The sequence below is a fragment of the Balaenoptera musculus genome, chromosome 14, assembly GCF_009873245.2.
Source record: "Balaenoptera musculus isolate JJ_BM4_2016_0621 chromosome 14, mBalMus1.pri.v3, whole genome shotgun sequence".
Taxonomy (NCBI): Eukaryota; Metazoa; Chordata; class Mammalia; order Artiodactyla; family Balaenopteridae; genus Balaenoptera; species Balaenoptera musculus.
Window position 1 is genome coordinate 76,469,181 of NC_045798.1, and position 144,179 is coordinate 76,613,359.

The window sequence follows — 144,179 nt, forward strand, 5'->3', positions numbered from 1 at the left end:
ACAAGAGTGATGAGCACAGAGGAGAAGTACGTAAGATACTGGTACCACAGAGGAGGAATTGATGAACCCTCTCTCATACGGTCAGGAAACCTTCCTTGTGTCCATAACATCTACACTGGAAAACTGAGTGGGAGTTTCCTAGCCAGACGAGAATGGCTGGGAGGGAGAGACAGTGTGTGGACAATTGCATTCAGGGAACATTGAAAATCCTTTAACACTGCTGGACCTTAAAAATAGACTAGAGAAGTAGGGAGGGAGAGGAATGAGGAGCCCTGTGTGTGATGCTCGGGTACCGAGACCCTGGTCTTAATGATGAGACGGAGCCGGTGAAGGGCTTATTCAGGAGAGGGGCGTGCTCAGAGAACACACTAGCTTTAGTGAAGAGGATACAAAGCTAGTGACAGAGATAGAGCAGAAGACAGGGACTTTAGCCTTGGCTAATGTCGATTGGAATCTCCTGAAAAGCATCTAAACTGGGGCATTGGTGGCAAGGATGTAGAAGAAAAATAAACAAATGTGGTGCTTCTTTTATCATTCTTTCTGGTCTTTATAGTCATTCACTTAACAGGTGTTTATTGAGCATTCACTAGTAACCGAAGTATTTCATTAATACATGACCTATTTTTAAGCTTATTTAATCATTTCCACAAACTTCATTATCTTGTTTGATCCTCAGGGTAAGTATGTGAGGTAGTAAATAAGTTTTATCATCCCCATTTGACAGATGAAGAAACTGAGGTTCAAAGAAGTGAACTCATTTTTCCCAAGGCTACACAGATAGCAAGCTGCAAAGCCCCAGCTTAGAACCAAATCTTCTTACTCTGGCCCAGGTGTACCCTCCAACCCCATCCCATGACATCATAGTCCAAAACAATTTTATTATTTGTGGATCCCCAGGAAATGAAAGTCCACTTGGCAATGGGCTATCCTTCAGGGGAATGGAAAACTTCAAAGAAGATGAAAGTTTTAGCAGTCTGTAGAATTCTCTAAGTCATTGATCTAGACACAAATGGCCCAGCAAATGGGAAGGAATGCAGAGCTCTTTCTGGCTTGTTTTTTAAATAAGCAGTGAATCCACTTACCCACACACACCTCTGGCACAGTTAATAACGACAATTTATGGTGTGCTTGACAGGATGCCGTCACCTCCTCCTTGTGGTAGGGGTAAATATCTGTAAAATCTCCGCGTTAGATGAAAAGACTGATCAGGCCATGAAGATCTGTCTTGATCACTAAGGAAGACCAAAAAGCATTTGGTGACCCATTTAGGCTTAATTTGCTTTCAGTCTCCTCTACCATCTGCAGAGCTGGGAGGTGAGCTGTGGTTCAGCCCATTTATACACACTAATTGCGGCTGGTGTCTCCATTCACCTGCATCCCAAACATGAGTCCCTTCAAAAAGGCAAAGTCGCATCTCCCACCTCTTGCTCAGTTCGTCATTTATTTGTGGCTCCCAGACCTACCTGTCAAAAAATACCTTCCATTCGGAGTCAAATCTAGCTGATTGCGCCCGTGTATTTATATGAGTGGGTCTGTGTTTTATTGCTGTGAAAAGGCATTAGTCCTGCTGTGATAATATTTTCCATTTAGAGAGCACTTTGGGCTGAGAGCCCCATTCGAAGGCATGCTGTTCTGATGCTGCTTTTCTAAAACCAGCCGCTTTATCGTCAAACTTTGTGAAAATGACAAATAGCCTCCAGGCGCACCCCCCCCCCCCCCCCCGCCCCCAGTCAGCTGGCAGAGGAAACAGCCTTAAACAAGGTTATTTTGGCGATTTATGTCCTGAAACCCCATGGGAAAGACTGCCAAAACCTTGAGTTCAGACCCAAATCAGAGTCAATTGAATTAGTGGGAAAAGCCTGGCTGGAGAAAAAGTAGCCAAAGACTGGAAAGCACCTTAGAAATCACCCAGAAGAGTGATTTCCAGGTTTATTTCTCCAGCAGAACTCCTTTTACCTGACAAAACAGACGCCTGCTGGTGAGTGTGGCCATCCTCACCTTGGTCCTCCCCTGCTGGCTCCCAAGGGTCCCAGGGAACATTTTTGAAAACCCGTACTGCAGGTCAACTTCTTCATTTTACAGATAAGAAAATGGAGGTCCAGAGAGATGACATGACCTGCTCAAAGGCTGACAGCAAGTGACAGGGACAGCGTGCTGTCCTAACGGTCTCCTCAGCCAGGGAGGGACTGAAAAGGAGGAACAGCAACAGCATCTTGGTTCCTCTTTGATGGTTTTGATGTCAGTGGTTTTCTCCTGAATGGGAACCTTCAGTAGAGCTTGCATTTGGGTTCTCTCTGGTTTGTTCCTTCCTGACCCCCTGTAGTGGGGACCAGCATCTTTCTTTTTTCCCTCCTTGAATGCAGATTGAAACTACTAGAGACCCTTCAAAGGCACACAGGTTCATCCACCCCAGAGCCTTTCCATTTGTGAATCATAAAATAAATAGACCTCTAGGGACAGAGCCCAGGCCTTTGTAGAAGGGTTGGGGACACCCTTCACTTCCGGGTCCCCAACTTTGCTCTGCACGGGGCCCCTCTCTGACTGCTCCACCTTCACCCAGGAACTTCTCTTGTTGTGTATGTCAAATAAAAAGGCAAGCAGTGTGAACCTAAAATGTCAGGATCCAAGAAAACTGCAAGACTAACCTGCTTAACCAAGCATTTCTGGAAGGGAAGAGTCCTTTTGACGAATGCTTTTAGACTGTTTGCTCACTATCCATCCATCACCAGGTCTTGTTTGCCAATCCCAAGCAGATCATCTATACGTGCTGAGAATCCCTGGGTAACGGGCATGCTGTAAAAATAAATGGAACAAATAAATTAGTGCTTGAGCTTCTCAAATAAATCCAGTTGAATTAGACGCACCTAAAGTCACTCAGTCTTGAAGAGCAAAGTGGAGACGGTAATGAAATGAGAGACAGGCTTTTTGTTTCAGAAAAAGTAAGGAGAGCAGAAAAACCTCACTCAAAAGGCATGAAAAATTTCAAGAAATAAAGGGAGTCATATTTGCACAGAGAGTTAGTCATTATTATTTTTGAGGTTTTGTCTCCCAACTGCCTTTTTCCATAGCTTCAACTCACCTTATATTTCTAGAGCCCTCCACTGAGGTTTGAATGCGGGTCTTTTTAAAAGTGACAGTGACAGTTACTTGACAATTACTGTATGTGCCCAAAGAGAAAATATGGTTGTTACACCTCAAAATTTACCCCTCAGAAAGGAGGAAGTAGCCCAAATTTTCACATCCTTATTGTCTTTCCTAATATATTTTGAGTAACAAGTTTCTACTTGGGTTAGACACATGAGCTAGAAACACTCACACGTATATAACCATCCTTTGTTTTGTGTTTTTTTTTCAATCTAGCTTGAATATTTGCACTTGGAATGAGAAGACCCTTCTTTTTTTTTAATTAATTAGTTTATTTGTTATTTATTTATTTACTTTTGGCTGCGTTGGGTCTTCGTTGCTGCACGCAGGCTTTCTCTGGTTGCAGCAAGCAGGGGCTACTCTTCGTTGCGGTGCGTGGGCTTCTCATTGCAGTGGCTTCTCTTGTTGCCGAGCATGGGCTCTAGGCGCGCCAGCTTCAGTAGTTGTGGCACGTGGGCTCAGCAGTTGTGGCTCGCGGGCTCTAGAGCGCAGGCTCAGTAGTTGTGGTGCACGGGCTAAGTTGTTCCACGGCATGTGGGATCTTCCCGGACCAGGGCTCGAACCTGTGTCCCCTGCATTGGCAGGTGGATTCTTAACCACTGCACCACCAGGGAAGCCCCTAACCATCCTTTGTTGAGACCCCACAATATACCGGGCACTGTTCTAAGTCCAATATTTGCATTAACTGTTTTAATCCTCACAACAATCCTATAAATCATGGACTATTATTATCAGAGGAGACTGCTAGTTTTAGATTCTTACCGAGGTCACCCGATAGAACTGTTCTTTTAAGAGGCAAAAGAGAAAAATCACCTAGGATTTCGAATGTATTGTACAATTAAGGTAAATTACATTTAAAGTAAACATTTGACATCTGTGCTTATAAAAGTTTATATATTCAAGTTGGCCTAAATTGCATTTTTCTTTTTTAGATCTTTCAACTGGGAAGATAAAGTATGACCTTGTAATTTGCATTATTTTCTACGTCGTCATATGCAGTATTAACTGAGCACGTACTTCGCTTGGAAGACTACCTTGGCAGCTGTGGGGGAAACAAGTGAGGTGTATTTGGATCTTACACTCAATCCAGTCACAGTCAAGACTAACACACACACATACACACACACACACACACACACACACACACACACACACCCTTCCTCCTCCCAGAGCTGGGACTAGGGTGAGGAGAGGGAGGCCTCTCAGAGAGTGTCTCCTTAAACAGTCTGCCCTAGAGGTCTCACTTGCATCACCCTAATCCAGGTCTTGTCCCCTCCTTCTTAAGCACACACCGTGTACTGCAATTCAATACAACAAAATAGAGCGAGTTCATGCATTCAAGCAAACAGACTATGAGGAATGTACAACATCTATAAGTGATCAGAGTGAGAGGGTCGGTGCAGACTTCCCATCAGTGAATTCTGATTAACAAGCGAAGTTGCCAAGCCAGTCAGCCTTGAGCAGGAACATTTTGAGGAGGAGGAAATGACTTCATTGCAGGAAGACAGCTGAACAGGAACAACTCGTTAGAGTGGGTTTGATGGACAGGATGGAGGAAGCAAACTATTCCCCACAGCAACAGCAAGAATCTAAGTCCAGGAAGTGATGAGATATGCAAAGAAGAGAGCTCCAACCACCCCGCATATCCCAGAATTGTCAGTGCGCCAGAGCCTAGCGTTACTGAGTTATCTCAGCAGACAGGACGACACATACGCTCATTCATTCAGCGAATCCTTACAGACCATCCATCACTCCACTAGGCACTGGATGCAATGGCGAGTGCAAAGCACGGAGAGATCCCAGCCTACCAGGGATAGATCCCAGGCAGGATCTACAGGATCTCCTCTGTCAGTGGTACCAGGACCTGAATCATCATCCCTTTGTCCATCGTATCTCTCCCGTTGGTCCCTTAGGAGCCATCTCCGTTATGGGATCAACTGTCATGGTATCATATTGCTTGTGTTCAGGTAACCCTTATGCTAGTTAATAATGGCTCCAAAGGCCAAGAGTAGTGATGCTGGCAATTCAGATATGTCAAAATCAAGCCATAAAGTGCTTCCTTTAAATTCGCAACTTCATAAGGAAAGAAAAAAGCATATGCTGAGGTTGCTAAGATCTACAGTAAGAATAAATCTTCTGTCCGTGAAATTGTGAAGAAGGAAAAAGAAATTCATGCTAGTTTTGTTGTCGTACCTCAAACTGCAAAAGTTACGGCCACAGTGCTTGATAAATTCTTAGTTAAGATGGAAAAGGCATTAACTTTGTACAATAAGATATTTTGAGAGAGAGAGGGAAAGACCACATTCACATAACTTTTATTACAGTATATTGCAATTGTTCTATTTTATTATCAGTTGCTGTTGTTAACCTCTTACTGTGCCTAATTTATAAACTCAACTTTATCATATGTATGTACAGGAAAATACATGGTATATATAAGGTTCAGTACTATTCATGGTTTCAGGCATCCACTGGGGGTCTTGGAATGTATTCCCTGCAGATAGTCAGGGACTGCTCTATTATAACTATTGATTTCATTCCATGAAATTTATATTTCTATTAAAATGATGTTCTATGAAATGGAAAAAGGATTTCTTTTTAATTTATGTGTTTTGTATATGCTTGTAAATTCCTTTGTTTGCCTAATTCTCTATGCAGTAGTTCTCAAGGTATGGCCCTCTGCCCACTGGGGGCATACTCTCCAATCCCAAGACTTTTTCTTACCTGCCTGAATGAGATCAACTCATTAATAACTGACTACATATGTTTTGCTAAGTTCAGTATTTTTAAACTAAAATTAGTGCTTTTGAGAGCTGAGAGAGTTTATATCTGCCTCCACTTTAGTATTTTACTAATTCAGTGTTTTATTAACATTGCAAGGCTCCTACTGCACATGTGCATATGCAAATAGCTGAATTCCTACAATTTGGGGGAAGGATCCGTATTCATTATCAGCACTGCCTTGAATGATCATGTTCTTTAATTGCTGCTCTTCTTGCTTCTTAATAGCAAATTATTGTTGGTTTTGCTCATCATTATCAATTTAGTTTGTTGTGGGTTGTTTTTAACCCCACAGTATGTAGTAATGAATATTTATGAATTTTTAGGCTATAATTTTCCAAAACCTCTCTGGTCTCTATGCAACGTGTTCAAGTATGAACCATCCATACCCTTATGACTACAGCAGATGTATACATACTCCCCCCCACCCCCCATGATTTGCCAATGTGAGAATATTTCATTGGTAATGTGGGCAGTACATGGAATTTTAGCATGCAAACTGCTCACAATATACCATCAAGGTAACTCTAATACAGATACTGGGTTATTTTTACATTTGCATGATGTTGATTTAAAATAAAAAAGCAAACATGAGCTAATAGTTTAATTTTATTACATAATGATAAGCACTTAATGCATTTTGGAGGCCAGATTTTGATGATGTGGGGTAAATCATAATTGTGAATCATTTTCAAGGTCAATATTCCCCAAACTGTGTTCTACCAGATGTTAATAGGTATTCTGCAAACAATGAGTTTTTTACTCAGATAAATTGGGGGAAAGTGATGTGCATTATGCTCCCCTTTGACAGATTTGCAAGGGTCTTGAGCATATTATGATAGTTAATTTTATGTGCCAACTAGGGTAGGTCACAATAACCAAGTATTTGATCAAACATTGGTCTGGATGTTGCTGCAAAAGTATTTTTTATATGACATTAACATTTAAATCAGTAAACTTTGAGTAAAGCAGACTGTTCTCTGTAATGTGGGTGGGCCCATTCAATCAGTTGATGATCTTAAGAGAAAAAAGACTGACCACCCCTGAGGAAGAGGGAATTCTGCCAGAAGGCAGCCTTTGGACTCAAGCTGCGCCATCAACTCTTCCCTGGGTCTGCAGCCTGCTCTGAAGATTAGGGACTTGCCATAGCCTCTACAATTCCTTAAAATAAACCTCTCTCTAGATGGTACATACATACTTGCAGATATGTGTATATACTATGTATGATATATCTGCATATATAATCTATATGCATAGATATATGTATATATACACTCTCTCTATGTGTGTGTATATATATACAGAGAGAGAGAGATCTCATGTAGATACATACACACTTATATGTTTGAACTGCAAGTGTTTCGACTTATACACGGATTTTTTTCAATAAATGTGTACTACGGTACTATGTGATCCGGTGATCCAGGGTTGGTTAAACCCACAGATGGGAAAACTGCAGATATGGAGGGCCAACTGTAAAGTTATAGGCAGATTTTTAGTCGAGTGGGGAGTCAGTGCTCCTAACCCCTGTGTTGTTCAAGTGTCTATATCGAGAGAGAGAATACACATACACACACAAACATACACACACACACACACACACACACACACACACACACACACTCTACTGGTTCTGTTTCTCTAGAGAACTAATACACATGTTAAAGTCTCTGAAAAGTTCTACAGTTAAAAAAAACCCTGCTTAACCAGTATTTTCCCCGTTTATTCAAATCATAAAACATTTTTCATATAACACCTACTAATCTCTCAAAATATAACTTGGGAAATGCTTTTCTCAACACTTACTTTAGACAGGTTGTCAGCAATATCAGGCTCTGAACCTGTTTGATTCTGAAACGAATAAGTATTGGGACATAAGATTCCATGTCCTCTTCTTCTGCACATGGCGAAGGCAGAAGAAAATAACTGCGTGTTGTGTGGGCACAAGGAGGTGAAATGTCCACTGTGGAGCCTGTTCCACATGGTGATGACAGATGAAAATATTTACCAGTGAAATGGACCCCATAGCTGTGCTTTTGTCAAATGTTCCTTTGTGGACGTTCTCGGGGACTGGGGAGCCATACTGAAATATCATCAATCACAGTGTAACACGACACAAGGCAATGCATGAATGGCAGGGGGCCTAACAAGAAAAGCCAACTCTGTCTCCATAAAAACCCGCATACCTCCTTTGTCCCTTATTGTCCCTTCTTGAAAGTCTTTCCACAAATGGTCCTCACTGACCCCAATTTATCCTTCGGATCTTATCTTAGAAGACACTTCCTCCAGAAAGGCTTTTCTGACCACACCCCTACCATGAACCTACCAGGTCAGCCCACCTGCTTCCCTGTTACAGCATGTACATTTGCACTGGACACGAACGTTATTTATTAATGCCTGTCTTCGCTACAAGGTTGTGAGGTTCACGAGGACAGGGCCCGTTTCCATCTTGTTTGTCTCAGCAGCCCCAGTGCGTGGCGATCAGTCAGTGGGAACTCGGAGCAAAGGAACGAGGGATTGCAGGGGAGCTTCCTTCTCCCTAATTTCTCTCATGATTCTACCCAGACTAGGCTTTCTTTGTAGCCAAATCTGAGTACTTTCCTCTACTCTGATCTTTCTTGAAAGATCTTCACTCTTTCAACCTTAAAAAAAAAACTATTCCAAGAGTCTATGAAATATTCATATATATGTGTGTACACACACACAGGCTTGCATGCACACACGTACATCTATACATCCACTTACTCCTGTGAATAATAATGATAATAAAAACAAACATTGGGACTTTCCTGGTGGCGCAGTGGTTAAGAATCCGCCTGCCAATGCAGGGGACACGGGTTCGAGCCCAGGTCCGGGAAGATCCCACATGCCACGGAGTAACTAAGCCCGTGCGCCACAACTACTACCGAACCTGTGCTGTACAGCCCCCGAACCACAACTACTGAAGCCCGCGTGCCTAGAGCCCGTGCTCCACAACAAGAGAAGCCACCACAATGAGAAGCCCGCGCACCGCAACGAAGTGTAGCCCCCGCTCGCCGCAACTAGAGAAAGCCTGCACGCAGCAACAAAGACCCAACATGGCCAAAAGTAAATAAATAACTAAATAAATAAATTTTAAAAAATCAAAACAATCATTTATCAAGTCTAATAGTGTGAAGAGAGATGGGAATGCAGGGAGCAGTAGGTTTGGGGAATGAGAGAGACCGAACCCAATTACAGCTGTATCACTTCTGGGTCAAGTAAAATTGTGCAAAAGTTTTCAAACTTATATAAAGAAAAGCAGAGGCTCAGTCTAATTCTTGGATCAGTTCCTTCCCCCCACCCCCTCCCGGGCCACTATTTACCCCAGCCTGGTGCTACATGGTGGACACTGGACATGGGTTTCTCTTCCCAGAATTATCACTGGAAACAAAAGCATTAAGAAAGACAACGCATTGGCAGATAGACAGGCTTCCATGTCAGGAAATGTGGCTGGCATTTGGAGGGGCGTGTATGTAAGGACTGAGGGTGAGGGTGGAGTGCAGTGGACACCGGGCCTGGCTCCACTCACTGTGTGTGCACCCTGCACCATCCCCATGGGACCTTCAGCTACTCACACTCAGCCCCCCCTTTGCAGGGGGGGCCAGAACGGCAAAGATCTTGGAGCTGACACAGGCTCACCCTCTCCTTCCAGCCCTGCACCACAAGCAGACCACCTGTGCCATCCAAACTGTGTCGTCTGAAGAGGTTGCCAACGTGGGTTATCCCCAGGCAAGACTGGCGTGTAGGGCTCTCCCGTGATTTCCTTCTCCTTCGCCCTGGCCCCCATTAAGTCTACAGAGAAGCCTCGAGATCAGACTATACATGGGATCCAGTCCTGGCTAAGCTCCTGGAGGAGCTAAGACCATTTAAAGGCCTTAAATGCCTTCTTCGAGTCAACTCTTCCTCTAGCTGACAGAAAAGCTCTGCTCTAACAGTAAGGAATCCCTCCCTGGCCCCCCAGCGCACACACACACACACACACACACACACACACACACACACACACACACACACACACACACACACACACACACACACCCTCTATTTGAGATCAGGGAAATCCACACCAGAAATCCTAAAAAATACTAAATAAATTTCACACTTTCAAAAATCTGGACTCCCTAAAAAAGGCCTGCTTTTTTGGTACAAGAAATGAGTATTGAAGCACAGTAACCTCTCATGTTTAAAACTATAGGGATCATTTTTTTAACTTCCCAGAGAGAGCCAGAGCACACTAACACTAGCGTTCATGCATATCCAATCATTGCTAACCCCTTAATTAGGATTAGGGCACCTGTTCAACTGAAATGCAATTCGCTGATGTGATCCCAAGTTATTGAAAGACAGAATGCTTTTACCCAAAAAGGCTGCCCCAACACCTTCTGTCCCGCTGATAAAAACATTTGTTAAAAGATTCTTTTCCAGACGCAGAGCCAAGAGACCAGGTCATGGTACTTCTCACTACACAGGGACCTGAGAAATTGTTTTGCACAAGGTACTTAGAGATGGTCCACACAGCATCATTTCTAAATGGTAGAGGATAAAGTTGGGGCCACCAGAAGCCACAAAAACCCAAATTGCAAAAGCACACTTGGACTTACTCATTACAAATGCGTTCTTTGGCTTCTCAGAGGAGCCACTTGAAGGTCAACTCCACTTAAAATCCTTGGCTCAGAAGCAGCTTGTTGCTTTATGACCCAAGTCTATTAAAATTCTTAGAGTCTCTGATGATGAAAATTCCAGCCAATTTTTTTCTCTTCATGGGGTGGGGGGGGGGGGAAAACCAACACGAGTCTATTTGAAATCGTTTTATGAATTTTAATCATAGCAAATGTGTTTTAACAGTAGTCATAAAATCAACATTACCACATATACAAAGGACAAGACACCAGATTGGCATACAAAAATACCATATATTAAAATCGGGTTCATTGGAAAAACTCAGGACTTGCTAAGACACCACCTACAACAGAAAGAGCAAGCAAGAATGCTTTTAAGACATTCAGATTTATAAACAGCAGCTTGATACCCCCCTAACGAAGTCAATATTTGGCAACATTTGGACAATATTTTCTACACAGTCCAGCAGCTCATTTGTATGTAGGGCTATTTGGCCCTTTAAAAGAAAAGATTCTAAAATAAATAATCCACATAATTGTAAATGAAACATGTCAAGGACTTAAGTTAACAGCCTCTGAGCAGCATTAATCTAACCATTTGACTGGAGTACTAGTTATCAAGAGGGCCAGGGAACCCACCAGTGGAGCCATCCGAATGGCAGGGACCCTGGGCAGCAGCTGCATGGCATGTGATGGGAGTTTGTAACCACCCCAAGCTGAAACCAGCCTCCCCACCTGCATCTGCCAAGGGAGCAAAACAGGAACAAGTGGTGGAATAAAAAATATAATAAATGACCACAACCTGGATAGAAACTGAAATATTCTGAATGAGTCTTCCCAATAGTCTTAACCTACTCAAGTCAGGATACATCCACAGGCACGGGCGTTGCATTCCATGGTTAAGAGGATGTCATTAGAGTTTGTCTGCAATGACTCAGCAACCAGCTGCAGAGCAGGTTCTGAAATTGTCTTGTGTGCTGACACCCAATAGGGCCTCCTTGGACCCTCTCATCAGCTGACCATATTCCCTGTTTGTCTTCAGTTTAAACATCCTGAATCGAATTTGGTGGGCCATACTGGAATGACAAATTGTGCTTGGCTACGTTATTCCCAGTTGTCCTGGGTTTCTTTCTTCAGCTGGTTTCTGCCACGATTGACCTTCATCTTCTATCTACTTTGTTCAGGAGTTATCATCTCATTACGGATTTCCCTCCCTTTATGCAAGTGTTTTCTCACTCTCTGGGGATACCTTCCTATCTGTTGCCATAGACCCAATGCCACATCTCCACCTCTACCATACAGGATCTACCTAAGAGCTGGGTTTTCTCTCAGCCAGGAAAATCCAACCAGGAATTTTCTGAAGCACAGGGTAAGACACCAACTATTGTGTCCTCCCACTTTTTAAATAGGGATGACCTAAATATCTCAACTTGTTCCCCTTTAAGGGGCATCTGCCTCATCTATTTCCTCCTTCTTACAGCCCATGCTCCTTCACAACCATCACATCCAACCATCTACCTCTGGATTCTCAAAAAGCAAATGTCAAATTAAAAACTGAGCTTCCCTTTGGAAAACTCTTGTTAGAATAATCCAATTAACATATCCCAGGGAGACCACAGAAGACTTTCACACGGGCTACTAGCCCTACATCCCATGGAGATGAATTTAGAGCAGTGTTCTAGAAGAACGGGGACAGCCATAAGAGAACATGCCCCAGAAAAACAAAGAAAATACATGCTGTTGCAGACTTCAAGAGACCCCTCAGTTCTTTGCCCCAAATATTACTGATTGTCTCTGAAAAGATCATAATATGAATAGTATCAAAAACCGTAGACTAGAATAATAAAGTCCAGCTAATGAGATGAGTGTTTTCAAGCACCACTACATCATGAGTGAGATTGTATATAGTAGGGTACCCCAGGCAGTGAACCCTGAAAAAAAAAATTGTTGGCCCGACTGTGCAAGGAAACTTGTGTGTGCAGAAAAATCGGAGCCATATTGCAAGAGTTCAAGAATAATGGTGCTCTACCCTTGACCACTTGAGCAGAGCCAAAAAATAAGTCATTTGGAAGACAGAAATTAAATGCCCCACCCATTAATATTCTTTAATGATCAATGGCTTTCCAACAAAATGTATATGGTAGAACCCACCCCTTCATATATTTGAAAAGTCTCAAGAGCTTAGTTATATAGATACTCCCAAAGATAGTTGGTTTGACAAAATGGATGCAGCCTTTAACATTTGTTGAGAAATTAACATCTAAATTCACCATTACATAACCCACATTGGAAAACATTTTACTTGATCTTTTTAGCTTCAGTTATAGCTAAATCGTATGTCTACATATATATTTATATCTATATGTATAGATATAGATATATATACAGTGAATCAATTGTGTCAGGAAAATCAATAGCTTGAATTTCCACTTATTTTTTTAGAAGACTTTCATGTTTAACAAAATTCAGCAACTTGTCATCACTTGTGAAATAGACTACCACTTTCAAAACAGTTGCTGAATTATCTTGACTCATTCTTCTTTGGCGTTTCTCTTTCAGTACGTATTACTTTGTGGGCAATGTTTTACTGAGAATGGTGGAAATGGTAAGGAACAGCTTCTCCTTCTAGGTCAAGGATGACAGATTGACTGACTGATGACACTTGTGTGAAAACAAAATGCTGACTAGTTGGCAGCATAATTTCTAAGAGAAGATAGTAATTCAAACCATTGGCATATCACTCCTCTCATACCAATAACCTTTAGCCCTCTAATTTCCTCATAAGTCTAAAGAAAAACTATCATTGGGCAAAAAAAAGTTTAATCATTTTTAAGGATGAACTAAAGAGTCCTGCCCATTGATGAGTTCTCTATATAAAAAAAAAAAAAAAAAATCAACCCAATTCTGCTAAATTGAAGCAAATGCATTTGGTTCACAGTATTTTTAGACAATGAAAAGCAGACTAACCAATTTAGACACAGCATAGCTTTTCAAATAAAACTATGAGAACTCTATAAAACCAAATCTAGACTGGAATAAATACTGGACTATCAGGAAGTCTGATCTTTCTATGAAATATATCTCAAATTCAATTTTCTGCTTCCCTTTATTCACTTAAAAAGCAATTTTAGTAACTTTAATAGCCTTCAAGGCTTTAAATTCCATGGACAATTTTTTTTAATGTAAAACAAAGTGTCTTTGTGCAAGGCTTCAAATCTTCGATTCTTTCAGTGATAACTAAAAAAAACAAACAGGACGAAAACAATGTCAAATCTCACTCTAAAAATAGTACCTATATTTTTGTCTGGCATCTGAAAAATGATGCCCACCTATGCCCACCTCAAATACAATGACGAGCTGGCAGACTTCAAGGGCAAACCAAAACACTCCCCGTGAACACTGCAAAACCTGCTTGCTCTTTTATTTCATACCTTACTAATGCAATGATGGCGTTTGGGTAAGACCCTGAAAGTGAAGAGGGATTTCATTAGGCTTTTTTTTTTTTTTTTTCTGTAACATTTACTTTTTGGTCACAAGACCCTAAACACAATTTTACAGTACAGGTCATGCAAGTCAAACGTTTTAGAGCTACTGTCTAACTACTATTTTTGGACAATAGATTCACATGCAGCTAATGATCCCAGAAAAGTGGGCTTTATCGAGCACTCTTTAAGCTTCACTGATTATTCCTTGGCCCAGAGTATCTAAGTAATAACCCTGAAGAGCAACTGATGCATTTTTACTGTCATACTTGAGATCATATATTTTTGAAGCCAACTGCATGTTACTAAACCACAAACTGTCTTCTTCGCCTTACTCTGTTTACTCCATTAATATTTTGATGCTAGATTCCATTGCACAACCCTCCAGAAGTGCACTGTCCAATATAATAGCCACTAGCCACATGTGAGTGGCATCTATTTAAATAACTTTAAATTAAATAAAATACAAAATCCAGTTCCTCACTCAGACTAATCCCATTTCAGTTGCCCAGCACCCAATGTGGCTACTGTATTGGACAGCATAAGTTACAGAACATTTCCATCATCACAGAAAGTTCTATTGAACAGCGTCAATCTAGAAGATCCCAAGGTTGCACCAGCACACGGTTTTAACCTTCAAGGGACCCACTCAAGTCATGTGCAAGATTAAACTTAATTATATTCCTAAAGGAAATGCCTTATAGCTTTCTGATTGTAAAGTATGACTGGAACTGAGAACCCATTTGCACAACCCATTTTCACAACTTATGCCCCAGGTCATTATACAAAAATGTTCCAAAGACAATGCTTTTTGACAGCATACTTGGCTCTACTTAGCATATTTGGCATTCTCTTGCTTATGTCAAGATCATTAATAAAGATGAAAATTCATGCTTCTTATAGTTTACTATTTACACAACACTCACTGTCCTTTATAGCTCAAGTGGGAGGGGGGGACCAATGTTTTGCAATTAAAAAAATTCAGATCACATGGTTCTCTTTAACTGTCTATACTCATCACTAAATCAACCCTCCTTTCATTTCCCAGAGAGGTAGATGCTAACTAAAGTGAATATATAAATCTACAAAAACAAAAAACTTAATAGTTGAGTTAGTAAAGGGTATTGATCCTCCCTGAAAAAGATCATAGACCAACAGAGAGGTCGACAGGTCTAGGAAGGAGGAAACTGCAGTACAAAGTTCTGGTCCCCCTTTTGCTGCAGAATGACAAACGGGCTCGCACCTCTGGGGGCCCCAGCAGACTCAACTACAAAATGAAGCCACCAGAGGTTGCTTTCAGCTCTTTCTGTGCTTTCAGTTGTGAGTTTTTTCATTGATGTGCAACTGTGAATTCTGGCTGATTGTGTCACTGGACTTGAGTCACATGGGGTAGATGAGTTGTTAGTATCATGGGTAAAGGCCAAAGAGGCCAGAGCAATGGGATGCCAAAAACATAAACATCATTAAGCCTATAAAAATCCTACCTGGCAGGCTGAGACATCACATAGACATGTGCACGCACAGGATTGCACACCCTGATAAGCAGGTACACAAATAAATAATTGCAGGCAGAATCCACATAAACAATTGTTCTTACGTCAGTAAGACTCACACGAAAAATTCTGATTTTGGTTGTTATTGTACCTTAAAATGTAACGTCAAGAATCTATCGTAGAGCCGATTAATTTTGCACTGCTTAATTGCAGCTCTAGCACAGGGTTGTTTTTAAGTAAAAGGTACATGGACATTTGTACTCTACAGCTTTGCACTAAGAAACACAGGGCACTGTATCATCACGTGTGTTAGTGTCTATATATAACCTACAGACCATGTAGAATTCTATCACACACTACACTCCAGGGCTGGTCATTTCATACCGGACATAAACATATGTAGACATCATTCACAAAATTAATTTGAAAATGGCATGACTTAATATTGCAAGGGTAAAGTCCATTTGAAATGTAGAATTCTTAATGTAACATTTCTGTGGGGGTTTTTTTCCAAGAGGAATAGAAATTAGGTCAGACATGCATCACGGCAGCCTGGGAGAGTTTGAGAAATTGAAACTAACCCAACAGTATATTAGGTTACATAATAGAGGATAGCATTCAGCTAATGGGATACCTAAATTATTAATACCAAATAAATCCTAGATTATTTGTTATATAATGCCCAATAGCTTACACAATAAAATGGCATTTTAACCTAATTTCTAGTTTGAGCTTTCAAATACATTTCCTAAAGGTCTAATGACAAATTTGAAAGATTTGAAAAACCCATGTTCATATTTTTATATCAAATCCTCATGTCAATGAACAGGGTTAGCTTGGGATTCTATTCATTATATTGTCATTTTATCTCATTAATTCCATCACTTTAATGTGCATATTTTGTGCTGCTTGAAGGTAACAGCATATAAGTAAATTAAATTATCTCAGTCTTAAGGGCTTTTTCTAGCCTTACTTTTTGGAGCCAGTCACTGCTTATTTTTCTGTCCCTTATTTTCAGGGATTCAGTGGAACATAAACAGACATATTTATGAGCGGAGACCTTGGCACATACCACTTGCTTCATGAATTCCGTAAAAGAAACTAGAAGGGAACTGTAAAGCTCACAACTATGTCTGAACGTACACACATTCAGGGATAGAAATTTATCATTTAAGACCAGCAGATCTTTCTTCATGAGCATCTATAGGCCATTACACATTTAAGAACGTCTGAGAATTTATGATGAACTGGTCCACTTAAACTGGGAATGTGAGTTGCTACTTCACCTTGCCATTTTTCTCAATGAAAACATATTTTGAAATACAAGAGATAGTCTCACTTGTACCAACAAGAGGAAACTGGAATTCAAAATGAGTTAACTCTCATGGAACAATCTCTTTCAAAAAATAATCATGGACTGTCTTAAAACGCCAGTCCAAGTTTGTTACTGTTTACCAACACTCATGGCTGTTACAATACATCAAAACTGGGAGAAAAGACAGAATCTTCTGTTCCTCTCCCTTAGTGCCTTACAGAATACAGGACTTGAATACACAGAAGAGGAGCAAGTTTGGAAGTGACGTGTCTGTGACACCTCGCTGGGTGGGTACCGGTGCCCTTGAGGTGGCCATCATTTTAGACCCCGGACTCATTCATGCCCACAAAGTCTTACTCCCGGGATTCTTCTGAAAAGATTCAAAACCTGAGGTAAATCAAATTACACACACACACACACACACACACACACACACACACAAATACACAATATTTACATTTAAAATTCTTATTTTGTGAGATGGCTTGAGAAAAATTGGCATGTAGGTTTCCTATGGGATTAGGCATTTCTCATTATTACTCAGTTTATTGCTCCCCTGTTGGGCTTTCAGTTTAATAAACACATAGCGAGCTCTAATTACAAGGGAAGAAAAATGGAGGTACGTGACAAAACACAACACACTGGAAACCCTTGTTCAAATATCCTCCTGAAAAAACAACTGTCCACTTCACTTATTTTAATTTGGGTGCCATTCAAAAAGTATAAAAGGCCTTAGCCACTAAATGAAGACTGGGTTTCATTTTTTTAAAAAGGAAAGAAACCAGCACTGCATGTCATCACTGAATTTTTACATGGATTCTCAGATTTAATTCTACTTGTATACATAGCATCTTTGTTTTAATCTACCACATTTAGAGAAGATCACATTGTATGCACTTCCACAGTTTAACATCTAAGTAGAATAGGTCTATCTGGCAACATGATTTTGAGAAATCATCAATTACAGTCCATTTAATACATGATTATGAGGATGCATGCGATCGTCTTGGAAGCTGTTGCCACCAATAATCAGAGCGCTCTGCCTGGTATCTTGCTGAGACCTCACATTCTGCCCTTCGTGTCTGTCGTGGGTTAATCAAGTGGCAGCCCAGAGGCCAGCACTCGGCACCCAATGATCAGCGTGGCCCCCCATCTCCTCACCGCGATCCATCACCAACACCTGCTCAACCCCTAGTTGACACCCACAAGAGACTTCCGCGCGGCCCTCTTCAGCCACAGGATATCACAGTGAAGCGCTTAGAAATGCAGGACATGTTGTGGAGCACGATGCCGAGAAGGAAGACCAGGACGCAGGCCACCAAGATCACAGTGCACACCCCGGACCAGGTGGAGCTTTTCGCCCCGCCCCGCCTGTCTGGCTCCTCCTCCACCGCCTCGGGCGGAGCCCCGCCCTGCAGAGGCTGCTGCTCTGCCGGGATGGTCACCACGGTGACGGCCTTCTGCTGGCTCCCGGGCAGCAGACGGCAGCCCATGTCTCCGGGCAGCAGCGCTCGCTCCTTGGAGACGGGCAGGGGCAGCATGTAGCACCCATTGCTCGGAAGTTTGATGAAGACTGGGGTGTGCTCGGAGGCGTGCGGGATGGCGATGACGGCAAGGACCTCGGGGTCGTCCGGGAGCTGGGACACGGAGAAGCCTGGGGGCAGCTTAGTGATGCCCCGGCACCAGGGGCACCTCACGTCCTTCTGGCTCGTCCTCATCTGCTGAAGGCACACCGAGCAGCACGTGTGTTTGCAATCCAGCAACTTGGGCCTTCGCCGGGGGCTGTAGTAATTGAAGCAGATCTGACATTCCAGCAAAGACTCTTGGGAGAGCGTCTCCATGGTGGACTGCGGGCAGGAAGGCCAAGGCCGAGGGGAAGGAGCTTGTTCTCAGAGCCCACCACTCCGCCAGCTTCTTTCTTCCAGTCTTTCCAAAGTCGCCGGGGAGTCGGGGAGTTCACAGGCATCTAGCATACTCAGGCGTGTTCATTTCTGAAGGAGACAAAAAATGCAAACCAACTTAATTACCTCAAACAAGTTGAGATGGATTTATACAACTGCTCAAAAGTCTTGACACCAGGTCAAAAGGGTAGAGTTTCCCACTTGTGAGACTGTAGGAGTCCCGTAACGCCCAGTGGGCAGTGACGAATTGTCTCCGCGAATACTTTGCTTATTTCTGAAGAAACAAGCATCTCTATGGGGTATACAGAGGGAGTCTGCTGTTCTTCTGGATTGTTCTTCTAAATACACTGCAGAAGTTCTCTCGTTTCCAATAAGTTTGTAGCATTTCCTAAAAGTAAATTTCTTTCCTTAGATCCTCTGACCTTCTTTTTCTGACTCTACTTATCTTCCTGTAAGTATTCACTGCCAGATACAGGCAACTATACAAATCCAGGTATTTCATGTAACTAGCTCGCTCACTTGATATGCGTTAGGACTGTTCCTCTCCCACGGGTAATTAAACTGATGCCACCAAAGAAGCATCCGAATTATGTGTCTCTGGATGGAGCCATGATGACACTGGAAAGAACTATTCAACCACTATTGCAGAAATAATTGTCAGTCCTAGAACCCCACCTACACCCAGAAGCAGGAGCTAATAACACAGAAAACCTCCTTCACATTTTTCTTAAAAAGTGAACCTACTTTTTCTTTCCAATTTCCTTTGTGAAATTAAAAATGCACCCCTCCCCAATGATTACGATTTGTTAAAATCAAAATTAAACATGCAGAAAAAGTTTAAAGTCAAAAATAATCACTGATAAAAATTAATGTTGACAATCAAAAGAGAAACATTTTAAAATATTTTAGCTGTAGTAAGAGCACTTAAATTACTAAAAGTAAAAATATAGTAACATAGCATTCAGAAAGCTCATATTATTAATATAATCAACTACTCATCTATCCACTAATTCAAGAAATAGTTATGGAATAGTTGAAATTTGCTAACCGTAGAACTTAAATGTTCTCACCAAAAAAAAAAAGATAAATATGTGAGATGGTGGACATGTTAATCAACTAGATGGGGGAATCCTTTCACAATGTAGACACATTTCAAATTACCGCGATGTCAACTTTAAATGTCTTACAATTTAATATGCCAATTATACCTCAATAAAGCTGAAAAAGGAAATAAAAATAAAAAAGAAATATCTACTGAGTATCTGTTATGCACAAAGCTAGCCACGGTAGGATATTAAGATGAATCAGACCCAAATACTACTCTTAAGCAATTTAAAGTTAGGCAAGAATGAACTAGTGAATATATTTTCTCTTCCATTCATTCAAATTCGCATTGAATATTTACCATGTGTCAAGCATTATGATATTTACTTTTGTCCCTTGTAACAAAGACCTTGTCACCACTCATAAGAAACTCCCAGCCTGGAGGTACTTAAATAGTTATGCGAGTGAATAGTTATAATAGAAATACAGTGGTGCATGTCTTACTGGAGCTGGAGGAATAAAGGACGGCTCAGTGAAGAATCTGGATTAGGGAAAGGATTCAGACATGTAAAATCAGGGACAGGTTATTTTCAAGTTCAGAAATCAGCATGAGCAAAGGAAAAGGGGTGAGCAATTACAGAATTATTTTTATACTCTAGCTGTGACACCGGCTAGAAGATTTTTTTTAATGCAAGAGTAACTTATAGATGCCATCTCTAAGAGTTTTACAGTTTTAGCTTGTAAGTTTAGGTCTTTGATACAGATGCCTTCTAAAGAAACAGAATTCTCACAGAACTGGCAAGCACCCTCCCACAGGCCCAGCCAGGGAGAGCAGGGCCCACAGGAAGGGGAGAGGTGATCAGACCCAGGCACGGGCCACAGACCACAGACCACAGACCGTGGACAGCCTCGAGTGCCAAGGATGTGGGACTTTCTAGTGAGCAATGGGAAAACATCAGAAAGGTTAAGAATATGAGAATGATTCATCAGGTAGCTATATTCAGGATAGACTGGAAAGACCTGCTGGGAAGCTATTATAATATGAGACGAGAGATAATGAGTAGCTGAAGTCAATAGTGTTGATGAGAATGAAGAGCTGAAAAGTGCTGACAGGTCCTACAGGGGTCAAGTGGGATCTGGCCACATGTGACAATGAGGCTGTAAGGGGGAAGAAGTCCAAGGTCAAGTCTTGAGGGGAGGCTGGTATTATTAAGAGAAACAGGGATGGCAAAGAAAAAGATGATGAGTGCTGTTTGGGCCGTATTCCATTTGAGGGGCTAGGAAGATAAAAGAAATCAGTTATTCAGGAAGATGTTAAAGAGTCAAAAGAAAGCTGAATATATGGATCTGATACTGCAGAGCAGCCGCAGGGACTATGGCGCACCGTGATAGCGCAGTGGTTAGTACTCTGCGCTGTGATATTGCAGAGCAAAGTCAGAACCAGACCTCAGAGATCTAGGTGGCATCTCCAGAGCACAGATATCAACCAGAGACAGACAAGGCAGAGCAGAGAGAGACCCTTAGGGAGCACTTATAGTTAAGCCTGGCTAAAAGGAAGAATAGGGGCAGACATCAGCGGAAACCCAGGAACCCCTCCCAGCACATACCCCAGATGAAAGAGTTCCAGGCAGCAAAGGGCCATGAGCAGTGAGCGCTCTTGAGGTGTGGCGACCAGGAGGTCACTAGCATTTTGGGGGTGTGGTTTCAGCAGGGGACCAGGGGTATGATGGAGACTGGCGGGATACTGGCGTGTGAGGAGCAGAGTTCCCTGTAATGCAGTGATGGCAGGCGATAGGATGATAGCTTAGAGGGAATAGCCTCAAGGAACAGTTCTTTTTCTTTTCAGAGGAGAGAAATTTGAGACAAGAGGGGCAGAGCAAGCAAGTTAGGGGGCTCACAGCCAGATGGTCTGGTCTGTGCTGTTCAATACGGTGTCCGCTAGCCACAGGTCCAAGCAGAAGGTAGTGTTTGATGCTCAGAAAGGAAAACACGTATGGACACTGAGGTGGGGAATGTGGAACGGAAGCAGAAATCCCCAAAGTGTCAGCAATGAGGGTGGAATTCTTCTAATTTTATACCCAAGGTACTGAATTTATTTTTTCTTAGAAAATAAAAACCGAACGCAGGGTTTGCTGGTGAATCTTAACCAATGCTCTTATCTATCCTCACTGTTAAAGCCCGCTGACAGAGAGCAGGCCATAATATTATAAATCATAGGAAGATGTGAATGTTAAAGGGAGGGTGGGGGGCAGAGATTGATCATAATGAACTAGGGTGGCAGAAATGACAAAATTGGGGAGGGGTATACAATAGCCAAGACATGAAAGCAACCTAAATGCCCATTGACAGATGAATGGATAAAGAAGACGTGGTATATATATACAGTGGGATATTACTCGGCCATAAAAAAGAATGAAATAATGCTATTTGCAGCAACACGGATGGACCTAGAGATTATCATACTAAGCGAAGTAACTCAGACAGATTAAGACAAATAAAATATGATATCACTTATATGTGGAATCTAAAAACATGATACAAATGAACTATTTACAAAACAGAAACAGACTCACAGACATATAAAACAAACTTATGGTTACCAAAGGGGAAAGAGATGGGGAGGGATAAATTAGGAGTTTGGGATTAGCAGACACAAACTACTGTATATAAAATAAACAAGGAACTACTATATAGCACAGGGAACTAGACTCAATACCTTGTAATAAAGTATAATGGAAAAGAATCTGCAAAAGAAAAAAAAATATATATACATATATATGTATATATATCTGAATCACTTTGATGTACACCTGAAACTAACACAACATTGTAAATCAACTATACTTCAATTAAAAAAACATTGGGGAGGGGTACCAAAAATAAAGCACAGATTCCTGCCATTTTATGAATTTGGAGAAAGCTGTCCTTAACAATGGCACTCAGGGCAACCACCTTCTAGGTAAAGAGAGCTGGGAACAAAAAAATACTTTGTGACACCAATATAGAAACAGTGACCACCAGTTCCTTTCTTACCCTTCTCTACTTCCACATTAGTTACCTTCCTTCCATAGAAAAATGTGGGAAACAGCTTAGCAGAGTGGGAAGAATAGGGGCTTTGGCTTCAAAGAATCTTGGGTCAAATCCCTGTTTTGTCACCACCAGCGGTGCCACTGGAACAAGTCCTAAAGCTTCTAGAGCCTGCTTCCTCACTGGCTAATGAGGGGTGATAGAGTTTGTGGCTGAAGGTCAAGTGTGTTCAGGCACTGCCAGGTAGTGAAGGGCTCAGGGAGCCCTGGAGCTAATCCCTCCTTCCTTCTGACTTGGACTCCACAGGGTGCCGGGTGTGGTCTACCCAGAGGCACTTCCTGGCTCTCAAAGTATGGCCGTGTGCAACAGCTTGGGCAGAGGAAGGCGAGCACTCCTCTTGGCCCTGCCCCAAGATCTGCCACACCATCATTTTTCAACAAAACCAACATGCAATTGTATTCATGAATTTATGTTCCAAGTAATGTTCACTTAATTGGTGTTGAGTTCCCTTAAAATTAGATTATACAACTCAATTTTCAACTCTATCCAAGTAAGTGTAGGCCTTACAACACAGGCTGAACACAGAGGCAGAAGGGGAAACAGTTCCTATCTTCTGTGCTCAGCCACTCAAGTCATTTTGACAGCATGGCAGCTCTCTGATTTATACACTGATTCTGCCCATACTGAATTCCAGTTTATTTCCTGTAGCATAATTAGTAATGATGATGACTATTTAGGTAAAGAGAAGACAATTTATGAGGCTCTGGACCAAAGGTAATGATGAATCTTCTTTCTCCCTTTCATCATAAACTCAAAAGATATGAGTCAACTACAGGAGAAACAAGGTCCACGTAAGCTAAAAAAGAAACTCGGAGTTCCTAGTCAAACACAGGATACACAAGCACACACTGGCAGCTGCTTTAGAGACCTGTCTTTGGAGTTAGTTTTCTTACAGGAGCAAGACATGATGCTCAAAGTAAATACTCAAATTCAAAACAAAAGAGTATTTTGGTAGAACGCATAAGAACAGGTGTAAACTGAAATATATTGGAACGATTTTTAACAGTTTATTTTGAAAGAACCTAAAGTAAAAATTAAGAAAAAAACACACAAAAAAACTAGACTACAAAAAGAGGAATAGCAGCTAAGGGAGGACATTCTCAAACTAACTGTGGCTTACGATCTAGAATTTATGTTCAAACGTATCTTCATAAAACAGTAGTTTCAGGAATTCCCTGGTGGTTCAGAGGTTAGGGCTCCAAGCTTCCACTGCAGGGGGCATGGGTTCAGTCCCTGGTGGGGGAACTAAGATCCCCGCATGCTGCACAGCACAGCCAAAAAAAAAGACAATACATATTACCTTAATTAAAAATTACTCTAAAATTAAAAAAAACAGTAGTTTCATAAATAATGTCAACTGTACAATATACAAATTAAAGGCCTTGAATGATCACTGAACTCAATACTAATGCACACCCTGGTTTTAAAATAGTTAAAAAAACTGAGATTTGTATAAATGGAGGAAGGTGTGACTTGGAGGGAAAATGCCAAAACCAGAGGGGTGTGTATATTGTAATTGTTGTTTAAGGGCAATGGACATTTGTTGCTTTACCACATCGATATATTTTCATAAAATAAAATTTCTTCTTTTTTAAAAACTGTATAATTTTAAGTACTTTTATTAAAGGTGTGGGTGTGATAAAGTGCTCCCATGAATTTACTGGGTGGTAAAAAAGCAAAGGTCTCCAACACTGAATTTTTATAGTTCCAGTTGCTTTTAGAAGTCTCGGCACATGAGGATAGAAAAGCTGATGAAATATATCCAGTCGTCCCTTGGTATCTGCGGGCGATTGGTTCCAGAATCCCCTCTCAAATACCAAAATCCAAGGATGCTCAACCCCCTTATTTAAAATGGCCTAGGACAGCTGGCCCTCTGTATCCTGGGATATGAAATTCTCGAATATGAAACCCGCCGACTATAGTGCAGGTAGTTTTACTGTGTTTATACTATAAAGACTCTTCATACATTCTGATTTAGATCCGCGTCTGTGACATCAACTATGAAGCCTCTCCCCACTTGTGACACGAACTGATATTAATTACATGTGGCTGACCTTGAATCATTCCATTTGATGGTCTACACAACGATCTTAAATTCAATGGTTGTGTTGAGAAAAATCTCTAAGTCAGAGAGTAAACGAGTCACTATACTGCTCTTCTTATTCTCTTAAAATAGCATGTCTTTTTGACGCAGGTCATTTACTTAATTTTTCAAGAAAATGTAAATATTTGAAGTGAGATTGAAGAAATTAATTACAATTCCATTTAATCTGGCATTTCAGCTGGCAAGACCGTTTAGTTATATTGGATCTTGACAAACACTCCGATTAATGGCAAGAATAGGAATGGCTGGCAGTGACAAGATGTGTGGTTGACTTTTGGTCCTCTGGTAGCAGAGAGCAACCCTTTCAGGACACAGTTGCCTAATACGTGTAAAGTCCAATTGGTATAACTACACTCTGTTTTCATGGAGAAGGCAGTGGATTCCAGGACTGACAAATCTCAAGTGAGAATTCTATGGGCCCAAGCTTTAATAGTTAGTTGCCCTGTTTTCTCCTATGAGCATCATGGTTTGTGTATTTGAAGATGCAAAAATTCTGGAAAGTGAGAATGGTTACTTAAAAGTCTTGAGTGACCAAGGGGGACGGGGCAAAGGACGGTGACGGTGTTGGAGGCCGACTGGCCCCGGTAGCAGACGCAGGCAGGGTAGAGAGAGAGGTCATTGGTTAAATGGGCAAAGAGCAGCAGACCAGAACGCCACGGTCAGCCTGGGGACTTGCCACACAAAGGGCTAGCCTTGCCAGCACTGCCCAATGGGACAACCACGAGCCCGATAGACCTGGACACAGAGTAGGGGCCATACCTCTGCACGTGCCAATCCTTTCGCTGCAAAAATGCAACTAACCAAGCAGCTGAAACCGAACCACAGTTTCCAGAGATGTATTTACATAGGAGCATTTCATTTAAGTCAAGGTAGGGAAAAGATGAATGCATTTGACCTATCCACAGCTTGGTGATGAATATTTAAAATCAAAGTATATTGGAACCAAGACATTTTTAGGAATTAAAGCCAAATTTCGTTATTGCCACGACTGATAATAACCACTGGTTTTTGTTGGTTTGCTCGTTTTAATATCTATCAGATAATCATTACTATTAGGAATCAGGAGGTAAGGATTTTAGCTCTAATTCTGCCTATAAGTACTTGGGTTACCTTAGGCAAATCACCTCTCCATAAGCTGCAGTGTCCTCACCTCCAAGGACACTGGACTAGATGATCCCCTAGAGTCCCTTCTAGTAACAATAGTTCTATGACCTAAATAACTGCTAACCACACTCCTGGGTTTTCAACAACATGACAGAGCTGTCAGGCTGTTTGTTCTATAGTCATTACATCTGACAGATCATTTATACATATTAACTGTCAATGATCTCATGCAGGTTTACGTGAGACAGTGGGCATCTAAAATAAATGGGAAGCATCTTACATATTAGAAGTTTCTTCCTTTAGGCCTTAGGTTTAATGAATGAGTCTAAAGAGAGCTAACACCCTAAAAGAAACAGCCACAACCTCTATTTGCAGCAACTATCAAAGAAATAACTATTTATGTTTAATCAATAACCCTCTCAGCTCAAGCCAAGATATTCCCATTATCCAAACTTGCTACTCCGTGAAGGTGGTTCCAACTGTCCCTTGAGCAGAAGCCTGCATAACTGTCTGGCTCATAGAGAGGCCAAGGTTAATGCTGGAATCAATCAGACACACAGCTTCACCTTCACTTGCTCTGATCACCCAATGACGGCAAAGAGAAAAGTTGCAGATGGTCATAAAGGTAGAGAAGAGATATAAAGGACTGTCAGGGAATCCCCAGACTCCCTGGAGAGAGGAGATGATAAAAGATGCCATCAGACAGACAGGCACAGCAAAGGGGAAAAGATCAATTACCCCAACTCTTAGAATTCTGAGTAGAGCTGAAGGAACTGACAAGCCAGGCACATAAGTAAAGTAAAGGAATGGAAAACAAACAAAAATCCTAAGTCTTCCCAATGGCTGGACATCTACTAAGATAAAATATGTAGTAGGAGGTAAACAAATATCTACTGGGAATCCACCAAGTGCCAAGCATTACTCAAGGCACTGGGGTCACCATGGCAACAAGAGTCTCTGCCCTCAAGGACCCTGACTGTGCAACCTGATCTGTGGAAAGAGAAGCAAAGGCGAGGGGAAGGGTAGACAAAGCACTGAAAGGGAGACTCTTCTTCAAGTGATCATATGAATTCAATTGATCATGCATAGGGCTTAGACAGAACCACTAAGCAAAAAACTATCATTGCCTGTTAGAGCCAGAAAGGATATTGGAACCCAAGGAGCCTAAGCTGGCCCACTGTTCTTTCCACTTCAGAGACATTGGAGAGCAAGAAGAGTCAGAGGGAAGGACACTGAAATTTCCTTTATTTGATTAAGCATTCCATCTGACCCATGTCAGCATCATCCCAGACAGCAAGGTGGCTCTGAGCTCACAAGTCTCAAGAGATGCAGGAGTTTAAGATGGTATCGCAAGGCAGCGATACCTTGCGATATCTAAAGACAGCCCAATGCCAGGGAAGCACATTAAATCATCACTGGGGGGGGATGTTTGAGGGCCAAGATTGTGAGTTAAGGACTGAGGGGCTGTCCGAGTAGGCAAGTGCTCTGGGGAGCAGAGGCCTCTCTCTGTGGAGGGTCCCCTTTGCCCCTGCTCTTCATGTGCAGGGGACAGAGGACCTCTGAAGGCCCCTGACAAACTTCCTATGTAAATATTTGCATTTTCATAATATGAACCACACACGTGCATCCTCACTCCTATTTCTTACCCAACCACAAATTCCACAAATTCCAACCACTGAAATCTTAAGGCAATTTGTTTTTTAATGTTTTCCCATTATATTTCATCTACTTCAGGGACCCACAGCCTTCCTCTGTAAAGGGGCAGATGATAAATCTTTTAGGCTTTTAGGCTTTTCGGGTCATGCAGGCTCTTCCGCAAAAACTCAACTCTGCCACCAAAGTGTGACAGCAGTCAGGTCATATGTCAAGGAGCAGCAGAGGCTATGTTCCAATAAAACTACCTTTATAGAAACAGGCCACAGATGGGATCTGGCCAATAGGACATCATTTGCTGACCTCAGATCTACATCATTTCTCATCATCTCTGTCCTTAATCCCAGAAATTCAGTGTATTACTCCAGAGATACCCATCCTCAAATCATCTTATTGCTCTAACATGAGTTATCTTAACTGAGTTTTCTGTCAAGCTAGAGAATGCAAAATATTTTCATAGTTATTTGGGAAGACATTAAGGGAATATCAGCTTTACAGATGCATTGTCTTTTTGAATGACTATTCCCAAACAACAGGAGGAAAGAGAGTTGAACAAAGAACATTAACAATGACAAACATTTGCTTGTCTCACCAACAGCAAGTACCATTAGTGAGAACATACAGATAGGGTTCCAAACTTTCTTCACACTTAAAAATATGGATCTACTGCTTCAACAAAATAAGCAATGATTCTAGAAGTCATTATGACAGCACCAGATAGAAGACAAGCCTTCATCTGATGGAATGTCACAAGGACACCATGATAATGCCTCCTGATGGTCTGAACTTTGGATACAATTCTTGTGTTCATCTGCATAGTCATTCAGTAGCTCAACAAATTTAGATTTGGCCAAGTGAATCTCAGCCCTATACAGAAGCATCTTCTGATGGTTCACCTTTACCAAGAAGGGACAATGGGTACATTTCCCAAACATGTGGAGCATTCCTTCAAAGTGCCACAGAACGTGGATGATTTACAATGAGAACTTCATTAATTTGAGGCATCTTAAGGCTGGAAGGGCAGGAAAGTCTTGGCTCAATTTTTTAAAAACCACCTAATTGTTAAGACTCAACTACTTCCACACATTAAAAAAAAATTTATATATATATATTTCTTTTTTTAATTAATTTTTAGGAGTATAGTTCCTTTACAATGTTGTGTTAGTTTCTGCTGTACAACAAAGTGAATCAGCTATATGTATACATATATCCCCTCTTTTTTGGATTTCCTTATTTCTTAAGAGTTCTTCAGGTTACCTGGAGAATATTCTACATTAAACATTTGAAAAAAGGATGGCACGTTAAAAACTGGTGGGTTTTATAGCTATCACTTCAAATAAGCCTATTCAAAAGGCATTCATGAGATTATTTTCTTTGAGCAGAGAGTGTTCATTGCTTCAACCTCCCTACCTACCCTCAATATCGATGAGTCATCGCATGAGTTAAGCCTCAAACTGAAGCTGCAAAGAATTCCTAAAGGCATCGGTACTAAAATTAAGCGCCATGCGGAGTCAGCTGTCAGTCTGCTCATTACCTCTGCTTTTTCTTACTTCCGGCTGCAGTAACTCAATGAGGGTTGATTTTCCATTTAGGCAAGGTAAGAAGAAAAGAAAAAACGTACAACCTCCCAAATTAGATATTGAACAGTGCTGCAACCAAAGGCCATCAATCATTAACTCATCTTTCCTAACCAAACAATAAATCCAAAAGATTTTTCCTCTTGCTTTCTTATATTTTTAAGTCAACTTTGAGGTAAAGTTTATCAATAATAAAACACACATATTTTAAGGGTACAGTTCAATGAGTTTTGACAAATGTGTGCAGCTGTGTAACCGCTGTGCCCATCAAGCTATTTCCACCACCAAAGGTCCCTTTTGCACCTCATCCAGTCCATCCTTCCTACCTCCACCCCAGACCCCCGTCCCTCCCAGCCGCTGCTCTGCTCTCTATCTTTGAATTCGTTTGTGTATTTAAAACCCTACCTGTGGGCTTTGACTTAGGGGAAAATAGCAATACTCCGAGGTTCCTTTCAGATGTCCCAGGACCATGACATTTGTATATAAGGTGTTTATTCAACTTCACAGAGAAAACCCTAGAGTAGCAAATACTACTACAAATGCATTCATTCAAATATGTATTAAGAGGCACTGTTCTAGGTTTGAAGGATCGAAAGAGAAAAAGATGGGGCCCATCACTGCAAAGACAACCATGCTCACATAACTACAGCACAAGTGTGATTTGGGCTTAATGCAGGGGGTGGGCAGGGGATCCAACAGAAATGGAAAAAGGAGCACCTCTATCTGTCTGGGGAAGCCAGGAAAGATTTTTTTCAGAAAAAGACGGCATTTCAACTCCAAGGTAAGGACACAGCATATGCAAAAGCACAGAGTTCTAGATGTGACAGAATGAGGGGTGGTTAAGAACAGGGCCCAGAGGCCAGAGCCGCCAGCAAGTGACTCCAGTATCTCTGTAAAAGGTGATAATAACAGCACCTACCTCACAGGTTGTTCGGACTGAAATACATTAACACACGGAGAGCACTTAGAACAGTGCCTGGCATCCAGTTGGCTCTTCCAGGTACGATCGCCATCTCAGGAAGCAGGAAGAAGACTGGGTCCCACGCAGGGTGGTGGGGTTGGAGCAGTGCTAACTAGTCAACCGATGAAGCACAGTCCTCCCCCCAGGCTCTGAGCTCAATGGAGAAGCAGATGACGAAGCAGGTGGGGGCTAAAACATGAGCTCGGCCGCATCGCTCTAAAGCAAGACTGGAGGAAACAGCCGGGCCCCAAAGCCCAAAGGCACTTCTTCCTCCTTCCCCTTCTGGTCCTAACGATCAGAGCAGCTGTCCCCGCAGGCTGGAAAAGGCCAGGTCACTAGGTGGCAGCAGGTGCAGCGAGCAACACAAGCCCCCAAGGAGGGTGAACATGTCTGAGAGATGGGAGAGGGAGGAGAGGGAGGAGAGGCGGAGGAAGGGGGAAGGGTGGGGTGGGGGCAGCACAGGCCAAGCAGGGCCCTGTCTCCTCCTCCTTCCCGCTCTCAGCAAGGGGCTTGGAGGAAGGCCGAGGCCGCCAGGAGAAGGCAGAAGTGGGAGTTCTTATTTTGTAGGAAGAGGTGGGATTCCAAGGAATGGAACAAGGGCCCCTCCCTTCCTGTTACACAGAGCCTGGATTTTATCTGGGAGGTGATAGGGCTCGTGAAGGCTTCACAGGAGAGAGGCATCCCAATCACAACTGCATTATCATTATTATTTTGAACCATTTTAAAGAATATAATTCAGTGGCATTAAGTACATACATAATGTAGTGGAACCATCACCACTGTCTATTTCCAGAACTTGTTCATCATCCCAAACAGAAACTCTATAGCCATTAAACAATAACTCCCCATCATCCCCTCCCCTGAGCCCCTGGTGGCCTCTAGTCTGCATTTTGTCCCAAGGAACTACCTATCTAGGTACATCGTGTAAGTGGAATCATGTAACACTTGTCCTTTTGGGTCTGGCCTATTTCATTATGCATGTGTGCCAAGGTCTGTCCATGTTAAAGCAGGTATCAGAATTTATCCCTTTTTTATGGCTGAGTAATATTCCACTGTGCGTTATTTTTAACAGCTCCCCTGGCAGCAGAGTGGGGATGAATTGGCAGGGGTTCAGCTGAAAGGGAAGGATGAGCAAGGCTGGAATGAAGACCATGAGGATGGAGGAAAAGGGAAGAGAAAATGAAGAGGACTTGGAGATAGGATGGAAGTAGAGAGAGAGGGGAGACCAAGGGAGGAATGAGGGAAAGATCCCCAGTCTCTGGTTCAGACCACTGGATGGAGGTAGCATTTTTGAGGAGAGTGGCTCTAATGAAAAGCAGCGAGGGGTCTGGAGGTTACAGAGATGGCCCGATACTCTCTGCGTCTTGAAATTTTCTAACTACTGAAGTCCTGACTTCCATGTGAAACTTAGACAACTATTGGGAAACTAGCTTTACTGCATACTTTTATTTATATGAAGTTATATTTCACCTAGCCAATTATTAGACAACAAAGAAATAGGTACTTTCATTAATAGGCCCTCTAGAAAAAATGAAGGTGGGGGAAGAGAACTATGAATCACAAATGTTTAAGTTTCTAGAGATTAAACCTTAGCAGTGTTCCCATTCTTCGCACCTCTGAAAAGCTACAGTAAAATACTTGTAAGGGGTTGTGCGGGGCCAGAGTGATTATTATTAGATCATCCCATTGTCAAATAAGGACTGTCTCTGGGCCCACAGCCATTTCTTGCCTCGTAAATTCCTTTCTCAATCAACACCGGGCTGTGATTATAGAATCAAGGCAGGGAAATGCTAGATTCACCACCTCTCCCTTGGCTACTTATTCATCGGAGCGCCTTCCTCCTCTGTAAACAGACACATCTTTAGATGGTTCATGGCAGGCACTCCTTTATTAAATGACACCACATTAAAGTGTACACTTACTCTCTTTTTATCTCAACTAAAATAATTCAACTTTCCAAGGAGCCCCAAATTGAAATGTGAGGTTATGGATTATCCAAATCTTTATATCCAAGACCGTGCACAAAGCATTTAAGCTGGCTGCAAGGAAAAAAATTAAGCAATTTAGGACACAATGTTCCCCCTACTCTCACCAAGTACCCTCAAAGCAAAAAACACTGTAAAAATACAGGCTCTATGTCAGATAAAAAAAAAAGATTCATTTTATTTAAAAACTTTACATGTAAATGACTTCTGTTAAAAGAAAAAAAAAAAAAGCTTTCTTGTTTAATATTAAAGCTTAAAGGTCCCATCATCAAATAAGGAACAATTTACTTCCAAAATATTTTTTTAAATTATGTAACCTTTTTAGAATATTAATACATATTCTAAATATAGCATGTGTGGGGGGGGTATATATGTGTCATGATCTGTTAGTATATTTTTATATATAGGCCACATAAGATCCAATTCATTTTTTTGAAAATAACAGAGACGGACAATTCTTACATCTTAAACTGGTTTTGTTATAGAATTATTGCAATTTTATCTCAATCACATCAAATACATTCAATTTTAGGGGAAGTAAAATATTTAGTTTTTTAATAAATTTATTTATTTTTATTTATTTTTGGCTGCATTGGGTCTTCGTTGCTGTGCCCAGGCTTTCTCTAGTTGCGGCGAGCGGGGGCTACTCTTCATTGCGGTGTGCAGGCTTCTCATTGCGGTGGCTTCTCTTGTTTCAGAGTATGGGCTCTAGGTGCGCGGGCTTCAGTAGTTGTGGCTCACGCACTCAGTAGTTGTGGCACATGGGCTTAGTTGCTCTGCAGCATGTGGGATCTTCCCGGACCAGGGCTCGAACCCACGTCCCCTGCACTGGCAGGCGGATTCTTAACCACTGTGCCACCAGGGAATCCCGAAGTAAAATATTTAAGTCATATTTTTAAACAATTGATAGTCAGAATATCTGAATTAATCAGTAATGACCAACACTTAAGAATAATTTCTACCAACGCCTTTCGCAATATCCTTTTGATATTTTTTTTGGTTGGAATAAAGTCATCCTAAAGTATTTTGGATTTGAATAAGTAGGGAAGTTGGTATTGTTATTCACAATATGTGGATATTTAATTTTTTTAAGTACACATGTATAGACACATTACCTAACTAAAACTACTTAAAACATAAAAATATGTATCTTTATAGTACAGAATACTTATTTTCCAAAGCTAGCAGTTCAGTTAAATAAAATAATTGATGTCTTACTTGGTGAAAACTGCTATCCCAATTCAGTAAGGCAAATACATTTCCCAAATAGCCATGTACTACCCTGTTAACTTAAGTTTATTTAATCTACCAATAACTTACTGAGTTTCAGCTTTCATTTGTGAAAAAATTTCTCAATAACTCATCTTTCTTAGAATAGTCATAAATTGTATCTAAAAACAGGAAGTTAATATTTTTTACATTACCCAAACTCTATCTTTGAGTTTAAAACAGTCTGATTTAACAAGCATTCATTTTTTAAGTATTGATAGAAAAAAAATTAAAATAGAGTCAGGCCAGCAAATAAAACTGATAGGATTTTAGAAGCCACACTTATATGGAGCCCACCTATATTAGGTCATGCCTGGTATCAAGCATGTGTTTTCAATCACCAAATGCTAATTTTCTATGTCTCACATTGCTGAGCTTTTGTCAGTCTGTTCTTATTTTATGAGTACCTTTAATAACACGGTTAATCTATGTCTGCTTAATTCAAGATATTTTAGCAGAAGAAATGGTAAATCATATTTCAAATCTCTATGCCAGTTATACTATGGCAGCAAGCTTCCTTGTTCCTGGTTCTACGTTTCTACTAAACTCAATGACTCTTACCAACAGAGAAAATAGCTGTTTCCTTGCTTTATGCATATTATGACACTTTTCATAGAGACATAATAATAGTAGAAATAAAACAACAAATACAGATTTAAATGAAAATGGATGTCTCATCAGCCATTAGCCGATGTAGGTCACAGGAATCAGATTACGTTGGTTTATTGAGATAGCCGGTCTATATCGGAAAATAATTCTCTAACACTCTCAAGATATTGAGCAACTTAAAATGAAACAAGGTTGAATTTAACCTACATTAAAGGAGGGAAGAGGTAGCAAAGCCTTAAAGAAATTCAAATCTAAGGTGATTCACAGTGACCCACTGCTACAGCTGCAAATTCAATTCCAGCTTCCACCAGAACTCCTGTCCTTCAAATGATTGCTTGAATTGTCGCAATTCCTCCGTTTTCCAGTCTAATTTGGAATATCAATGAAACCACAGAACCAGACTCACACACAACACAATTTCCTGAGGAAGTCGATCTACAGCTAACATCACTGAACACAAGTGCTGTCTATTAGTCTAGTTCGTTTGTTTTTCTTTAGCTGATGGGAAACATTCCGAGGGCTCTCAGGGCCAAAAGGACTATGCATTTTTAAAATGCCATCTATCCCTGAAGCTGGATTATAATAAGCAGATAAAGAGACAGGAACATTGTGAAAACAATTTGAAGAGATTTTTCTTTCTGTCCATCAATCCAGAATGGGGCAATACATCATCCAGGTGACCCTTCCCCATTATGGCTACTTTCATAATCTGATTGCCTTTTACATTAAAAAAAAAATCAGCTTTATCCACAAGATAAAATATCAAATACACTGGGAACACCAATTCCTTTTATCTTGAATGTAGTTAGCAAAACACTAATGCAAAACTGCTCTATTCCACAAATCAGCAAGTTATCATTCGTGCGATCAATCATCCAATGATTTATTTAACACCCACTATGCACCAGGCACTGGAGCAGATGATGTGGCCTGTGGTTACTTATCCAATCTTCTTTTTGTCGTGCCCTGGCTCGAAGCCCACACTTTAGCCACTTTGAGGCACTTACACTTCTCTAAAAGCAATGTGCCTCTCTCACTGCTAAGCCTTTGCACGCACATCATTCTCTTAGCTTGGGATGCTGTCCCTCCCATTTTTAGTATGGAAAAATTCAGCCCAAATGTCCATCACCAACTCCAGGAAGGCTCCCCTCATCCCTCTAGCTGGGTTAGATGCCACTAGTATGTTCTCTAAGGACCCCTTTCTATAATGGTCATATTCTATTTACTTGTGCCTCCCCCATTAGAAAGTGAGTTCCTTAAGGGCAAAAACCTACACACACCCCATATTTGGCCAACCGAGGGGTTCAGTGGCCTCCTCTTTACCTGCTGTCTTCTCCAACCAGAATGAATACCCTAAGGACAGGATCTGGTCTGTCTTGTAGTCTTTCCTTAGTACCTAAGCAATGACTGGCATCCAGTAAGTGCTCAATAAATGCTCGTAGAATGAATGAAAACTGACAGAAACCAGGCCATTTTTGAAAAATTAAGGATATATGGTCACCAGTATTTGTAGGCAATTCAGAAATCATGAGCATGATTAGATCCATGCATTTAACAGTATGCTTTCATTTACCTCTTCCCAGAACAGTAAGTTCATTAAAAGAAAGAGTTACTATGTTGGTAACTAAACTTAGACGTTAAACTAGTACTTCGACAAAATAATTTGAATCTATGCCTCATAAAGTCCACTGGAGGCTGAGCAAATCAGTGCCTGGGGGGTTTGATTCCAAGGTAAATATCTGCAAAAAGCTCCCTGGGTGATTGTCATGTCAACTGAGGGTTGAGAGCCACTGATAATTCCTTATTCTAACTAAAAAGGGCTCTAATAATCTACCCCCAAACAGGCACTCTCGAACACTGCTCTTGAGAGAACATATCAGTAGGAGGGGAATGTGTCATTATCTAATAAAGCTACTTATGATTTTACCTTTTACCCAGTAATTCCACTTCTAAGTATCCACTCTGAAAATACACCTCCATAAATACAAAATAACATGTTCACAGGTAATTCATTCATTTCACCATTATTTGCAATAGCAATATGCTGGGGAACAAATAATCTAAATCCCCATTCATCAAAACTAATTGATTTCTATTCCCCCAACGAGTAGCATGTGGGCGTACAAAAGAATGAGAAAGACGGCTATCAACTGCTTTGGAATGACAGCCAGATTATACTGTTAGGTGAAAAGCAAGGTGAAAGATTAAGAAGGGGAGTAAGAATATATATTTGCTTATTTCTACAAAAATAAACTCAAAAGAATAAACCAATTAATGTAAACGGTCATCAGTAAGTGGAGGGGTGGCAACGGAGAGGAAGGATGTGCAGGCGCGGCCTCTCTCAGTATATCTTTTATACAGTTGTGACTTTTGAGTCCTGTGAACATTTTACATATCCCCCAAAATAATTAAATCAGAGAAGTAGAAAAAAAAAATCAACCCTAAAATTAAATATAAACAGAAACAAGTGAACTGAACTCAGATGGACAACATAGCTGCATTCATCTAACTACTGAGCGTGAACACTCCACACACGCTTAGTGGGATACATTTCTTAATAATAATGATATCTGCCAAGCAATCTTTTTTTTAAAATATTTATTTATTATTTATTTATTTTGGCTGCCCCGGGGTCTTAGTTGTGGCACTTGGGATCTTCACTGTGGCATGCGGGATCTAGTTCCCCAACCAGGGATCGAACCAGGGCCCCCTGCACTGGGAGCGCGAAGTCTTACCCACTGGACCAGGGAAGTCCCTGCCAAGCAATCTTGAACTTTACTTAGTTGGTTTATGGTTGGTATTCGTGCCAGTGCCGTCGTAATTCTGAAACTATTTTGTAATATATACTACATGCTAGAACAAATAAGCAGTTATATTGATGTTGTTAGGAAACAGGGTTTTCCCACTGTGGGAAAAGGGAGGTAAAAAAATACTGAAATCAGGGAAGGTAAGAGGGAATTAGTTGTGCTGAATTTTAATTGGAACCATGAAAATACAATCATGATTTAAAATAATAGATATGTATTTCTAAGTTTTGTCCACTGAAAAAGTTTAGAAACAATGATAGTCCAGTAACAATGAGCATTCTTCATTCCTATATCTTGGTTTCTAAATACTATTTCTCACTAAAAAGAACCTGAAATCCATGGGAAGTGGCTGATTCCAGGTTGGGGCAGGGAAAATACAAAGTGAGCCTGGATCATCCTATAGTGCCATCAGGTGAGAATGATGGGGACATGTCAGAGGCCACAGAAGTCAGCTTGAAGGTGCTCAAACTGCACTGACCAAACTCGGCAACATTTGAACACGGAAAAGAATGATCGTCTGAACGTTTGTGTCTCCCCGAGATTGAAAGCTCTAACCCCCAATATGATGGTGTTTGAAGGTGAGGCCTTTGGGAGATAATTAGGTTTAGATGAGGTCATAATGGTGGAGCCCTTATGATGGGATCAGTCCCTTTTAAGAAGAGGAAGAGGCCAGAGCCCTTTCTCCACCAAGTGAGGACACAGTGAGAAAGCAGACACCAGCACACCAGGAAGAGATCTCTCACCAGTAACTGAACCTGCCCAACCCTTGACCTTGAACTTCCCTGCCTCCAGAACTGTGAGAAATAATTGTTTCTTGTTTACGCCACCCAGTCTATGGTATTTTGTTATGGCAGCCCAAGATGACTAAGACAAAGGTAGTATTTTTATAAGACACTGAATTATAAAAGGATCTGTGACTCCACAGTGATACTCAAAGGGAAAAACATACAGGAAGAGAAGGGGGAAATTAAGAGAGGAATTGGGGAGGGGGGGGTACTTTTTAAACTGACGAATGCTGGTTTATAGATGAAAAAAACGATCGATTAAACTTAAAAAACACTGTTTTGCCATCTCCAATGTAGGAATGATTTAGGCAAAGATCATCAAGAGATACTAAAAATCATTGGATGAAAGCTTATTGAAAGGCAGGATATTTACGTGCCTCAAAGTATCGGCTCACAGATTGCTTATTAAACGGTAAAGAGGAAAGTCATCCTTACAATGTGCAGATCAGGCAGATACCACCTTAACCAAAAGTCTAATTTAGCACACCCATAATGGAACAGACTGATGTGTCATCGTCCTCCTGCAGTGACGCAGTGAAATATTGCTAAATATTGCTGTGCCAAAATGTTCATCTTGAACTTCACCATGAGGGAACAAGACATGTAGGGCTGGTACGGGCTCCTCAAAACTGGCAGTGCTGTGGAAAGGCAAACAAAGGCAAGGAGGCTGTTCCAGATTATAAGAGACTAAGGAGACATGGTAACTAAATCCGGTGCATGATCTTTGACGTGATCCAGGATTGAGGTGGGGGAAAACTCGACCGTGACAAAGGACATTTTTGAGCATGGACCGTATACTAGATGACATTACTGACTTAATGGTGAATTTCTTAAGTGTGATGATGTGACTTTGCGGGAGAATGTCCTTGTTCTCAGGAGATACATGCTGGAAGTATTCCAAGGTGAAGGGTCATGATGCTGCCAACGTGGTAAAACGTGGTAAAACTCATCTCCATTCCACCTGTTTAGTTAGTCCTTCTATTTCTAAGATTATAGGTGAGAGAAAGCCTCAATACAGCTAAAGCAAGTCTCTCACACTTCTAGAAAAGCTGTCAACTGCCCTTTAAAAACTTGCATGAGGACCTACAAAAATAAAACTCCTTGACTGTTATGGGCTGAACGGTGTCTCCCCACCTCCCTACCCCACCCCAAGATTCCACCGTCCAAGTCCTAATCCTCAGTACCTCAGAGTGTGACTGTATTTGGAGACAGGGCCTTTAAAGAGGTGATTCAGGTAAAATGAGACCATTAGGGTGGCCCGAATGCAATGTGACTATGTCCTCAGAAGAAGGGAAAATTGGGGCACAGACAGATATTTTGAAGACCATGTGAAGACACAGGAGAAAGATGGCCACCTACAAGCCAAGAAGAGAATCCTCCAAAGAAGCCAATCCTGTGGACGCCTTGATCTTCGACTTAGCCTCCAGAATTGTGAGAAAATCAACTTCTGTTGGTCAAGCCACCCAATCGGTGCTTCTGATTATGGCAGCCTGAGCAAATTCATACACTGACTTGGTGCTTTGCTTGATTAATTTTCTCTTTTGCCAGGCACAGTTCCTGGCTCACATTGCCCAGATGCACTCTTCTCTCCAGGACTCCTCAGAGGTGGCACACAAGGTCCTTCGATCTGGCCCCCATTAATCACACAGGCCCCATCTCCCACCCCCACCCCCTCCCCCAGGCTCCAGGACACCCTCCAACTCCTGGTTTCTCACCTCTGTGCCTTTCTTTGAAGAAACACACACACTGTTCCTCCTGACTTGAAGGTATCTCTCCACAACCCTTCCAAAGTTGAAGGTTCCCTCCTCCCCAGTTCCTCGGCCCTTTGTCAGCCCCTATTAAGCTCCTTCCCATGATGCATTAAAACTACTTGTTCACTCACAATTCTCACCCCAAGACTCTGGTTCCTCTAGAGCAGGAAATACGTGTTCTTTATCTTTGTAAAGCACAGCATTTAAGCACGTGCTAGGCATTCGTATCTTCTGTGAATTAAGTTACCATGAAATACAAACAATCCTATACAGTCAATTTCAGACTCTTTTGGCTTTTCACTTATTTGGCATGTTCAAGGGACCAGAGCAGCCTCACAAAAAGGACTCTAAAGATCAACCCTGTCACCAAAGGCAGAGGAGTAATACTTAAATCCTCCCATCAGCCTGTACTTGGAGCCAGTCAGATTTTCATTAGCGTTAACAGAAATGAATCTCAGAGAACTGAGATTAAGTGAAATGTACCTCAACGTGAGCTTAAAACCACCTCTCTTTCTAGAATAAACTGCTGTAATCCTTCTGAAGTCCCCAACAAACCACCTCTCCTGCCCAACTTGGCCCCAAAGCATCTGTGGATAGCCACGGAGCGTCCCCAAATGGCACTGACATTCATGGCGAGGAAGAGATGGAAGAGCCACCATTTACCAGTATGGCATTGGAGGGTCCAGCAAAGGACAGCACATAGATTGATGCACGTCTGCTGTTCAAAGCCCCTCTCGAGGTCCCTGCTTTCACCTCCACATCCAGATCTATCAAAGTCTTAGACGCACCCTTTTCTCAGGACTCAACTCCTTGCCTCCCATTTACTCCCCTCCTGGGGAACCCTTGGCATTACATAGCCTTTTATAGGCTGATGCTCCTTTATCCTAAACTGACAATTTCCCGTTTGCTCCTTCGTCCTTGTCCCTACTGGAACCTGCTTTTCTGATAAAGACAACACAATGTCCCAATCCACCTTCAACCTCCTCACTTGTCTGCAATCCGAGCTGAACTTTGCACCATCTTACACAACATCAATAAACATGATTACCCATAGGACCTCACATTGTTGCAAAAAACAAATAACTTCCCCTCTCCCCAAACCACTTGAAAGTAAGTTGCAGACCTGAGGTTCCATTACTCCTGTATACTCAAAGTATTTCCTACTTAACTGCAGTAGGACCATTAAAATCAGGAACTTAACACTTGTACACTACCACAGGCTTCATTCAAATTTCACCAAATATCCTAATAATGCAAAGGGATAGACTCCAGAGTCACATGCTGCATTTACTTGTCATGTTTCTTCATTCTTCCTCAATCTGGAACCGTTCCTCAGTCTCCCCTGACTTTCATAAACTAGACAGTTGGAAGATTACCATAAATTATTTTCTAAAATATCCCTAAATTTGAGTTTGTCTGATGTTTTCTCATGAAGAGATTCAGGTTTCTTTTTTTTTTTTTTTGGCAGGGGAGAGGGGAGATATTACAGAAACAATGTTGTAATTTCCTCCTTCTATCTTAGCAAGTGATTGTGTTACAGTAACTTGATCACTTGTGTCTCCCAGGTTTCTCCAAGGTAAACTTACTCTTTAATCCCTCTCTCTTTTGTATTTAACAAATACTGGGTTGGCCAAAAAGTTCGTTCGGGTTTTTCTGTAACAGCGAACCAAAAACCCGAACGAACTTTTTGGCCAACCGAATATTTTTGTGGAGATAGCCTGAGGCTATGTAAATCTTGTTCCTTATCAAGCTTTCACCCACTAATTTTAGCACACTTTAACATTTCTTGCCTGATTTAACCATTACATGATGATTGCCAATGATGATTTTTAATTCTACCTTTTATTCTACATTTATTAGTGGACATTCTACTGAAGATAGAATGTTCTCTTCCTTATTTATTTTATTCACATTCGTATGGGTTCATTGATTTTATATTACTCAATGAATTATGATCCATTACCGCTATATTTATTTTGATGCTGAAAACAACCCAGGTTTGGCTGTTGGGAGCTTCGTCAACCTGGCTGCTACGTCCTTTTGACACGTCCCCACCATTCTTTGAGCACTTCCTTACTTTGTGGCACAAAAAGGTGTTTTAGTCTCATCTTATAGTTCCCCTTCCCCAGGCCCAGAATCAGATTTCTCCAAGGAGCCCATCCCTTTTAGCTGCAGAATGGCATTTAGAAACCAAGATCCGGCTTATAGATGTGCTCATGGCCATTGGATATCACTACTCCCAGGCCCTGTAAGTGGACACAGGAAATATATGTAACCTCTGAGCTCCCCTGGAATGTCCAAAGTTTTGCTCCTATGAAGTAGACAAGCCTCAACATCAGTAAAATCTCCTAGAATCCTGCAACTTGAACTGGTCTGTATTTTCTTCATAACCCACAACCCCAAGGAGCTAAGCCTACAGAGTGGGGTCCTGTCTCTCACAGCTCTTCCTCCTCCTCCTCTTCCAAAGCCTCACACTCTGGTCTGGAAGCTCCTAGTTCCATTTGATGAGTCCTCCTTGGTCTCTCTCCTAGCCATATACTGTTTGTCTCTAACTTCTTGGCTTCATAGGTGAACTTTCAAAGTCCCTGGGTCCCAGGCAGCCCAAGAGCCAGGCTTGCCTTGAACACAACTCCATTCCAGCTCCCAGAACCCAGGACGCCAGGGACCTGTTTGTTCCAGTGGAGAACACCCCTATTGAAAATCAGCACCAAAAAGTATTTAAATCCTTAATTGTAGTCCATCTTAGCCTACATTTATCTCTAATGGATTAAAAAATAGTTTTAGATTGTGAAGCAAAGTGATCTGTACCTTGTTGGGTTTGTGAGGATGATTATTTTTGTCCCAAGGTCAAAATATCTGTCCCAAGGTCAGATAGTCTTGCATATCTAAGCTTTTCTTTCTCTACCTCTGACACCACGGTTTTCTAAAAGCACCATTGTTATTCCTCCCTCTACTGATCTGCACAACTTCCATCCCCAGAAGCATGTGTCCATCTAGGTAAATTTGACATGACATATAAATCGTCTGGTCCTAATACCTACTGCAGGAGCCTGATAGAGGGTAAGGAATATCCACAGAATACACGAAACAGCCATTCATAAGAAAGGCGATCAGAAGTCAGCCTCAGTCCATTTTAGATTCTGTCTTCTGCCTTTTAGAAATTCCTACAGGGTTCTATACATGATGGATATTTAATAACATTGTCAGGCTAACTAGCAGTGATTTCTAGTGGGTACCCATAAAAAGTCATTACAAAGTCCTATAATTTTGGACCTTTGGGCTTTCATTTTTCCAAGGTGGGAGAGGCATGTAATAAATATCTCCAGAACCACAATGTGACATGACAATAGCTATTAAGGCTCAAAGAACCAATATCCATGAAATAGTCCCTTATCCATTAATAATAGTTACAAAATGTCATATCCTATAGCTAGGCTGTGCTGCAAATCTTATATTCTTTATTTAAGCATAAATAAATAAATGAGCACGAGCTGGGTCTGACTTTTATTGGTGTAAAGTAGTGAAATCTTCGTAACCATCACTTCAAACATGAATCCATGAATTCTGAGTCAAGGCTTTCCTTTTCTAGCCTAATGATTCTCAGTGATTCTGAGAAAAACAGAAAAGCAGATTCTGAGAAAGTGATGAAGGGTACAGACCCCTCCATCTCTGAGAGGGTAGAGATGCAGAAAAATACACATAAGCACACAAACAGAACTGTGCCTATAACTTCATGGAGTTTGATCACCAAAACCCCAGATGAAGAATGCCCTAGACCATTACTTCTCAAACTTTAATGTGCCAATGAATCACCAATGCTGCTTTGAGTGGCAAAGTTCTAGAATAGAAGTTAACACACTTTTTCTGCACAGGGAGAGATGGTAAACACTTTAGGTATTGTGGGTCTTACTGTATCTGTTACCACTACTCAACTCTGCCATCGCAGCAGGAAGCAGCCATATACAATACGCAAGCGGATGGACGTGCCTGTGTTCTAATAAAACTTTATTTACAGAGACAGGAGGCAGGCTGGATTTGGCCCAAGGACTACTCTGGAAGGTACAACTTCAAAGTCAGCACAAGGACTATAACAGCAAATCACAAAACTCAGCTCACTTCTGATATTTTCAAGGGCTCACATTTATTTTTACCACAAATTTTGTCATATTCACTCTGTTATTTACTTACCCAGCAATTCCCATTACTGCATTTTTTCCTACTGAACAATTTGTTATGAACAAGCCATTGTTCCATTTTTCAACCAACACAATGAAGATCAGAATAATTCCACGTTATAAACATTTCCTGAAAGAGCTTTTGCAGCCTAGTTTTCTGACTCTCAGCAAAGTTTTATTAATTGACAGCTGACCACACACACGATGCAAAAGCAGAACACAATCTTTCGTGTTCCAAGCCGCCTATGTCTCTTCTGGAGGCCGCTGTCATTTCTTTAACAAGCCTAGCAGCTGTCAGACTCAGGCCAAGAGTCACAGGGGCTTTGTTTCCCTAGAGACTTATTTTCACAAAAATTAGGACCCACAGGAGGTTCTTCTCTGGCCGATCCTTCCTTCATGGTAAAAGGTCAAATGCTTGCCTACCGAGTGCCTTCCTGGGTCAGCAAGCGTCACCCAGTCACTTTCTGTTTCCTGACTGGGTTCTGGCGGTACCCATCAACCACAACCACCTGACTCCCCAGAATGGATGTGGTATAGATCGATTTTCCTCCCAAGTGTCCTGCATTTTAAAGCTCAGGTCTGGCCACGTGCCTGCTGATCTGATCTGTGGGAAGGATGTTAGAATGGCCCATGTGGGCTTGTACCAGGGGAACGTGGATAACCACTTCTGAGTGACTGGGAAAACTATTTTCTTTACAACTCATGCAGACCCTCACAGAAAAACCAGCTCCAGCTCGAAATGATTTAAGTCCACGGTGTATTTCTAGCCATTTCCACTGGTTTCTCAATCAAGCCTCACCAAACTAGATGTCAACTTTCTTCAGGATTGCAGCTATGGTATAAAACCCTATATGGTATTCTAGGTGTCTAAAAAGCACAGTGAAACTCTACAGAGCACAAATAGTATCATTTTGTATGAGAGTCAAAGTCAAATTGATGAGCAAACTTCTTTTATAAAATCCCAACTAATCGGAAGAGTTATCAGTAACAAAACACTGGAAATCATAAAAATGATAACCTACTGCCATCCTTCACATGGCAAAGGGCATCCATCACCTCGATCTGGTGCAGTAAGCCACACTCGCTCTGGTGGGTTCCATGTACTCATTTCGTTGTTCGTGTGTGAGAAGTATATTCGGGTCTGTAGTGTATTCATAAACAGCACGTTTTACCTAGAAGGTAAGCTTCTTTTTCTAAGTACTAGCACAAATGATCCAACAAATTATTCATCTTGCATCTATCCAGTAACTCTGAGGGTTATGAGAGAAGAAGAGTAATGAAAGCATGGGTCTGTAGGCCATATGTGCTTAAAACTTGTACCTCCAACGAGGGCAATAAGATGCAGTGAAACCTGATTTCTCAAGGGAACATGCAAAATGCATTTTATCCTAGTTCTTAAAGGCTCTGATGAACTTTAGATATTCACAATGGCCTTGCAAAAAGGCATTTATTCACCTACTCACCCTAGTGACGAACAATTTATGTAGGGCAAGTAAGAAAGTGCCTATTTCATTCATTTTATTTCCTCTGTTCCTCCCAGGAACCATAAGTGGACCTGAGGGTAGAAAAATGTTGGTAACATTATAGGATTTTTATGCTAGAAGAGAAGCTGGGTTAAGACGATTTTCTTATTCATTTATAGATGTGACAGCTTTGGCTGTGCTCTAGAAGAAGGGAAAGGCTAGGGAGGTAAGATAAAACTCGGTTAAACAATGATGATGGCTCAGAGTGCCAGATCTGTTGCCAAGTTCGCACACCAGCCCCACACCAGCTAGGCATACAGTGCCTGCCATTCAGGCCGCCACTCAAACTGGCTGGGCCACGCAGAAGCTTTTGTGCTAGAAAACATCCACCTTTCATCTAATTAGGTGCTGAGATTTGACGTTTATAGTCACAAAAGTTTCTTCCCTTACAACAGATTTTGAGAGTTTTTCTATCATCTCATCTCACACGGGTAGATACATTCATTCGTACTTTCAGACGTTGCCCAGTTTAGGTGACTACCCTCTAAACACTCCCCACTCTTCGAGAAACTGTCTTCCCATAACAGAGGTAGCTCGGCTGACAGTCCTCCCAATTAAAACCATCTCCTAATAATCACTTGCATGTGGTAGACCTGACTGTAAGCCCACTCAAAAATTTAGCCAACACACACTTTCATGAGTCTCAGTCCAGCCATGCTGGCTCCTGTCCTTGGCTTCTTCCTAACCTTTAAAAAAAAATCCTCAAAGATTATTTTGGAAAGTGGCTACAATATCATGAAATGAAAAAGTCAAAAGGAGGGTAGAGTCAACATGGCGGACTAGGAAGACACGGAATTCGCGTCTCCACACAACTAGGGCACCTACCACGCACCGGTGGGGGAACACAGACACCTAAGGGGACGGGAGGAACCCACAGGGATCGGTTGTTTCAATTATATTTTTATTTTTCCTAATATATTTTTTATCTTTCTAATGTTATTTTGTCTTTTATTCTTTGATATTGTACTGCTTCCTTCCTTCTTTCTTCTTCCTTTCGTTCTTTCTTTCTCTTTATGCCATGCCACGCAGCTTGCAGGATATTGATTCCCAGGCTGGAGGTCAGGCCCGAGCTCCTGTGGTGGAAGCTCTGAGTCCAAACTGCTGGACTAACAGAGAACCTCAGACCCCAGGGAATATTAATCAGAGTGAGGTCTCCCAGAGGTCCTCATCTCAGCACCAAGACCCAGCTCTATCCAACTGCCTGCAAACTCCAGTGCTGGACACCTCAGGCCAAACAACCAGTAACACAGGAATACAGCCCCACCCATCAAAAAAAAAAAGAAAGAAAGAAAGAAAGAAAGAAATGACAAAAATATGTTACAGACAAAGGAGCAACGTAAAAACCTACAAGACCAAATAAATGAAGAAGAAATAGGCAACCTACCTGAAAAATAATACAGAAATAATACAGAGTAATGATAGCAAAGATGATCCAAAATCTCAGAAAGAGAATGGAGAAAGTACAAGAAACATCTAACAACGATCTAGAAGAACTAAACAGCAAACAAACAGTGATGAACAATACAATAACTGAAATTAAAAATACTCTAGAAGGAATCAATAGCAGAATAACTGAGGCAGAAGAACGGATAAGTGAGCAGGAAGATAAAATGGTGAAAATAACTGCCAGGGAGCAAAATAAAGAAAAAAGAATGAAAAGAATTGAGGACAGTCTCCAAGACCTCTGGGGTAACATTAAACACACCAACATTCGAATTATAGGGGTCCCAGAAGAAGAAAAGAAAAAGAAAGGGTCTGAGAAAATATTTAAGGTTATAGTCAAAAAGTCCCCTAACATGGGAAAGGAAATAGTCAATCAAGTCCAGGATGCACAGAGAGTACCACATAGGATTAACCCAAAGAGAAACATGCCAAGACACATATTAATCAAACTATCAAAAATTAAATACAAAGAAAAAATATTAAAAGCAGCAAGGGAGAAGCAACAAATAACATACAAGGGAATCCCCGTAAGGTTAACGGCTGATCGTTCAGCAGAAACTCTGCAAGCCAGAAGGGAGTAGCAGGACTTATTTAAAGTGATGAAAGGGAAAAACCTACAACCAGGATTACTCTACCTAGCAAGGATCTCAACAAATTAAAACCTTTACAGACAAGCAAAAGTTAAGAAAATTCAGCACCACCAAACCAGCTTTACAACAAATGCTAAAGGAACTTCTCTAGGTAGCACACACAAGAGAAGGAAAAGGCCTATAAAACAAACCCAAAACAATTAAGAAAATGGTAATAGGAACATATATATCGATAACTACCTTAAATGTAAATGGATTAAATGCTCCAACGAAAAGACATAGACTGGCTGAACAGATACAAAACAAGACCCGTATATATGCTGTCTACAAGAGACCCACTTCAGACCTAGGGACACATACAGACTGAAAGTGAGGGGATGGAAAAAGATATTCCATGCAAATGGAAATCAAAAGAAAGCTGGAGTAGCAATTCTCATATCAGACAATATAGACTTTAAAATAAAGACTATTACAAGAAACAAAGAAGGACGCTACACAATGATCAAGGGATGAAGCCAAGAAGAAGATATAACAATTGTAAATATTTATGCACCCAACATAGGAGCACCTCAATATATAAGGCAAATGCTAACAGTCATAAAAGGGGAAATTGACAGTAACACAATCATAGTAGGGGACTTTAACACCCCACTTCCACCAATGGACAGATCATTCAAAATGAAAATAAATACGGAAACACAAGCTTTAAATGATACATTAAACAAGATGGACTCAATTGATATTTATAGGACATTCCATCCAAAAACAACAGAATACTCTTTCTTCTCAAGTGCTCATGGAACATTCTCCAGGATAGATCATATCCTGGGTCACAAATCAAGACTTGGTAAATTTAAGAAAATTGAAATTGTATCAAGTATCTTTTCCGACCACAATGCTATGAGACTAGATATCAATTACAGGGAAAAAACTGTAAAAAATACAAACACATGGAGGCAAAACAATATGCTACTAAATAACCAAGAGATCACTGAAGAAATCAAAGAGGAAATCAAAAAATACCTAGAAACTAATGACAATGAAAACACAACAACCCAAAACCTATGGGATGCAGCAAAAGCAGTCCTAAGAGGGAAGTTTACAGCAATACAATCCTACCTCAAGAAACAAGGAACATCTCAAATAAACAACCTAACCTTACATCTAAAGCAATTAGAGAAAGAACAAAAAAACCCCAAAGTTATAAGAAGGAAAGAAATCATAAAGATCAGATCAGAAATAAATAAAAAAAGAAATGAAGGAAACAATAGCAAAGATCAATAAAACTAAAAGCTGGTTCTTTGAGAAGATAAACAAAACTGATAAACCATTAGCCAGACTCATCAAGAAACAAAGGAGAAGATTCAAATCAACAGATTTAGAAATGCAAAGGAGAAGTAACAACTGACTCTGCAGGAATACAAAGGATTATGAGAGATTACTACAAGCAACTATATGCCAATAAAATGGACAACCTGGAAGAAATGGACAAATTCTTAGAAAAGCACAACCTTCCAAAACTGAACCAGGAAGAAATAGAAACTATAAACAGACCAATCACAAGCACTGAAATTGAAACTGTGATTAAAAATCTTCCAACAAACAAAAGCCCAGGACCAGATGGCTTCACAGGCAAATTCTAACATTTAGAGAAGAGCTAACACCTATCCTTCTCAAACTCTTCCAAAATATAGCAGATGGAGGAACACTCCCAAACTCATTCTACAAGGCCACCATCACCCTGATACCAAAACCAGAGAAAGATGTCACAAAAAGAGAAAACTACAGGCCAATATCTCTAATGAACATAGATGTAAAAATCCTCAACAAAATACTAGCAACAGAATCCAACAGCACATTAAAAGGATCATACACCATGATCAAGTGGGGTTTACCCCAGGAATGCAAGGATTCTTCAATATACACAAATCAATGTGATTCACCATATTAACAAATTGAAGGAGAAAAACCATATGATCATCTCAATAGATGCAGAGAAAGCTTTCGACAAAATTCAACACCCATTTATGATAAAAACTCTCCAGAAAGTAGGCAGAGAGGGAACCTACCTCAACATAATAAAGGTCACATATGACAAACCCACAGCCAACATCGTTCTCAATGGTGAAAAACTGAAACCATTTCCTCTAAGATCAGGAACAAGACAAGGTTGTCCACTCTCACCACTATTATTCAACATAGTTTTGGAAGTTTTAGCCACAGCAATCAGAGAAGAAAAAAAAATAAAAGGAATCCAAATCAGAAAAGAAGAAGTAAGACTGTCACTGTTTGCAGATGACATGATAGTATACATAGAGAATCCTAAAGATGCTACCAGAAAACTACTACAGCTAATCAATGAATTTGGTAGAGTAGCAGGATACAAAGTTAATGCACAGAAATCTCTTGCATTCCTATACACTAACGATGAAAAATCTGAAAGTGAAATTAAGGAAACACTCCCATTTATCACTGCAACAAAAAGAATAAAATACCTAGGAATAAACCTACCTAAGGAGACAAAAGATCTATATGCATAAAACTCTAAGACACTGATACAAGAAATTAAAGATGATACGAACAGATGGAGAGATATACTATGTTCTTGGATTGGAAGAACCAATACTGTGAAAATCACTATACTACCCAAAGCAATCTACAGATTCAATGCAATCCTTATCAAACTACCAGTGGCATTTTTCACAGAAGTAGAACAAAAAATTGCACAATTTGTATGGAAACACAAAAGACCCCGAATAGCCAAAACAATCTTGAGAAAGAAAAATTGAGCTGGAGGAATCAGGCTCCTGGACTTCAGACTATACTACAAAGCTACGGTAATCAAGACAGTATGGTACTGGCACAAAACAGAAATATAGATCAATGGAACAAGATAGAAAGCCCAGAGATAAACCCACACACATATGGTCACCTTATCTTTGATAAAGGAGGCAAGAGTATACAATGGAGAAAAGACAATAAGTAGTGCTGGGAAAACTGGACAGCTACATGTAAAAGAATGAAATTAGAACACTCCCTAACACCGTACACAAAAATAAACTCAAAATGGATTAAAGACCTAAATGTAAGGCCAAACACTATCAAACTCTTAGAGGAAAACATAGGCGGAACACTCTATGACATAAATCACAGCAAGATCCTTATTGACCCACCTCCTAAAGAAACGGAAATAAAAACAAAAATAAACAAATTGGACCTAATGAAGCTTAAAAGCTTTTGCACAGCAAAGGAAAGCATAAATAAGATGAAAAGACAACCCTCATAATGGGAGAAAATATTTGCAAACGAAGCAACTGACAAAGGATTAATCTCCAAAACATACAAGCAACTCATGCAGCTCAATATGAAAAAAACAAACAACCCAATCTAAAAATGGGCAGAAGACCTAAATAGACATTTCTCCAAAGAAGATATACAGATTGCCAACAAACACATGAAAGGATACTCAACATCACTAATCATTAGAGAAATGCAAATCAAAACTACAATGAGGTATCACCTCACACTGGTCAGAATGGCCAGCATCAAAAAATCTACAAACAATAAATGCTGGAGAGGGTGTGGAGAAAAGGGAACCCTCTTGCACTGTTGGTGGGAATGTAAATGGATACAGCCACTATGGAGAACAGTATGGAGGTTCATTAAAAAACTAAAAATAGAACTACCCTACGACCCAGCAATGCCACTACTGGGCATATACCCTGAGAAAACCATAATTCAAAAAGAGTCATGTACCACAATGTTCACTGCAGCACTATTTACAATAGCCAGGACATGGAAGCAACCTAAGTGTCCATCAACAGATGAATGGATAAAGAAGATGTGGCACATATATATACAGTGGAATGTTACTCAGCCATAAAAAGAAACGAAATTGAGTTATCTGTAGTGAGGTGGATGGACCTAGAGTCTGTCATACAGAGTGAAGTAAGTTAGAAAGAGAAAAACAAGTATCGTATGCTAACACATATATATGAAATCTAAAAAAAAAACAATGGTACTGATGAACCTAGGGGCAGGACAGGAAGAAAGACACAGATGTAGAGAATGGACTTGAGGACACGGGGAGCGGGAAGGGTAAGCTGGGACGAAGTGAGAGAGTAGCATTGACATATATACACTACCAAATGTAAAATAGATAGCTAGTGGGAAGCAGGTGAATAGCACAGGGAGATCAGCTCGGTGCTTTGTGACCACCTAGAGGGGTGGGATAGGGAGGGTGGGAGGGAGATGCAAGAGGGAGGGGACATGGAGATATATGTATGCATATAGCCGATTCACTTTGTTATACAGCAGAAACTAACACAACATTGTAAAGCAATGATACTCCAATAAAGATGTTAAAAAAAAAAAAAAGACAAAAGTACAAGAGTCAGTTAGTACCAAAGAGTGGACCACTTCTATCTATTGCAGGCCCCCTTCCCCCTCGCTACCCACTGCATCTGTGCAATCTCATCTAATCCAATCTCAGCCCGACCTCAGGCCTTGGTTGGTGCTGTTCCTGCAGCAAAGAGCCTTTTTTCTATCTCTTTGGCTGGACAACTCTTCGGCTTAGAGGCTGAGGTGGGGTGAAAGGTGGTCCCAAAACACAGATACACACACGCAGAGCATGGCTCCTTTCTTTGCTCCCCACACTTCTCCCATGTAATTCCTTACATAACGTTTGCTGGAGTGGAAGCCCCCTGAGGACTTGCCACCTCCCACCAACACCGAGCACACAGCAGGCATGCACCATACGTCCCGGTAAACTTGTAGAAACATTTATGAAAGAAGCATGAGGCACAGAAATATTACTACTGCTCACCTCTTCTTCATCAGTAGGGAGCCAGACAAAGCAGTGAATGCACTGATATCCAGAAGCACTAAACTGCCGGAAGAGAGAACTCTGTTTGGACAGAGTTGAAGCCCCCGGGACCTTGGAAATTCACTAATTGGAACTGGAAACTCATCTCTTGTGACTAATTAGCTTCCGGCCTTCTGCAAGTCATTTACCCTCACTGATTTCAGCTTCCTCACCTGTTAAGGAGGAACAGACATACCTATCTCCATATATTGTGTTGAGGATTCAATGGGTTAGGAAGGTATCCAAGGGCCAGCATATAATAGCTGCTCAAGAAACACTGGTGTTCTTTCCCTGACTCGTAGTCTAACTTCAATTTGGGAGCAAGAGTGACACTGCCAACAAGAAAACAGAACTTTCGGACATAAAGACGTGGAGAGAAAAGCACAAGGAAAAGACACCAGAATAACAATGAAAAGCAAAAACATACCTAAAAGGGCAGCAAAGCTTTAACACACCAGCAAATTGGGGCTTTGGTAAATGTGCGCTTTCAATTTGCATGAGGTCTGCTTTTGCGGCTGGCTTGAAACCCTCATTGCATGATGCCATAACACGCAGCCCTGCTCTAAAAAGTTTTGGTGTTGTTATAGCCAGGCGGGTAAAACAGTGCCCAAAGTCTCTTGGCTCAGAATAAATTCCCACAAGAGTCCTGAATCTGTTAAGTATGCAAAGACGGTTTTGCATCAATGGAAAATACAGGCATTGCATATTCTGCCTTGAGGCTTACTCTCAAAATCACTACAGCCACGGTTGTAAATATTTCTTTTTCCTAAAACTCACCTCAGAGGAAGCCAGCCACCAAGGGTGATATAATTGGAAACTAAAAACTACCATTCAAACATTGACAACAGTCACACATCCGAGATCACCACTGGGGTTTCTCATAGACTTCTCACAGTTAACAGGTCCAGAATGGAATTCTTGGTCCCCTCCCCCAACCCACCCCCAAACCTGCTCTCCCCACAGTCCTCCCAATCTCAGCTACTGGCAACTGCATCCTTCCAGCAGCTCAAGCCAAAACCCTCAGCAGCCTCTGGGTCACCTCTCTCTGTCACACCTCATATTCCATCTACCCCATCAGCTTCACCTTTTAAAAAAATTTCCTAAATCTACTTCTGTCTACTCCACTGCCCCCACCTTGGTCCAAGCCGCCACCCCTCTCACCAGGCACACTGGCACTATCTGGGTCTGGCTCCCTGTCCCCTTCTTACGCCCCTACCGTCTACTCTCGGTACTGCACCCAGAGTGATGGAGTGACAACCCAAGTCAGAGCAGGCTACGATACCCACCTTCTGTAAGCCCTACAAGAGCCACTTGTGCCACAAGAAGTAAAACCAAAGTTCTTGCAATGGCCCACAGGGCCCCGCACCATCCGACCCCATTGTACACCAGGGCCCCCTCCCCTTGCCCCCCACTGCTGCCTCTGCTCCGGGCCTGCTCTTCCCTCTCCCTGGTATCTCTTCTCTCAGATACGGATGTGTCTTTCCTCCTCGCCTCCTTCAAGCCTGTGCTCAAATGTCAGCTGCATTTTCCTAAGGAGTATTTGAAGAGAGTTAAGGAAGGGACTGTCTGCGGGGCTGTGCAGGGTTGAGAGTCCTATCAAGACCCCCAGGGATTAGCAACAGTGGAAGACCCCACCACCTCCAGGGCTGAAGGGCAAAAGAAGGGTGCTGTCACCAGAATCAGTAAAAGTAGTCATGCAGTCTACCAGGAGGAGCTAAGAGAGAAGTAGGGAAATGGGGCTCAGGGAAGGAGGGAACAGGGATGTGTTTTGACTTCTCTCTTCTCTTGTCCTTCCATCTCCTGCCAGTGGCACAATCCAACCTGAAGCCAGAGGGCAAGGAAGCCAGGGTGATGCAGCCCAAGAAGGTCTGGGAAGATGGGAGAATGATCTGGAGGGATGAATGGAGAATGTCCAGCACACCCTTGTTAGCCGATGGAGATCCTAGAGTCCAGTGCAGGGAAGAGCCTGGAAGGGGGGCCTGGAGGCGGCCATGAGCTTTCCCTACCTCCCCTCACTGTGAGCTGCTGATGCACTAGGACTTGGAAGCCGAGTCTCTGGAGGGAAGTCCTGCCCAGTGGGGGTCAATAGCTCATAGCCTAAGTACTAAGTCCCTTGTCCAAAGTTGATGGTCTCTAGTGCCCAACACACAAAAACTGAGATGCAACTGCTATGTGGTATGGCAGAGTTTCCATTCCTGCTACCTTGAAGTTGACCCTGAAGAATTCCCCTAGACCCATGATTACAGTTTTGAGAGCCCTGCTCTCTCTTCCAAAGTTATTTCAAATGCAGACTAAGTGACCAATCACTGAGCAATTATAGCAAACACCCACAAAGTTCTAGGTGCCATTAGCACCCACTCCTCCCAACAGCCACAGAAAGGAAGGATTCGTTGCTGGGTTTAAGAAGTAACTGCCCAAAGCGACCTCTGAGTAGACTCCAAAGCCTGTGCAGTATTCTAAAATAGGAAAAGAAAAGAAGTTTTAGAATTGAATCCAAATTGAAAATTCTTAAACCTCAGATTTCAGATGATCCAAAACATAATGGATCTCTCTGTCATCCATGCAATTGAATTGCTGTAGGTTGTGCAATTGTGTAAACTGACTCTCCATCGAATGAGGTGGAGGAGGACCCAGCGTCTGGATTAAGTTCTATCAATGATTTACTTTATGACCTCAGGCAATCTGCAGTTTCTCAGCAGCTCAGTGTCCCTAACTCCAAGATAAATATGATGCTTCCTCATCCAAACCTATCAGGGACCTATTGGGGTGAATTAGCTAATATATCCTTCCTGTCTCCTTCAGAGGCTCTTCTCACCCAACCTCCTAACTGTGGATTTCGCCCAAGGAGATAATAAAGTAGTGTGGAAAGCACGTCTGAGTCAGACTCATTTGGAAATAAAATGCTAGACCCTTCACTGATGAGACATTTGAACTTGGACAATGTATCCAACCCTGTTGTGCCTCAGTGCCCCTCCTCTGTAAAAAGTGAAAGCCAAGAAAGCACGACCTCATACAACTGCTGGGTGATAAAATGAGAGTATGCGTGCAAAGCCCTCAGGACATTGTCTGGCATAGAATAACCACCCGAAAGCAAAATGCAGTCATCGCAAACATTACCATCATTATCATTCTCATTACCATTTTTCATAGGCAATTCTAAGTGGGATTGGTGAAAGCACAAAATTTCTTGGAGTACTCTCTAGAATTTTTCTATGTCCTTAAAATAATTCTCTTTTTTAGTCTGGAAAAGTAGAGTTGAAAATAACACAAACGGTTATTATGATCACCACCAAACTTGATTAATAGCTCTAATCACTAACGAAACATAAGTGGCTGAAAAGCAGGGCCAAGCTACATAGACTTGATTAGAGCACAAGAAATTCATCCTAAGAGAAATCTTGGGAAAAGAGGATTTCGTTTTGGAAAATTTTCTATGAAAAAGGTATAAATTTGCGACAGTAAGGGAAACTTGTTTGTGAATGGTACCCAAAAACTAAGTTAAAAAATAAATAATTTCATGAACCATAAAATACCCAAATGCTTCTTTGAGCTCAGGGACCTGGTGAAATCTTCCTAAAGCTCCTACCTGGCATCCACACTGTAAGTACTCCACCCCTCAACTGTGAAATCTCCTGGTGCTCAGGGAGCTCCATCTGGACAGGGACCACAGACCCTCAAGAGCTGGCACAGCACCGGGCAAACAGAAACGCCCAATCACCATGTTTGCTCTGACACATGACTGACCATACGGCCAATCGGATCAGAGAACCGTGTCCTCTCCCCAGGGGACCACTTGGAGCATCATTCCAATGACCTTCCTCTGCCCTGGTCCCTAGGACCATCAACTGATACCCATAATTGCAAGGAATATCTTAGGACCTTACTCTGGTTGGTGCAGATAAACCATTTGAAGTCTTACATTTCAGATCTATCAGAAACAAACAGGTTTTACTCACCCAATCCTACCCCATCACCACTTTGTACCAACATTTTAAATCAAACTTTCAAACCATTAAAGCTCTGGACAAGAGTGTCTACTTTGCATAAACATTGTATCCATGGCATAGTTCCTAAAAATAGTAGGTGTCCAATAAATATTTATTGAAGGGACAGGAGGAAGGAGGAAGGAAAAGAGGAGAAAACACTAACCCATGCTCCTGAGCTGCCCCAAATTCAAGGGTAAGGATGTAGGCCATGGTGACACACCCAGGATGGGTGCCAGGTTTTCTACATGCCTTAGCCAATCCTTACGGCAGCCTTCTCAGGTATCTTATTTGCCCATTTTACAGATGCTAAAACTGAGGTACAGAGATGTTAACTAGCTTCCTGAGTATCTCCCAGACAGTAAGTTTCAGAGCCAAGATCTAAACTGAGACAACGTAATGCAGAGCTACACTGAAGTACCTACCACCCTACTGTCTGGACACCCAAATTCACCTAGGGCAGCCTTGAGCAGTCAAGCATTAGTGTTTCCATTTAGATGAGAAAATTAAACCCAACTGGTTAAATGACCAGTAAGAAATCACATGACTTTCACAGGTACTAGAGCCAGTGCTTCTCCTTGGTCACTTAGGACCCTAGAAAATAAGGACCCCATCCGTTCTTATCATGAATAGAATGAGCTTATGCTACAGGCTTTCTATCATCTTTATAACCTCATGGCAGACTGCACACTCAAAATACAACAGCAACAATGTATAGCACCTTGTGATTTATCAAAATAATTTTATCTGTAATACCCTCCCTGTGACATACATAAGGCAGATAATGTCACCAGCCGTCAAGGCCAGGGTGCCCTCAGTGACAGGGGGCCCGGAGACGCCTGGAAGCACACGACAGCTCACAGCAGCCAGGAACACAGGGAGACAGCAATGGCAACTTTCAACGCTTTCACAGCTTCTGACTACATGGCTCCAAAGGAAGAAATTTCAAAATGATTATTTTCTCCTTCAGGCGGGAGACATAGGATTATTTTCTCCTTCAGGCGGGAGACATAGGAGACATTATTTTCTCCTTCAGGCTTCTGACTACATGGCTCCAAAGGAAGAAATTTCAAAATGATTATTTTCTCCTTCAGGCGGGAGACATAGGACATACAGTCCAAGTAAAACAGTATTTACCAGTTTTCAAGGGCTCGACCATTTGAGGAGAAAGCCTCAACGTCTTCCTTTTCTCCCCACAACCATTGCTTTTAAAAACCCTTGGGCGAGATGAGGAGAAAAGTACTTGTTGATATCGTGTTTGCCATCAGCGCACACTGATCTGTTTGCTGAACCTCTCAGGAGTGTTGGCTAATACTTGTGTATTTCCTACTGGAAACACACCACAGCTCATAAACTGATATGTTAATATCATCGAAAGATATAACAGCGAGTCCTCGGCACAGCATTTTCCCCCAAACTCAAAAGAACATCTAGCTACATCAGGCTTCAAAGAGAACTGATTTAAAATCTTGCTTAGCAAACACAGCACCTCTGCAGTGGATCTCAGCCTGGGCTGCCTGCTGCAATCACCTGCGGAGCCTTAAAAATCACCCACGTTCAGGTTCTACCTGCAGAGGTTCCAATTTAATCGTCCTGGGGTGTGGCCTGGACATTGGACTTTTCAAAGCTTTCCCAGTGACTCTAATAAACATTCAAGGTTTAGACGCACAGGTGCAGAAAGTGAGGCGCATACCCAGAAGCTCACCTAAAAAGTGACTCACGGGTGTTAATAACCATGAACAATTTCACAATTAAGAATTATTTGATAACATGGATTTAATTTTTCAGACACAGTTTCTTCACTGCATAACTGAGAAGTCTTGATTCTTGTTCTCTGGGTCTTCCTGACCTACCTTAACCAACTTAACCTGGAAATCCAGATGAATATAAAAATTCATTTTAAAAGTACTAACGTCCATGTAGCACTTTGAGATTTGTAAATATAGAAATAAAAGTCACATTTAACCATTACAAGAACTATGAGGTATGTAACATACGTGTATTCGTTTCCTATTGCTGCTGTGTGTGACAAATTATCATAAGTTTAGTGGCTTGAACAATATGAGTTATTTTTATAGTTCTTGAGGACAGATGTCCAAAATCAGTCTCCCTTGGCTAAAGTCGGGTATGGGCATGGCTGGTTCCTTCTGGAGGCTCTCAGGGGAGAATCTGTGTCCTTGTCTTTTTCAGCTTCTAGAGACCACCTGCATTCCTAGGCTCAGGGCCCCTTCTTCATATCTTCTGTCTCCCTCTTATAAGGAAGAACCCTTGTGATTACACTAGACCCACTCGGATAATCCAGGATAATCTTTCCATTTCCAGATCCTTAATCACCTCTGCAGAGTCCCTTTTGCCACGTTAAGGTAACATTCAACAGTTCCAGGGATTAGAACAAGGGCATCTTTGGGGACCAATATTCAGCCTGTCACAGAGTAAGGCAAACGTCACCAGTGTCACCACTATGCCTATTCCCTCTGCCCACCACCGTCACTTTTCAATTGAAACTGAGGCTCAAGGTTGCATGACTTAACCAGGTTCCACGTCTGGGACGGGTCTGAATTTAAACCCGATCTCGTAACTCCAAGCCCCACTCCTTTCGGCCACTCCTGTTGCCTCCCCAGATACGGCAATGCTTGCAATATTATTTTCTTTTCCAGGCTCTCACCATACTGTTAACAAGAAGTATTTCGACTCTGCCCCAATCATTATCTCTGTTCCTCAGCCAACAGGTGCCAAGTGGAAACTTCCAGTTCTATTACCCCTGCTGGTAACCCTGTCTCAAGTCAGCCCTTCCCTACGGTCCAGCAGAAGCAGCAAGGCACTGAGGCAGCAATTCATTATACAGACTACGGTGTCACAACTATCTGAGAGATTAGTCACACAAGAAAGTATATGGGCGAGGGGGTGTGGAAATGACAGCTCTCAGTTTTAAAAGAGCAAAACAATCTGAACTTGCGAAGACCTACACATACCAGTAACTGTCTCAAGAAAAATTTATAATAGGTGACATCTCTCCATCCTCCATGTTTGAAACAATCTATTTAGAATACATAGGAAACCGTCCTCTCAGTGATTTTCCATGGTTCCTTTCTCTCTTGCTCTCCAGTGAGGGAACTAGAGAGGGCTGACGGGGTGGTATTTAGAGCCTTAGTCTGTGGTCCCCCGGCGTGTGGTGTGTTGCAGCTGGGGTCATCAGAAAGGAGTGGGCAAGGCTTCCTACACGAAGGATATTCTAATACGATGGTCACACTTCCCTTGATGCCTGGGATGTGCCATTCCCTCCTCTCACTTGAACATCATGGAGAAGAAAAGAACCCAGTGTTGAGTCATAGGCACTTTAACAATGGGAGAAAATAAACAAGCCAAGCAGATATCATTGCCAATCTTATACCTTACCTGTGTCTATGTGCAATCTGAAGTGAAAATGGTAGTGATGAAAAAAAAAAAAAATCAGTGCCGCATCAGAATGCAACTGGTATAATATCAGCAAGTTACATGGTTTTCCTGGAGTAAGATAATTCATTGTCCCCAAAACTATAAAATAACAGTGAACAGGGCTTGTAAAGGTCATGCGGAAGAATTCAAGCAACGAGAATATTATATTTTAAATAAGCTAACGTGGTGGGGAGAAGGGGGGAGGGCGGTGCTGGAATACATTGTGTGGCTTGTGTTCATGCCAAATCCATGCTCTGAAACTATAACCCTATACACTTACAACCAATATTTGGAATGATTCTAAGGACAGCAAGATTCCCAGACATCTAAGAGTCAGTTTGGGTCACTATTTCAGAAAACTGAGCCAATAAACTTTAAGTTTTTCAAAAAGGGTAGCATCATAAGGGAATTCTGGTTTACCAGGAGTGAACAATAAACATGTTAATAAAATTAGGATGTTCTAATCCACGTGATGCATTATTTTGGCGATATCATAGCCTCCAGATAACCTGGCTAAATTAAAAGAGGGTACACCTGCTAAGGACGCCTTACTCCATACTTTATAGGAACACGCAATGCTTCCAGATAGTTAAACAGCCCTGGGTCCTTGTCCTGACTCCGCCACTAACTTGCTGTATAACCTGGACCCGTCACTCAATTTCTCTGGGTCTCAGGGTTCTCATCTGTAAGGTGAGAGGGTTGGTCAAGATGACTTCCAAGGGCTCCTCCAATTCCAACTCTAAAAGCTTGCAAAGATCCATTAACAAAATTTACTGGCTGACTCATCTGAAATTAGATTCCGATTGAGTTGGTGAGTAAAAAGAAGATAACGAAGCTGAAGTTTGAGACTGTTAACAACTAAAAGCTGGAAAACACTGGGAAGCTGGTAAGCAACATGGTGAAATACACATCGGGTTCCTCTCCTGGGAAAGCTACAAAGCCTGGGGGTCCCAAGAGTTTATTGCAAAACGCCCGGAAGGCGCTTTACTTATCTGCAGGAGGGTCCTCTTCATTCATGCTGCCTCCTGCTCAGCAGTCTCTCAAGTACCCGCTCAGAAGAGATGGGTGAGGTGGGGTGTTACCCTTGGGACTCAGATCCCACACAAATATCATCGCTAGGGGCCTTCTGGCCACTGAACATAGCTTTCAAGGTCACTCTGATCCAGGGATTCATTGCCGCCGGAAACTGAGCGTCTGGGGATTTGCTACACCTTCGTCCTCCTGTCCTTACTAGCAGCGGGGAAGGGGGGCAAACTCTGCCCTCTTGAGGGCCCGCAAAATTAGCCACAGAAAATGAAAAGTGGATTCAAAGAGCTATTGAGCTCTCTCAGGATTTAGTTCCCTCAACAGCTCTCTCTACGGAACAAATATGCTTAAGTGGGAAAGCCCAGAAAAAAAAAAGTGACAGGAAAATTGAGGACTTACTATAAAACTCATCTTTAAAAAGCCATAATTATCACAATAGTGTCACCGAAACATTATTTACAAACGTCCTTCAGCACAATTCCCCCTCTTTGAACAGCCCTCATCTAGATATAGTGCTATCACTCAGGATAGCATTTTAAATTATTTAAGTAGTAAAACAAGGAAAAACCAGCATTTTTCAATCAAAACTCTGGAGTGAATATAATTAAAATCGATGCAGGGGAAAAAAAAAAGGTCATGAAGAACCTAGTGGCAAGATGGGAATAAAGACACAGACCTACTAAAGAATGGACTTGAGGATATGGGGAGGGGGAGAGTTGAGATGTGACAGGGTGAGAGAGTGTCATGGACATATATCCACTACCAAATGTAAAATAGATAGCTAGTGGGAAGCAGCCGCATAGCACAGGGAGATCAGCTCCGTGCTTTGTGACCGCCTGGGGGGGTGGGATGGGGAGGGTGGGAGGGAGGGAGATGCGGGAGGGAGGAGATATGGGGATATATGTATATGTATAGCTGATTCACTTTGTTATAAAGCAGGAAGTAACACACCATTGTGAAGCAATTATACTTCAATAAAGATGTTTAAAAAAAAAATCGATGCAGGGAAACAGGCATAAAAGAGAGAGAATCTGACTTTTTACCTTTATGCTGATAACTCCTACTTACCAGTTGTATAATTAAGTCAGTTTTCAAACACTGTTTTGTGCATTACTCGCTGGATAACCCCCAACACTGTAAGAGGAAGAGAGGGTAGAAATTCTTCTATTTTGCTGATGAGAAAACTGAGACTTAAGGATATTAAATGGTAAGCCCAAAGTTGAGTCACAATAAAAACCCAGATCACCAAATTTCTTATTTCAAAGTCTCCTCCAGGACACCACACACTGTGTCCTGGTGACTTCATCTGCATAGTAAAACCAAAATAATTTTTATATCAAACACTGTCATATATTTTGCCTGGGCCTTGCTTTTGAACTTTCAGGCCCTCAGAATACTCTAGTTTGAATCTTGGCAAAATGAAGCAAATTTCCAACTGGCACATAAATGGAGTTTTCTTTACAAGCAGCTGCAGGTAAGAACATGTCCCTCACAGTCTGACGTTATTACCGTAGTTCACCTCCTAACCCACTGTTACTTCTTTTAAATGACCAGGCCTATGGTTCATGGCCGTATTCTGATCACACAAGGGCACAAAAGTAGCAAATAATCCCACAGTCCACTTCCAGGCCCTGGCCAGCAATCAGAAATCTGACTGTGGGTCTTTGTTCATTCTATTTTTGGATGATACCGTATCGCAAAACACCTCTCAGCCTCAGCCCTGTTAATCAATAGTCATTTAAAGTAAATTTGTCATGGAAGTGTTTAAACATCTATAAATGATCGAATAACTAAAACGACACAGCAGCAGCAAAAACAGCTCTAGTCTGTGCTGAGGTGGTGGGTATGAGCTTAGCTTCATTTCTGGGATCCTCACTGTTACTAAATCCACTGAAATAAATGAAGCGGGGCTAAGACCCAGAGCAGGGCTGGGTAGGGGGATGCTCTGTCCCACACATGGTCTGTCCCAACCCTCTCTTCTCATAACTGGAACCCCTCCACCCACCCATCCACCCCAGTTTCTAGGACCAGCCCTAACCTTAGTGGAGATGTCTGAGTAATTTTGGTACAACCCTCTGGGACCCCACCCAAGTCCCTCCAACTGCTGGCTCGACCGTGACTTCCTGCCCAGGCTCCTCTACCTACACTTGAGTCCTTTCTTGATTCCTTAGCCCTCCGGGTCTGAAGCTCCCTGGACTCCTGGCCGCCCTTCCATCCCTCAAGCCACCTGGACCTGCTGTCCCTACAACCATGTACCCCAGGACTGGGAGCCTGTCCTGAGATACTGCCACCTCTGGAAATAGTCTTCAGTTCTGTCTCCTTCAACCTCCTATTGCAACCCATCACCCTGAGGGGACCCCCTCCCTTCCCCAGCCCTCCTGCAGCTCCTCCATTTTATCTGGAAGTGGACTCCACCCATGGCCCCCACCAGACAAGTCTACAGCACTCCTTCCGGACCTGGCCAGACCCCAAGAACAAGACCAGCAGGTCCTCAGTCAGCCCTCTGCATTTCAGACCTTGCTCTTACTTAAATGCCTCTGTCGGAGCCTAACATCTATTTATTCGTGGAGACAGAGCTCGAGAGAGGCTGTCCTCGTCATCACCCTTCACTAGTTACTTGAGATCTGCCAGTGGCTTTCACACAGCCACCTATTAATTGCCTTGCAGACATCATGATGCAGCAAATTTCACTATTTTCACACAGAGATGAGAAACCTGAGATCCCATTTTAATAAGAAATGTGCTTAAATTCAGTTGGCAAGACTGGGGCAAAACCAGGACTAAATGCAGGCTGACCTGGCTTCCTTCTTACTGTATGAGTCCTACTTGGGGAAGCCCTATGTTTCTCAGGCACCAGGTTATGTCCATTACCAGCTGCAGGAGGGCGGAGGAGGCACTTTTTAACCCACGTGGGGCGATCTGATGCCCCTTGGCCACAACCCTGTATTACTGATGAGGGCTAGGGCCCCCTGGCATCCCAGTCACCTGCACGCACCATTCAGAAGCCACCTCGGACTCATTCCACCTCGCAGAATGGGACAGCGTACGCACTTGCTCAAATTCCCACTTCAGTACTTCTGATAAAATCAATTGTTTCAAATAAAACTGGAAGGACTTTTGTACTTCCCACCGGTACCATCTAAGCTTCTTGGTTTCAGGCTTAGTTGACTTAAGTGAAATCAGCAACAGAGCATGAGAGGGCTGTTTTGGTGCTGATCCAAACTCTAAGTTGCTTCCAAAGTGCTGCGTAACTCTCACAGACCATGTTCCCAGGGGCTCCGTGACATAGTCATTAGAGACACAATGTCACAGCCAGCAGTTCTGGAAAGAGGCAGGAGCTGCATCCCTCTCCAGGGGGGCATATGCTGCTCTCTGAAAATGGGCTTGACGCTGTGGCGTGAATGAGCATCAGACTATCTGTTGGGGGGGAGACAGGGATGTTACGGGTTGAATTGTGCCTCCGAAAATGGTGTGTTCAAGTCCTAACGCCCGGTACCTCAGAACGTGGCCTTATTGGGAAATAGGGTTGTTGCACATTCATCAGTTAAGGTGAGTTCACACTGGATTAGAGGGACCCTTAGTCCAACACGACTGGTGTGTTTAAGAAGAGAAGAGGGGCTTCCCTGGTGGCGCAGTGATTGAGAGTCTGCCTGCTAATGCGGGGGACACGGGTTCAGGCCCTGGTCTGGGAAGATCCCACACGCCGCAGAGCAGCTGGGCCCGTGAGCCACAATTACTGAGCCTGCGCGTCTGGAGCCTGTGCTCCACAACAAGAGAGGCCGCGATAGTGAGAGGCCCGCGCACTGCAATGAAGAGTGGTCCCCGCCTGCCGCAACTGGAGAAAGCCCTCGCGCAGAAACGAAGACCCAACGCAGCCAAAAATAAATAAATAAATAAAATTTAAGAAGAGAAGAGACACATGAGGAGAGAAGGCCATGTGATGACAGAGGCAGAGATTAATGATGCATCTACGAGCCACGGGTTGCCAGCAACACCAGAAGCTGAAAGAGGCAAAGAAGGATCCTCTCCTACAGGTTTCAGATGGACCATGGCCCTGCCGACACCTCCAATGTGGACTTCCAGCCTCCAGAAATGTGAGAGAACAAGATTCTCTTGTTTTAAGCCGCCCAGTTTGTGCGACTCTGTTACAGTAGCCCTAGGAAATTAACACAAGGGGGAAATGAACAACTGAGGAATCACAAAAACCTCTTGATTGAGAAGCAGCATCAAATAGGAAAGAGAAAATACAGACGGTCCCCAGTTTAGGATGGTTCGATATAGAATTTTTCGACTTTACAGTGGTGTGAAAGTAATATGCATTCAGTAGAAACTGTACTTCGAATTTTGATCTTTTTCGGAGCTAGCAATTTTCAGTACGATCCTCTCTTGTGATGCTGGGCAGTGGCAGTGAGCACAGCTCCCCATCAGCACGCGATCCCCAGAGTAAAAACCATACACTCACAACCATTCTGTACCCAGATGATCATTCTGTTTTTCACTTTCAATACAGTAATCGATAAATTACATGAGATAGTCAATACAATAGGCTTTGTGTTCGATGGTTTTGCCCAGCTGTGGGCTAATGGAAGTGTTCTGAGCTCGTTTAAGGTAGGCGAGGCGAACCTATGGTGTTCGGTAGGTTGGGTGTATTAAATGCATTTCTGACTTAAGACATTTTCAGCTTACGATGGGTTGATTGGGACATAACCCCATCGTAAGCCAAGGAAGATCTGTACATATTTGTGATCAGGCATCTTTCACAGCGTGGCCGCCTGTCTGGTGGAACTGGAGGAAGACAGACAAGGCCCGGAGTCCCTAGAAGGAACCTTCTTTCCCCTAAGAAACTAGACCATCTAATTCAGGTCCTAAGTAGGGGAAGGAACGGGGTGGGGGCGGGAACAGTAGAAACTGAAGCTTTTTTCCTCCCTGTTTACATACAAAGTACTCCCTCCTGCATCCTGAGCCCCGGAGTCCCTCTCTGCCTCATGTGCTTACAGAAAGGTACTAATAGGTGTTTTCATAGCCATGATCTCATGTCATCTTCACAACCATTTTTGCTACAGGGAAGGAGGGAAAGTATCACCCCTATTTTACACACAAGGAAACTGAGGCTCACACGAGATCACAGATGAGAGGACCATCCTGAAAAGAACATCAGCTGACAAAGCAAAAGACCTTTTCAAAAAAGGTGTAGTGGAAGTAGGAGGTGGGGAGTAAAAAACAGCCCTAAATCGTGTCTTAAAAAAAAAAAAGATGAGTTCAAGAAAAGTTCTAGAAGCCTCCACGTCCAAAACAAATCAAATCTGTTGGCCGTGAAAAGCAGTCCCTTTACCTTTTTCAGTAGTTGTTCAGGTAATATTGCTTTGGACACAATCCACTGATTCTCTGACCATTTTTTAAAGTGTCTTTGAGGGAAAACCCCAAACACATTTTCCAGGCTTGAAAATGTAAGGATTCTGGCCTTTGGTGTTCTGTCTCATTCGGTGCTTCCAAATCTTCATGCACTCCCGTGTAGCCACAGGGAACTTTCACAGCCATCAGCCCGCACAAGCTGGGCCTCAGAGAGCGTTTGAGAGGCTGGAACTCCACAGACTCACGTGCAACAACCTCTTGAGACTGAATGGACCTTTTCCCAAGGCAACACTGGATAAGGGGAAGGAAGGCAGGGACACAGCGGGGTGGCAGGCGTCCCAGGAAAGGACAGGACTGAAACGGTTAAGCCGCAAAACACTGGGGATGAGAGCCTGGGTGGAGACCTCTGACTGCAGTCAGCTGCCTTTTCCATATATTTTCATCTTTCCCTCCCTGGAAAACATCCAGTCACCGGTCACTGAGACGTCTTGACTTTCACACCCCCAAAGCTGCAGCCAAGATGTCAGGCGCACAGACCCCAGGACCTACCGCTCACCACTCGGAGAAACTACCTCTGCGAAATGCCGTTCCACGTTTTTGTCAGCTTGAAAATATTAAACACCACTGAAAGAAATTTAAGGTTTCTTTTTCAGATTTAAATGTCTACTTATTTCAAAATGAATTAGTAGTTCTCTGGGTTTCATAATGTTTAATTCATTAATGATAACTACAGCTCCAGAATTTGAAAGGGAAATTGCTTCCAGGATAAAATTAAATGCGAAACTCTAAGCAGTGATTCACGGCTGTTCCTATCTAAATTACTAATCCATGTGACAAAGCCGGTTGGCAGCACAAAAAAGCAATACTATTTTCCCCCACTGCCTTTATAGACTTCGCTGAATTGTTTTGCAAACTGTCTAAACCCAAGTCCTAGATAATCCCCTGCTAGCAGCCTCCATTTCATTGTGGCATTTAGTACTTAGTGTCTCTATTGCCTCAGAGAGGTTCAGAATGGACTAATACTTCTGTGCCTCAGAAAAGAGTTTTCTCAACGTACAGTGCAATGGATTTCCAGGGCAACTCATTTTAAATTGAAGGCAAATATCTCCGTGATATCTGTCCACATACCCCCAAAAGAAACCTGCATAAAACTCTAAAAATGGCAATTTTCTTTTAGTTTGCAAGGAGGGCTAGCCAGCTGAGATTCAATTACATATCTCCCTGTTGGAACGATTGGGAACTAGAGTAAACCCTGTGGTCCAAAAGACAAGATAATATAATGTTTCCAAAGTTTCATCAAGCCCAGGTTATGCTGCCTCCTAAAATTTCTCTCAGGTCTGTTCCTACAACCACTGCCTGGGTCCACACCTTAGTCCCGGGTGGAGAAGCAGGGATATTTCTGACCATGTGGCCACCACTTGCAAAGGCGCTCAGAGGACCAAGGTCCCACAGGGCACACCTCACTGGGAACCGCTGTCCAGACCACCACAAAAACCCTGCCAACCAGGTCCATCCCCATCTCCAATCTCCCCCTCACTCCCACCACCCTGTGTACTGGTCCTAAATGGCAAGTCAGGTCCCTGGCAGCCCTCAGGAGCACTACCCCATGCCAGGGCTTTAATATGATGATGGCTTAACCCTTGGGACAATTCGGGGAAGGTGCCCTCATGGTCCCAATACTGCCGGGCAAGAGATGGCAGCAAAGACACTCAACACACTTGCCCAGGTTACACAGCAAGAACATGGCAGATCCAGGATTCACACCCACACTTTCCGCCCAATTTCCCATCCTTTGAACCATCTGAGCACGCCTCCCACAACTTCGAATATTCTACTTACTCCTTATGACCAAGCGAGTGGGGCCCACATGCTCACTAAGGTCTAAAGATCCTTTGGTGATTTGGTTACATTTCCTGCCTCATCCGACCCACACCCTCGTCTCCATCTTCCCCCAACTCTGGCTTTTCCAAACTATGCACGTGCTGTTCCCTCCGCCTCTCCTCCCAGGAGGGCTCCCGCAACCCCCCTTTATGCCCCTGCAGTGCCACATTCATCCCCTTCGTCAACCATTCACTATTTCTATTGACATTGGGGACACACGTGTGTCTCCCCCGAGTCCGTGACCTTCTCCAAGAAGACAGCTCTGGGTCTTCCACAACCAGCCCCTGCGTGTCCACAGCAGGGCTGCAGTGAGCTGGTCCTCAGAGCTTTGGAACTAATGAATGTGCTATGACAAATGTCTTCAAAGCAAAAGCAAAACCAAACAACCGACTTAGGGGCTTGCCCCAAATTGACTCAGGACCCTTAAGAGAAGGGAGGAGGAGATGGGAAGGGTTTATGTGCCCTTTTTAAAAGCTCTGCCTGTCAGGGCATTTTTTTCCACCAAGCATTCAAACGTGGCAACCTCGTGATGGCAAACACACCTAGCTATCTGCTCGCTAGCTCAAGGGTTTATGAAGCAACCCTGTTTTGGATTTTAAATCGGCAAGAGATAATCTTCAGGTGGGAACTCAAGAGTCACCCATGCGTTACAAAAGCAAAGAGATGACAAACTGAATGCACAACTCCGCCCGGTTTTTATTGTTGTTTCCTGGCAGCAGGAGGGAGAGCAAAGAGATATTTGGAAGAAGGGGGTTTTGTTGTTGTTGTTGTTTTTAATTTTAAGAAGGGAGGGTACCTATTCCGTACATCTCTTCTGTGGACCCTACCACAGGGTGAACCAATGTAAACAAGGCTGGACTCCCTGTAGCACCAGTCTGAACCATTCAGGCCTCTATTCCTGACCATGAACTTGGCGTCAAATAAACCCAGATGCCATTGACAATGCAGCATGAAAAGCAAAAATAACAACCGTAACTCGCGGTAATCACTTAAAATATAAAGTAATGTTCCTAAATCCCTTAGAATGGTTACCAATGTCCAGGGCACGCAATTTCTCCGAGGAACCCCACGGTACTGTGAAAACACACAAAATGCACATAAAAATACAACTTCAACTGATATGCTAGCTAAAACAAACAATACATTAAACCAATTTCACTCCCCTTCTTAGAACTTAATGAGCCCCTGGGGGACGATCTGGATGCCCTGTGCCTCCTTCACAAAACCTCATTCGTGGTAACGCATGAAGCTGGGCTTTCCTTTCGCTCCATTTCCCTTGCAGCCAGCACAGGCCTTCAAGTGTTGCTATCAGCTTATGGCACCTATCTGCGCCACGTTCAGGGGTGTTTCTCCCAAGGAAAAGCATTTTTAAAATATTTTCCAATGTTTCTCTTTTCTTCCCAGTTTATTCAATGTCTCAAGAGCAGCCACGCCTGCTCAGTGTCAGCTTGGAGACCACAGGGCGGAGGGAAGTCCAGCCTAGTCACCCCTAGCTGACTCTGCAGGGCACTCACTGCCCTGGGCATCCGGAAAGGCCGCCTCAGGGCACAAGGATAAGTATGGGCTTTAGAAGCAACTTCAAAGTCGTCCACTAAATGAATGAGAAGCATACATCAATATTTTGCTGTGTAGTTCTGTGGAGAAAAGACGCAGAGCAGAAAAGTGTGCGGGAAAGTCAGGACCAGGCATTGCAAAGGCAGCTTCATGAAAAGGTCAAGGACACACAGGATTCTTCACAAGCGACTTAAAAGCAAATTGATAAAGAATTGCCTATTCTTGAGTTTCTTAGGGTTCCCACTTTAATGATTAAATACAAAAACTAAAAAGCATTCGTTGTTCATAAGAATGTAGATCTTTCATAAGCATTTGAGGTTCTTAGAAAAGATTTTTAGAACATTCTAACATCTTGGTAATCTCGTTTGTTCTGGAAATATCCTACGTTCTCCATTTCTTTGTAAGTAGGACTAGCTAAAGTAACTCCAGTCTTAACCATTTCAATCACCACAAAATTCTAATTACTGAAATCCATAGAAATGGGAAATGTCTATCCTCAAATTTGAACGGCTAACAGTACAAGGAACAATGATATAAAGACAAAATAAGAAAGCAGAGGTACCTTTGGACAGGAAGCCACGACAGTAACCGTGTAATTAGGATTCACGATAAGCATTTGTATTTTCTGATATAGACTTGCACGCTGAGCTCATTCATTCTGAATTCAACCCATGAGGGAAAAGATGGGCAAGTCTACCAACTCAAGTTAGGCATCGCCATATATGTTGTCCTATCACATCCTTCCATTTCTTCCAAACCTCCCCCTCTCTTGGAAAGAAATAATTGAAAATATAGAAATATTATTTTACTGGACCCGTATCTAACACTAATACCCTGCTTTTAGGATTATAAGGAGGCTGGAGTTGGGGGGGTGGGTAGGTGTAGAAAGCACAGCAGGAAGCCTTCAGTGGCCAAATTTCACTGCAGCCATGATGTGGCCTGTGTACTCCAAACAAGCTTTACTTATCACAGTGTCTGAAGATGGGATTTATTATTGCAAATATGCACAAGCAACGGTATTTTTTAAAAAGCCTCATGTCATGCATCTCCTTGTCTCCCACAGAGCTTGTGTCTACTAAGTGCTCTCATCTGCTCTGGTTTCTTCTACCCAAGGAAGAAAGGGTCCCTCCCCAACCCCAGCTGACCCTTCACCCCTGGTTCTTCACAGCTGGCGTGGTCCCCCGAGAAAAGACTTCACATCTCTGCTGGCTCCATCGCCCCAAAGTCCCGCCCCATATTTGTGTCTTGACCAAGCAGACCCCAAACCCCACTCCCTGAAGGTTCTGCTTCAGGACGTCACTCTTCTTTCTCTCCCTTCTTTGAAGGATGTGGAAAGAAGAGTTCTTTTAAGGTTAACCAAGAAAGAAAAAGGGTCAAAGTCCTATCTTCCTATCAGCATGTTTGTAGACCTCACTTCTTCAGATCCAAGAAAGAGAAAAGTGAAGCCAAAGTAAGGGACCACCTCCATCCGAGGCAAAAAGGTCCAGTTTAAAATGAGCGCCCACTGCCTTTCCGTATCCGTATCCGTATCCGTATCCGTATCCGTATCCGTATCCGTATCCGTATCCGTATCCGTATCCGTATCCGTATCCGTATCCGTATCCGTATCCGTATCCGTGCCTCCTGCCTCACTGTGATGCTCACCTTACTCCTCCCACCACTCCCGTGGTCCCTCCCACCACACCATCCTCAAGTCTTAGCCTACCTGCCCAGATCACGTTACAGCTTGTGGTCCTCTTTTTCACCTTCCCTCCATCGGACCTGCACCTGCTTCTCAGAGGGGTTAAAAGAAACCTGATTCACAGGATTAGCTACTATACCCTTACGGAGGTGAATGTGTTATCCTACCCAAGGGCATTCACATTTTAGCAAAGGACTCATGGATATAAAACCCAAAAGGAACAGCAAAAAGAACTAATTTATACTGATTGTCTATGTACCAGCTCCAGCTCTCAGATACATCATTTAACTTCTCTGGGCCTGCCTCTGATTCCTACCTCAGACTATCGTTCTGAGAATTAGTGAGGTGACATATATATAACACTGAAAACAGCACCCGGCACCTTGCAAGGGCTCCGTGCACATCAGTTATCAGGATTAACCTTCACAGAAGTGACCCTTCGAGACAGGTACGGCTGGCCTCATCTTAAATGAGGACACAGAGTGATTTGATTTGCTCAGGATCACAAGGCTAATACATAAGTAGCAGAGGAGGGATACAGCCCTCAGTCCAGAGTAACCACAGTTCATGCTGTCTTCTCCACACCACAAGGAATGAATCTCTAATGGTGAAGCCAAGGACACTGCAGGCCAACAGAGTGAAAGTGCATTAGCGGGTCCTGTGGTATGCTGATGGCGCCCCATCAGAAGGAAAGGCTGGACGGCTGGGGTGCGCATCGAGTGATTCCTGGAGCACGACTGGGGTTGAACAGGATGTTATGTTCTCTCAGGGCTGATTCAAGGCCTGCCTCTGAACTGCAGAGACCTCGGTCTACCAATTCACCTCATTTAGTCTCAGGTTTTCCTGACTATAAAATAGGAACAAATTTACTCGGGAGGTGGTAAGCTCCTGGCACCGGAAGTGTTCATGGCAAAAGGTAAAACTTCTCATGAGGGAGGTTCCAGAAAAGGATCCTGCGGTCAGGAGGGAAGCAAACCTGATGTTGGTTACTCCCAACATTCAGAACGGGGAGTTCATAGAACAGGCTAGAGATGAACAATGTTTATTAAAAAAACTTAATAGCAGAGCCAAAAAATATTGCTAATGACCTTGATACTATCTGGTTAAAAACTCTGAATGAACTCTGGGCGGTCTGGTTTTTGATCTCCAAAACATTCCTGAAAACTCACCCATTTCCAAAATATATTACAAATCCATAATTATGCCCCCTTCCTCTCTGGCTTGTCCTACATTCGAAAAGCATTGGCTATTCTACTAAAGTGGACTTCCCTCAAAATAACCTCACTATTCTCTACTTCCACATAATTTCAGCAGCTACTCTTTGCACTATAATCTCCGGATGAATTTCTGGTATAGAAACAAAATAGCCACAATAAGATAAATTACAACTCTATTGTGACCAGAGCACAGAGTGACTGAAATTAAAACTCTAAAATTTTTAGCATTTCATTTTTAATATTATGTTCATTGAAGATGCTTATTGTCAGTATATTTTGTTTCTGATAGCAATTACTTTTTATCGGTACTTTTCAATACTGCAAAGTTTTGAAAGATCACTGTATTATAATGAACTGATGTACCAATGCTACTACTGAGTTTCTATCCTGGTTCTGCCACTTGACAGCATAATCTCGAGCAAGCTGCTAAACCTCTCCGTGCCTCAGTTTGGTCATCCAAAAAATGGGGACAAAAACCTACTTCTAAATTATTTTATGAATTACATTGGGTGACTATGTAGAGTTTTACAAGATGCTTTGGATTTAGTGACAGCCAAGTATATATTAGCAATTTTTTTTCACTTATAAAATTGTGAGTCCAATTTAAAGATATTTAATACTTAAAATTTTACCCCAAATTTTGCAATCTCCGTACTTAAAAACTGGCAGGCCTTACCTCTTACAGCACTGCGGCTAACACCACCACTTGCTTTTTTTCTGCCAACGTACTAAACTCTCATTACTCAAAAGTTAGTTATGAACGTCAGCCCACCTAAAATTCTCTGAAGGAGGAAAAGCTCTTTTTCCATAACCCAGAGAAAGTGGACTTGTTTTCTGAGAAAATGGAACAGGCCAGAGCCCAGGACAGCAGATTCTAGCTGAGATTGTATTGGTAAACAAACATCAAGAAAGGAAAATTAAAGCTGCTTTACTCCCCAAAGTATTTTCCTAATCTATCTTAAAAAGCACAGTTTCATTCTGTTTACTCACAACCATTTTTCATACATTACTAAATGAATTTTGTCTGATTAAGTTAATTTTAGAAACATAAAAACTAATTTCAGGCTTCTACTACTGTTTTTACCCATTTGGGCTCTGAGTATATTTTGGTTCCTGAAAACTTAACCCAACATCTTACCTTAAAACCAAAGGCAGGGCTTCCCTGGTGGCACAGTGGTTAAGAATCCGCCTGCCAATGCAGAGGGCACGGGTCCGAGCCCTGGTCTGGGAAGATCCCACATGCCGCGGAGCAACTAAGCCCGTGCGCCACAACTACTGAGCCTGAGCTCTAGAGCTCGCGAGCCACAACTACTGAAGCCCGTGCGCCTAGAGCCCGTGCTCTGCAACAAGAGAAGCCACCGCAATGAGAAGCCCGCGCACCGCAACAAAGAGTAGCCCCCACTCGCCGCAACTAAAGAAAGCCCGCGCGCAGCAATGAAGACCAAATGCAGCCAAATTAAAAAAAAAAAAAAAAAAAACCAAAGGCAAAACTACATGGCAATGTGCCCTGACACTATCTCCTTGCAGCCACTGCTTAACACCACATTAAGAAAAGAATCAATCAAGATAGTCAATACGTCTTTTGAATAGTAGACAAATATAAACGAAGTCAAAGGTGGTAACTAACATGACACTTCTGATTACAGATACAAGATTTAGCTGTCAAGATGCAGTGGCCCCAACGAGGAAAGGAAACTTTCTGATGTTACAGCCCTTAATCAACCAGTACCACCAAGATACCATATCCAAAAGAGAGTGTGGGAAATACAAAAAAGCATTAGATCTCTGCAGTCCTCAAGGACATTAAAAACTAGTTAGAGACGTAACAGTTCACACTAACATTTACTGGTGAGAAAAATAATAAGCTAGGTCCCTGGAATGCAAAGATGAACAGGTGGGCTCAGCCCTCAGCCCTGATCTGCCCTTGGTCAGCAGCTGGCTGTCCCCAGGACCTACATTAAGGTCTGCGAGACAGAGGAGGCAGCAAAGGCATTTTCAGCTGCGATTATCGGGGATTCAGTGATGGGATCTGAGCAGGGAATTAAAGGAAGAGTTATGGGGCTTCCCTGGTGGCGCAGTGGTTGAGAATCTGCCTGCCAATGCAGAGGACACGGGCTCGAGCCCTGGTCTGGGAAGATCCCACATGCCGCGGAGCAACTAGGCCCATGAGCCACAATTACTGAGTCTGCGCGTCTGGAGCCTGTGCTCCGCAACAAGAGAGGCCGCGATGGTGAGAGGCCCGCGCACCGCGATGAAGAGTGGCCCCCGCTTGCCGCAACTGGAGAAAGCCCTCGCACAGAAACGAAGACTCAACACAGTCCTAAATAAATAAATAAATAAATAAAAGAACGTGAATTTCTTTTAAAAAAAAAAAAAGGAAGAGTTATGATTTGAACAGAAGGGCAGAGGAAGAGGGAGCAGGCTGGCCGGTCCCGAGCACATCTAGGGGCTGGTGAGTGAACCGGCTCAGATGAGGAGAGGGTCTTCCAACCAGGTTCCCAATATTCCAGGCAGGGTCCCATAGGGAGCACTTCTCATGCATGGTCCGTAAAACATTTCAAATCTAGCAGAAATCATAACCAATTTAGGAGCAATAAATAGAAATCAAGCTACACGATAACGTGAGGTCACATACCACTTTGAGTTTTCGATACGTGCAGGTCTCCTCTGCTCCAGATAATTTTTTTCTTTGTTCCTACCATTCTTTTCACCTATGTCCTTTCACAGCCAGCCCTCGAGAGGTTCTCTCTCACACTGGGTAACACGGTTCAAAACTCAGACTCATAATGACCACCTGGATGTGCATTACTCTCGAAAGAACAGCTCTGACCTCGCTACTAAATGCATTTCCAAAGTGAACTCTTGATTTCTCCCAAATCTGGTCCTTCCTCTACAATTTTATATTTGTTACCACTATTCACCCAGCAGCTCAGACTTGAAAACCTGTTTACTTCTCACCTCTCATTCAATCGGTCTCCAAAATTCTAACTTTGTCTCGGAAACGCTTCTTGCTTTCATTCACCCTTTCCATTCCTGTGGCCTCCCCTGGAGTCCAAGTCTTCCCCACATCTTCTCTGGACCCCAACTGGCCTCCCCACCTTTGTCCTTTCCTGCCCCGATCCACACCGACTGCTGCCAGACTAAGCTTCTGAAAGCACAGCTTCACATCCACATCTTTCCTGCCTCCACACCATCAATGGCTTCCCGCAAAATAAGTGCCAAAGTCCCCCTCCCACCCACCATTCTAATCCTTTTCCTACAAGTCCTTCTCACATGCTCCAGGCTTCGGTCAGAAAGCATTTTTTGTTGTCCAGAGGACAAGATCCACCCTCCCTTACCACCTTGCTGCTGCAGAAATGCCACTCCAGATATCCAGATGACTACCTACCTTTCCAGGGCACTGGCAAATGCTACTTCTTCCATGAAGCCATTCTAAACCCTCTAGCAGGAAGTCATCTTTCCCCCTCTGAACTCCAAGGCCACTTCATCCAACACCATCTGGCACTTGAGTTCCTTGTGTCCATGTGTTCTTATTCCTACAGAGGTAACCTCCTAAAGGAGTATCTCTATATAAAAATAATCAAACCAACGTGCTAAATTAGCACTTTCTTACAAGGAAGCGTTGTGTCAAGAGTTATGGAAGACACAAGGCCATCAGCTGACAGCTTAGTAGGGAATTATGCTCAACCCATGCAAAAATAAAGCAATAATATCATGAACTCTTTAATCATCATATACAGATGTTAGTTGAAGTCATAAAAATACAGGATATCTCAGACAAAGCGAGTCTCCTTAATAGAATGAAAAATCTGAGGCAGCATACTGCAGTGGCTTATAGCATAAACTCCGGAGCCATTCATGGCTGGGTTCTAATCCCAGCTCTGGCATTGCTTATTTTGTGATCTTGGGCAAATCATTTAGCCTCTCTGTGCCTCAAGTTCTTGTAAATGGAGAAATCAAAATAGAGATATTAGTAGTACCTTCCCCTTAAGACTATTGTGATAATGACGCACATACTGTATGCAAAACACTTAGAGCCTGGCACATAATTAGTGTCATCCATATTAGCTACTCTTATTCTTATTCTTGTGCAAATGTTTTATCTGGGGATTAAAAAAAAACACACATTAGAATCAGATATTTGGTAGTTAAGATGCCAGCAGGATTTTTTCTAGAAAGAGAGACTTTACCATCTTAAAATCCTCAGGCCAGATTTGTTCTATTTGCTGACAGGGAGTCTTTCATTGACAGGTAAGGCAAAATTCACCGGGGGTGGCTCTTTGTACAATGGACTGAACGCTGTGCAAATGGGGCAGGCACCGAGACCACTGACTCAAACACAAAGCTTTCAGCCAACGAAGGGCTCATCCACAATCAGCCATTGTCTCCCACAAACAACCCCGCTGTTGTCATCCAGAGGAGTGCCAAATGAAACCGTTTGACTTACGAGTTGCAGACAGTGGCTCTGCGTAGACCTAACCACAAATCCAATTAACTGCTGCAAAGGAAATCTAGCACTAGGCATTGAATTTGGTCTGATAAGCAAGCTTTGGGGTTCAGCTTTTTAAGGGACACTAATCCACATCATTCAGCTGGACTAAGCATATAGGAGTCCGTTTCAAAGCCCATCACATCATATAGAGTGACTTATTTGTTAATGGTGTGGGGAACAGCTGTGACTGTAGGGTATCAACATCTGTCATTTTCCCCCCAAAATATGAAAACGCATTAAACATAAATTGCCACAGATATCTCAACTTGAACTTGCATTGCAGACTCATATTCATACACAGTGAAATGAGAACCGCTGGGACATTCGATGTTTTATTAACTTTTTACTAAAAGTATTTATAGCTCAGAGCTGCCTGTTAGTCACAGGTCAGAATTATTAGAGTGGTGGAACAGCAAATTCACATTTATCATCCTCTTATTTTCTGATAAATTTTAGAAATTAAAAGAATTATAGCAATAAGACTGATGCTACCTACACAAGAACAAACAAATAAACAAATAAACTCTCTCTTTTGCCGTGGCTAGAATGTCTGATTTTACTCACTGCCTGGAATACTGGCATGGTTGCTTCAGCAAAGTCCCTTCTTCCCAAGCGTCAGGGAAGGTTAGGGAAGGTAGACTTACTGCCAAAATACATACCCCCAAATCTCACTGGCCTAACGCATGTGGTTTAATTTCTTCATGTTGCATCTCAATGCAACTTGGTAAGGGAGGCTCTGCTCCACACGGTCATTCAGGACCAGGGGTCCTTCCACCCTGTGACTCCATCATACCCCAGGGCTTCATAGTTCTCCCTGGCACCCCCTGCAGCTGGCCAGCAGACCAGAAAGAGAGCAGATATGCAAAAGGACCCTCACTCTTAACTGCCTCTCATTTCCACACACATCCTTTCGTGAGAACCAATCTCATGGCTCCACCTAGATACAGAAAGTAGTCCAATACAGTGGTTGTCAACTGGGGGCAATTTTGACTCTCAAGAGGCAGGTGGCAATGTCTGGAGACATCTCTGATTGTTACGGCTGGGTAACTGGCATCTAGTGGGTAGAGTCCAGGGAAGCTCCTAAACGTCCCCCAGTGCACAGGACAGTCTCCCCACAACAAAAAGTTAACCAGCCCCAAATGGCAATATTGCCGAGACTTTGGTAAGCATCTAGCCACTCTCCACAATCGCACATACGTCAATGCTCAGATCCACCACCATTTTCCACTACCATACACTCTAATCAATCCCAACAAATCCACGTATCGATAGTCTGTTCGTTCATTTGCTTGTTCGTTCCTCCATTCATTCATCCAAGCTCCAAGCTCCTAAACAAGACAAGGTCTTACAAGTCAAAGACTTCACAGTGGAGCAAGGGAGGCAAGCATATGTAGAATTATCAGACATGGGGGTCAGTGGGATTTAAAGGAACAAATGGAAGGGCAATTAATTCCGGCTGAGAGAGTTGGAGAAGCCATAGGGAAAGTGGAATAGGAAAGACGTCTTGAAGGAAGCATACAGTCATGGCTTTCCATCGAAATGTTCTGGGTTTTTTTTTTGCAGGGCGGTGGAGAAGAAAAAGGTGGTTCCAGGAAAAGGGAACTGTAAAAAGGAATAACAATATGAAAGGATATGATTTATTCCCTTTTTGTTTAGGGGAAGAAATAGGAACTAGGGGAGGAGGGGTAGTAAAAAACTCTTTTTGGTTCAAACATTTTTTAGCAGTGTATTCATGAAAGTCTTAAGCTCCCAGCCACACACACTGGCTTTCAGTCAAGTGGCCCTCTGAGAAACAATTCACACCACCAGGCTTCATAGAAACTTGTTAGCACAGGGCAAAGCCCAGGTAATAGCTGGAAATCTCACTGCAAATTTCCCAACAGGACCTGTCACAGAGTCTTTCAAACCATGCTACCTCAAAGCCAACATGAAACTGATTCAGGCAGATGGTTGACCAAACGCGTCCATCTTTGTTCCCCAAAGACAGGACAGTGCAGAAGTCAGATCTCTTCCTAAATTATGTAACACTGAACCTGTTGGGTTAAAAAAGAAAAGTTTTTGCTTCTTCTGATCTTTAATTCCAGTTGTGAGCACAGACTGCCCGGGTTCATATCCTGGCTCTGGCATAAATTCAGTGTGTGACCTTAAAGAAGTTACCTAAGTTTCCAAGATCTACTGCCTCCCAGATAACGTGCTTAAAGCTCTTAGCACTGAACCTGAAGCATATAATAAACACTATCTCTATCTTTGTACCATAGCCATCTCCTCTGCCCCCCAAAATTGTCTTTCGGTTGTCATAAAATACATTGTGGAATCTGACATAGTAGGGAAGGAAAATATCTGATGAACTTTCATGTTGTTTTGTAGAATATTATTAATAGCGACTTCAGTTTGCTTGGGCCAGATGCTATTAATTACAAAGCAACATCACCATGTAAACAACGGTGGTTCTTAATTTTGAAGCTAAAATTAAAATTTTTAAAATACCATACTCCGACACAATTATTTACCCCCATCATTCTCATAATCACGCTTCCTCCCTCAAATTGTTGCCTCTCTGTCTCTCTAACTCTTATTTTCACTGTGATCAGCTTCCGGAAAACAAAGTGTATCTAGTTGTTAAGTACTATAGATTATATCCAACGACACTAATCACCTAGCACTAAAAAGCCTCATAAAAGGAAGAAATTTGTTTCTTTACAAGTCAATCTGGAAGGAGAAGTTAAAAAGAGGGAAGCAGCCTCCAGGACCCGGAGAAGAGTCAGCCTGTTCCGAACTGCTTCCTCCTATGGTGAGGGGGAGACATCTAGGGTCTTCGGCTAAGTCAAGTCCCATCCACCTTCATGAAAGGTGGAAACAAAATTGAATGGCAATGCCTTTTGCAATAAGTCAAGAACAAGGAATAAAACAAAAGTCAAGCCAACCAGAAGAACTAGGCTGAATCACGCTTAGGCTTCAAAATTGATTATCACTGCCCTCCTAATTTACAAGGAATTCTAAATTGTCTGGACAGTGTCTTCTTCAATTTCCATTGCAGACTGGACTTGATCCCAAGAGAATGTTATTTTAAGGAGCACATTAAAGAGAGGGTTTGGCATGTGCATGGACAGATTTCAACAAGTAAAAGGTGTAATAAGTCTGGAGTGAAATCTGTCGTGTTCTTTTTAACTTCTTAGTAAAGACATTTTTCCTTGTACGTCAATGAACTTTTTGTAGGGAAGTACGACCACCCTGAGATGCAATTCTCAAAAACGTTATTATTTTGATATAAACTCAAGGCGTATGCACAATAAATTTGACAGCTCTGACTCCACTGTTGGAAAAAAAAAAAAAGTAAACTATGGACTCTGCAAAGAAACACTCTCTTTGAACTAATATTTAGTATTTTGTGTATAGAAATACATAATGATGACATGGGAATCTGATGCGAAGGGTGATGTAAATGTCTGGCAATTGCCCTCAGGTGCTCTGTGCATGAGATTTAGAGAACTGGTAACCAGCAAACTAATTACTGTTTCTGGCAATTTGTTGCAGGTCCTAACATCCCTGGATAAACAGTTAACACTTCTCAGGAAGAAACAGAAGACAAAGGATTACCATTTGAAGCCTCAGCTAAAGACTAGAAAAATCTGTGGCTTATCTAAGAGCCTTATAGGTTGCCATCAGTCCTCCGTGTTAATAACGAAGATTGAGGAAGAGGGAACGCTGACAAATGGGAGCCCGGCTCTGGACCTCTCCACCCAGCAGGATGGAGCCAGGCCTGGTCCCCTTCCCAGCCCCCACTTGGAATTCACAGACGCATCAGGAAATCCCTCCCATACCTTTGGGAGGAAAACACTGAGCACTGTGTACACAAGCGCCCCCATCACAGCCCACACTACCGTCACGTTTACAGCACGGGCACGTTCCAGAAGCATCCTAGCTGCAACCAAAAGACAAGGCAACCCGTCTGCTGGTGTCGTGTGGTTTCACCGAGAAGAAAAAAACACAAGTCGAGAAGGGCCTAAGCTCCTACATAAATACACTCCGGATATCAGCACAGCAAGGAATCTGTTCGCAACAAGAGCAGATCTGGGTTTACACACTTTCAAATTAGGTATCAAAGGCCCAGGCTCAAATCCAGCCTGAACTGGAACCCAGCTCTCAAAGCTATTTCTGAAGATTAAATTGATTCCAGCCTTCTTCAACAAATATTTACTGAATGTCTGCTATGTACCAAGTTCCATTCAACAGCCCTACCAGGCATAGCAAATACCACTGTCTAGGGGAAACTTTTTAAAGACTCCATTAACTTTACATTTTGCATTGTACAGTCTAGTTTTTGTGCCTTTATTAAAGAGCTCTCTTCTTTAAAATAATACTAATACTAATAAAGATTCCATCCAAAAAGCAGATTCAAATATAGATTGACAGCCACACTGCCTTCTCCAGTCTTATCCTGCCCCATTCTCTCCTGCCTCCTGTCTTACGATGGCTGTGTCTCTAACGATGTGAAATGTCTACAAAGCCTGCTTCAGGATGCGAACAACAATCATAGAACAAGGACAGGGCCCCTAAGTAGGGTGACCAACTGGTCCCGGGTTTCCTGGGACTGTTCTGGTTTTAAAAGGGCAAGTCCCTCAACCCAGGTACCCTCTTAGTCCTGGACAAGCTGAGTCAGTGGGTCACCCTACCCCCAAGAAGCCAGACCTCAGCAAAGGGAGGTACATTACTTCACTTGCCTGAGGGAAATGAGGCCATAGGAGAAAGGCGCCTGGTGCCCTTTAAGGAAGGCCTGGGTTGCCTGTGGGCTGTCTTAGAACCTCACAGCTTCCTCCTGAGAAGGCCTATCCTTTTAAAATGCCACACCATTTAAGCTTTACAAAGACTTTCCAATGACAAGACTCCAATGACACGACATACAGAAGAAATCTTCACATAAATGCCGAAGGCTGGAGTTATTTGGATGTGGGTATTTATTTCCTTGGCTAGTTTAAGAGCTCCTTCAGTTTAGACCATAACTATTCACCCCAAGATTTCCAGAATCCAGCACCAAGACTGGTGGATGGAAAATACTACATAAAATGGACGTTAATAATAGCTGCCATTATGCAGGGCTTGCGATGTGTAAGACAACACACTAAGCACTTTATATAAATGATCTCACACTCACAATAACTCAGTGAGGTTGATTGACCTCCATTTTCCAGAGGAAGAAACCAAGGCTCAGTCAGACCTTATTTACTCAAGGTCATCATGACAGAGCTCATGTTTGAACCCAACCCATCTTGCTTCAAAAGTTCCATGTTTTCAACCATTCAATTGAATTAGGTTCAAGTAAGGTGAGCATATATAGTAAGGCATCAAGAACTGAGAGAGGAGAGTATCAGATACATTTCTTTTATTCTCTCCACTTTTAGTGTTGCCATTGCGAGAAAAAAAAAAAGGCAGAAACCAAATCAATTATGAGTTAAGCTCATACATTAAGCTAAGGCAAGGTAGGGATTTTAGTTAGAATTGGGCAGAATTGTGCCTGGCAAACAGTAGGCACTCAATATTTGAATAAATGTAACAAATACAATTGCATACCTAATATGAGGTTTAAGTTATTGATGCTCAGTGTTTCAAAGGCTATTTTACCCACCACCATAGGTGAATAGATGAACTCCTACCTGAAGCTTCTGAAGGGTTAGTGTGATGGAGCAGGAATACATGGACAGGTACTTACCCCAGTTAAGGACGGCTGGCACTCTACCTGCATAGTAGAGATCTATCCTCCTGCTCTCCAACCACTTTTAATTTCATTTAACCTGAAAGGAAGCAATCTGCAAACCTACAGAGCAACACAACTGCAAAAGAACATCACACCAAATACTTTGTTTTTGAGACATTTATCTCAGCTCCATTCATTATCCGTCAAACTGAGAACATTATTTTAATGTTAATGTATTCCTGGCCATTTCCTCCAAGCAGCTGAACACATTTCCTCTTTCATAATAACACTATCCATAATGATCGAGCATTCCAAGGGCTAAAGAAGACTTTCTATCATGTGAATTATTCCAAAATCAAAAGAGGTGAGGTAAACCAGATGTCCCTCCCAAAGGCATTTATGGCCAGAAGTTAATTAGGAAGGAAGGGGTGGTAGCCAGTTGTGGGAAACTGTCACCCACTCATGTCAAACCCAAACAGCACAATCTGCTCCTTGAGTTTGTTGGCTGGCTTGGTGGAGTGTACAGTTCTGATGCTGCTTACTGTATGTCACCAAGAAGAGGGGTTTTTTGTTTGCTTTGTTATTGTTTTGGAAGAATCAGCCCAATTCAAGTTGAAAAATAGGCCACCAGTGACAATTCATTTTGTTAGAATGATGACCCTCTATGAGAATGTTCACCTCCCAACCACTGGTATGCACACTGCAGCCTGGCAACTCTAATCTGATTCAACATTTACTCATTATTAATGCGAGTAGGGGAAGCTCTTAAAAATAATTTTCTCTCTTCTTAACTTCAATTCTACAGGCCAGAAGCATATATAATTCCCTTACCACAGTAAGTCAAAATCATTTCTGTGTTATCAATGATTGAGTATGTATGGAGCCCTTAATTTGTACAAACGTGGTAGGGAATACAAAATAAGGTCAAACCTCCTCCAGTCTTCATCTTTAAGGAACTTGCAAGAGAACTGAGATCCTGCTGTTTTAATCTCTACATCTACCAGCCTGCAGGCCCCTTGGAAAGAACTGTACGCCTTACCCTCTCCCCCAGCTGAGCAATGACTTGTGATATGTGGCTTGATGGCAAAAGACACCCTGGGACATCTTGTCAACACACCTCCTGTTACATGAACTAGCTTTAGTGGGTTTCTATTCTTTGCAATTAAACAGAAAGAAAAAGACACTTCAATCTTAGGTGATAATACAGGACAATCTATGATAAGTGCCCTTTGTAGAATGAATGAATGAATGAATGTTAACTGAAATGAGAGAGGTAATTTTGCCAGAGAACTGTGGAGGCATCAAGGATTGCTATGAGCTAAAATGATGGAGTTAAGTTTTTTAGGAGAGTTAAGAGCCGAGTCACACCTTTAATGATGGAGTATCATGAGGCACAGGAGACTGTAGGCCACAGAATATTCCAGGATTAAGAAACAGGGTCATGCAAAGCATTTTGGGGGACTACTGGGCTAACCATCCCAGCTAATGTTGTGTTTTAAAGTCATGCAGAGCAAAAGTCAAAGTTGGACAGGAAGCTGGGGCTGGGAAAGCCAGGAATGAGAGAAATAAGGTTCTCAGCTAAGATGTGGCAGTGGGGATGGAAATCAAGGAAGATGTGGGAACTGTCACTAAAGATGCTCAGTTCACTATTTACAATAGCCAGGACATGGAAACAACCTAAGTGTCCATCAACAGATGAATGGATAAAGAAGATGTGGCACATATATACGATGGAATATTACTCTCCATAAAAAGAAACGAAATTGAGTTATTTGTAGTGAGGTGGATGGACCTAGAGTCTATCATACAGAGTGAAGTAAGTCAGAAAAACAAATACCGCATACTAACACATATATATGGAATCTTAAAAAAAAAAAATGGTTCTGAAGAACCTAGGGGCAAGACAGGAATAAAGACGCAGACGTAGAGAATGGACTTGAGGACATGGAGAGGGGGAAGGGTAAGCTGGGACGAAGTGAGAGAGCGGCATGGACATATATACACTACCAAATGTAAAACAGATAGCTAGTGGGAAGCAGCCGCATAGCACAGGGAGATCTGCTCTGTACTTTGTGTCCACCTAGAGGGGTGGGATAGGGAGGATGGGAGGGAGACATAAGAGGGAGGGAATATGGGGATATATGTATACATATAGCTGATTCACTTTGTTATACGGCAGACACTAACGCACCATTGGAAAGCAATTATACTCCAATAAAGATGTTAAAAGAAATAAAAATTTAAAAAATAAAGATACTCAGTTAATCTGTTAATAAGCGGAACACCAATGTGAATAATAATGGTCCCTATTTCCACAGTATCTATTTTCACAGAATCTCTCAAAGCTTTTACCAAAATCTCATCAGTTCCTGTAGAACCTCAGTGAGGAGTACGTTGCGTGTGATTATCTGGACTTATTAATGGAAAGTGAGGCAGAAAAGTTACACTTCCTTGACAGGTAGGAGTAAGATGGGGATGGGGGAGCAGAAAGAGAAAACACAAGCACAGAACACTGTGTTCGGAGACTCCATTTCCTCACGACTTCCTCTCCACCAGCAGTACATCTGCATTTGATCAATCCCTTCCTTGCACGAAGTCTGCTCCCCCAGGAAGCCCATGTGATGTTACAATAATAACCTTTACCATGCAGGATGTTGCAATGAGTTTCATCCATGCAGGAATTAATAAATCAAGTGGTGAATAAGGCATCCTTTCCTACTCAGTCCCTTGACTCCCAGCAGCTCGCAGGTACCACACCCGCCCGCCCCCCTCCCCACCCTCCACCCCCACACAACTCCGCAAGGAATGTGCTCCAAGGCCTGCACAGCCACATCAGGTCTCCGCCAGGAAATCCCAGGCCTCAAGAGCTACCCAAAGGAAATGCAAATCGCATATACACTACTTGAGGCCTCCCTCCTGAAATCTCACAATGACAGTAAATCAACTGGAAATAGAAAATCCTTAACCATAAAACAAGTACTTGTTTTATCCTGGAACATACAGTGTAGCTCCCAAAGCCCTGAGGGAAGGATCAGGAAAACCAACACATTCCTTCCTTCCTTCCGGCTTCCAGGACATTGCGACCGGCAGTGCCAGGAACCACGTTCCCTCCACAGGGGTCTTCTACCTAGATGGCCAACTTCACTATGAAAGTAAAATGGTAAGAACTCAGAGGCCAAAAAAAATATAGACATGTATTTTGGAGCTTCCCAAAGATATTTCAAGACCAGTCCCTCCGGGCTTAATTTTCTCCCTCTCTCAGTTTGCGCCTTGCCCTGAATTAGTACCTGGAGGTCTTGGATGGGCTGCATCTGATCTCTCTGCCGGTTTCTCAGCTGCTCATCTCCACCTCAGAACTCCTACGGGTGCAATACTTTGTCACTCAAAGAAAGCTGGACTAGGGGGCAGCCTCTGGACTCTTAGGCCAACACTGAGGTCCTCTGGTCACTGACTCAGAAGCTAGCAGTCAGTTTACCATATCACCTGCCTACGGAGAGCTGTCTGTAAAAATGACTTCAACAAGGTGATTACTGACCCAGAAGCCATACTCTTTTGTTCAATTCCATACTTATGCTAAAGGTACATATCAAATCCTAAACGTTCTAATCCATGCACGCATTTATCACAACAAAGATTATTTGTGTGACCAGCACTCTGCACAGCAAAATCTCTCAACAAGCCACCAGCCGCTTAATCCACAGCCCCTCACAACGTCTATTCCACAGAACCCAACTATTTTTAGGGAGGGTGCGGCAAGGAAGGCTTTAAAACTTACCACCCTCATAGCCACCCTGGCTGCTGATGAAAGTTTGAATGTCCCAGAACTCTCAGGTGTTCCATTAGCCCTATGACCAGAAAATACGTCTTGTCCAAATTCCTTTTTCTAATATCAAAGCAATAAGAGGATGACCCCAGACTACCCCACACATCCCCTGCCCCCTCTAGGTCTTATCTGCCGTGTTGGCTGAGGGAGGCCACATCCTGGGTGACGCTAGGCCCACCATTGTTCTTTTTCTACCCTGGGCTGCTCAAACTCAGGAAGTCTTAGACAAGAGGCAGACAGTGAGGGAGAGGAAGTGTGTAATCAACACCTCTCTATTATATAATGCTAAGCACAGAACCTCCTAGAACCAGCCTTGGAAACATCTCCCGGCCTATCACTTCAGAAAAAAGAACTACTCAAAACAGGCAAAAAGAGAAAATAATTATCATTTTTTATTTGATGACAGGTGTGCGGTCATATTAGCAAATATAATACCAACATATTAGTAACGAACAGGTTGGAGTAGGACAAGATTCTTTAAGAGACGTATCATTTGTTCATTCAATCCATACTCGTATAACACTCAATGCGCTAAGCTAGACCCCATAGGAACACACTAGGCCACATCACTTGTGGAAGGTCATTAGTGCTACTCACCTATATCCGGTTTTCCCTTTTTCAGTACAAGAAATATCAGATTGTGGTTAAATGGGGTCATAGGACTAGTCTGGTGAAGCAACATAAGTCACTTCCGGGTCAGATCATGTCATTTTGGAGCAAGATCCTCTGGAGCTTCCTCTCCCATGCTGCAGTGATCTTGTGACCTTGATCACACGTCAAGATCACACCTCCACCAATTTGGGTCGTTGCATGACTAAGATGAGCAGGGCCCACCTGCTGACCGTGTTGGACACACAATGTGGGAAAGAAAGAAACCGGGCCACTGAGACCCAGAGGTTATTTGTTACGGCAGTATAACCTAACCTATCTTGCTGATACATCACTGCTTAAAAAAGAGAGAAATCTGCAGACGTCCCCCTCCCATCTGTTTTCTAATTCAGAAAAGCAGAATTTATTTCAAAATTCAAGTGCAGCAGGGCCTGAATAATGCGTTGAAATGTAGAGGGCGCCAACAGGATAGACAGGTCTAAACAACTCAGAGAATAAGGAATGAAAACAGAATAACCTCTCAACGACGGTGAAATCTACCCATTCATGTGGAATTCAGCAGCGGAGTTTAAAGACTATGAAGAAAAGGTCACCTTCTGACAACAGGTCCAGACATTTGTGAAGCAGTGAGCACCCTAATGAAAGAGGCATTCAAGTAGAGGCGGGATGATCATAAGCTGCCTCCTCAGAAGTCCAATACCCCCTCTTTGTTCCTCTCTCTCTAGCATCCACTGCACCTAATTAGTCAGGTCTTCATTTCTCCATCACCCCAGAAGCTCTCGGAAGGTGGTTCACCTTTGTGTCTCCACACCCCGCCCCAGCCCACCCCTTGGCAGCTATCAGAGAACCCAGTGTCTATCAGGTGCTCCATAAACATCTGCCAAATGAATTAAATGAACACTGTAGAAAGGACTCAGCTCTGGTGGAAAAGGTCGGTCTCATCACCTCTAGGGCTCCTTCAACCTAAAACTAAAACACACTACTGCCGACATCTGGGAGTGGGAAGCATCCACCTAAAAGAACAAATTAAACATCAATACAACACTTGATTAGGATTTATTACTAGACACAATTGAAAACCACATTGAAAGCTAGCCCTGCGCTACGGCTATCTTTGTTCTTGGACGTGCATTTACATGTGCAGGCAGCTGTTTTCCCATGTGGAATTTTGTGAGTGAGGTATTTATTTTTTCTATTTAAAACATACACACACACACACCCTTTGTTTCTATTGCATTATTACACTCCCTATTATCCCATCACGTGGCTTCCCCTCTTGCAGGAACACAGCACACACCCTGCATTATTGCTGACATAAAAACCACTTGTCAAAATACCTCTACCGTAGCCCCACTACAAAGCTGATCTTTCCAAAGCACTGGTCTTTGTTTCAGCTGGGACAGGTTGATAACTCATCTACTTTTCCTAGTGATACTTGAATGCTCTGAGTCGAAGAATAAATGCCAGCATCACTGATGTTTTGTTAAAAGTCACGTTTCCAAACAAAACTACCCTAAAGGGGAATGACAAATCTTTCAAGTTTTTAAATTTTATTTTTTAAGGGATTTGGGGAAAAAAATGGTGAAGGGAGAATCTGCCCCGGATACCATGCTGTTGCTATAGTGCAAGAGACAGCACACTGGCCTCTGGTCCTCAGCCATCCCTTCTTCCTGCAAAATAAAACTTGAGTCTATGTCCATACACATTCTTCTTCCCTGCTTCTCGTGTAGGACACCATGACTCTGTCCTCTAGGAGACAACACCAACACCAGGTGTCCTGATCCATCTGAAGGTTAGGCTTTCACTGAGCTTTATCAAGATAACCCCAGACCTGGTTAGGTTGCCATCAAAACAGAACTATCCTTGGAAAGAAAAGAATAATGGGCCAGAGTTTTTGGAAAAGAACCGACACCTAAAGATAAAATGCAGACCGAGGGCCTAATGGTTCATGGCTATATAAATGGAAGCTTAACTGAAGCTCCATTTTCTGCTCCCCCAACTGTCCTCCCTCCCGCCTCCCAGTAACTTACTTCTGCACATCCCTCCTGATACTGTGAACACTATTACAATAAAGAGAGGGGGGGGGAGAGACAGTGTTTCATAAGAAGGTGAACAATTAGGACATTTGACCAATACCTTTTCGACAAATGATATCCCACCTACAGACTGAAGCCAAAATGTATTACTACAGATAAGAAAGCAGACACATATCCAAACCCCACATTCAGATACAACTGCCTATGTGTGGATTATATCAAAATTCCCCTCAAAGGGAACCAGGTGGAATTTATACAACCCCAAACGCAGCCTGCCCTCAATGACTTCTTCACAAGGAAGGTTTCAAGTCATTTGCAATTTCTTTCTTTGAATCAGGAGTTTCAGCAGCCCCTTCTCCTCCACACAGATAGGAATGCATGGTGTGATGCAGAAACCACCCAAACAGCCCCCCTGCAAACGCCCGTTGACCTAAATGACCCAGAGACACCCAGGAGGCTCCCCAGATGATCGGTGGTTACCTGAGTCTGTCACCGACTCCCTTTCACCCCTTTCTGCGTGATGACATCAAGTGGAAATGGTACGCGTTTGGGAGGCAAGAGGCTGACAAGCAGGCAGCACAACTGAGCCCGAGCTTTGTTCAGCCTGCAGTGAAATACATGCAGTGAGGGTTAGATACGCGCAGCAAAGAAACCCAAACGACCTCCCGGGCAGAGCGGCGGTGGCGGAGCGCGTGCGCTCGGGGAGGTGGAGGAAGGCGGCGGAGGTGTGGCGGGCTGGCGGGCCGCTGAGGGGCGTAACGCTTCCTAATCGTCTCCACGGGACAAATCACCACCTCCCCGACTCCTCCGCAGTCTCCCCCGCCCCTAAGTTATCCTCTGGTTGTGGAGCCTCCACTGGCGACGGTAATCCCTCAGAAAGAAAGAAAAACGAGAAGGCACAGCATAGCACCGTGGAGCACAGGCGAAATATCCTAGGTAAACCGGGTTATGTGGGAACGCGGGGCGCCCAGAGAGACACAGCAGCGCTGCGTCCGCGAGCATCCTTCTTTCCGACGCCCCTGTCCGCCACCTCATCAAGTCCCGGTCACTCTGTTTTGCCGATTTCTCTACTCTCTCCAAAACCTTGCGGCGCTGCCCCCAGCCTAGGCGGGACTGGGGACCGCCGCCTCCGGAGCAGCGTCCCACGAGTCCAGCCTGCTTTGTGCTGCCGCTGCCCTCCCAGGAGCGAGCGCCCCGGACGCGTGGGTGCTCACAAAAGACCCCCAACATCTGGCCCTCCACTAAGCTCTCTCCTCCCCGGAGGGGCCCGGGGACCGCAGAGACAACTTCCGGGGAGGGGGAGGGGGAAGCGCTCGACAGAGGCCCTGCCAGGGGCCCATCCCGGGGGGCGCGCGCGGCGCGGGCACGAGACCGGCTCCCTCGGACAGGAGCTCCAGAGGGCATCCGAGGACTCGGCGGAGCCGCCGACAGCGCCGCTCCCGAGCCCCAGCCGCGGGCGCAGCTCCGCCGGCGTTCGCGAGAGACGCAACTCCAGGGACCCCCTCCCTCGCGCCCCGGGGCTGCCTCGCCGCGCCCCGGGCCCCGCTCCCCGCGACCCCTGCGGCCCCGCCACCCTCCTCCACAGTCCAAAAGGTGCCCCCTCCACCCACCAGGCGGCACCTCCCCTTTCCAGCTTCCCTAGCTCCGGGCGCGGCCGCCGCGGGGGCGCAGACATCCCTTCGCGCTCCTCTCCCGCCTGCGACCCAGGAGGGACAGAGCCGAGAAACCGAAACTCACCGACCTGTCTCCGCGGCGGGCTCCGGCGCTCCCTACAGAAGCGGCGACGGCGGCGGCGGCGGCGGCGGCTGCAGCAGCATCGCCGGGGGGTCCCGGCGCGCCCGCCACCCGCTCGGCCAGACGCGCGCCGAGGGCTGCGGGGCGGGCGCGGGGAGCGCGGCAGCGGCGGCGCCCGCAGCCCCAGCTCCCTGCTTAGACCCTCGGGAGGCGCCCCACCTGCCCGGCCGCCCTCCGCGCTCCCAGTCGAACACCGCCGCCAGGCGCTCGGCTCGGAGCGGGAGCTTTTTGTGTCACCGCCCAGACTCGGGCACCGAAAGGGGTGGGGGCGAGAGGCCGGGCTCCGCTCCCCGCGGCACCGCCCCTCCCCGGCGGCTCCACCTCCCACCCCCCTTCCCTCCCACCTCCCCGCTGGTCCAGGACTTCTGTCTGTCCGTCCTGAATCGCAAACCACCCACGGGCTGAGGAGCCGCCCACCCTCCCCCGCGCGCTCCCTCGGCCTTGCCTCCAAGTGCCCGACCTCGGCCGGGACCTCGACGTTGTCCCCTCCACGGCGCGCGAGTGGGACCCGAGCTGGAATCAGGTGTGAAAGGAGGCCGAGCTCAGCCGGCAGGAGTGCGGGGCTGAGGCAGGGGCAGAGGCCGGCGGGCACCAGTCTGCAGCTCGGGACCTGGGGACCGAGCGAGGGGGGAGTCGAGATCGTCACGTTTCCAGAAACTGCCCTGGGTCCGCGTCACCGCTGGTACTTTATGGCTGCCCCTAAGAGTTCATGTGGTCCAGGCAGGGCGGGGTCCTGCTTTGGCGGAGGGGAGGATGCGTCCAAAGAAGCCTGAATGACACCCCACCACCTGGTTCCCTAGGATGGGGTGCAGGGAGCAGGGACAGGGAGGGGCCAGTCCTGAGGGTTACATGGCAGTGCGAATCCCCGGGACCTCGGAGCCCACCCTATTCTCCACCTTGAAACCGAACTCCTACCTTAGGGACATGCTTAGAATGTCTAGTTCCTCCAAGAAAATCTAGGCGTGGCTCTTGTGTTAACTGCAATATAGGAGAATGGAGGAGAGAGGTCGCTGGTAGAGGATGGTGTCCGTGCTCTCTGTTGCCTTTTTAAAGGATTCCTTTGCAGAATGGAAACCCAAAAGTCTGTTCTATGACTCTAGTAAAGTGAAGCCTGCCAACTTTCCTGGATCTCCAGCACCAGGGTTCAACTGAGTGGTCCCTAGTCATCCAGCAGAGCGGGCAGCCTTTCCGGGCTGCTGGAATGGAGCTGTCTTTATGTCCCTACTGTCTTGTCCACGAGAAAAGAACTCCCATTCTAACCTCTCCCGATAGCTCATGTAAACGCTTCTGCCAAGATTACGAGATGGAAGCCCTATGAACCATGCTATGTGACCTACTAAAATTCAAAGCGTACTCAACGGACCTTTCTTGTCCCTCAAATAAAAACCTGTTAATAGTGTTCCCAAATGTGCGGTCACTCAGCACATACAGAAATCAGTCACCAAGAAACATAAAGCTTGATGGGTATCAGGCTTCTCTAGGAGCCCAATTAAAATGTTCACCTGGCTGACCCATGTCCTTTTGTTCCCTGAAGTTATATCCTCTATTGTACACCTGGCAGGAATGAAAGCGATATGTCTGTTTTAAAAGTAGACATATATTCTTGGAGTAGAAAACTTCAGGAGTCTTATTTTCAGGCTCAACTTCAGGAGCCAAAAAAAATTCTTTTCCTTGTTGTTGTTTTAATGAGAAGCTAATAAGAGTATTGAAAACGCTGATGTTGACCAGGAGCTTTGAGTAGGATGATGAGTTACAACACACCAAACTTTTACTAGAAAAGTTTAGCCCAGAAATATTATTATACAAGAGTGACTTTAAAGACTACGTTGAGGAAGCTACTTTCAGGGATCGCTAATTATTACAAAATGTTTAAAATCTTTTTCAGCTGCTTTCCAAACAATTCTTTAGGAGGATTCAAGCATTCAGCATGGTGTTGGGTAAACTCTAACACCCTTAGTCACTCATTCCCCCTGACTGGTATTTTAATTCACACTGCATCATGGGTGTTCGCCTTCTGTCCAGTCTTGTAAAGCTGTCACACAGAGAAGGTTAATTTACTGGGGCAGACCGGGATAGGCAGTTCTTAAGATTAGTTGGGGGCCAGCGCCAGGGCAGGCAGCCACGGTTTGAGTCTGGAGAGGCACAGGCTACATGTCGAAAAGGATTCTCCAGTGAGACACTTCCAGGATCAAGGCAGTTAAGAGCAGGCAGTGTTCAGAAGCGCACGCTGGCAGGCAGCATGGTCAAAGCTTCAGGAAGGCATCACGCTCCAGACTGAGGCGCTGTGCCCATGTGTGGGAGGGAGGGAGACGAGATCAAGGCAGCACCCCAGGTCTTGAAGAACCCGGGTTATCAGGATGGGGCCCCCGGCACTGGGGAGTAAGATAGGATCAGATAGTCTTTAGTTCATTCAACAAATACTCCTTGAGTGTGGACTCTGTACCTGGAACATGGCCCTAGATTTAGGACAGAGAAGGAAACAGACCCACATCCCTACCCTCACAGAACTTTACATTCTAGTGGAGGAAGCCGGGAATACACAAGATAATAAATAAGTGAAAGAAACTGTGTGCTGGGGAGGGAAAGGGAAGGGAAGAGGGGAAAATCAAGCAGGGAAGGGGGTTGTGAAGACTTTGTATTGGATGGAAGCTGAAATTTTAGTTTGGTGGCCAGGGAGGGCCCCCTGAGAAGGTGCCTTTTGAGGGGAGAGCTGAAGAGGGAGAGACTTCCTGCCATCAGACAGGATGTGTGTGTGAAGGGGCGGGCTCTAATATCCCCACTCCACTGCCCTGGGCTGAGTCGAGATACTGGGATTGGGTTACAAGGTTAGTTAGACCAGTAACATTTATTGATGCTTAGTCACTTGAGGTTGAATGAAAACCGCTTAAATCCAGGCAGGGATGAGTTCTTATTCATCTTTGTACCCACAGCATCAAGCATAGGTATCCCATAAATGTTTATTGAGCTGAACCCTTAAATCTCCTAGAACACGGGGTGGGGCTGAGATAAATGTGACCCCATGATTCCCAGGACTGCCCTTCTATCAGGATGACACTTCCACAAAACAATGTGATAATCTTTTGTTATCACTTTTCATGACTGTCTTCTTGATCTTTGAGGGCAGAGAAGATTATATTTCAACTTGTTCCCTGAGCACCTAAGAGGCTAAGAGGGAGGGAGAGAAGGAGGAAATACAGGAGAGAGGCAGAGACAGAGGAGAATTAGGACAGGGAAACAAGCAAACCCTGCCGGGTGCTTAAGACCCCTAAAGATCTTAATCCAGCCCAATAATGAGCGTGAGTTTTCTGTTTAACATGTTTGAGTTTTACATATTAAAATTGCACCTTGAAACTGAACTATGGTGATAGTCGTACACTTAAAACAAGTGGATTTTATGGTACATAAATTATACCTAAATAAAGCTGCTTAAAAACATTGAAGTAGGAGCCACATTTAGACAGCTTTCATGTGCTGTAGATAACCCAAAGAGGCATATTTAACCAAACACATTATCATCCTTCCCAATAGGTGTTTAAACCAAATAGATTTGTATGAAATAATAGGAAAAAGTATATATTGGTCCACGCCCCCAGTTCCTGGCACAGAGCTCCTTAAACCCTTGTCATTTTCTAAGTGAGAAGTACACTAGGAGCATATTTTATTCTAATATTTGGTCTTTGATGCTGGTTCCTGACATCAAGGTGATAGAAATGTCTTTTGTTCTAATGAGGTCACCCTGGGTGGGCTCCTGGCTGGGGGCTGGTCACCAGAAAGACCAAGATCAGAAGCTTGGAATTTTCAGCCCCACCCCATATTCCCCCAAAGAGGGGAGAGAGGCTAGAAGTGCAATTACGGATCGATCATGTCTATGTGATGAATCCTCCATAAAAATCCCAAAAGTACAGGGTTCAGAGAGCTTCCAATTGGTGAGCACGTGGGGGTGCTGGAGAGGGGTGGCCTGCAGAGGGGTGGACGCTCCTCGCCCCTTCCCACACACCTCGCCCTGTGCACGTCTTCCATCTGGATGTTCAGCTGTACCCTTTACTGTACCCTTTTATAGTAAACTGGTAAACAGTAAGTAAACGGTGTCCCTGAGTTCTGTGAGCTGCTCTAGCAAATTAATCAAACCTAAGGAGGGAATCTCTGATTTACAGCTGACTGGTCAGAAGCACAGGGGACAATCTGGACTTGTGAGTGTCGTCTGAAGTTGGGGGGTGTGCAGTCTCTTCTAGGACTGAATCCCTCACCTTTGGGATCTGACGTTATCTCCAGGTAACTCCAGTTCTCCAGTGTCAGATCTGAGTTAAATCATAAGGCCGCCCAGCTGGTGTCACAGAGAATTACTTACCTTGGGGAAAAAACCCACACATTTGGTGACCAGAAGTGTCAGAAGTGAAGTATATGTGAAAGTAAAGGAGAAACAACCAGGAGGAAGAGTGAGTTTTTCTTTCTCAATTTGCAAATTTACTTTTCCCTTATGTGATTTTTGCCACCTTAAAGTACACATAGTCTTTTTAAAAGTGTAAAAAAAACAGTCTTCAATTACATATAGTCTAAGATAGTTTACTGTTAATGATTGCTAAAGATAGTGCACATTTCAAGACTGGTTTTTATTTGGGGGCCTTACATAAACCAATCTCAACAGACTAATTATTCCAGTAAGGTGTTCTGTAAGTGAGAGAGCTACTATATTTGAAACAGTGTCTAATCTCTTACCTATTTAGAACCAGGTACTATCTATGGACAATGAAGCCTCATCTGGAACAAAATAACTGAAGTATTCTGGAAACTCCAAAGGATTTCATAGGAACCATATCCAGATTGCTTTTCTAAAAGTGGCGATGGGTTGAACAAAGCCATCTTTTTTCTTAACCTCATCTTATTAAAGATGTACAGTACACATTCCCAAACTGTTGGTTAGAATTATGTGGCCACAAGCAGGGATGACAGTCAACAGCTATAGGCATAGGCGTCCACCAATCAATTTGGATGATGACCATAAACAAGATGGCCATATTGGTGCGTCCTGGCTGAGTGTCAGCTTACAGTGTGATGCCATGGTCCTCCGGACACCCTCCTCAGCAGCAGGTATCTGCTGCTTTCTCATCACATTTGTACAGTTTGGGGTTGAGTGAGATCCTCGCTCCCACCAGTAAGGTGCTAGTGTCTTTGCTATAAGCTTGGCGGAAGGAAATTGTTATAAACTGAACTCTCTTCCTTGTACAATCAATATGAGACACTGTTCTCGCTGACTAATGGGTTGGAGTGGCCACAGCTGATCAGCCAGGAAAGGATTGGAAAGCGTAGCTCCTTTCTTACGCCCTTGTGTGTCACCTCCATCTTCTGTCCTATCCTCTCTCCCTCCACAGCACCTCCACCTTCTATCACCCGTGCCATTCCTACTGCCTTCCCTGTCTTTTCTTTCCATCAGCTGTCAGGTTCCTGGCATCCAGTTGGCCCCTCCCCTCACTTGGCCACTAAACCTGCTGCTGCGGCTGCCAGTTAGGGCAAAAGTGCAGCTTTGAGAAAAAAGGGAAAAAGAATGAGGATGTTCTATCACCATTTCTCAAGACCCAGCTCTGGATCCAAGGCCTTGTCCTGTGGGTCCCCAAAGCTGCCTCCAGACTCTCCAGGATCCATTCTTCTGTGCTCCGTCCCTAGCCTTCATCTTACCCAAGTTGACCTGGCACCCCATACCTGCTCCAGGTCCAGACCTGGCTTCGCCCACCCTCTTCTTCCCACTGTCTCTGTTCTCAGCCACCTCCTGCCCTAATCATTCAAACTCAAAGGAACCAAACATCTGTTTTTGTGCTTCTGGATCCAGAGGATCAAGTCAGAGCACCCTCTAGTGGTCAGGAGAGATGGCACCCTTGACACCCCCCAGAGGTCAGACCTTTCAGAGGTCAGAAGGATGATGCCAAATAGGACGTTCTTCAGGTACTTCCTGGCTCTTCCGGCTTTAATGTATTTCCTCTGCTGTTACCTCCCTTTCTTCCCAGTGGGTGGAGTGTGCTGGGGGGGGGGGTCCTGGAGTAAAGGACCCCCTACCAGATCCTAAACCTTCTCCTTCACTCTCTTCTGACACCTCCCCCGCTTCACAGGGTCCACAGCAGTTTGACAAGGTCACATATTCGTCTGTTTTAAAGAGCACAGATTATTCTGCCACAGGGCGAGGGAACACTACAGGACATCAATCAAGTCCAAAATCAGTAAATACCTATAATCCCTTTTTTGTCAGTGAACGGTTATTGAGCCTGTGTGCAGCTGGTGTCGCTGACCATTTTCCACTCATCCTCAAAAGAACCTTAGCAGCAGTGTGAACATCTCCACTTTACAGATGAGGACGCTGATGCCTAGACAATTTAAGCACTTTGCCCAACTTAACATGACCAGTAAATGGTGAATGTAAACTTGACCCAGGTCTGTAGAACCCAAAGCACCTCCCGTGAATCTCTGCACCAAGACTCCTCCCATCAACCAGGATCAAGACAATTCCGTTTGATTTGGTTTAAAGGCATCTGTCTCTTCCAAGCTTCCCCAATTGTAGCTCAGGGTTAGCAAGTGGCTTCTAAGCCTCACTGTGGCTCACAATCCTGCAGGGCCCCAAGTGTCCCCCAAGATTTCAAGCAGATCCGCTCTTTCTTATCCTTACCCTCGCCATTTCTTTGTGCAGTTACATGACCTATGTTTATCATTGTAATCCCCAAAGATTCAGTGCTTTCAAAGTTTCCAAGGGTATTTACATCACTGCCTCTCACCCTGACCCTCCGTCCCTTCAAAGCTTACTCAAATTTCTCCAACCAGATTCATTTTTACCATCTGTGCGTGAAACCCTGTGAAGCCCTCCAGGTACAAATCCTTTCTATGTCCCCCATTTCCTGTTAGTAGTAAATAGGCTTCATTCACCTTCCTACACCTTCCAGAGCTCCAAAGAGCAGATTCAAACAGTTGCTAATCAGAGAGGGGAAGGAATGCAGAAACAAAGGAGGAACAATCAAGAAACAATAGTTCAGAGATGGGGCAGGGTCCTGGTGCCTCCTCAAGGAATATACATAACAATATCTCTGATCTCTTCTGCAGGAACTAAGGCCCTCACCCAGGTGGAGGATGGTAATTTCCAGGCTGAGCACAGGATTCCTGAAACACCACCCTGTTCCCTGCCCACCAACCAATCAGACAGAGCAAAGTCACACACCCTGCAGCCCTCACCCCAAATTTTGCCTATAGAAGCTTCTCCCCCCAGTACCATCGGGGAGTTCAGGGTTTCTGAGCATGAGCCACCCGTTCTCCTTGCTCGGCCCTGCAGTAAACCTTTCTCTGCTCCAGACTCAGATGTTTCGTTTTTTTTGGCCTCACTCTGCATCCAGCACATGAACTTGCGTTCGGCGACATGCACTCTTAGGACCCATTGGTTGTTCTTTTATTTAGCACTTCCTGTCTTCTGCTTTACATCATTGATAGCTTCTCACATATCTACATCATCAGTAGGTCCCCAGAGACCAGAACTTTTGTTTACTCATTTTTTCCACCCTGGCATACAGCACGCCCCACAGCATCATGCAGAATAGAGAGCCCATGCCCTGCACACAGTCAGGGCTTAATAAATGTTCAAAATGACCAAACAGGCGTTTCTTTTGTCCATTCCAGATTCATGCTCCCTACAACCCCTGTCAGGGGATCTTCTCTACGTTTTTACTTCACAAATCTGTTACAACCCCGTTACTCCAGCTTAGCCAGAGTGGGATTTAGGGTTATTTCCAAATCCATTTAAAATAAAGAGTTTGGGAGGGGGAAGGCTGTGGGTGGGGTGAAGAGTTCCGACCTGACCTGAGAATTCTCACCCTGTGCTTTTCAGGAAAATAGATCCCCATCACAATTCTTACTGTATATTATGGGTTGAAATGTGTCCCCTCAAAATTTGTACATTGAAGTCTTAACTTCCAGTACCTCAGAATGTGACAGTGTTTGGAGTAGGGTCTTTGCAGAGGTAATCAAGTTAAAATGAGTGGAAATTACACTTTCTTATTAAAGTGGTCCCTAACTCAGTATGACTCTGGCTCTTATAAGAATGGGAAATTTAGACACAGACATGTACAGAAGATGATGTGAAGACACAGGGACACACCTTGATCTCAGACTTCTAGCCTCCAGAACTGTGACACAATAAATTTCTGTTGTTTAAGTCCCCCAGTTTGTGGCACTTTGTTTTGGCAGCCCTAATAAACTAATACACCCTAGGACTCACAGAATTGGACTCCACAGCCCATGGTGGACTATCCAAGTGCCATTTATTTCCTGAGTGTTTACCTGCATTAGGTAAGCTAAAGAAGATAGTCCAGGGAATTCCCAAGAAGACAGCCCAGGGAATTCCCTGGCGGTTAGGACTCCACGCTTCCACTGCTGGGGGCCCAGGTTCATTTCCTGGTCAGGGAACTAAGATCCTGAAAGCCTCCTCGCAGTGCAGCTAAAAAAAAAAAGAAGAAGAAGATAGCCCAGCAATTGTGCATTCACACTCCTGGGAGAAGAAAAATAGTCATGACAGCTACCATTTCTGAAGCGTTTAATGCGTTGTATCAGTAATGAGATAATGATCAATACAATAGTGTGTATAATCACTATACTAGGTGCTTTGCAAACACTATCTTAGTTAATCCTCCCAGCCCCCCAGGCGGGCGTTGTTATCCTCAGTTCACAGTGGTGGAAATTGAGGCTCAGAGATGTTTAGGTAAGTTGCCCAGGATCCTGCTTCTCAAGGCTTGACTGTGACCTGTTGGAGGTCTGTTGTGCTCTTCTTCCACGGGGCACATCCCCCTTCTTTTGTTACAGCGTCCATCCCACTGCATGGGACTTTGACCATCCTGCCTAGTCCTGTGGTCACTCGTGGTGGTGCCATTTCTCTCTCTGGTGGTTTGAGGATGAGCATGTGACGAAATTCTGGACAATGAGACACAGAGGAAGTCGGCTAGAAGGCTTGTAGAAAAGGGTTCTTACTATGCAAAAGTTGCACCAAGAAGAAGCCGTTCATTCTCTGCTGCTGGATGTTACTGATCTGTATATGATGTCAGGATGGGGGCAACCATCTTGTAACAATGAGGGGAGGTCCCCTGAGGAGAACACTCTAGAGGTAGAAGGAAGGTAAAGGGCCAGGTGATGACTTCAGTTCATATTTCTCATTTTCTGAGGTCATAAATCTATTTTGTGTTGTTTTCTGCTACTGATAGCCAAAATCATACCAATATGCCACTTCTACACATATGCTTTGATTTTCCACTGTTTTTATATTGTATTATTAGAACTAATAACCTTACATTGACTGCCATGCAGAGTTTCAAAGGCCCAACAGAGAGAAATGGCATTTTTTTCTTATTGAGGTAAGCTATACATAACATAAAATTTCCCATTTTAACCATTTTCAAGTGTACAGTTCTGTGGCATTAAGTACATTCACCTTGTGGTGCACCCATGACCAGCACCCACCTCCAGAGATTTTTCATCGCCCCACACTGAGACTCTGCACTCGTTAAACAATAATTTCCCATTCTTCCACCTCCCAGCACCTGGCAACCACCATCATACTTTCTGTTTCTATGAATTTGACTTCTCGGGTACCTCATGTAAATGGAATCATACAGTATTATCCCTTTGTGACTGGCTTATTTCACTTCACATAATGTCCTCAAGGTTCATCCATGTTGTAGCCTGTATCAGAATTTGCTTCCTTTTTAAGGCCGAATATATTCCATTGCATGTATAGACCACATTTTATTTATCCATTCATCAAATAGACATTTGAGTTGCTTGTACCTTTTGGCTATTGTAAATAATGCTGTTATGAACATAAGTGTACAAATATCTGAGTCCTTGTTTTCAATTCTGCTGAGTACATACCCAGAAATGGAATTGCTGATTGCTGGATCATATGGTAGTTCTTTTTTGTTTTGTTTTGTTTTGTTTTGTTTTAGGAACTGCCATACAGTTTTCCACAGCAGCTGCACCATTTTCCATTCCCACCAACAGTACGCAAGGGCTTCAATTTCTCTGTATCGTTGCCAACATTTGTTTCTGGTTGTTTGTTTGTTTTTATTGCCAGTCTAATGGGTATGAAGTGATGTCTCATTGTAATTTTGATTTGCATTTCTCTAATGATTAGTGATGTTGAGCATCTTTTCATGTGCTTATTGATCATTTGTAGATCTTCTTCAGAGAAATGTCTATTCAAGTCTTTTGCCCATTTTTTAATTAGGTTGTTTGGTTTTTGTTTGAGTTTTAGGCATTTTTATATATTCTAGATTTTAATCCCTTATTAAATATGTGATTTGCAAATATTTTCTCCCAATCTGTGGGATGCCCTTCCACTCCACTGATAGTGTCCTTTGATACACAAAAGAGAAATAGCATTTCTTTTGGCAGGTTCTCTAAATAATATAGAGAGCCTATCTGTTCTTCAAATTACCCCAAAATCTATCCTTGAGTTAAGTCAGACCAGCAGAGCTAGACACCTATTTGATTCATGTTGTCCCCTATTATTCATCCATTCACCCACTCAGCCTTATTCAGTACTGAGCCCCTCTCATCTGATAAACCTTGAATTGTGTGCTGATACTGTGTGAGGTGTATTAAAAGAACTGGCCCTGGGCTTCCCTGGTGGCGCAGTGGTTGAGAATCTGCCTGCCAATGCAGGGGACACGGGTTCGAGCCCTCGTCTGGGAAGATCCCACATGCTGCGGAGCAACTAGGCCCGTGAGCCACAATTACTGAGCCTGCGCGTCTGGAGCCTGTGCTCCGCAACAAGAGAGGCCGCAATAGTGAGAGGCCCGCACACCGCGATGAAGAGTGGCCCCCACTTGCTACAGCTAGAGAAAGCCCTCGCACAGAAACGAAGACCCAACACAGCCAAAAATAAATAATAAATAAATAAATAAATTTAAAACAAACAAACAAACAAAAAAGAACTGGCCCTGTGACAGGTGTTGCTGGGTTCATGGTATGGATGTTGCCAGTAGTGTTCCCTAAAGACTTTTGTACCATGTCCCAGTTAGGAAGACCCATGAGACAGATTTCCCTGTGGTCTCCTATCAGGGATATTTGTGCTTCTTCCTGAGCCACTGACCATGGATACAGCCTATCATTCTTCCCTCCTCACAGTGGCTGCTAGAAAGTCTTCAAACCCCATTCATGTGCAACTTCTAGCAGGCAAATTGGACTGCTAGAAGCCCATCTTGACTTTAATGTAATAAACTCAGTCCAGCTCCATCTTAACTTCCTAATTTTATTTTTCCTTTGCCTCCGTAAAAAGCTACTTATCTTCCTCCATTTTAGTCATCATTTATGCTGCCTTAAATTCTTTTTGAAACAATAAAACAAAAATAACATAAATGAATAATCAAACATTGTCACTCGCTATCAGTACATCCTATATAATTTGTAGATATATGTATACGTATAGCTGATTCACTTTGCTGTACAGCAGAAACTAACACAACATTGTAAAGCAACTCTACTCCAATAAAAAAAAATGAAAATGTGGGCCCCCTGCCCCAAAGTTATTAAAAATTTCAAGATGGTGACAGCAGAGCATTAAGCCAAGCATGGGACTCTTCAGAGTGTGGGGTCCCGTGTGACTGCACAAGTCACACGTCCCTGAAGCCAGCCCAGCCAACTACCGTCATTCTCAAAAAACATGGGTAATAGACACCATTTATTCTACCATTTAGTAATGACATTATGTTCGCTTATCTCTTAAAGTTTGTTCAAGAGCCACTTAAGACCCAATTTGCATTGTGTACACTGTTGCATTGGAGAATGCAGAGGCAGAGAGGTGGGAAAATTAAAGATGTCTTTGGAGATTATATTTAACTAAAACTAATTATTCTATGAAATTATTCTCGGTCAGCTTCTCGGTTCACCTATCTCTGGTTCACCTTTGCATTTCTCCGCAGATAGATGCTGCCACACGATAGGATCTCCAGCGTCTGCTAGCTGGCTGGCTGGCTGGTGGTTGGATGCAGATAGGCTGCATTTAGGAAACAGAAGAGGAGGTTAGGAAAGCACTTTGGGTTTTGATTTGAGGATGTCTAGAGCAGTAGACTTGGTTTGGTAGGAAATGAAAAGCAGGATGGATTTTGAGAAAGACTGTGACATGGTAAAGCTGATCTGGCTCCAATGTGAGGATGATGAATTGAAGGGCAGAGATGCTGGAGGCAAGAAGCTCAGCTAGAGAGCCCTCACCCAGGGCCCCCGAAGGTGATTAGGACCTGAATTAGACTGGGAGCAGTGAGAGTGTGACCATCATAACAACAGTACCTAACTTCTTTACAGCTATCATGCCTTTTCACCCCACTGTTTCATTTGCTTCTTCAATAATCTTGCTAGGAACCTTTTATCACATTTTATAGAATTGCAAATTGATTCTCAGAAGGTGCGAATGATTTCCCCAGGTCAGCATAATTAAGGACCAGGTCAGCATTATCCCTCAAGGCAACGCTTTTCCTTGTCCACCAGTGGAGTTCCACCTGACTACACAGTAGAATCTTGGGATAAACTTTTAAACAATAAGCTGTCTAGGCTCCACCCCAGATATTCTGATATAATTGGCCTTGAGTGAGGCCCAAGGGAGTTTTTGAAAGCTCTCCAGGGATTCTAATTTGCAGCCAGGTTGAGAATCTCTCAGCACTATTAGGACCACTTAGGGAAGGGGGTCTGGCTGAAAACGAGAGACAAGAGGAGATAAAATGGATGAGACTTGATGACCAATTGCAGAAAGATACCAATGGGATGGCAAGGTTTTTAGCCTAAGGACTAAACTTCTCAGTAACCTCATCTACACTGCCCAGGATGGATACACTACACCTAGAACAGCTGCATTCAGGGTTAGAATGAAAGGAAAATGGCTGCTTTGGATGTGATCTAAAACAGTCATCTACAAAGGGTCACAAGGAAGCATATGACATGTGTACATGGGGTGAGGAGTAGCAATGTGGATGATGCTTCCTCTGAATTGTCCCACAGGCTTCCAATCAGTTGCACTAAATTGTGTCCCTGGAGACATCCCACTAGAAAGCTTCCCTCTTGGATTCTCGCAATTCTGCCCAGATGAGTGGTCCAGGGAAAACAACCTGGTTGGTGTCAACAGCAGCAGTGTCATCCTTTACATTTAAGGCAGTCAGTCAAGGAGGATGGCTGGAGAGGAAGATGGATTTAGGAGGCAAAACATTTGAGAGGCCGGTAACGTATCCAGGAGGAAAAGATCGGCAAGCAAGTGGAGATGTGAGACTGAATCACTAAGGGTTGCTCTGGATTAGATTTTAAAGCAACCCAGGTAGAAATTGGTGTGAATGAGATCACCAAGGAACTCCATTAAGAAAGAGAAGAGGTCCAAGGACCAAACCATGAAGAATGGCTGTCCTTAGGGGTTTGGGCGAGAAAGAGGAAGCACACAGGTGCTTTCTTTGTAGTGCTAGCCCACCTTTCCTGACTCATCTCCCACCAGTTTCTGACGTGCATCACAGAGGCAGATCACTGACACTGCCCTCTTTCCTGAACATGACTTTCACTTTTCCATCTCCTTGTTCTTTCTCCTGAAATGTTACTTCTCTTCTCCATATGCACATACGTGCCCAGTTCTCTGCAAGACCCATCTCAAATGCCACACACCTCCATCGGAGGTTTTCACTGTTCTCCCACGGGGATGTGACCGCTCCCTTCTTTAGCCTTCATTGTACCTCTTTGCAAAGCTCTAATGCACTGTTATAGTATGGACTGCTGTAACAAATTATACCCAAATTCAGCAGCTTAAAAAAATATCTATTATTGCTCCTAGTTTCTGGGGTCAGGAATCCAGGAGCGGCTAAGCTTAAGATGGTTCTGGCCCAGGTTCTCTCATGTGGTTGCGAGGTGTCAGCTGGGGCTGAGATGGGCCAAGATGGTGCCCTCAAAATATTATCTCTAACACAGATAAGGCAGGGGATCCTGAGTGCATCAAAAAGGGTGGTGTGTCCCCATAAGTAGATGGAGAAGAAATAGGAACCCCACCCTGGGTGGAAGACCTGACATATTATCAGCCAAACTTCTGGATCTCTTCCCTGGGTCCCAATTACACCCAGCTGAAGAAACAAAAGTTTTCGGCAGCTTCATAGATGACTTTCTCTCCCAGCTTCATGGAGACTGGTCTTGCTCTACACTCTTCTACTCTCAAGGCCAGAGACGCTCAAAGCTGTCAGCCTTCTCCTCCCCACTCTTATTCTCCTGGCAAAGGTGAAAGAAGGGAAGGATGTAATAAAGCCTCTACTCAGAGAAGTCATTCCTCTATCTTTGTTTTACACCCTTCCTAACTAGCCGTGGGATGAAACTAGCTTCTACCAAGCCAAATCAAAGAACCCTGATGCAAACTTTGGAACTCAGACCCAACTCAAGCTCTTTGAGGTCATGGATCTCATGGATCACACCTCTACACCTACCTCAGAGGGTCCTCCATGAATGTTTAAAATTTTCATTTTTTTTCTTTCTCTTTTTTTAAAAATTATAGTTAATTTACAATATTGTGTTAGTTTCAGGTGTATAGCGAAGTGATTCAGTTATACATATATATGTATATATCTATAGTCTTTGTTTTTTCGATTCTTTTCCATTATAGTTTATTACAAGATATTGAATATACTTCCCTATGCTATACAGTAAATCCTTTTTGTTTATACAGGTTTGAATTTTAAGAAAGTAAAGAGAGGCTGAGCAGTGAAGTACTGAAGTTAGTAAGTGTAGCTGCCACTTCCAAATACTTATCAGTGCAGGTAAGGGGTGAGCCAGGACCACTTCGAAGGAGTAACGTCATTGAGAGAAGTTTCCAAGGCTGGGAGAGACACTGAGAAGGAAGAAGATACTGTAGAGTTAAAAAAGAAGTCTAGGAACTATTTATTTGACCTATATATTTACTTAAGGTTGACCTAAAAACTGAATTTGTTTAAAAATGTAAGTTCACAAGCATTCATGGGACACACACACGCACACATGCACACATATATATACATGTACATGTATGTATGTATACACGCACACACAAATAGTTAAATATGTAGTAAGAAAGAAGATAATTTCAATAAATTCCAGATAGCAAAAATTGTATAGGTCCTAATCTCTTACAACGACAATTGAAAAAAGTAATAAAAGTTTAAACGAAAAGCCCTTCACTATTTGACAATAAATACACTTCTTATTATGTTACCATAAAAATACAAACTGTTTAGAAGAAACAGAAATTAGAACCATACATATTAAAACTTAAGGTATTTAGCCAAAATTGTACCCAAAAACAAATTTAAAAGTTTTAAAAACTCTCACTGTTATTCAAGAAAGGTTGAAAAGAGAAAATATAACCATTTGAATTTGGAAGCTAGAAAAAGATCATATGATACCTAAAATGAAAAAAGGAAGAAAATAAAAGATGTAGAAATCCGAAAATAATAACATTAGGGACTGGTCAACAAATTCAAGAGCTTTATATTTGAGGAAAAATAAGCAAAATAGGCCATGTTTTACAAATTAAATGAAGAAACAAATAGAAATAGCACAAATTTAGAAATGATAAAGTAAGCAACAACTAACATGGAAGGAAATTTAAATAGATTAGCATAGACATGCATATGAAATTCTCATACCATGTTCAACTCTATGCTAATAAATTTCAAAATCTGGCAATTTGCTGAAAAAATGTAAATTTCCAAAATTGAAACCAGAGATAATATAATGTACTAGAGCAATAACAATAATATAAACTGAAAATACTATTAAAGAACTACTTCCCCCCAAAAGTTCCAGAACCAAATCATTTTACTAATAGATTCTTTCAAATTCTCAAGGAATGAAAATTCACATCCTCCATGATTTGTTCCAAAGCAAGTAAAAAATGGAAATTACTCCATTTGTTTTGTAATCCTTCCCTTTGCTTTCTTTTACCCCATCTTTCACCATTTATTTATTTTATTGGTCTTTTACACTCAGTTAACCTCATATTCTATCAAACACTGCCTCACAAAAATGGTTTAAAAAATGTTTTTGCTTCTGAGGAGCATTTAATAGGCCGTGAAACATGTTTATAGATAAGAAGTAAACAGGAAGATGTTTTTCTCATCCTTTCCAGAATCCAAACTTTCAATAATAAATATCTACAATGTGGGCGACACCTACCCTGCTTTTTAAGAAAGGCAAATAGTTTGTGAATATTATGATGTCTTTTTGTATTTTAACTTTAATATGTAATTTGTTTGGCTTTGTTTAGTTTATTTAATGTCTTTCCTTTTTAAAATCTCTGCTGATACTCAAAGGGGAAGGCCAAAATCTTGACTTTCCAATTCTTCCACTTGCAATGACTTTATAACCATGAATGTTGTTCCTTACCAATTATTTTTCCTGAATACCAACTGCTTAATATTCCAGATCAACCCTCAATAAACAAGTCAGAGTTATGAGCAAGTGAAGAAAACTGCTTGACTCCAGGAAGAAGGTTACCATCATGCTTGGCACACTTGCTGGAAAACTGAACAACCTGGAAACCTCAGAAATAATTTCTAATTTGCAGAACTGTGTTCACCAAGTTCAAGGGCAAAACTAGTGAGAGGAAAATTTTGCTACCATAGTCCTCTGTTGTGCCTCTTCCATGGGGGCTGTAAGAGGAGTATTTTCACCAACCACCCATCCAGAAAGATTTGAATCCTTCCAAAAGGGAAGGGGCACAGATTTGCTGAAAGCATTCATAGTTAATTCAATGCAGCCAAAATCATTCATCTTTGAACTTTTCAGCACCTGGACCATGGATAGGTATTCCCTTCCCTCTGCCTCCTTTGAATTTTGTTCTTCCCATGGACCCAACTGCATTCATTTTAACACACACAAATGCACACACACACACACTTACACACGCTCTAGATGTTTGCTGGAAGGTACAGCTCAATTTTTTGTTCCTCGGGGCCTAAAACAGTAACTAGCACATAGTTTACACTTAGTAAATGTTATTTGAAACTAAAGCAAATCAAATTGAATTGAATCTAGCTAAAATAGAAGTATAAAGAAAAAGCTATGGGAGCAACAGAGGAAAGCAGTTTCTAATCCCACCTGGGGAATCAGGAAAAGTCGAAACAAAAATAACACAAAATGTGTCTTGAGGAGTTATACAAACCATATGACAATGCAATTTAATTGTACGGAGCAAACATTTATTTAATTTTAATAATATATGCTTACACATCTTTACACAGCACTTTAATCTCTGAAACCCTTCCAGACACTCAATAATTGAATTTTCTAGATCACATTCTTCAAAAATCATGCACATTGATTTAATGTTCCCAACAGAGTAGTCAAATGAAAATAGAAACAAATTAAAGACAGCACAAAGTTCAGGACTCCCCTTCACATTATTCGGACCACCCACTACACAAGAGGTGGAACCAAGAGGAGACAGCTGGCCATGATTCTGCCTCTGAGAAATGGGAACCACTCGAGCCAATGTGGACACCAACATCACCTTCTGTGCACAAGGGAGATCGTCTAAGAACTCCTCAGATCCTCTGGGCCATACGTGCAAAGTAACAGCATCAAAGCTCAACATTGGCTATTCTTCTCAGCACTTACTTCTATAGTCATTTCTTTCTTTCCTAGTAAACTAAAGAACTCCCAAGAATTATATTAGGCTTTGAAGAACTCTCTGATCACATGCAGTGAAGTTTCTGCCCTGGAATATACCTGTGCTATGGTCTATGTATCTGTGAACAGATGTTTAATGGGACTTTCCGTGTTGAAATATATTGTGAGGACAGCCCAATGCTGAGAGAAATCAGAGCAAAATCCCTGTCGTCCATCTGCAGCTTAAGTAAGAAAGACTAGAAATAGGAAAGAATAATTGGAGAAAGTTACTAAGTGGCAGAGGGAGAGCTTCCTCCCACTCCAGGCTGGAAGTGGGTGGCCATTGAGAGACCCCTCACAGAGGCTGGGGAGGGGGTTCTTCAAGAAGATGGTGGGAAGGCAAGGAAAGGGGAAAGAAGGGAAAGAACCAGCCCTTCCTGACTGTCTCTGAGCAGAGGTGAGGCCAGAGGTGGGGAAGGAAGCAGCTTTGGATTGAATGGGAGAATGAAGTTTTGCTTTAGACTACAGCAGACATTTTAACTCTTGAAAAATGAGTCACAGCTACCCAAGTGAGATGATTCTTATAACTGAAAGCCACCCAAAAGCCATGAGACTTGTCCGTGGTGCTGTCATAGGTCAGGAAATAGAGAGCTGACAAAGCCGTGAGGGGAAAAATAACTAATGCCATATCCTGTTTGCATCCACTAAGATCATCCCATTCAGTAAACTGGTTACATTGCCTTAAAACATCACCTCATTTGTCCTAACGTGGCCAAAATAAATACGCTGCTACATGGTCGATTCTGTTTGCTGTTGTAATGATCCAGTTGGCTTAACCACGCGGTATTCCAAACAATTGTGCACACAGAAGGTTGACTGAATGGCTGTGTATAGCTGCAGCTTTTGACTTGTTTCCCTTTTTTCTCATAATACAGCTCTCAATAAAACTAAATAATGAAATCTAGATCAAACTGTCATTAACTTGACATTACGACTTATATGGATAATCAAAACCTGGCAGACATTCAGCATAATTGTTGTTTTAAAACACTTTGGTTTTCCACTCAGAAACAGGCCAAGGGACTAACCTCCATGATTAATAAGGGCAAAGCTTAGCTGGAGAAACAAATTTCAGCCGAGCCTTCAAATGTCCCGGGTTTAAACTACATTTTTACACGGACAAGAGGCTGAAGTGGTATATTCCAGCCCCCAGGTGCTTGTGGAAATGGCCTCTTGATTTTGAATCACTGAGACGTGAGACGCCCAGGTCTCATCCAACACCTGCGAAGAAACTGGAAGGGGTTTCTTTCACTATGAACTGCTTTCATTTTCACCTGTTGGAAGGGTCAGCAATCCTGACCAAAAAAAAGAACTAAACTGATCAGGAGATGGCTAAATAAATTAACTAATAAACTCTGAAATGCTTTGTAATCGTACCATAATGACAGAATGTACGATAATGAAATGGCTCACAATTTGAATTTACAATCCCTACTTACTCCTTAAAGCCCTAGCATTTTAGAGACGAGATTATCTATTCACAAGGCTTCTGCCCAACTCATGTAACAGGATTCTATTATGGGTAAACTGGAGATAAAATGAGAGTTTTGATATGATTATAGGTCAGTGGTTTCTGAATTGTTCATGTATAAAAGACCGCAGAGGCATAGGCTGTATATATAGTCCGCGAAAGACAAAATTAAATAAACAAAAAGCAATTTACAAGCTGGAAAATATTTTTTAGTTCTCATGGAACATTATAACACATGTCCTCTAGCATCCAACTTAACAGGGCTGAGCTGACATCACAGAAAAGAGGAGAGTGAATTAATTTTGCTTCATAGGCCCAGAACCTGAAAGAAAATGGTTTGTGGGAAAGCATTTCAAAATTGAAAACGTGAACCACAGGAGCAGACGTGATTCCTGAGGGTGTGGAAGCTTCTTGGAATGAGAGTCATCCTAGTGATATATTACAAAGTAATGAAGATGAGATATATTTATCTATGTGTTTATTTATGTTTGCTGTACCCTGCCCACTTCCAGAAGGGATTTGTAGTGAATGAGAAAATTCTGGGGAGCAGGGGACATATTTTCAGTCTGGATCGGGCAGTATTTTGAACGTATCTGCAAGGCTGTCATACTAAGTATGGTACCTATGAGAGATGTTACACGCAGCTTCCCCTTTTGCGGTTCAAGGATGACCTTGGCCATGGTAACTAACTTCTTTATTTTCTTGACTCTTGGTCCTGTAGTTGTGCATTTACGCCATTGATTTCTCACCCCGAGATGCCCATCTGAAAACATCAGTCCAGAGGAGAGAGATGGCTCTCCTTATCAGTGTCACTGCACGCACACCTCTCCCTGTCACAGCCTAGAAGCGTGAGAAACTCTGTCCGCACTTCTAGTTAATGGTTCAGAAACCAGAGACACAGTGCTGGTTGGGGGCAGGGGGATCAGGTTGCAAAACTTATCAGAAATGGTCCTTATAGACTCTCAGATTCTCTGATTCTCCGACTTGGCTACAAATTCTGGGTTCCCATGCCCCTGCTTTCAGTTTTGATCATTTGCTAGAATGACTCACAGAACTCAGGAAAATGCTACTGCTACAGTTTATTATAAAGGATACAAATGAACAGCCAGATGAAGAGGGACACAGGGCGAGGTCCAGAAGAATGCTGAGCACAGGAGCCTCTGTCCCCGTGGAGCTGGGGTGCGCCACCCTCCTGGCACATGGGTGTGTTCACCAACTTGGAAGATCCCAGGACTCCCTCATTTTGGGGTCTTTTGAAGGTCCCATTACACAGGCATGATTGATTAAATCACTGGCCATTGGTGATTGGACACAAACTCAAGCCCCTCTCCCCTTCTCAGAGGTGGAGGGGTGGGGATGAAAGTTCCAATCTTTTAACCAGGACTCTTATCTTTCTGGCCGGCTCCCCCCTCCAGAAGCTATCTAGGACCTCGCCCAAAGTCACTTCATTTGCAAAAATTCAGGCTGAATGGTTGAAAGGAATCCATTATGAATAAAAAAAGATGCTCCTATCACCCCTAAACTCAGGAAATTCTATGAGTTTTAGGAGCTCTGTGCCAGGAATCTGGGACAAAAACCACATATTTATTTCTTATCATACCACACAGGCTCTGTAGCATTAAGCTTAAAAAGGCTCTTTGAGATCCTCTAATCCAAACCAGCTCTCCCACAGTAAGATAAAGTGAGGCTCATTCCCGTCCTACCTCCAGGAACCCTGCAGTGCATCCAGTGGTGATTTCAATTTTGTTCATGAACAATGCCTATGAGCCATTTATGAATGTTAGGCACTGCGGGGGTAGAGGGCACTCCCGGAAGCCAGTTCCTACCACGGGCTGACATTGAACAGCACTGTCCCTGCTCTACCGCATTCAGTCCTGTTAACTCTCCTACAGAGAAGGACCCATTCTGCAGATGCGGAACCTGAGGCTTCGACAAGTTAAAGAAGGCCAAGGTCGCCTGCTAGAAAGTTGTGGAAATGTCATTTGAACTCAGGTCTGTCTGACTCCAGGGTTCAGGTTTTTCACCACTCTGCCTCCCAGCCATCACGAGAGAGCAGACTGCTGTGGAACAGACCACAGGCTCAAGACTAAAATAGCCAGCAATGATCCCAAATAATGTAAGAGTCCAATACAATATAATATAATATAATATAATATATATAATATATAATATAACGTATGTCTTAAAAATGATGTCCCTGATAGTGAGACCCTCGCAGTGATAGCTTTGGTTCCTCTGAGTGGCACTTTCAGTTGTTGGAGACATTACAGATGCAACTGCAAAAAAATTTTATGTAATCAAAACAAAATTTTTAAAAAGTAAAATTTCACTCAAAATAAAACCTCATTAATTCAGATGCCGCTAATTCATAATCAGTGTTATATTAATAGGAACCGAGCTGAATTTTACCTTTGTAGACACTTTCCTAATAAATCAAGAGATTAACCGTATTGTTGTATGAGATTTATATTCATTATTGGGTTCCAGAGTACTTTAATATTCTCAATTAAAATTCTGCATTGCTATTTTGACTATTATCATCATTATTCTTCTTCTTAAGCCACACTTGCAAAACTTCATAGAAAGGCAAAATATAGTTTCTAGGGTATCTAATATAGAGTGTAGATATTAGAAATGTTTATGCAGCAAATATTTGCTTATTTTCCAAAATTTGCATAATCAATTTAGCAAGTTTCTGTTGTTTAATGCATGTATACAGAAAAATCTACAATTTTCTGGCGTAGTCAACATAATACTTACAAAGAATGTGGTTCAGGTGGTTATTCCCTAGGTAATGCTATCATTCATAATAAAAACTGCAACTTCTAAGACTCCAATAGTATTGGGATTTAAAAGTTATTTAACAATAAATTTCTAGGGGCACCCCAAATGTTCTTCCAGGCTATAAAATGTGTTCAGTTGCTTCATAAGAACAAAACAAATAGTCTTCTTTATGGAGTATTTGTTAGACTAAAGGATTCTTTTTTCCTTACTTCAGGTTCATGTGAGATGTGAATCTCAACGTCTATTTTTAGCCAATGAACCACATGGACCTCAATGGTCCCACTGGAAGAGTCGGGCCTCTAAAGACTTGAGATGAATATAAACACATTTGAAGTCCCCTATGTGGGCTTTCCTACCCACCCGCCCCGCCCCCCCTCCAATTCTGTGAGTCTTACACTGGCTTTTAACAGTGTTCAAAAATTGCCAACAGTTGTGATTGAAATGAAGTTGGACCCTATAGCAGACCCTGCTAAAATGGAGGGCAGGTTTTATAAAAATAGAAATAAAATTTAATAACAGTGGTTTAGCAATGAAAGAAGGGAATAAATAACAAATTTCTGTGGGAAGGCTGCTCCCAGGACACAGAGGAGGTGAGCACAGTGGGCGCACCCACCCTGGCTGATGCCGCAGAAGCTCACCTGTGAGGGCTGACGCCGTCCTTCCTTTAGTTGTCTCAGGACCTCATTACAGAAAAATCTCATGAATTCAGGTTCAGCAAATCTGGAATTTGAGATACTTCATGAAACCATAAAATGCTAAAGGTGAGGGATCTGAGTATGTCATCCAATCTCCTCAATTCACAGACGGTACAAATGAGAAAACAGGACAAAAGATGTTAAGTGACTCGTCCAAGGTCATACAGGAGGTTCCTGGAGAGAACCTTCTCCTTCTTGCCACCATCCAAGATCATGTTCATGCTCACTGTTGAGGGTTAGATTGTGTCCCCCCAAAAGGTATGTTCAAGTCCTAAGCCCTGGGATCTGTGAATGTGACCTTATCTGGAAATAAGGTTTTTGCAGATGCAATCAAGTTAAGATAAGGTCTCACTGGATTAGGGTGGGCCTTAGTCCAATGACTGGTATCATAAGAGGAGGGAAATTTAGACACAGAGACACAGAGAAGAAGGGAAAGGGTGACAACAGAGGCAGATTGGAGTGATGCAGCCAAGGAACACACACCAAGGATTATGAGAAACTACCAGAAGCCGAAAGAGGCAAGGAAGTATCTTCCCCTAGAGCCTTCAGGGGGAGCACAGCACTGCCGACACCTTGATCTCGGATTTCTAGCTTCCAGAACTGTGAGATAATAAATTTCTCTTGTTAGAGCTGCTCAGTTTGTGATAATTTCTTACAATAGCGCTGGGAAACTAATACAATCACATTTATGTAAAACAACATCAAAGCCCACTCTATACTAAAATGGTTTACAGTGACATAAATCCCCAGTGACGATTCACAACCAACCTTAGCCACACATCACGAAAAACATGTTTATTAAGCATTTATTATTTTCTTAAGTGTCATACTTTACCTCGTTTAATCCTCATGATAACACTATGGTATATAATTTGCCCTATTTTAAAGATGAAGAAACAGAGGTTTGAAGAACTTTCAGGAATTTGAGCAGTGTCAATAAACTAGTAAATGCTGAAAGTTGGGAATCAAATCTGGACCTGGAAAGGTGTACCTCGAAATCCATGCTCTTAGCACTACCTCGGACTGGCTGCATACGGCAGGTCAGCCTGTACACTGAATGCACCAGAGTTGTGCAACACGGCAGCCCTGCTGTGGACAATGGGAATGCAGCCACTGCAAACAAATCATCTAAGAGAAATTGCCAGACATGGCAGAGGCTAATATGCCACTAGAACATCGGATAGCGATCTGACTACAATAGTTCACCTTCCTACCAAGCATTCCTTCATAACCACTCGGCCACGTTCGTTCATTCTTTCTTACAATAAACATACTGAGTGCCTTCATATACCAGCCACTCCCTTGAGGGCCTTCGTGGCCACTCAAAGAATAGAACACTAGCTTCGCCCTGACAGAACTTATAGGGAAGTTGTGGTTGAAGTTAAAAAGACTTTAGTTCTTGCCTGAAAAGGAGTTGAAAACTTCCCTGTGGTTTGTGGACTCTAGCCCTGCAGTGAGTTTAGGATTTTCTCCTCTAAGGAATAAAAATGTAGCTCAAAAGACCCAGGGCAGTGGACCACTAACTGGACCCTGTGAATTTCTTCTCATTCACCCAAAGGCTTGGTAATGAAAGCTCAGAAACAGGAGACTGAAACAGAAGAGCACATTTCCCAAGCATGTTCTTCACAGCTGGATTTTTCAGGCAAATGAGTGGTTTCAACAGGCACAAGAGGCATGGAAATCACTAAAGCAAAGACATAGGAGGCACGGAAATTCACGAAGTATGTAGAGAGCTATGAGGTTAATACAGCCAAAGCACTCTGTGTGTGTGCGTGTGGGTGTGTACGCATGCGTGTTCACCCACATCCAGGTATATGTGCACAGATGTGCACACACACGGGGTCGTAGGGCAGTGTTGGCTGACAACTCTGGAGAGGTAGATGGGAGGAGCTGAGCTCAGGTGCTCGCTAAAAAGGCACACAGAACATGTAGTTTGGGAAGGAGCAGCTTAGAAGGGTGGCTGGGAAGGAGCCCTCAGACATAAACCCGTCCTGCATTTTAAACAGCCCCAGCCCTGGGGGATACGAGTAAGCTTTTTCTATCTTAACTGCAGTTTAAATAAAGAGGCTAGTAGAGGCTAATATCTGATGCCATTAACATTAGAGCCTTATTCTTAAACCTGATCTTTCCTCTCTTCTGCAGGCATCACTAATAACCTGACCCAAATATAGAGAAGCTTCACGACTTTCACCACCAAAAATATATTTTTTTTTTAATTTTAAAAGTTCTTCTAACTATTACAAAATTAAGATCTCTTTTATTGTGATTTTTTAATAGAAAAAGAATTTTCCCCCTATACATATCCATGTTACAAACTTCCACCGAGGGTAATTTTGTCCAGCCCAATGGTTACCTCTAGACTAGAGGCTGGCAGACAGTTTCTATAAAGGGCCAGATAATAATATTTTAAGCTATGCAGACCCTATGACCTCTGTCATACCAACTCTAAGGTTGTAGCATGAAAAAAGCTACAGAGATTATGTAAATAAGCAAGTGTAGTTGTATTTCAATAAAACTTTATTTACAAAATGAGTCAGAAGCAGATTTGGTACATGGGCCATATTTTGCTAACTCCTGCTGTAGACCAACATAACTTTCTCCCTTTACAATCAAGAAATGTTTAAACCATTTTTGTAACTGGTCAATTTTTTTTTTTTTTTTGGCTGCGTTGGGTCTTCATTGCTGCCCGCGGGCTTTCTCTATAGTTGTGGTGAGCGGGGGCTACTCTTCATTGTGGTGTGTGGGCTTCTCATTGCGGTGGCTTCTCTTGTTGCAGAGCACGGGCTCTAGGTACGCAGGCTTCAGTAGTTGTGGTTCATGGGCTCTAGAGCGCAGGCTCAGTAGTTGTGGCGCATGGGCTTAGTTGCTCCACGGCATGTGGGATCTTCCCGGACCAGGGCTCGAACCCACGTCCCTGCCTTGGCAGGTGGATTCTCAACCACTGCGCCACCAGGGAAGTCTGAGGCTTTACTTTGATGTTTCAATAATTATCTTTTTATCTTTCTTTTCCTAGTCTCTTTCCCAAATCTTATAATAGCAATATGTAAAACCCACCTGATTTGGCTCTTGCCCATAAAAATGCCTTCCTGACTTGGTGCCTTGTGAGCAAAACAGTCAGAAACAGCCCAGCCAGCCCCATTGACTCTGGCCAATTAGTGTTTCATCAGAGAAGTATTTCTTTTTTTTTTTTTTTTTTAATTTATTTATTTTATTTTTATTTTTGGCTGTGTTGGATCTTCGTTTCTGTGTGAGGGCTTTCTATAGTTGCGGCAAGCGGGGGCCACTCTTCATCACGGTGCGTGGGCCTCTCGCTATCGCAGCCTCTCTTGTTGCGAAGCACAGGCTCCAGACATGCAGGCTCAGTAGTTGTGGCTCACGGGCCCAGTTGCTCCGCAGCATGTGGGATCTTCCCAGACCAGGGCTCGAACCCGTGTTCCCTGCATTAGCAGGCAGATTCTCAACCACTGCGCCACCAGGGAAGCCCAGAGAAGTATTTCTACGTAAGGCAAGGGTTCTCTATGCCTTCCAGACTGCTGTGGGAAAGTAATAAAACAGTAAATTAAGGCTGGGTGAAGAACTCGACTTTTGTTTTGATCCTGCTTCTCTGACAATAGCCAACAGGCTTCTCTTTGTGGTGGATTGAATTTACCTTGTTTTCTTTTTTCCCCAAACAGCTGCAGTTGCAAGTTATTGCTTGCCAGAACTTATTTTTCTCATACCTGTTCAAACATCTATGAGAGACAAAAAGCTGATGAAAAGGAAAGAACACTTTGCTGTCCTCAAATTATAGGTGACTAAAGAATTGAATTCATACTGGCCTCAGGATAGGATAAGGGATAGTTTTTCCTACACTTATGTCAGAACTAGAGAGTGAAATAGAATGCTGGTTGTGGATATAAATATATGTGCTCCATGTTCTTAAAAAAATTGTGTGCATTATTTGTAACTTCCAAGTCTATTAGAGTGTGGCTCATCACAGTCACTGTACTGTAATCATCCTTCAAAAGAAATGCATGTTTTACTTCGTAATCAAAATTCCCAAGGTGAGTCAGTGAGTTCATGAGTATCTCAGCTGGTGGATTTGCACAACTGATCCTGGCCACTCAGCTGCCCAAAAGTCCAGACACCACCATCCCGGTGCCCAGTTTGAGTCTCTTCCCTCTGGGTGCTTACCTTTGTGTCCTTCTTGCCTTCTCAGTTCATACTTTAAACTGAGATTTTATAAGCCAAGCCAAATTGGTGCATTTCAAGGGTTTATTCTAATCTCTTCCATTGTTCTATAATTATGAGATGGGTCCAAGCAATTCAGAATTGTGTGCCAATCCTGAAGTTATTCCAAATTGCTTATTTTGATAATGAGTATTAGAAATTCTGGCACACAGTAGGCACTCAATAAATGTTTATGGAATCCTGGTATATATACATGGTATTTTTTTTTTAACTGAGACAAAATCTACTTTCAACAGGCAGTAGAAGCAAGATGTTCCTGGCACGTGACACACTGACTCAGGTCTCTGTGATAAGAGGGAGCACTATACAGAATTCCTGGAAGAGACACATTCTCTCAGCTTCCTTATTATCATGTCATCTCCCACTCTTAATTGATTTTCTCAAAGATCCACAGATATAAGAATAAATATGCTGGAGCCTTAGGGTTATTTAGTCCATGAGGATATAGAATTCAGTAATCTACCCAAGTCTTGTCACTACCTGAGCTACAAGGGCCTTTGTAATACACACCATTTTATGGACTCAAGTACTAGTATGATAGATTGACCCTAGGGGTTTTCTTTTAATAAAATGAAAGAAAAAGAAGAGGAAGAAAAAAGAGGGGGATGGGAAGAAAAGAGAGAGAGAGGGGGTCTCCCAACCCCCAAACTCAGCATATTCATATGAGCATATAAGACCAAAAGGATGCAATGTCAAAATTAAACTTGAAAAATTCCATCCTAGGAGAGGTTTTTTTTTTTTTCATAAAATGAAACCTTCCTATATCCTTATTCTGGTGAAAAAAAAAATGAGAAAGATTGATGAAAGCACCTTTCTTTCAAAAGTCCTCTCTGTCAGTTCAGAGCAAGGAAAATTAAATACCAAACAAATTCATCCATCATGATAGGCCTCTTGTTTCCTTTTCATCTTTCTTCTGCTTTCTAGATTACTAATTTCTCAGTCACCTTGTTTTTGTTCCCTGTCTGATGGTAAGCATATTTATAAATCTTAATAGTTGTTATATCTATAGATGCTGGTACTTTAGTACTTAATATTTGCCATATACCTAGGAGCTCAAAGAATTTCATTAATATTAATTAGGTATGTCAATCTATTTCAGAAATTAGAATAGGTAAGGAAATCAAGCTTTAGAAAATCAAAAGGATAACGGTTGTCTCTAGTAAAAACTTGAGGATTTCATCCAGACGCTGGGGTCCCTGTCACATTTCATCACTGGCTGCATGACCAAAGGCAAGAGTATCAGTCAGTATAAGTTAGGTTATGCTGTGGTAACAAACAACCCCAAAACCTCAATGGTTTATAACAACTCAGGTTTATTTCCCACTCACACCACATATCCATCATAGGGTGGTCATGGCTTTGTGATAGAGGGAAAAGAGCACACAGAAAATAACATGCTGGCTTCTAAAGCTTTCTCCCAGAAGTGGCCCACGTCACTTCCATTCACAGTCTGCTGCCCAGAGCAAGTCCAGGGACTCTGTCAGTGGGACAGGGACATATAATCCTCTCACAAGGAGAGGCAGCAAGTACTGTGAACATTATACAGTCTACCACAGTGAGAGGCCTCAGCTTTCTTACTTGTGAAAAAGTTGAGCCTAAGTTACCTCACAGATAAAGTTTACGATGTAGTAGTTCTGAATACCATTTGACAATAAAGCAGGGCAGTATTATAATTATTGTTCATACCTGCCCACCTCAAGCACCCTAAATGCAGTGGTTCCTCATAAAAGCAATGGGCAAAGTTAGGAAAGGCGTCTTGTTGAGTTGTGCTTGGTCCAGTTTTTCTGCAAGACGCTTCCCAGCAACAACCAATACAGTAGGCCCCACTTATCCACAGTTTCACTTTTCCTGGTTTCAGTTACCTGTGGTCAACCACGGTCTGAAAACGTTACATGGAAAATTCCAGAAATAAACAATTTGTAACTTTTAAATTGCATGCTATTCTGAGTAGCTGATGAGAGCTCTGGTTGTCCCACTCCATCCTGCCCAGGACAGGAATCATCTCTTTGTCCAGTGTATTCTACCCATTAGTCATTAGTAGCCGCCCTGATTAGCAGATCGACTGTCTCAGTATTGCAGGGCTTGTGTTCAAGTAACCCTCATTTTACTTAATAATGTCCCCAAGCACAAGAGTAGTGATGCTGGCAATTCGGATATGCTAAAGAGAAGCCAAAAAGTGCTTCCTTTAAGTGAAAAGGTAGAAGTTCTCCACTTCATAAGGAAAGAAAAAAAATCATATGCTGAGGTGGCTAACATCTACAGTAAGAACGAATCCTCTATCTGTAAAATTGTGAAGAAGGAAAAAGAAACGTGTGCTAGTTTTGCTGTCACATCTCAGACTGCAAAAGTTATGGCCACAGTGTGTGGTAAGTGCTTAGTTAAGATGGAAAAGGCATTAAATCTGTACAATAAAATATTTTGAGAGAGAGAGGGAGAGACTACATTCACATTCAAATTATTGTAATAATTTTTATTGCAATATATTTTTATAATTGCTCTATTTTATTTGTTATTGTTGTTAATCTCTTATTGTGCCTAATTTACAAATTAAAGTTTATAATAGGTATGAATGTATAGGAAAAACATAGTATATATAGAGTTTCGTACTATCCACAGTTTCAGGCATCCTCTGGGGGTCTCGGGAAGTATCTCCTGAGAATAAGACGGACTACTGTATTCTTTCCAACCCAAAATTCTATGATACTCTAACACAGAAGGGGTCAACAAAGTAGGGGAATTCTATGAAAACACTCTAGCCAGGATTTTCTTTAAAATGTATCTGCTTCATAATTATACTTAAATTTTCAAAATACTAATCTAAGTCTTCTAAGCCTCTCACTAGAAATCTTTGCCCCTGAAGTTACTTTACCTAGAAGGAAGTCTTAGAACCCCAGGCTTGGCATATGCAAGGAAAACCCATGGGTTTCTGGTTCCCATTCAATTTGTACTGAGAGAATCATTATTATTTACCTGGCTATGCTGAAATGGGAGGCTGAGCCCTATAGTCACATTCTCCCAGGTGTTGGGAGAAGAAAAGGGACTGAAAGTTACTCAGTGATTTATATATTAAAGGTTCAGAATGCATTATCTGAAATCCTTGGAGCCTAAATGTTTCAGAATTCAAAATTTTCAGGTTTCAGGAAGCTAATACAGTGCATATATCACCTTCATCAAGCTATATGAAGCTGAACCCATAATATTAAATATTCCAGCATCAGAAATGTATCAAGTATAAACACACGTAAGTATAAAATATAAAGACAATACATAACTGTATGTGGGTTCAGATCTGATTTTTTCCAAATGAGTTTGCTGCAAGCTTATAATAAAATTCTGGGTTTTCAGAGCTTTGAGAATTTGGGAATTGTGGATAAGATTCTGTAGAAGGTATTTTATTTAATATTTAATATAGTCCTATTTACTGATGTGTAGCATGTATTAGGTGAAAAAAGCAAGGTGGAAAAAAGCATGAATGGTATGCTACCTTTATCTTGGGGGCGGGGGGAATGGATATTTGCTTATATTTTTAAAATTTGCTTATGTGAAAAAAAAAAAAAGAAGAAGAAAATGTAAACCAAAAAATAAAACAATGGAAGCAAGGGGAACAAGGTGGAGAAGACAGGGATAAAAGCTAGGCCTCTTTGAATACACTTTAACTACAAAGAAAATTTAAAGTTAAAAATGTGCAATCCTTAAAAGTCTAAAGCAAAATGAAGCAAATGAATGGGCTAGTGCAGAATTGAGCTGGCAGCATAACCACACTGAGAGGGATTATTTCAATGACTCCAAAACGCAAAATTTAAATGAATATCCTTTAGTGAAATATAACCTAAGGACAAAAAGAACTGTTGAAAAATTAATCTGCTTTCAGTTATCACATTGCTAGTGGTAGTGGTGGCGATTGTTATTCTGAGACTATTGTCTACATATTTTGAGATAAAGCAAATGAATAAATAATATGCTGGTTTGAGTTGGGAACCAGGATTCCAGCAACAGAAAAAGTGATGCAGATGTATTATTGAAAAAGTTAGCAAAACAAACAAACAAACAAACCTGAGTACATAAATCTGAGTTGGAACTAACAGTATGAACTCAACAACCAAACTGAAAAGAGAGTATACCTAAGTAAAGAAGAAAAAAATGAGAGGGAAAACCAATACTTAAAAGAGAATTAATAAATGTCAATCAATTATTTATATACATATTCCCTTGCTCTATCCATTGATAAGACCTAGAAACAATGACCAGCTCAGAAGCAGTGAGTACCAAAAAGCAATGAGATTATGGTCTCTAAATACAGCCTCCTATTAAAAGGAACAGGGCTTCTGGGAGATATGGTTGATTCCATGTCTGGGACAGGAAATGAACAATATAAGCCTGAAACACTTCTCATCCCAAAAGACAGGTAAACCACTAGTGGTCAAAATGAGTGAGGGGCCAACTCTAAGAAGTTCCCAGTGGCCCAGAATGCGACAACTTCAGCATCAATAAGAATACAATGGATTGAAACCAATAAAATATGTCTAAATCTATGAAACAAACTCACTGGTCACTTTCAGAGGATGCTGATACCAACACATTATTTTTGAAAACAGGTCAATAAAGGGAAAGAATCAAGCATTTAATCTACCTTTCCTATACAATCTATCTCTGGGTTACCAAATAGTTGATGAGGAGACATTTCTCTTTGCAAAAAATTATCACACTAATAAATAAAGAAGGAATGGTAGAATTAGAATACCCCTCTTTTTTTTTTTTTCACTTTGGAACACTGACATTTTATTTATTTTTATTTATTTATTTATTTTTAAAAAATGTTTATTGGGGTATAGGTGATTTACAATGTTGTGTTAGTTTCTGCTGTAGAGCAAAGTGAATCAGTTTATACATCTACATGTATCTACTCTTTTTTAGATTCTTTTCCCATATAGGTCATTACAGAGTACTGAGTAGAGTTCCCTGTGCTATACAGTAGGTCCTTATTAGGTATCCATTTTATATACAGTAGTGTGTATATGTCAATCCTAGTCTCCCAATTTATCCCTCCCCACTTTTCCCCCCTGGTAATCATAAGATTGTTTTCTACATCTGTGACTCTATTTCTGTTTTGTAATTAAGTTTATTTGTACCATTTTTTTTAGATTCCACGTATAAGCGATATTACATGATATTTGTCTTTGTCTGACTTACTTCACTCAGTATGACCATGTCTAGGTCCATCCGTGTTGCTGCAAGTGGCGTTATTTCATTCTTTTTAATGGATGAGTAATATTCCATTGTATATATGTCCCACATCTTCTTTATCCATTCCTCTGTCGTTGAACATTTAGGTTGCTTCCATGTCCTGGCTATTGTAAATAGTGCTGCAATGAACTTTGGGGTGCATGTATCTTTTCAAATTATGGTTTTCTCTGGGTATATGCCCAGGAATGGGATTGCTAGATCATATGGTAGCTCTATTTTTAGTTTTTCAAGGAACCTCCATACTGTCCTCCATAGTGGCTGTACCAATTTACATTCTCACCAACAGTGTAGAAGGGTTCCCTTTTCTCCATACCTTCTCCAGCATTTATTGTTTGTAGATTTTTTGGTGATGGACATTCTGATCAGTGTGAGGTGATATCTCATTGTAGTTTTGATTTACATTTCTCTAATACTTAGAGATGTTGAGCATCTTTTCATGTGCCTCTTTGCCATCTGTATGCCTTCTTTGGAGAACTGTCTATTTACATCTTCTGCCCATTTTTTGATTGGGTTGTTTGTTTGTTTGTTTGTTTTATTGAGTTGCATGAGCTGTTTGTATATTTTGGAGATTAGGATATCCCTCTTTTGTAATTCCTAATTAAATAATTAATTTAGCGATTGCTCTTGAATGGTTGCTGGCATAACAAAAAGAGAGATAATTGGATATTATGTTCTTTGTGATGGAAGTCATAAAAAAATTAAACTTGAATCCAATCAAGCCTCCCGATTTCATTACCAGTTTATAGCAAATATAGGGGACAGAGAAAGATATAATGTGACATCATGGGGATGCAATAGACAAATCTTATGTAATAAGCATGTCTTTTTATTCTAATGTTTTGACAACTGAGGCGTTACAAACCATGGGAGACTGCCCTCCCAGGGCTAATCAATTACTAGTAATAGCAAAGAATTCACCTTCGAGCATATCTTTCATATACAAACTAACCAATCCAGACAACTGGTACCTTCCTTTCCATGGAAACCACAATAAAAGCTCTTGCCCACACTTCCCTCCCACTACTGTCCCCTGATGACTCCAATGCTTCCTCATGTGGCCTTGCGTGGCCTGGCGTGGCCCAGTGTGCCCCTTCCTCTTGGGAACTGTGAGTAACAAACTCTCTTTTCAGGGACAATTGTCTCCTGATCTGTTGGCCTCACCATACCTGAACAATAATAAAACTTACATTTTATTTTTTTTTAATTTTTACTTTTTTTTTTGGTCACACTGCACAGCTTGCAGGATCTTAGTTCCCCGACCAGGGATTGAACCCAGGCCCACGGCAGTGAAAGTGCTGAGTCCTAACCACTGGACCACCAGGGAATTCCCATAAAACCTACATTTTAAAACACTGTGACTGTGTGAAAACTCTACAAGACAAATGACAAACAAATTGCAAGGGAATTTACCTCAATTAAAAAAATAGAAATAGCAAGGGGATAAAATAAGAGGGAGAGAGAATCTTTGCTTAAAAGAGTCTTAAGAAACAAATCAACTAATTGCAAAGTATGAACCATATTTTACTCTGAATTTGAACCAACTCTTAAAAACATTACGAGACTAATGGAGAAATTTGAACACTGACTAGGTAGCTGATATTTGATATTATGAAATTAATGATCATATTTTTAGGTATCATTATAGAATTGCTATAGTTTTAAAAGGAGGCCTTATCTTTTATGGATTCATACTGCAGTATTTATGGATTAAAAGACAGGATGCCTGTGATTTACTTTACAACAATCTAGAATGGGGGATGTTGGGTAAAAGTAGAAAAAAAAAAACAAGATTGACAAAGTAATAGATGTTGAATCAGGGTTATGAATACACGGCGGGTTATCATGTACAGTATTCTGTTTAATTGTGAAATCTGTGAAAGTTTTCACAATAAAAAATCAAAACCCTTCGAAGAAAGTTCTTTGAAGAACACGTCAAATGCCCCAATTGTTTTTAAAAAGATAAGTGAATTAAGAATGACTAAATAACTTGCCCTATTGCTAATACATGATGGAGCCAGAATCCAAACCCAGGTATGTCCGACCACCCAAACTCCTTGCGCTCCAAAGTCAAAAGAGAAGCTACCGCTAGAGGCTGTTCCTCTGGCTCATCCATAAAGGAAAGGCTTGGGTTCCTGCTTAGTCCCCAGGGCAGCAGCCAGCAGCAGGGGGACTGTACCTGTGGCAACAGTAGCCGCAGCACTGGGGCCTCCTGCTGGGATGCTATTTCTTGCTTTCTCTGGGTTGTACCCCACCCCTCACTCCCAACTCTCCCCTGGCTTTATTTTTTATTCCCCTTTCAACAGCCCACAGTGCCCTGCAGAGAGCACACCAGAATGTGCATGTACACTGTCACCTCGGGCATGTACAGATTTACTCTCAGGATATTTTCGAAGCTTTCTCTTTTCCAGTAATTTTTCATGAAATACAGCCTTTCACTTTCAGCTTATGAACCACATGAAACAACCTCACCATTTTTGCCTGCATTTTGGACTCCAGTTGTCGGGACTTGGCTTGACCCCTTTCCTTATACATCAGACTCCCCTTCTAAATTACTTTTGACTGCTTGCAAAAATCAAATCTAATATTAATAATTGTCAAAATAAAAAGTCGCCATGTCTCCCACTTATTCAGGGCTAGAAATTGCACTAAGGGCTTTAGGAATAGTATCCCTTTTAATCCTCAGAATAGTCCTTCAAAGGATGAAGATTTGCCAGCACTGAGGATGTTCAAATAGAGAGCTCAGGGAAAGGGATTAGGGTTGTCCCAAGGTTTGAACTGACCTTGACCTCGACAAAGGATTTAGTAGCCTGGACACTAATATAAGTCTTTAGATACCATTATGTCCTGTCATCTGTGACTCTTGAGATCATCCTCAAAGAAAAAGACCCTCTGAATATCAGCAACCTGCTCTCTCCAATCTCCTCCCTACAACAACAATCAAAAGCACCCTATAATTCTTTTCTTTTTCTGAATCCAACATTCTTTCCTGGGGATTGCATAGAATTTGTTTTAGCATCTCACAATATATAAAACTATTTCGGAAAGCCAATATATTCAGAGCTCACAACTCTTCCTGAATTTGCCCTTTGGGTTTCTGCATGGAACAGAATTGCAAGGACATAAAAATGCAACTAGGAAATCTTTTTATTCTTCTCTCCCAATTCTTCTTCCCCCTTCCCCATGCTAGGTCCACTTCATGGTGCTTGCCACTATTTTTCTTCAATCAAACATCAAATTTCCACCTGAACGTTATCAACTATAAACAGCTCAAACCACCACCAGGCAGAGGGAGTGCTGCTTTCTCCTATGAGAATTTCACCATATACAGATTGAATTTAGAAAGTGATCAACGTCTTGAAAAGGTTAGGGGGTTCTCAGATTCAATTTCCTCATTAGAGGCTTTAAACTGTTTTCTAGCTCTGGTGCATTAAATCCTGGGCCTGGAAAAAAAAATTGCCTCCGATGTAAGTGTTAGAAAGAAATGTAGGTTTGGGCTGCACATCACTGTTTAAATAAGAGTCAGTAATTTTCCCCCTCCTCTTAGCCAATAGGACAGAAACCATGATCTTAAATGAGTTTAATCCTTCCAGCAAGACAATTGTCATTCCTCATCAGACATCAGATATGACAACACCAGATGTCACACTCATAAGACCTCATCACCTATCACTTACGTTCCCACTTCAAAATTAAACACATGAGAAAATCTTTGAAAGTATTTGAAAAGTAATATATTTTCCTTATTTGATGTATAAGTGCTATTATAAATAATTCACTTAATAAATCTATTATATCTTTATAAATCTGATCCCTATTCCTCTGAGAGGTTTATTTCTCTTACCTGTAAATAACACAGTTCCTCCATTCATCCTTTAAAAGCCATCTACTCCACAGTTCTTTGGTCTACAGACGTTAAGCATAAATGTATCATTTAGCCTCAATCGCTTAGTAGCAAGTTGCTTCTGCACACATTTATTACTTCTATTCATAATTAGTCATGATTAACTAGATTGGAAACTCTTCAAGGACAGAAATTGTTTTGTCTATTATTTTATCCTCTAGTGTAGGGCCTGACTCGGAATAAATGACTAGTTAACACACAGCAATTAATTATTTGGGCCACTGTCAAATGTATAGAGACGATGGTTTAATAATAATCACCTGCAATAATGACAACACTCGTATTGCATTTAAGTCCTTGTCTCTACTGGCTAACTTCTTCCAGAAAATGCTTATGAATTTTGCATAAGATTGCTGTCGTCTTGACATTACTGTTGCATGAGATTTATAATCTTGCAAACCATTTGTCACTGAAACAATGTGGAAGATAAAAGTAATTTCAATAATACATTGAAAATGTTCTGCTGTTGAAATGTTTGTACAAACATTGTATAAAATGAGGAGAGACACGTTTTAGAAATATCCTAGGCTGGTGACAAGATTGGACATAGAAAGCAGTGCCATCAGGCCCTGGGCAAGGATGTACCTAACTTGTAATGAACCAATTTTCTTGGGCCCCAGGTGAAGACTAACTGGGGCTCAAAGAGGACAAAGAGACCTCCTCAACCAGACCTCTTGCTATGTAATAATCTGTTAGAACAAGTGAGATATATTAATTTTCAGGACATAGAAATTCAGGAGGGTGGAGTGAGGTGTGGCACTGCTACAAGTGCCTCATCACAGCAGAAACATGACTTATTTATTCATTCATTCAACAAACATTACCTACCACATGGCCAGGCACACATCACACTCTTAACATCTCATATAGTGGCAAAGATGTGCATAATCATCACAGCACCATGGAACATGCACCATGACAAGTGCCAGGGGAAGCACCTCCTTCCTGAGCCCAGGCCAAACTCTCTAAATCAAGTTTAGAAACTTCAAAAATGCTTTAGCATGAAGCATTTATTTCCCCAAAATTCAGGAACATATTCCCTGCACCCTCACAAAAATTGGAGATTAAAATCCAGTAATATAACTTTGCCTGAAGTGTATTCCAAGAACCACTAGTTCTGCAGGATGATAATGGCTGTTACCCAAAGGGGAAAAAAAAGAAGAAAAGAGAAGGGAATTCCTGATCACCGAAGTCTAGAAACTGTTGATTGAATTAATGTAGAATATTTTTTTAGATCCCCTAAAATGTTAGTGTGCATTATGAATCACTAGGAGAGGATACAGTATGCAATATTTCCTAGAGTTAGCTACATGTAGATTTCTTTTTTCAAGGGACATTTTTCTCATTGTACACACCCTAAGAAACTGTTCTCGAGCTTTCCTGAGGCCCATTCTCTCCATATCATCTTTCAGGAGGGAGACATCAGGCTGAATATCAGCACGGTACAGAGTGGGTAATCAATATATGTTGATCTCAGTGGTCAAATATCAAGGTCCTTCAGGAGGGTATAAGTCCATTTCAAAGATCAAGAAATGATGGATGGTGGATTTTTTAATACTTTCTTCCTAGTTCAAATATGTGTAGACAAACTATTGATATTTTTCCCAGTTTCTAGGACTAGACTCTGTGTACTGCCCTTAGGGGCCCCTACTTTAAATTTACGAATTGGAATACAAGTTTGGTTTCCTGTTTCTCCAGCAGAATTTGGAAAATATGTTGATGCAGCTTAAAAAGCATACACCATAACTCAGAAGCTTGGGTAGACTAGCTTTAGGTAGATGAAAGCAGCCTCTGCAAAACTTGGGGCTGTAGATGTGGGTTCTTAGCCGTAGCTGCTTATTGGAATCGCCTGGGGAGCTTAAAAAAACACACACCAGGATCCAGACCTGCCCCAGATGAACTAAATCAGATTCTTTAGAGGTGAGGCCTGAGAATTGTTATTTTTAAAACTCCCTGCTATTTCTAACGTACAGCCAGGAATAAGAAGCACTGCCCAAAAGGTCTACCTGTAAGTCACAACAACCGGCTGCCACCCTGCCTCATTTTCAGGACTTGCTAGTTTTGGGGAACTTGCAGTGTTATATTAATTTGCTCGAGCTGCCATAACAAAGTGCAACAGGCTGGGGGATTCAAACAACAGAAATGTATTTTCTCACAATTGTGGAGGCTGGAGGTCCGAGATCAAGGTGCTGGCAGGGTTGGTTTCTTCTGTGGCCTCTCTCTCCTTGGCTTGCAGACGGCTGCCTTCTCACTGTGTCCTGACGCGGTCCTTCCTCTGTGTGTGCCTCCCTGGTATCTGTGTGTTTCCAAATTTCCACCAGTCAGATTGGATTAGGGCCCAACCTAACCCCTCATTTTAAGTGAATCACCTCTTTAAAGGTCCTATCTCTAAACACAGTCACATTCTAAGGTGCCAGGGGTTAGAGTTTCAACTTACGAATTTGGGAGGAGACACATGTCACCCCATAACAGGTGTGATAGGAGACCCCAAAGTCTCCAGGAAACACTGCATACTGTCATGTCCACAAAACTGACACTTTTTCCTGCTCCCGTTGCAGTTAAGCACATGACGGAACATACAGAAAAAGAAAATCTTTGCCCTTTGAAATAAACCAAGAATAACAAAGTCACTCTGCCTAGTTATGGCCCCCAAGATAATAAAAATTTGAACACATCCCACAAACCTTAAAAAAAGGAGGGGGAATGCTTTATCTTTGACTTTTATAATAGTGGTGTTTACAGATATAACATAAACTTTGTGACTGTGATGATCATGTAAAAAATTATTCTTTTCCCCTCATGAACAGACTAATAACAACTAATATAAATAAACATAATAAATACAAATATCATATTAACATAAACCAATCATCTAATTTGATCATTTTGTTAAGCTTTGTGGTATTTTCCCACTAAACACCTGTTGTGGGTTTTTTCTGTTTTTTGTTTTTAAATATTTATTTTATTTATTTATTTGGTTGCGCCGGGTCTCAGTGGCAGTATGCAGGCTCCTTAGTTGTGGCATGCCTGTGGTATCTCTTTCCCTGACTAGGGATTGAACCCGTGCCCCCAGCATCGGGAGCGCAGAGTCTCAACCACTGCGCCACCAGGGAAGTCCCCGCCTGTTGTGGTTTTTACTGGGCACGTCAGTCCTTTTGAAGTCTGACACCTAGCACTTTGAGAGTGAAGAAAAAATATGTTTTTATTTTCCATGTGCTGTTGTGCCTAATTCTTTTTTGCAGTTCTGGAGGCTCCATGGAGGAGATTTATGTGAGGAAGGGCCTTCATCTGCCAGAGCTGACTGAACAGCTTCACCTGAGAACACACTTATCTCATGTGCAGTGTGAACAGATACGTGCCTCGTTTCATTTACAGAATAAGTCTCCTGCAGCAAGAGAGCTATACTATCACTGCTTTTTTTCTTCTTCTTCTTCTTCCTAACTCTGTGCTTTTCTGGCTGTTTCTACTTGTGTTTCTGGATCAAGTCTGGTTCCAGGTGTGGTTTGAGCTCGGGCAATAATTTATTCCCTGTTAATGACTGAAAAGTTGAGAATCTAGGTTTCTGGCGATTTCTGTCAGGTGGTAAATAACAGAGACTCTGGTTTATGTGTCATCTTCGTTTATTTGTTTGACGTGGGGATTCTGATATCTTTGACTGTTGAAATGTTAATACAAACATTCTATAAAATGAAGAGAGACGTGTTTTAGAAATATCCTAGGCTGGCGACATGACTGGACATCGAAAGCGGTGCCATCAGGCCCTGGAAGAGGATGGCCTTAACTTGCAATGTGCCACTTTTCTCGGGCCCCAATTGAAGACTAACTGAGGCCCAAAGAGAACCCAAACCTATTCACCTCTGCCTCCCAGATTCTCTGGGTGAACTGGGTTTCTGGCTAGTCATCAGCCAAAATTACCTCCCCATCAATGAGATCACATCACTCAAGAAAATTTTCTGTACCTTCTGGAGAGGCAGACAACCTTTTTTTTTTTTTATAATTACAGTGCTTTAAATTTATTTATTTATTTATTTACTTATTCCTGGCTGTGTTGGGTCTTCGTTTCTGTGCTAGGGCTTTCTCTAGTTGCGGCAAGCGGGGGCCACTCTTCATCGCGGTGCGCGGGCCTCTCACTATCGCGGCCTCTCTTGTTGTGGAGCACAGGCTCCAGACGCGCAGGCTCAGTAGTTGTGGCTCACGGGCCCAGTTGCTCCGCGGCATGTGGGATCTTCCCAGACCAGGGCTCGAACCCGTGCCCCCTGCATTGGCAGGCGGACTCTCAACCACTGCACCACCAGGGAAGCCCAAAGGCAGACAACCTTTGAGATCTACAGTGGCTGAACCCATGAGTGAGCTTTTGTGTTCTGTTTATTTTTTATCTCTAGCTGAGGTTGTAAAACTGAAGCTGCTAGCTCTTTTTGTGCGTGAAAAATACCTTTTTTTCTTTTTCTTTCCTTGTAAAAGGAAGGTAATGAAATATTTTGTTTATCACATTCTGTATTTGTGGTCATTCCCTTCTTCTCTTCTCCTACTTATTTTCTTTTTCTGCCCTCCCCCCCCCAAATTTTTAGAGATTAATTGGTTATAAATATCTTTTGAAATGATTGTGCACTTGATGGATAACTAGTCAGATAAAGAAGGGAAAAATTAACACATAACATTACAAAGTTACTTGTATTTATGGGAGCACTTTTCTTCATTGGCATATGGAAGCACTCATATAAATTCAAAATAATAACTTTGAAGGTTAAAATAAATTTAAAAGGAGGAAAATCTGGAATAAATACATTCTAGAAGGGAGGAAAATCAAATTTTAATGTTTTCAAAGTGATGGCTCTTTAAGAAAAAACTTCAGAAGCTTGCTGCATCTATACCTCAGAGGAATAAAAAAGTTTAACTCTCAGATAAATTAATAGCTTTGATTATAGGTTAATAAGATAAAAAGTAAAAGAATGCTAAGGTACTTCAAACACAATTTAAAGAATTTTCAATATTAGGTTTATAACTATAGATATTCATAAAGTATAAAGCTTTTGAAAAGCTTAAGATTCTTGTTCAAGGTGAAAATTCTAATTCAAAGCAATTAATTATATTTCTTCTTGATTTTAACACAATACAGAAAATAATATTCTAGTTTATACAAAACTTGGGTTTATTTTATCATGGAAAGCCTAATTAATCTGAATGCTTTAAAGTTTCATGAGTCAAGGAAGTTTTTATTATTATAAAAATGTAAAACTATTTGTCCAACTGAATAAAGTATAATAATTAATGTCCTTTAAAAGGGTTTACTCTTGTTAAGTGTTTATAATTCTATATATCATATATATATGAAATCATATAAATATATGAAATCCCTCATTTTTAAATTGAAGCAAAATTCATCTAACATAAAATTAACCATTTTGCAGTGTCTAAGTCAGTGGCATTTAGTACATTCACAATGTTGTACAACCATAGCCTCTACCTAGTTCCAAAACCAGAGGGGGTTTTCATCACCCCAAAAGAAGACCTCAAACCACTAAGTAGTCACTCCCTCTTCCTCCCTGTCCCCAGCCCTTGGCAACTACCAAGCTGCCTCTGTACCTATGGATTTACTTGTTCCAGCTATTTCATACAAATGGAATCATACAATATGTGACCTTTTGTGTCTGGCTTCTTTCACTTAGAAAACCATGTTTTCATGGTTCATCCATGCTGGAGCATACATCAGTACTTCATTCGTTTTAACAGCTGAATAATATTTCATTGTGTTTACATACACCACATTCTGTTTATCCATTCATTCATGATGGATATTTGGGTTGTTTCCACCTTTTGACTATTGTGAATAGTGCTGCTATAAACATTCATGTACAAGTGTTTATTTGATACTTGTTTTCAGTTCCCAGAAACGGAATTGCTGGGTCCTATGGTAATTCTATGTTTAACTTTTTGTCAGGAACAATCAAATTGTTTTCCACATGGCTACATCATTTTACATTCCTACCAATTAACTTTAAGACTTTGAACTAATAGTAAATCAAGCTATTAGTACATATCTTATACACCTGAAAACTCTAGTTTTACTATACTCTTGCCATAAGTTAGCTGGTTACAATGGATGTAAAATTTTACTATTTTAAGAATTTCTTAAAGATGTATTTGATTGTAGAGAGGTGTATGTGTAAGATGATGGATGTATTTTGTTTTGCTTTAATTAAAATTTTCTGGTTGTGCCAGGATATGAAGAAGGAAATAGAAGACAATTTGAGGATACACCATGAATATAGAACAGAGGAAAAAGTAAGATCAAGAGCCTGGGCTTATAATAACTGCATGTAGTGAATTTGAAATGAGCAAAGAAATATGTTTAAAATGTTTGCAAATTTGACTCAGTGATAATCGATTTATTCATAAGGTAGAAAGAGGCTTGTGTTTCATTTACTGCAAACTGCTACATAAACGGTAATCAAAAAAGTAAAATAGGGGCTTCCCTGGTGGCGCAGTGGTTGAGAATCTGCCTGCCAATGCAGGGGACACGGGCTCGAGCCCTGGTCTGGGAAGATCCCACATGCCACGGAGCAACTAGGCCCGTGAGCCACAATTGCTGAGCCTGCGCGTCTGGAGCCTGTGCTCCGCAACAAGAGAGGCCGCGATAGTGAGAGGCCCGTGCACCGCGATGAAGAGTGGCCCCCACTTGCCGCAACTAGAGAAAGCCCTAGCACAGAAACGAAGACCCAACACAGCCATAAATAAATAAATAAATAAATAAATAAATAAATAAATAAATAAAATTAAAATTAAAAAAAAAAAAAAAAGATCAGTGCCTTCCACATATACAAGAAGGCCCACAAATACTCTAAAAAAAAAAAAAAAAAAAAAAAGTAAAATAGAATTTGGGTCTCCTTCTGTTAAAATGGTAAATTGATCCTTGTCTACATAGAAAGCTACTAACAAAAACAAAAAGAGAAGAGTTAAAAGATGTTCCGTGCCCAGACATCAGTGGTTCTCTTTCTTACTAAAATGCTGTGTAACTTGCTGTTTTTGTCTCACTTCTGTATCAATATTAACAAAATGTCTTTAGTTTTGAAATAGAATTCCGAATAATCATTTTTATGTGTTGCCGTGTTTCCTTTAAATATTACCTGAAACCGTTTCTTGTCTTCACTCATCGTGACTGAGGCTCTTATCATGGCTCCTCTGATAACTCTTTTTGGTACTGCCTTTCCCAAATTCAGGACCCAAAATCAGAACTCCAAAGCTGTAAAGATATCTATTATACCTACGTCACCTTTGGAGTTTCCCAGATGTCCACTGGGTATCACAAAAATTTGATCTCTCAGCTTTTAAAATAAGAGATCATGGAAATAATCTGGTTTTACTATACTCAACACTATTATGTCCACCATATGAAAAATCAGCAAGGCAAAAAGCTAAACTTCTCTGTTTAGCTTTACATATAAATAAAATTTTAATGACATAAATGTTCTGGCAATTATGAAATTTTACATCAGAAACATACTTACATTCATGCACAAAGATGGGCACTATGACTTTCAAAAAATAGATTAATTTTTCAAAAGACCTCTGATTTTCTAAATAAATACTCTTGTCAATTGATGATAATCAGAATACACTTAATGAGATAAATTAAATACTCTGGAGATTTGACAATGCCCTCACTGTTTATAATGTGTTCTTACCCTCATGATAAGTATTAACTAAATCCTTATAAATCGATTGCTTATTGCACCTCAATAGAGGATTCTACTTTTCTGCATCCTGATATTGTTGGTTATTATAATAAATTAACCACAACTTTTGAGTCTTATTATCCACAAGCACTTTCTGCTTTTCCCTTACACTCACCTAAAAGTCTCTGCTACAAGAACAGATCAGAAATTGAATCTTCTGAAAAAAATACTATATCAAAAGAGCTTCAGTAAAGGACTGAGCCAGACACTCAGGATAGTTGAAACTACAAGGGCTAGACTCACAGCTCCATTATAAGACATATCTTCACCACACTCTGTGAGACTGTCAAGAGTCCATATCAGGAGACCCAGAACTTTCCCCTCCAAAAGCAAATGACTTCATGGAGATAAACTGTTTACTTTGAGATCAACAAAACACAAATTAACTCCTTAGAACTTAATGAATGGGATGAACTGACTTAACTGTGGCCAGTGTTCTATTTTAAATGCTCTTGCGGGGGAAACTCTTTTCTTCTTAATCCAGCCCTGACCCTCAGTTTGACAGGTTACACTTGTTCAGACTAGTTATGAAACCCTCTTTAAATGCAATCTTGTTCCAACTGGACCCTGAGGATTGGGGGTGAGGGGAATCCTATGAAAGATCTTAATATAGGTTATAAATTAATAAATCATGAGGGAAAACAAGAATGATTCTTTAAAAAAAAAGATAAAACAATGGCAACAATGGTTAAATATTTTTCAAAGTACCTTTACTAAGTTCCTTCACTCCCTGTATCAATGGTTATTATTTGCCTAGGTTCACTAAGAATGTGTTCTTTTTCCAACCAGGGTACAATTGGATAAATCAAATCCAATCTACATTATGATCTAAAATGATACTGTATGTAAATGACCATGTGTGATATCTTGGTGCATTCTCTTACATGTTTCACAGAGGGAAAAAACTGGATCACGAAACTGCTTATGATAACCATTTTCCTTAGCCCAGGTTTGTTTTGGGTGTTATCTACTTGTAGATAGACACGCCAATTTGAGCTCTCAATATTCTAAATATATTTAACTGAGAATAAATAAATAAATATCTTCTGGGGGGAAAAAAATTCTATACTATGATCATGCCAGAATTCTCATCTAATTAAGTAGCATAAACCCAAGAACTATGCCTTCAATACAGAACAAGGCTGTCAGTGTCCTCCCACGAACCTGGTCTGCAAGCCGTCCTGTGAAACATTGACAAACAAGGGGCTGTCAGGGAAAGAGGAGACCTTGACACACAGTGATGGCTAATTTTATATGTCAGTGTGTCTGGGTCACAGGATGCCCAGATGTTGGTAAACATCATTTCTGGGTGTGTCTGTTTCCAGATGAGATTAGATTGAGTAAAACAGATCTCTCTCCCCAATGTGGGTGGGCCTCGTCCAGTCCATTGAGGGCCTGAATGAAGCAAAAACATGGAGAAAGGGAAAATTCTCTCTCTCTGCCTGACTGTTTGAGTTGGGATATCAGTCTTCTCCTGCCCTCAGACTGGGAGTTACACCATCAGTGCTCCTGGTTCTCAGACCTTCAGACTCAGACACCATCAGCTTTCCTGGGTCCTCAGATTGCAGACAGCAGACTGTGGGGCTTCCCAGCCTCCATAATGACATGAGCTGATTCCTTATAATAAATCTATCTATCTATCTATCTATCTATCTATCTATCTATCTATCTGTACATCGTCTATCAATCATCTTACCTATCTATCATCTATCAATCATCTTATCTATCATCAATTTATTTATCATCTGTATGTCTATCTATCAATCTCCTATTGGTTCTGTTTCTCTGGAGAGCCCTGACTAATCCTTACATCCAAAACTTAAAGGTACTGCAGGTAAAGCCCAGTAGAAATGAATTTGAGGCTTCTTGGGTCCTGATCTCAGTGGACAAACTGACAAGGAAATTAAAATACTTCTGAGACATAAAATTTATACCCCTAGGGGCTTTACAAGGCCTCCAGACAGAAGTAACTCTTAAGCCTTAATATCATGTTGCTCTTGTTCTTTTGAATGTACAACAAGAGGGTCTTTGTGTATTAAATATTAGTTACTCCTATGAAAATAAGACTCATCCCTAGGAATTACCTGGCGGTCCAGTGGTTAGGACTCCGTGCTCTCACTGCCGTGGCCCAGGTTCAATCCCTCTTTGGGGATCTAAGATCCTACAAGCCTCAAGGCACAGCCAAAAAACAGAAAACAAAACAAAACTCATCCAATAAAATAAAACATCATATTAATGATAGTGAAACAGAAAATCACTGAGCATCTTATGCGGTCTAATCCATACCTTAGGGGCAGGAAGTTGAACAAAGCATGGACTCCTGAAGCAAAACTGATATTTTGCTCTGCTTCCAATATGATTAAGGATACAACATACCACAATCAGGAAACAGGAAAAAAAGAGGATTTGCACCTTGACACAAACCAAAAATGATAGGGACACTCTGCCTATGTCTGGTCCACAAGACAATAAAAACTTGGGCAGTTCCTACAAACCTGAACTCCCCAAGCAAAATATAGCTTAGTGTCTGACTTTCATAATACTAATGTATTGATCAGTGGATATGATGATCGTGTGAGAAAGTTATGCTTTCCACCATGAACAAAAGAATATGTTTGACCAATTTATAACCTGTGATTTTCCCCCCTTTATTGGGGTCTTTATTTGGAGCGTCAGTCTTTTTGATGTCTGATTCCCTTTACCTTTTTGCAAGTTAACATTTTCTCATTTCTTCTTTCTAAATGTTTTTGTTTGTTGGTTTATCCAAACTTGAGGAAAATCCCCACATTTTAATAATCAGGTGCCCCCACAGATGACGGTTTCTCTCTCATTTGGGGCATTTTTTTCATGAGGCCTTGAAATGTTGATCAGAAGAAGGGGCTGCTTTGACCCCTACCTCCTTCTCACCTCCCAGAGACACTGAAGCCACAGGCTTGAGTGGTCACTCCAAAGGGAGCACACAGCTCACCTCAGCTGAGGGCTAATTAGCTCTTTGGGGCTGCTGGTCCGCAGGGGAAGGACTATGCAAAAGGAGATCTGTTTATCTTACTGTTACCAAATGTCAGGGGACCCTCAGTGCAACTTGCTAAGGGACCCAGCATTTCTCGCTGTGCAGCATCTGTGAACGTCGCTCTGTGCACCCCTCATCTCATTACATTTCCATAAGCTCTTGTCCCAGTTATGCTCAGTAAGCACAGCCCCCAATCCCCAGGAATGTGCTAAAGCAGAAAAGAAAAAACTGCACTGCTATTCTTGGTCAGCTTAACGGCAAGGAGCTTCAGATTCTCTATAAAATGAAAAACTCAATTGTGTGAGGTCACCAGGTCACAATCTCCCTGAGAACACTGTTATCCGGAGCCAAACGTCCTTCTCAGAGGGGTCCTTAAAGTTTAATAACGTCAGTCGACTGCAGCAAGACCCTGTGAGCCCATAATCCCAAAATGAGCCTCTGTGTGCTGTCTATTATGGAGGATCTCCAGTCTACCTGTGGGCAACTTTAGATCATCAAAGGTGACATTGAACACTGTCTCCGAAATTTCAGTCACAGCCTTAACCACCTTGTGATTTAGCCAATAGCAGTTCTGTGGCTCTTTGGGAAAAAAAGGCCACCTTCGCAAGGCTGGAGGAAATGCTTATACCGCAGTGGGAAGCAGAGAAGCACACACAGTAAAAACTAGGCAACGTCAAGAGTGTTTGCTTAGTTGCTGTGCCATGGCATGGGATTGTGGTGTCCCTTGTACCATGCTGGGTACGAGATATTTTTATACAGAACCTCTTAGTTTTAAAAATTTACATATTATGACACCTGCCCTCTTCTCACTTAACAGCAATCCCAGTAAAAGTGAAATAAGTACAGAAGGAAGGGAAAAGCATGTTCTTCAAATTGCTACCTACCAATGCCTCCAGCGAAGATGAATCTCAAATAACTAAGGTTGAGTGAAAAAGGCAGACACAGTGAGTCTATACTGTTAAGATTCCATTTATATGAAGCTCAAGAACAGGCAAAGTTAATCTATGATGATAGAAATCAGGAAGAGGCTGCCTCTCAGTGGCCTTATTGGCCAGGGGTCCTGGGGTAAAAGAAATGGTGCTTGTTTACAGGGGGATGTGCATATGCAAAAATGCAACAATTTTACTGCATGTAACTCTGCTGTTTGCTATGGGCTGAACATTTGTGTCCCCCTCAAATTCTTATGCTGAAATCCTAACCCACAAAGGTGATGGTATCAGGAGGTGGGGCATTTGGGAGGTGGTTGGGTCCTTAGGGTGGAGCCCTCATGAATGGGATTGGTGCCCTTATAAAAGAGACCCCACAGAGCTGCCTCACCCCTTCCACACTGTAAGGACACAAGGAGAAGGTGCTGGCTATGAACCAGGAAGAGGGCTTCGCCAGAACATGACCATGATGGCACCTTGATTTTGGACTTCCCAGCATCCAGAACTGTAAACCATAAATTTCTGTCATTTATAAGCCACCCAGTCTGTGGTATTTGTTATGGCAGCCCAAATGGACTAAGACACCGTATATAAATTATGCCTCAATTTTTTTAAAGTTTGGAAAAACCCTGTACCTACACACTTGAGCTCTAAAGCTGGGGCTAAGACCACTCTCTACCACTGAGGGCAATTGTCGGACCCCTTTCCTCCTCTCACCGAATAGGCCCGGTATGACCCATTGTTTCTTGTTGCCCCTCACGGTAGGGTGGTTGTCCTGCTGTTCTTTAATGAACAACCACCCGTATTTTCCCCTATATAGAAATGCTGGGATGCAGCCAGGGTGCACAATTCTCGGTATGCTCACCCACCTGGACAGTATTTGTTCCCCCTTGTGACCAAAACACTGCAGTGTGATCGTCCTCAAGATGATGGACCTGGTTTGGCATCTCCCCACAAACTCCAGTCCCTCTCACCATTCTTATTTAGAAACAAATGCACCAGCCTGGTGCAATCTGACCTGCAGACCACTCACATCTCTGACTCTGCAGCGTCCCCTGGAGCGTCCCCACCCACTTTGTTGTCTGTTTTATTCAATTCATTTTCTTTTGTTAATCTTAATACCCATGTGCTAATTGGTGCCCAGTTCATGAGTCAGTGAGCACGTTGGGACCTGAAGCAGAACAGGAGTGCAAACCCCTTGAGCCAAATCATGACCAGAACCAGACCTCAGCTCCCCCAGCTTGGCCCCCGGCGTGCTGATAGAAAACTGCTTCTCCCCATCAAGCCCACCCAGCCAGGGCAGTGACTCATGTTCTACAATTTGATTTGCATTTTCAGTTATTGAAGTTCAGTCTATGTAAACACAACAGTGCGGGGATGCTATCAGCCCATTAGGCATTGGGATTGGGATACTTAAACAGAAGAGAGGTAAATTTGAAGATGTCCTTTGCCAAGCTTAGAAACAAAACTACATTGAAGGATAAGCACCATTATAGATTTTCACTATAGTGGGGCGACATTTTTAAATGGGAGCAGAGGAATTTTTCCATCAGTGTCCTTCTATTGGCAAGATCCCTTGCAACATCTTTGAGATCTGAGAGAAATAATCACCTATGTTTTATTTTTGTCTCATACCATGGACCAGTAACAAAGGAAATCTCTGTATTTTCACTCTTTGGAAACCACACAATCTTCTCTGAAACCTGATGTGTGCTTTCAAGGTTCTGGCACTGAGCATGAGTTTCAAAATCATATTTTTCTCTCCAAATCATCATCCTTGTCTATGCTCAGTCAGGGGTTTGCTCTTATAAAGCCCCAAGTGTAAATTAAAACCGAAACATAAAGGAAATGCTACTCATTTTTAACCACTTAAATAAAATAGCTTTCTGCATTCACGTTAATTTTGTTCACAGGCTATGCAGGGTAAAGCATATTATTTCTTATTTATATCAAAGTTTTATATTTACAAACATGATTTGCGTTAGTTTGTCAGCCCATATGGCATCTTTGAAAGTCAGAGCAGAATTATATTCTCATTTCACAGGTGAAAAAAACAAAAGTCAAGGACATTTAGTAAATTCGTGTCTGAGAAAGCATTTCCAGGGCTTGAATTCCCCATTCATGTTATTATTTCTTAAGTTTTACCAAGTGCTGTGGCTTCATACTCAGGACTTCCCTGTCACCCACGCTGTCAAGCACTCTTAGGAATAGTACACACTGTGACTCCAAGGATGCCTGAAGGGGCGCTGATCCTACCAGAAGCTCAGGATTCCTCAGTGTGGGCCTCAAGGTGCCTGAAGATAAACACTCTGGAATGGTTCAGCAATGCCCATTCTAGATAGTTCTTTGGTGATAGGCCCTGTCACTGGCATTCCACAGACGGCGGTTACGTTGCATTCACCAAAGCCCTCGATGGTTCTGTGCTTTGGGTTCTCCTTCAATGCCACAAGTCAATTCTTTGCGCATTTACCTATTACGCAAGGAACTGGGAGGACTCAGGACATTTATCGTTCCTGCTGTGTATGGTTAAATATGGTAGACATGGGGGCATTTCTTGGACACACATGAATATTTATTTTTACTAAAAAATGGCTGCTGAGTTCCCCCAAAGACATTCTCTCATAGCGAAGGTCCAAAAATCTTTGCAGGTATGTTAATTATAATATTCTCAATGGCTTTAAAGATGAACTAGGCCATCTCATAAAGGAGGACTGTACTCCACTGCTTGGAGATGGCGTTGCCTTGAAAAGCCAGTCACCTTCTTTCTTTATTAGAAAAGAGCCCGCACATTGTTCTGTGAAGAGAGAGATGCTATCAGCTAAAATGTAGGCTGGAGAACTAGTCTGATTCCCAAATCCTTTTTTTAACTTGTCAGTTGGTTCCAAGATATTACCTACCGCTGTTCCCATCACTAATTGGGGTGCTTTCTGCTATACAACAAATGAACTAAAACTCATGAGTTGGTTTCATTTCCTTTAAATTCTGCTCACTACTAAGACGTACCAACCCTCAAGCTTATTGAAATCAAAGTGTGGGCTGCTTATAACCTGGGGCTAAGTCAGTTCACTGTAAGAGAACTCAATTTGCATCTCCACCCAGCCCAGCCTCGTGGGATTTTCCATCACCTTTTCCTAGGAGCTTGAGCAAATCCCACTCCTGAGCTAGAAGCCTTGTCACCATGAGCTCACCAGACACAGGAGGTCGGCAGGATTTTCATCCCTGGCCCCATGAGTCATCCCTGCTGCACCTTCTTGCCAGTCTCAGCAAAACCAGGCTCCTTCTACTGCCCCGAGGCTATCTCTTAAATACAAACAATTCTCCACTTTTGAAAATTTCATTTTAAAGCAATTGTTAGAAATGTAGAATGCATCCCCACTGTCCTCTTCCAAAACGATGCCAGCCCTGGATCCAAAAAATTGTTATTCTTGCAAGTTGACAGCTCTGGCCCACTGCTACCATCAGGAGAACCATTATGGGACAGAAAGATAAATAAGTGTTCGAGCTTTTAGAGACTCAAAGTGTTTAGAGGAATGAAAAGCAGTCAGAGTTTGGGGCAGCTGGTACCAGGGGAGAGGTATTGGTTAGAAATAACCTGCCTACATGTTGAATGGCTTGACTGGCTGTAATTACAGTTGGCCTTTGTATCCGCAGGTTCCTAATCTGCAGATTAAACCAACTGCGGAGCAGAAATACATTTTTTTTTAATTCCAGAAAATTCCAAAAAGCAAAACATTTTAATTTTCCACACCCAGTAACTATTTACATGGATTTACACTGTATTAGGCATCATAAGTAACCTAGGGATGATTTAAAGTATATGGGAGGATGTGTGTACTTTATATGAAAATATTACATCATGTTATACAAGGGACTTGATCATCCTTGGATTTTGGTTCCTGCAGGGTCATGGAACCTAACCCCCAAGATACGGAGAGACGACTGTATCTTCACTCACACCGCCTAGAAATATTCACTCTCTATTGTTGACATATTGTAAATGGTGACCTTGCACATATCCACATGGGCATGCAGGTGAACTCCACCCACAGCTCACCTGAGTCTTGGCCCAGTGCCTTGTGTTGCCCCAGGAGGCCTGTGAGGGCTGCTCTGAGGTCCCCTCCCCATTCCACGTCTCCCCTGGGAGGCTCAGGAGGCAGTTTCTCTTCGCCTTCCAGCTTCTCAGGAGCTCTGAGGCTTCCTTCCTCACCCCTCAAGATCCATCTGCAGACTATAAACCCGCTTAGCTGTCATCTGGGATTGGCTCCTCAGCTACAGGGCAGCTCACAACGCCTGCTGGAGTCCACCTTTGGTTTTGGCATCATCCTCTCTTGCGTGATGCATTCGGTCCACGAAGAACTGGCACTTTGGCACAGAGATAACTGTTCATATTCTTCAAGTCTCATTGTCCATGGTGAGAAAAGTCACGGGGATCAGGGCCTCTGGTACAAGAGATGGCTTATAAATCAAATATTTGGAAACATCTTTTTGTGACACGTTTACTTTTATAAAGTCCTTAAAAACCCTATGGAAAGATAAAAATGATATTCACAAATCAGTTCCATAATAATACAAAAGGGAATATCACCTTGTACAGTCTTTTTTTTTTTCTTTTTCTGGATGAGGTAAGTACTGTCATCTTCATCTTTTACTAGTATGTCGGTGGCAAGCAACAACTTACATTGATACACTCCCTCTCTTGGTTCCGAAACACACGCCTGGATCTTTTCACTTCGTTTAGCTTTTGTGTTTTCATTCCTCAGTGCAAATTCCTATCAGGAATGCGACCGCACTTAATCAGCTTATCTATGTTTCTCAGGGCTTCCTTTTGGTCCAGCTGGATTAGAGGAAACCTACAAGGTGTTTGCACCCGTTGCTATGAAGGACTCCTTAGACATTCTCCTGAAATTGGCCGGGGCGGGGGTGTAGGATGGGGGTGTCACAGCGCAGGGCCACAGCCTTTGGAAGCACCTGCCGGGTCACCTGCCACACTGAGCCAATGGCCTGTCTTCTGAGAAGTGACATTCTCCAACTTCTTTCTGCAGGAACTCTTGACCCCCAAGCAGATTGTCTGGGACCCCTATTGTTTTTAGTAAGAATGTTTCCTTCCCTTTATTGTTAGACAATATTCCTTAACCTCTGTTCATGGCTGCTTTGTGTTCCTAAGAGCTTTTCTGACTTTTCAGCCAACACTCACCTAATTCTGCCGCTCCAGTCTTTGGTGCTCTGGCAGTAGTGCCAATTGCCTCTAAGAGTTCCCTCAGGGGCTGCAATCAACCCTCACTCTCTGTCTCTCTTGCTGTCTCTCTGTCTCTCTCTTTCTCTCACATGCACACATAACCATCTCAGACCCCACTTTAGGAAACACTCTTAGAAATATTGCTAGTATCTGGTATAATTTAAGCAGAACAAGATAGGAAACCTGACAGTGTTCCTGGAAACAGAAGATCCTATTATTGCCAACAGTTTGAAATATTCAAGTGCTCACATTTTTCAAACCACTTTGCCAAACAGCTATAAATGATGCAAGTCTGCATTATTTCAAGTCATATTTTCAATGTTCTTTATGAGAGGGGTTACCTCTGGCTCATGTCCAAATGGATGGGAAAACACCAACAAAATATGGTAGAAAATATCTGTAGAGCTTAGATATTGAAGGGGAGACCAGGTTAATTAATTTCAGGTATACATCATCCATACTAGCAATTTTATCACTCCTTGCCTGGAACAACACTGCCTTAAACTTCTCTGGGATTAACTTAGAACTCGTTATTCAGTAGATTAGAACTGTGATGAGAAGAGCTGCTGTTTTTCTATGAGGTGAGCTATGTTGGCGTTTGGTGCTGTGTTAAT

The 144,179-nt window shown here is 42.3% G+C and overlaps 1 protein-coding gene across 6 annotated transcripts; it reads right to left on the bottom strand.

The window, feature by feature from the left end:
- Positions 1–10,743: 10,743 nt before the first annotated feature.
- Positions 10,744–91,003, bottom strand: RNF152 (ring finger protein 152). 6 transcript variants are annotated; one of them, XM_036874627.1, is made up of 3 exons: positions 90,610–90,930; positions 89,349–89,472; positions 10,744–18,846 (listed from the first exon to the last, which is right to left on the bottom strand). In XM_036874627.1, exon 3 carries the CDS (start codon positions 18,694–18,696, stop codon positions 18,085–18,087), a length of 612 nt encoding a protein of 203 aa, XP_036730522.1. In that variant the 5' UTR covers positions 18,697–18,846; positions 89,349–89,472; positions 90,610–90,930; the 3' UTR covers positions 10,744–18,084. The 6 variants fall into 6 exon arrangements, 5 of the variants coding, with proteins under 5 accessions (XP_036730522.1, XP_036730521.1, XP_036730524.1 ...); XM_036874626.1 differs by having other exon boundaries at positions 90,606–90,930; XR_005022606.1 differs by lacking the exon at positions 10,744–18,846 and adding an exon at positions 87,681–87,845 and having other exon boundaries at positions 90,606–91,003.
- Between the last annotated feature and the right edge of the window lie 53,176 nt (positions 91,004–144,179).

What these genes read in the sequence shown, in the direction of transcription:
- RNF152 (XM_036874629.1), bottom strand. Translation starts at nt 18,696, where the DNA reads ATGGAGACGCTCTCCCAAGAGTCTTTGCTGGAATGTCAGATCTGCTTC.